The sequence below is a fragment of the Balaenoptera musculus genome, chromosome 2 (genome assembly GCF_009873245.2).
Source record: "Balaenoptera musculus isolate JJ_BM4_2016_0621 chromosome 2, mBalMus1.pri.v3, whole genome shotgun sequence".
NCBI lineage: Eukaryota > Metazoa > Chordata > Mammalia > Artiodactyla > Balaenopteridae > Balaenoptera > Balaenoptera musculus.
In genome coordinates, this window is record NC_045786.1 from 149479345 (window position 1) to 149623523 (window position 144179).

The window sequence follows — 144179 nt, forward strand, 5'->3', positions numbered from 1 at the left end:
CCCTCGCCCTCCACACAATTCTCTCAATTAACGATAGGCAGAAATTAATTTTTCCCCTCGATTGAAACAATTGCAGGGAAGCGGATTGCCAGCGTTGCTTCAGATAGGGACCGCTCCCAGCAGAGTGGAGAGAAAGGAGGGGAGATGGAGGAGATATGCACGGCCCTATCTGCAGGCACAGGACAGAGTAATACAAATGTTATCCTTAGAAATGTACTTAAAGAGGATATGTTTATAATTCGGAGGGGATTTTCAGGGGCTCTCCTGCCCTCCCTCCCTCTCTGGGGCACTCCACTCCACGCACTTCGGAATAGCAGAACCCAGAGTTTGTTGGGAATTTTGCTCCTGCTGCCTCCGTGAGTGGAGTGGGCCTGGGGTGAGAAGGGAGGTCAGGTTAGCTGGGGGCATGGTCATGGTCCAGGGGCCCAGGGCTTAGGCCATTACCAATAGTGCTGACTTAGTGGCCAAACGCCAAACACCAGGTGTCAAATCTGGCTGTTGTGTGGGCTTTCCAGGTGAAGGCCTTGCTAATTTGCCACCTTTACCATCCCTTCTGCGCCTGCCTGGACTTTTGGTTTGGGCCTCCCTCTCAGTCCATCCCTCCATCCAGGCAGAGAGGCAGGGGCCTCTGTGGGAGCCAAGATCATATCCTAGCAAGGTGGTTTTAAGAACACGGACTCTGGAGCCAGACAGCCTAGGTTTGAATCCCAGCTCTGCTGCTTAACAGCTCTGTGATCATAGGCAAGTTACTTAACCTCTCTGTGCCTTGGTTTCCTCATCTGTAAAATGCGGATCACATCTACCTCATAGGGTTGTGTAGGGATTAAATGACTGAATGTCATTTAATAACATTTTAATTTAATGTAATTTACTTAGAATAGTACCTGGGAGGAAGCAGGTGCTATTTATATGTTTGGGAAAGAAGTAAAAAAACACAAAACAAAAACAAACCTACATTCTAGTGGCAGTCAGGAATTTATTGATCTATTCATTCAACAAACATTTACTGCATACTGATCCTATGGAGGATATAGACATTTTAAAGATTGGTGGTCTCTATACTCTAGTTGTGAACAACCATAACAGCGTGGGCAGAATTCATCACATAAAGGTGGTGTGCAGACTGCTATGGGATTTCAGAAGGAGAAGGGAGGGACATTCAGGCAGGACAGGGCAATCAGGGTTGGCTTCACAGAGGAGGTGGCATCCGAGCTGACCTTTGAAGAGTAAAAGTTGAATTTTCTATAGGTTGGGAAAGGTTGCTGCTGGGCAGAGGGGGCCAGAAGAATGAGAGTATCAAGTTGTACGGCCAACTGGTCAGGCGGGAAAGTTGGGACATTGGGTGGGGGAGAGGGGATTAGAGCAGCGTAGTCCCTTCTGTCATCTCCGCCCTTCCATGTTCACTCACCCCAGCCCCACCTGTCCCAACTCTCCCGCTTCTCTCAACATCCAAGAAAGATTAACTTCTCTCAGTGCGAGAAAGTTATCATTAGCAGAGAATTAAAAGAGTGATTAATCATGCACCCCTCCCCCCATCCCACAGCCCTTATCTGGCGGCGGTGAGCAGGACAATGCGGTGGGTGGGGAGGGGAAGAGGAGAGGGAGAAATGGAAAACAATAAATACCAAGTGCAAGAAAAAAGGGAGCGCAGCGCTGTTCCCACTTGTTAGATTGAAGGCGCCTCTCCAGAGGGGGGAAGGATCCAAATTGCTAATTAGCGCCTCTGAAAAGGCCTCGCTCCGATATGTGCGCCGCTGAAAGGCCGCCGTTAATGAAGCCGCGGCGAGCCCGCTTCCCTTTGACTGGCCTTCATCCCTCCTCCGAGCCCCGGGCCGCCGGAACAATGAGGCGGGGAGCGGCGGCTCCCCCAGGCCTCGCCGGGACGGCCCGGGCAGCGCGCGCGGGGAGCAGCGCGGCGCCGGCGAAATGTGGAGGGGGAGATAAGGCCGAGCGGAGGGAAGAGGCTCACTCCCAGGGGCCCAGGGAAAATTTGCAGTTATTATGAAGGAGATGAGACAGATTAAAAGCCCTTGTGTTCGCCGCTCTGCCCCTTTATTTAGTGGCTTCATCTAGGAGATGAAAGAAGTTGGAAATGACTTTCTCTGCTTTGCGCTACAAGAAGCTTCATGGCACATTTCTTGACTTTATTCCTTCTTTTGTTTCTCTCTTCCTTGCCTTTAACCCCTGAAAGACTTCACTGTGTGGCCACAGGCACTGGAGGCCAGGAAACAGGGACCGGTAGGGTCCAACTCTATTGACCACTGGTAGCCAGACCTTGGAGAGCTGTGGCTTCTGGCTGATCTCTGGGGGCAGTGCCTGCGCTAGGGAAGGGATGAGCTTGCCCTCTGTCCCTGGAAGGCCCCAAGAGGAGGCTGGATGGCCCATTATCCAAATGGGGAGAGGGGTAGAGGCTCTCATAATGCCCTGGGCCTGTTCCCGGAGGGCAGTACAGCATCGTGCTCAGGGACTCCACAGCCAAGTTACCTGGGTAGAAACCCAAATTCCACCACACATGAGCTGAGACCTTGGGCAAGTTATTTAACTTCTCTGTACCTGTTTGCTATCTGTTAAATGAGGACAATGATAATACTACTAATATCTACTTCATAGGGTAGGATAGACTGATTGCATTACTGTCCTGGTTTTTCATGCCTCCCTTACGTATACCCTTTGTTAGTGCCTTTTCATGCTGACTCTGGGCTTCGCCACATTGCTAGCTTTAGCCAGTGTCTCAGTTAATTACAAGCTTGATTCGAGCAGAGTCATCGCTGCATTTTTCCATCTTCGAATGTGTACTTCTGTGTGTACCTCTCAGAACACTACCACAGTCATGAGACTATACCAGGGCTAGACTCTGGTCATGATAACATGACTGTGCCAGCCTGCTGGAGGCATGTGGAAGATAGCCAACTTGTCCCAGAAAAAGATATACTAGAGCAGCTAGCTCCTTGCTGACTGCAGGTACATGAGCAAGCCCAGAGATCTGCCAATCCTAGCCCAGATGGGCAGTGCTATCCAGTCAGCCTATGGACTTGTGAGAAATAAATAAGTGGATGTTGTTTTAACAACTAAATGTTGGGGTGGCTTGTTATGCAGCATTATTCTGCAGTAGATAACTGATACACAAGTTGGTGCTTAGAAGTTTAATGCTGCCAAAAACAAAAAATAAATCAAAACCCAAGCCTAAGATACAAACATTGGCTTTGGGATTGGAAAGCAAGTAGGAAGTAGAGGCTGGAAAAGATGATAAAGATACTGCTATAGCAGGTTGGAAAAAAGGTAGCCCATATTACGTATGCTTAAACAATCAGTAAAACTGTTGTCTGAGGTAATCTGGACAGTAGAAAAAGTACTTAATCAACTTATAGATTTGAGTAATTCTCAGGTAGAGTCCTGAAAGGATCAGCTGGCTCTTACTAACTGAATCCTACAAGGCACTATGAGAAAGAGGTGGACTAAAAAAGGAAACAACTAGTTTGTCAACAGAATTTAGAGGGAATGTAAAGGGGCCAGAACTTCCTGGACTGAAAAGTAATCTCTAGTCTCCCAAGCCAGTAAAATATTCTCAATGTAATACAGGGCCTGGTACTTCTGTTTCTGGCATTAATGGAGTAATAGGGACTGTATTTACTCTCCCACCTTAAATAATTAAAGGAATACAAAATTTTCCAGTATCCAACAAGGTAAAATTAGAAATGTCTGGAAAACAATAAAAAAATTTACCAGGCACAAAGAAGCAACCATAATGCAAAGAAAAACCAATCAATAAAAACAGACTCGGGGCTTCCCCGGTGGTGCAGTGGTTGAGAGTCTGCCTGCCGATGCAGGGGACACGGGTTCGAGCCCTGGTCTGGGAAGATCCCACATGCCGCGGAGCAGCTGGGCCCGTGAGCCACAATTGCTGAGCCTGTGCGTCTGGAGCCTGTGCTCCGCAACAAGAGAGGCCGCCATAGTGAGAGGCCCGCGCACCGCGATGAAGAGTGGCCCACACTTGCCGCAACTAGAGAAAGCCCTCGCACGGAAATGAAGACCCAACAGAGCCATAAAAAAAAAAAAATTAATTAATTAAAAAAATTAAAAAAAATAAAAATAAAAACAGACTCAGAATTACACAGATGACAGAACTATTAGATGAGGATATTAAACAGCTTTTATAACTACATTTCATGTTTAACAAGGTAGAGAAAAACATGAGCATATTAAAGAAAGTCATGGAAATTTTTTAAAGCCCCAAATCTAACTTCTATAAATATACAATGTCTGAGATAAAAAATATGTTGGGTGGGATTCACAATAGATTAGACAATACAGAAGAAAAGATTATGACTGTTAAGACATAGCAATATAAACTATCCAAAATAAAACAGGAAAAAAAAAAAACCAAACCAACCAGAAGACAACAACAACAAAAAAAGAAAGAACAAAAGAACAACTTAAGGCAATCTAAAATATGTGTAATTGGAGTCCCAGAAGTAGAGAGGAAGTGAGAGGAGAAAAATGATATTTGAAGAAATAATAGCCAAAAACTTTCCAAATTGAATGAAAATCATAAACCCACAGAACTAAAAAGCTCAATGAGTCCCAAGGACAAGAAACATGATAAAAATGACACTAAGACATATCATAGTCAAATTGCTTAAACCTAGTGATAAAGAGAAAGTCTTAACAGCAACAACAGTATAAAGGCATGGCCTGTATAAAGAAAAAATAAAAAGATAAGAGTGACAGGAGACTTCATCTCAGAAATAACGTGAGCCAGAATACAATGGAGCAAAATCTTTAAAGTACTAAAAGAAATGCGCTGTCAACCTAAGATTCTATACCCAGCAAAATATCTTTCAAAAATGAAGATAATATAAAGATTTTTTTTCAGACAAACCTGAAGGAATCATCAACAACATACCAGAACTACGAGAAATGTTAAGGAAAATAATTTAGGCAGAAGCAAAATTATACCACATAAAAATCTGGATCTACACAAAGGAATGAAAAGCACCAAAAGTGGTATTTGTGAAATCATAATTTTTTTTCTGATTAAAAAAAAATCTCTTTAAATGATAATTGTCTGCTTAAGGCAAACAAATAAGAATGTATTGTGGGATTTCTGCCATATTTAGAAGTAAAATGTGGGACAACAATAGCACAAAGGCTAGGAGAGAGGAAATGGAGGGATATTGTTGTAAGCTTTTTATACTAGGTATAAGTGTTACAGTATTAGTTGAAGGCAGACTAAGATAAGTTAGAGATGTATACTATAAACCCTAAAGCAAACACTAAAAATATAAAACAGAGATATAACTAATAAGCTAACTAAGGACGTAATATGAAATAAAAAACACTCAATCAAAAAAAGGAAGAAAAAGTGGGAAAAAGAACAAAGAACAGATGGGACAAATAGAAAATATATAGCATGATGATAGATTTAAACCTAACTGTTATGGGCTGATTATATCCCCCCAAATTCATATGTTGATGTATTAACTCCCAGTACCTCAGAATGTGACCATATTTGGTAATAGGATCTTTAAAGAAGTGATTAAGTTAAAATGAGATTGTTAGTGTGAGCCCTAATCCAATATGACTGGTGTCCTTATAAGAAGTGGAATTTGGGACACAGACACACACATAGGGAAGACAGTGTGAAGATACAGAGGGAAGACAGCCATCTACAAGCCAAGGAGAGAGGGCGCAGAAGAAACCAAACCTGCTGACACCTTGATCTTAGACTTCAAGTCTCCAGAATTTTGAGAAAATACATTTCTGTTGTTTAAGCCACCCAGGCTGTTATGACAGCCCTGGCAAACTAATACACTAACCATATCAATAATCATATTAAATATAAATATTCTAAATAACCCTTTTCTCCACCATACCACCCCAGCCCAGCCAGACCAAATTGTCCTTTTAATCAATAAATCTCTGGATCAAGAGGAGCCACATTTTTTTAAAATTAATTAATTAATTTATTTATTTTTGGCTGTGTTGGGTCTTCGTTTCTGTGTGGGCTTTCTCTAGTTGTGGCAAGCGGGGGCCACTCACTCTAGCGGCCTCTCTTGTTGTGGAGCACAGGCTCCAGACGCGCAGGCTCAGTAGTTGTGGCTCACGGGCCTAGTTGCTCCGCGGCATGTGGGATCTTCCCAGACCAGGGCTCGAACCCGTGTCCCCTGCATTGGCAGGCAGATTCTCAACCACTGCGCCACCAGGGAAGCCCAAGAGGAACCACATTTAAGGAGTTGCATTTGGTCCAAATGTAGATCACAACATCTTAGACTCCTAGCCCAATACCATGGTTGGATGAGACTTTTGGGTGTCCTGGGATGGGGTGTGAATATTTTGCATGTGGGAGGGACATGAATAATTGTGACCCTCGGGAGGACTGTGATAAGATGATGCCATTAATGACTCCAATTTTTCATGTCCTCCAGAAAGATATGTTCAAGTCCTAACCTCCAGCTAACTTATTTAAAAATAGAATCTTTGCAGATGTAATCAAGTCAAGATGAAGCCGTACTGGATTTGGGTGGGCCCTAGTCCAATAGCTCGTGTCCTCACAAGAAGGGAAGAGACATAGTGACAGCCACACGCTGAGGGAAGACTGCCTTGTGAGGATGAGATTGGAGTGGTGCATCTACAAGCCAAGGAATGCCAAGAACCACACAAGAAGGTAGGAGACAAGGAAGGATACTTCCCTAGAGTCTTTTGGAGGGACCCTACTAACAAACACTTTGATTTTGGATGTCTAGCCTTAAGAACTGTAAGAGAATAAATTTCTGCTTCAAGCCACCCAGTTTTGGGTACTTTGTTATAGTAGCCCTAGGAAACTAACATACCACCTCATGGCCCCTGCCCTAACTGTTCCCTCTGCCTGGAATGTTCGTCCCTGAGATGGTTGGATGGCATACTCCCTGCTTTCTTTGAGGTATCTGCACCGATGAGCCCTTGTCAGAGGGACCTATCACAAATAGCAGCAAGCCCCCAAGTCCAGCAATCCCTTTCCCCTTATCCTGCTTTGTTATTCTTCATAACACTTCCACCACCTGACAGTTCATATATGGATCTGTTTATTGTTTGTCTTCCTCCCCCGAGAAGGGAAGAATCCTGAAGGCAGGGACTTTTGTCTATTTTGTTCACAGATGTATCTTCAGTATCTAGGATTTGGTACGCACTCACTAAATATGTCCTGACTGACTGAATGAATGTCAGTGCAGGCAATACCCGCCAAGTGTCTCCCAAAAGGGGAGGAGAGAGTATAGTGAAAAGAGTACCCTTTGAAATCAGATGCCTGGTTCTGAGCAGTTATTTCACACACCAGCTGTGTGATTCCAGTTAACTTCTCTAAGGTTCAGTTTCCTCTTCTGTGTAAGTTAGGGCAAAGCGCTTTCATTAAATGGTTATTATGAGGATTAATTGAGTGATTTTGTTAATATATAATAGAGGTACAAATCGCTGTATAATCAACATATGTCTAACAGTTAATGTATATCACGTATGTGTGTACATATTGCTATGTGTCATGCAGTGTGCTAAGCACTGCTGTTCATTTTAGGGGCATATAATTTAGTGGTTAAGGACATGGCGCTGCCTGGTTACATGCTTACCAGTGTGTGGCCCTGGGCAAGCTACTTAACCTCTCTGTGACTTAGTTTTCTCATCTGTAAAATGGAAATAAGAATAGTACTGTAAGGATTATTAGGTTTACCCATGTTAATATTTAGAATGGTGTCTGGCACCTACTGAGGACTCAATAGATATTAACTACTATTATATTATCATCTAACTTGATCTTCTACGCATTTCTGAGGCAGTTTCTGGCACATTGGTGCCCCATAAACACTAATTTCCCTTTCTGGCCCCTTCATAATTCAGTTCGAGCTGCCTTTACAGCACATTTCCCCGCTCTGTCCAACGAGCTGCAGCTTAAACAGTCTTGGCCCAGCCCTCTGAACACTCCAGTTTCTTGCTTATTGTTACTTCCAGTGCCTTCCATGTCAAAGTAAGCTCATCTGTGCTTGGTTACTTCAGCCCCTCATTACCTGTCCAGACAGGCCCTACATCTTGTGTGAGCCCCTTTCAAACACAGAACTCCAAGAATTTGTATTGTCTAAGCTCTCAGTGGCTAAACAACTTTCATGCATGTCAGGGCAGAAGATCGGGTGCACATTGCACTGTCACTTCTGTGAAGGGAATGCAAGAGGGACATGAGTAGAGGAGCTGCAGGTTTTGCCAGCCTTAAGTGGTAGAGCAGCTTTTGGTCCTAATGGTGGGCAACAAGATGGTAGTGGATACAAAGTGTGGCCTGAATGGTGGGCAGGTAAAAAGCTAGGATGCTCTTGGCTGCAAGCAACCCAAAGTTGCTTAAAAAACATGGACATTTGGTATGTCACATAACAGAACACATAAGTTCTGGAATAGACCCTTCAGGGTTGGTTGTTACCTGAGGTCCAGGTTCTTTTCCTCTCCCTGCCCTTTTATCCTCAGTGTTGGCTTCATCCTTGGGATGTTAGCAAGAAGGTTGTAACAGTTCTAGATGTCATATCTAGACATAACAATTTCCAGAAAAGGAAGAGACATGATGTCTTCCTACGATTCTCTCTAGAGTAGAAACTTGTCTCAGAAGGCATCCCCAACAATCCTCCCCTCATGTCTCCTTGCTCATAGTTGGGTGATGCACCGGCTCCTGAAACAATCTGCATGGGGAATGGGATTCATCACCCCTTGAGATGGGGGTGTGGTCAGCATTTTCCAAGCACATGGATTAGTGGGGAGCTGTGGGCTAAATTATGTCTCCACGCAAGTTCATAAGTTGAAGCCCTAAGCCCAGGACCTCAGAATATGACTGTATTTGGAGGTAGGGCCTTTAGAAGTGATTAAGTTAAAATAAGGCTGTTAGCATAGGGTCCTAATCCAATCTGACTGGTGTCCTTATAAGAAGAAGAAATTGGGACATGCAGAGAGCCATTAGGGGTATGAAGAAGCAGCAAGAGGGTTGCCACCTGCAAGCCAAGGAGAGAAGCCTCAGAAGAAACCAATACTGCTGGCACCTTGATCTTGGACTTCCAGCCTCCAGAACTGTGAGAAAATAAATGTCTGTTGTTTAAGCCACTCAGTCTGTGGTATTTTGTTACGGCAGCCCTAGTAGACTAATATAAGGGGGAAGGCTCCATTCAAAAGAGGAAGGGGGTTGTCTGGTAGGCAGCCAGTAGCATTCACTACAGTGGTAGTGAGAGGAAAGGAAGGGGTAGGAATAGGTGAACACAGCTTAGAGATAGTGTGTACAAGCTTTGGAGTCAGGCAGAGCTGGATTTTCGGCCTGACTCTATCCTTTACTAGTTGTGTGAATTTAGGCAAGTTTATTAGCCTCTCAAAGCTTCAGTTTTGTCATCTATAAAATGAGGATCGTATAACACTGTGATAGGCAGAATAATGGCCCCCTGGAATCTGTGAATATGTTATCTTACATAGCAAAAGGGACTCTGCAGGTATGATTAAAGTTAAGGACCTTGAGATGGGATGATTATCCTGGATTATCCATGTGGGTGCACATGGGTTCCTAAAAACAGAGAACCTTTCCCAGCTGTGGTCAGAGAGTGATGTGATGGCAGAAGGAGGATAAGAGAGATTCGCCATTGCTGGCTTTGAAGATGGAGGAAGGGGCCACGAGCTGAGGAATGTGGGGGGCCTCTTGAAGCTAGAAAAAGCAAAGAAATGGATTCTCCCCTAGAGGCTGAAGAAAGGAACAAGCCATGCTGGCACTTTGATTTTAGCCTAGTGAGATCCATGTGGAACGCCTGACCTACAGAACTGTAAGATAATAAATTTGTGTTGTTTTAAGTCACTAAATATGTGATAATTTGGTATCGAATCAACAGGAAACTAATACGTACACCAACATCAAAAAGGTTCTGGAGAAGATGAGATGAAATAATGAATTTAAAGTCTTTAGCATGATGCCTGGCCCATAGTAAGCCTTCAATAAATGTTACCTCAACGACCCCCCCCAAATTCTATAGAGTTGAGGAGGGTACACGAGAGAGTATGAAAGCTGTGGCAGAGGTGGAGTTTGGAAAACTTCTGCCATCTGCCACCTGCAAAAGAAAAGGCATCAGGTGTGCTGGGGCCAGGGAGGAGGGCAAGTTTCAGGGAGTCACTCATTTTTTCAGGTAAATACAGACACTTCCTGCCCTCCTTGGTGGACACTGCTTCTATTAGGAACATCTCTTCAGTGACTATTGGAAAAATTTCTGGAAAGATTCCAGAATGTCTTGGATCAGTTTAAAGAGAAGCTCTGAGCAAGGAAAAGAATTGTGGAGGAACACGAAGGCAAAAAGAAAGACAACGTCCCTGTTCTTATGATATTTATATTCTAGTGGGAGGTGACAGAATATAAATAAATACACACCAAATAAACAAGGTAATGTTGGATTATGATATAGGCCATAAGGGAAATAAAGAAGATGATAAGACAGAAAATGGCTAGGGGAGTAGGATTTCTTCAGATGGTATTAGAAAAGCCCTCTTTTTGGAAGTGACATTTTAGCCAAGACTTCAAAGATGAGGAGATTCCTTGACCCTCACCTACAAAGCCCTATAGACAGGTATTCCTGGTTGCAGGACAGCATATGCCAAGGCCCTGGGGTGGGAGTGGGGAGGCAGGGAGGGACAGCTTAGTGGGTTGGTACTAGGAGCATGGGGCAGGGACCAGATCCCAGGCTGTGCAGACCATGATGAGGACTTTCAGCTTATTATAACCGCAGGGAATCTAATGAATCAGCAGAGGTACTTTTTTTTGGTGGGAAGGACAAAGGAGGGAGAAGCTTACTGTGTGCACATCCTTTTCAGCTGGTGATTTGCTCGTTCAACTTACAGTTCCACCCTGATGGTCAATTGAGGGAAACTTGTTGACTAGACTGTCTTCCTCGTCTTGGTAATTATTAATATTTTTGGAGTGCTTCATTTTTGTCGGGCTCTATATGAAATGCTTTGCATTCATTATTTCATTTAACCTCCACCCAGGAGATGAGTACGTTCTGTTATTGTCTCGTGTTACAGATGAGGAAGTGAAGCCGTCAGCGCTGGACACAGCTAGGCACATATGGAGCTTCACCCTTGGCTTCTCTCCCACCTCCATTTCACCTGCTCCAAGTCTGCTCACAAATCCTATCATCCACTATCATCAGTGCCTGCTTCAATCAGCAAGTGTGATGGCCTTTACTGAGAACTGTTCCTCCCCAATTTTCCTTTTGGCCCTCTTTTTCTTTTCTTTTTAATTAATTAATTTTATTTTTGGCTGCATTGGGTCTTTGTTGCTGCGCGCGGGCTTTCTCTAGTTGCAGCGAGCGGGGGCTACTCTTCATTGCGGTGCGCGGGCTTCTCATTGCAGTGGCTTCTCTTGTTGCAGAGCATGGGCTCTAAGCACGAGGGTCTCAGTAGTTGTGGCTCGCGGGCTCTAGAGCGCAGGCTCAGTAGTTGTGGCGCACAGGCTTAGTTGCTCCGCGGCATGTGGGATCTTCCCGAACCAGGGCTCGAACCCGTGCCCCCTGCATTGGCAGGCGGGTTCTTAACCACTGTGCCACCAGGGAAGCCCCTCTTTTTCTTAAATGTCACCCTTCTCTGGCTTCTGTACACTGGTTCTCTTCCAATGCTCTCTGTCCTTTGAGCTGGCCACCTTGTTCTCCACAGGCTTCTTCTCTTGCACCCTTTTTCCTCGAATGGCCCTGCCCACAGATCCCACCATCACTAGCTTTCATTTACATTTTCTCTTAAGATTGAGACAAGCACTTCTAATTTCCTGTTCCAGCATAGTAAACAAATATTTGTTTTTTCAACTGACAATAGTTTCTGAGCACCTAGCATGTGCAAAGCACCATGCTAGGAATTGGTGAGAATACAATGGCTAGGACGGGGTCTCTGGGGCAATGGAGTGTAGGCTTCATTTTTGTTCACATAGCTATGTCTCCAGAGCTTAGTGTAGGGCCACGCATGTTGTAGGTACTCAGTAGATATTTGTTAGATGAGTAGTTTAGCTGGGGAGGCAGACTTGCACATAATTGGCTCAGATTCAAGGTTGAATGAAGAAAATGATGTAATAAAGATACCAGCAAGTGCTGAGAGAGCCCAACAGAGTAGACAAGCAAGGGGAAGTCTTCATGGAGGTGACATTGGCATTGAGCCTTTATTTTTGTAATTAATTTTTTAAACATCTTTATTGGAGTATAATTGCTTTACAATGGTGTGTTAGTTTCTGCTGTGTAACAAAGTGAATCAGCTATACATGTACATATATCCCCATATCTCCTCCCGGCATTGAGCCTTTAAATCCCCTCAAGTCCCAGGGGTGTTCAAGAAAGAGCAAGTGGTCTGGTGTGCCAAGCATGATATAGGAAGTAGTGGAAGACCGATGAAGTAAAATGGTGTTTCAGGAATCTCACTCCCTGCCAGTGTAGAGAATGACTTTTGGGGGAGAGACTAGAAGTGGCAAGACAGTAAGGAGGCTGCTGTACCATCCAGAAGAGTGGTTGCCTACCCAGATGTGGCCAGTGGCAGACAGAAAGCAAAGGAGGGAGGGTGGATGCAAGAATACTATTGAAGTAGAATCCTCAAAGCTTGGCATTTAATTAGATGAAGAGGTATTAAGGAAAAAGCAGGGACTAATGGCTAATTCACCTGGGTACCTGCATGATGATGCTGACATTTCCCAAACTGGGAATAGTGGAGGAGGGGCAAATATGATAGGGACTATGGAAGAAACTAAGATTTCTTTTGACATCTTAAATTAGAGATGCTGGTCAAGAAAATAAGTGGAAATATATAGCATAAATCTGAAAACAAAAGCTGGATTTCAAGAAATTTGGGAGCTTTCAGTGCTGATGGAGGCAACCAACACCATGGGAGTGGATATGATTTGTGGGAGAGAACTTCACTTAAGCAGAAAAGAGGGCTGATGGCTGTGGACACCTCTTGAACATTTCCATCTTTTTGTCCTGTGGGAGTCGCAAATTCAGCATGTCCAAAGTGAACCTTTTTCTCTCCTTGTCTTCTCTCGCTGTGCAAATGGCACCAACCACTCTGTTAGTTACTCTGGCTCAAAACCTCAGTCTTCTTTGCCTCCTCCCTTAATTCTTTACACAATGTTTCACCTACAGAAAATTCTGAAAATCCACAAAAGCAACAGGTAGTAGAGACAGTCACTTATAATGGAACTATTTTGGATGATAGGTAGTGTATCATTCAGGTCATATTCCTGCGCAAGTATAGATTTAGTTTCCTTTATGTATGAATAGAGTCATAAGCTACATTTTTAGAGTAACCTTTTTATTAAGGTACAACCATCATGCAGAAATGTACACAAGAAATTGATGACTTTTCATGTCATTAAATATTCTTCCACAGTCAATTTCAAAAGGCTGCAAGGTATTCCATCCCATAGACGTAATTTAGATAACTAACCCCAGTTGTACGATGTCTGGCGTTTTTCTAGTCTTCTCACTCCTTCCTCCACAATACTACAAAGATGAATTTACCTGTATTTAACATTTCTGTGCCCATTTCCAATTTTTCTTTAGATAAAATGCGTAGAGGCAGAATTTCTGGGTCAAAAGGTATGTGCATATTTAAAAATAAACTTTTTATTTCAGAATAGCTTTAGGTTTCCAGAAAAATCCAAAGGTACTACAGATAGTCCCCACATACCCCATATTCAGTTTCTTCCATTATTAACATCTCACATTAGTAGAGCACATTTGTCACAATTAATGAACCAGTGTACAGACATTATTATCAACATTAACTGAAGTACGTAATTTATCTAGATTTCTTTCGTTTTTACCTAACGTCCTTTCTCTATTCCAGTATCTCATCAGGATACCATATTACATTTAGTTGTCATGTCTCCATAGGTTCCTCTTGGCTGTGACAGTTTCTCAGACTTTCCTTGTCTTTGAAAATCTTGACAATTTTGAGGAATACTGGTCAGACATTTTGTAGAATGTCCCTCACTTGGGGGTTGTCCACTTTTTTCCTTTTGATTAGACTGGGGTTATGAGTTTTAGAAGGAAAGTACCATAGAGATAAAATGCCATTCTCATCATATCATATCTAGTCCGCATACTATCAACATGATTTATCACTGTTGATGTTAACCTTGATCACCCGGCTGAGGTAGTGCTAGTTTCTCCACTGGAAAGGTTACTCCACTGTAGTTGTTTCTCCACTGTAAAAGTTACTCACTTCCCCCCACTTTCCATATTGTACTCTTTGGAAGGAAGTCACTGCACAGTCCACATTTAGAATCAGGAGTTATGCCTCAGGGTGGAGTATCTATAAAAATTGTTTGGAATTCTGCACCAGAGACTTAGCTCTTCTTTCCCATTTATAAATTTATTTGTATCAGTAATTGATTTATACCAGTTTGACTATGGATATTACTTTTACACTTCAAGTTATAATCCAATACTACTTTGTTTTATTACTCAAGCATGTGTATCTTTAATAGTCTGAGCAACTCATTCGTGCTACCCCCGCAAAGGCTGTACAATTCGCATGGTTAAGAATGAGGATCCATTTCCCTAACTTCACACACCCTGTATAAAGTAGGTCAGCGATCAAGGGCAAGGCCGACGCCCCTCCCTAGCGCCCAATTTCCTGACGCCTCCGAGGCAGACGAGGCCTGCATGGGTAGGCCCTTCACCAAGATGGACACCTCAGCCACATAGGCACCCCCGGTCCAGTCAGCCTCTAAATGCCGCCCCTCCTTGCCCCGTTGCTTTTCTTCCGGGTTCTCGCGGCCCCGCCCCCAGGGGCGGAAGTGGGCGGGGCCGCGGCAGGAAGCGCTGGGCCGGGGCGGGCCCTCTCGCGCAGCCTGTCCCTCCCATTCCACCACCGCCCCACCGCACCGGCTCAGACCGGAAATGAGGTCAGAGAGGGAAGCCCCGGTGGGGAGACTCGGCCGCAAAAGCCGCGGCCGTCGGAGGTGGCTGCGGCAGCGGGTGAGGGGGACCGGGAGTGAGGGGGTCGGGGCCCAGGGGGCCCGCGCCAGCGGGGATCAGCGTTCCGGGCCGCGGCAGAGCGGCCAGGGGCGCCATGGGGCCCCAGAGGCTGGCGGGAGGGGAGAGGGTGGCGGGGCCTTGTTTTTCAGGGCCCATCTCCCCGATCCGGGGGATGAGGGTCGGGCCATCTCCCGGGCGACAGTCACCTTCTCTCTTCTCTGCTGTTTGGCTCTTTTGAGCTGGCGACAGCGTGAGGGCTTGGTGTCCCGAGCCGTGGTCGCCCTAGTCCTCGGGGGCGGGCCCGGGCGTGGGGGAGTCCTTCGAAACACGCTTTTTCTCACGGATGTGGCCATGTTGCGACCCTTGAGCACGGAGGGAGTTTAGTCGCCAGGACTTGCATTTTGGCAGTTTCTGCCCTGGAAGGGCTGACCCCCTGCCCCTGGTCACCCAAATTGAGAGGTTGCCTCGTGCCTCCCCCAGCCCCCTCCCCCAACCCGGTCGCCCCCCCTCCCCGCCTGACCGTGCGCCTGCCCGCTTCTCTTTTTACTTCTGCTAGTTTCTCGATCCTTCCGTTGCGTGACTCGGACAGCCTTTGTCTCCCCGAGTGCTTGCCTGGCCCCGGGACCCTCTCGGACTGTGCATCCAGGGAGGGTGGGAGTTCCAGGGTTCTCCTGTCACCTCCTGTTCGAACTGCAGCCTTTAAGCCTGGCATTCGACTGCACAGTCAACTGCAAGTTGTTTGGTAACTTCGTTTCACGTTAAAGTTTGTACAGTTCTGCTTGAGTTTTTAAAGCAGTAGTTCTTTATTAGGGAAATAGGTAAGTGCGTCCCCACTTACGTATTTTGGTTTTAGAGACAGTTGTCTCCCAAACCCCAGCCATGGTGTTTTAAACTACTTATTGCTTAAATGAGTGTGGCTTTTGACACTTTGAGAAGTTTTGTTTGGTTGGTAGTTTGGGACTAGGTGTCCCCGTTGCTCCTCCTGCCTTTAAATTGGTTGGCATAAGGATAGCATGAAAATAGATTTTAGAAAGTCCTTTGCAAAATGTAAACTGTATGAATGGAACTATGGTCTGAGAGTGGCGCCACAGAGTTTTAAGCTCCAATTATGGTCTTGAAATACGTTGGACTTAACAAGGGCTAGGGAAAAGGTGCTAATTAATTTAAAATGTATTTAATTAGATGTTGTACGAAGTATATTAAATGTTTCCCTTTAAAAAGGCATTTTGAAAATCGCTCCTCCTGCTCTCAGCCTCTGGAAGGTTTGCCTGTGAAGTGATGTATGATGGTTTGACAAGAATGAGTTGAAAAACAGGAAACTTTGGGAAGCTGTTAGCTAGAAATCTTAGAGACCCCTCTTATCCTTGTCATTTCAACCTCAGTTATAACGTGTTTTTGTGTGACTGTCTGGCACTAAAGCACAAAACTTGGATAATCACTTAATTTATTTTCTGAAGGATGGCAAGAAGACTTAAATGTTGCTAATTATTCACAAATATATGACATACTCTTTAAGGCTCTTTTCCTGGTAGCTTCTGGGTGGTAGTTGGGACCAGAATGGGTGCAAACTTGGTCTTTTTTTTCCATGCAGAGTACAAACCTGGGTCACTACAGATTCTTGGAACGCTAAAACTGCAAGCAGCCTTCCTTAAAGTGTGTCACTAAGTTGTCTTTCTCTTCCTGCCACAAACATTCTTATTAGTGACCCCAGACCATAGAACGGTCTTTTCATCCATGGTTTTGAAGTTGAGTGTTTTTCTCCTCCTGTTTGGACAGATGAGACATTCTCTAATCTTTTTAGATCTGATCATCAGGTAATTTAGTTTAGCAAGTTTAATTGGGGGAAAAGGGGAATGACTGATTTATTCCCCTGAGTTTGCTTGATTTTACTAATAACCCAGTTGTCATCTGGTGAGTATTTTGAGTTTTTGTGCTTTAAGAACATGCTGACTTCAGGCATTTAACAAGGGCCAGATACCTATTTTTAATGGCTTAAGGGAGTATGGATGGTAGGAGTAGAGTCTAAGGGTAGCCAGGTGAAAGGTGACTTTATTTTCTGTAGATAGGGTGGACTCTGCAGTGCCATGATCTGTTTTAAAAATTATTCGAAAAGAACAGATCCTATTCAGTCTTTCTTCTTCCTTTTTCTTTTTTTTGAACCTCCTTTTGGCAGATGTGGCCTCATGGATGAGCTGGTACATGACTTAGCCTCAGCCTTGGAGCAGACATCTGAGCAGAATAAGCTTGGTGAGCTGTGGGAGGAGATGGCGCTGAGCCCTCGGCAGCAGAGGCGGCAGCTTCGCAAACGGAGAGGCCGGAAGCGCCGTTCAGACTTCACTCACCTGGCAGAGCATACCTGCTGCTACAGTGAGGCCTCTGAGTCAAGTCTGGATGAGACCATCAAGGACTGTCGAGAAATGGCCCCAGTCACCAATTTTAGTGACTCTGATGACACTATGGTAGCCAAACGGCACCCAGCTCTTAACGCCATTGTTAAGAGTAAGCAACATTCTTGGCATGAATCGGACTCCTTTACTGAAAATGCGCCTTGTCGACCGCTCAGGCGCCGGCGGAAGGTGAAGCGCGTAACATCAGAGGTGGCTGCCAGCCTTCAGCAGAAGCTCAAGGTGTCAGATTGGAGCTATGAGAGAGGCTGCCGGTTCAAGTCTGCGAAGAAGCAGCGTCTGTCCCGCTGGAAGGAGAATACTCCCTGGACCTCATCAGGTCACGGGTTGTGTGAAGCAGCAGAAAATAGGGCTTTCCTAAGCAAAACGGGAAGGAAAGAAAGGATGGAGTGTGAAGCAGATGAACAAAAACAGGGCTCTGATGAGAATATGTCAGAATGGTGAGATCTCCCTTACTAAGTCATAGATTTTCCTGGTTAACTTTACCTAAAGCACAAATCCACAGTCTTGATGAGTTCAACTTTCTTTCAAACCAGCCTCTGTAATACTGACTTTGTAGCTCTGCTTTAACCAGTCAGGTTGTGTTTAGCTTCTTAAAGTACCCTCATGATCCTGTTTCCCTACATCAAGAAGGCTATATTTTATAGAAACACATTTGTTTCTAAAAATCATTTAAAACGTGTCCCTCTTATTTTAAAAAACATTTTGCTGCTCTTTGTGCCACGTAGTTCATACACAGATACTGTTCTTTAGAACCAGGGCCTCAGTAGAGGCTGGTGTGTATATGTATGTGTGAGAGGGAGAAAACACGGGTGCCAGGCATATGGAGTTTGTAAATGTTCTTGGTAAGCTGCCTTTACCCATTAAGAGTCATGGCTTTAGATATTTCTGGACTATAATTCTGTTCTCTGCTACTTACAGTTTGACTGTATTGAGTTTAACATTCAAGTTGTCTGAACACATGGTAGGCTTTGAAAATAACAGGGCTAAGTCCCATCAGTCTTACACCAAATGTCATCGAGCCAGAAAAATCTGTCTCTAATGGGTGCATGTTTAAAACGTCAGTATAGTTTTTGGTGACTTTTAATTTTTTACATCTCAAATAGATAGTCCTAGGGACACTGATACTCCCCAGCTTGATACTTTAATATTATTATTAATATTAATGTGTGATATCTGTTTCTCAGTGTGGATGCTGTTGGTGTTTTGGATGGGGCAGTTCTTTGTGGTGAGGGATGTCCCATGCCTTGTAGGGTAGTTGCCACCCCTACGTTGTTCCCATCACCCTTCACAGTATCAAAGCAAATGCTTCCATGGGTGCTCCCTAAGTGGGTTGAGTAGTCCCAATCGAGGACCAGTGTATTCTATTATTGTTAATATTAGTTAGCATTTATTAAGCGCTAACTGTGTGCCAGGCACTGTACTATTGTGCAGAACATATATTCTTCTTTAATGTTCATAACTCCCCTGTCTGGTAGGTACCACTATTTGTATTTTATAGACGAGGAAATAGAGGTTATGAGTGTGGAGATAATTTGCCCAGGGTCACCTAGTAGCAAAACTGGGAATCAAACCTGATTCCAAAGCTCATAGTTAACCACCATGTTTTGCTATGCTTTGAGCTTGCCTTTGCCATGGCACATTTTCTGTCTCATCTGAACTTTTACAACTGTAGAACAGATGACCTTTCTTAGGACTTGGCTTCTTCTGACGTTTGTGTGAAAAACAAAGGCATAAATCTTAGGAACTTGGAGGTGAGGTTTTGTCAGTAACAGGAAAAGCTGTTCAAGTCTGTATGCCTGTACCTTTCATGGGTGGTTTTAATCCAGTTTTAAAAATTTTTCTTAACTAACTTTATATTTGTCAGGCTGTGCAACTAGGTAGGCTTATAATTTGGCTTTCCTGATTTTCCTCTAATGTATATTCTAAGGCCTATTTACCCAATTTATATGTATAATTTTGGATTATAAAGCTTTTTTCCTTATCATGCTATTTTTAATCAAACAAGAAATGCCTAGTTAACTTGTATCCTTCACAATGTTGAAACCCTCAATTGAGGTGTTCAAGTTTGTTTCAATGTCAAGCTTACATACTGAATAGTAATCATCGTACTGTTAAGAATGTTTTGGGATGATATTTTTGGATGTATGTATTTCTTCCCCAGAATTTCTTGCTAAACTATGACTTAATTGTGTGTGTGAGCGACTGTTAACTCTGTCTGCTCTAAGATTACAGCCCAAGTGTGGTTCCAAATGCAGAGCCTGTAACCTTGCAGTGAGGCACTTCAGTCTTTCTAGGTCCTTCTTACCCCAGATACATCTGTTGCACATTATAGTCAGGTTGTGATAATATACATCTAGAGCTTGGATAAATTGAGGTAGGCAGCAATTTACTCTTTCAAAAATCTGCTTGGATGTGCCAGTTTGTTTGCATACAGATCAAAGTGTAGAACTTTATATCAGAGGTATTGAGGGTTGTCAGAGTATATGATCCAACTTGTGAAATTATTAAGATGAAGTTGATCATTAAGCTTTACTTTAGCCCAGTCAATAGATAGAGTTCTTTTAAAAAGCATATGTTAGGTGTTTTAGGTTTGAAAATCTGTATCTCAGAGAGCTTTATTTCTACTTTCCTTAAATTTATTCTGCTAACTAAACATAGAGTAATTTTAAGCTTAACTGATAATTCTTTTTGCTTTTCTGTTTCTGTTCTTCCTTCCATTCTATACCAATCAATCCCTCAGACGTTCTGAGGAACTGAAAGTGGTTATGATGTAATAGTTTTTTAAAGCCTTCAAAAAGCTCACTTATTATTTTAATATTTTTCTTTGCATGTGTGTTCCATTCTAAAATGGATCAACTCTTTTAAAGGATTACTTTCTACTGATCTTTATTCAAATTGTCTATATAGCAGCTATTAATTAGGTGAGTTATAGCCTAATTTTGCTTTATTCTTCACTAATACATCATTCATTTGTTCCCCTTGAATATAATTTAGCTTCTTTTCTTTCATAAGTGAATTGGTTTGGTGATGGCCTGAAGTTACAGTTAGGAGCCTTCCTAAGGTGATGTATTAGAAGCCGATCTCACAGGAAAGAAAATATTCCCTTCTGTTGGAAGCCAAGTGACAGAGATAGAGTGCTAAACCTTCCCCCTCCTTCTCTAGCCCAAGCTGACCTTCTGCGCCCCTTGGTGCCTCTTGTTTTCTTATTTTTATAGAAAATCAATATCCTTTCTGCCACAAACAATAGCTCAGAAGCAAGAATAAATGGTAGAAAGCTGAGATCTCTGTCCATCACCTCTCACTTTAACTCCCCCAAACTCTTTAATTATGAGGGTGCTTTGCTCCAGGTGTTTGCGACAGTAAAATTGCTAAATGAGGACCATTTTAACCAAAGATTGGGTGATCAATAACACTTTATAGCAGTAGCTTGTTGGATCAATAGCATTCATTATTTCATGGTTAAGGTAAGTAGCCTCCTTTGCAAGTGGAGGTCATTAATCAGGGGTGACTGGAGCTGTGGAAAAGACTCTGTGTGGTAGGTTGAGGATGTTCTGTTTTCTATTCTGTAAATAGGGATGCTGACCAAGAGGATATTTACCATTGTTGAAGATTGTACCGTTGCATTTGAGAGTATTGAGTCGCTAGCATAGAGTGCTTCTATAGATTTATTCAAAGCTCTGCTACTATATCCTTAGGAACAACTGAAAAAAAAAACAACTTGAGAGATAGATTTGATACTATTGTATTTGAAGATCTGTCTCTTGAAAGAAATGTTAGGATTATTCTGTGACTCCAGAGGAAGGAACTAAGACTCATAGGTAGAAAGTACGGAGTGTGAAGTGTTGCCTCAGTATAAAATACAACATTCTGAAAATTAGGACTCTATAAAAATGAAGTGAGTTGTTTTACCAGGTGATGAGTTCTACGTCACTGGAGGGATTCAAGCCTGGGCTTGATGACCACTTACTGAGTTGTTGTAGAGTTGGAGAGGTTGAACTGAATGACCTCTCAGGTCCCTTGCAACACTGAGATTCTGTAATTCTTTTCAGTCACAACCTCCTTCCCATCATTGTAATTTCATATTTTAAAAAGCGTCTGATAAGCAGCCTCAACTGCCCCTAAAATATTTATGAAGACATAAAACATTGCAAACTCACATCACCAGAGATCAGGACTTACTGCTGGCTTACTGCCAAGATTTTCTCAAACTCCAAGGCTGATAGAACTGCGCTGGAGAGTGCAGTTGGAAGCCCACAGCAGTGCTGAACCTGCCCTGAAGGTCGGTAGTGAGGCCCTGCATTCTTTCTCTATAGTCTGCCCTTGGTTCAGAAAGGCAGGGTCCGGTTCAGTCAGAAAGTTGGGCAGCTACAGTTTGAGCCAGAGTGTTTTTCCACCCTTTACTTGCAATCAGTATCTTTCAGTTTCTCTTTGGAGGCTGTAACTCCCAGAATATACTTGGATAGGGAATCGTCGTGTTATCTGTGTGTGTATTTGTTCTGAGGGATAGGAGGCAGTCATAGCATATTGAGTTCTGGGAAATACAGTCTCCAAGAGTAGTTTACTGTTGGCATGGACAGAGAAGGAAAAAACACTCTTAGTAGTCGTGCATTCTGGAAACTGGAGTGTTTTATATACCTTCATTTATTGTAGACTCCTGGAATGGGCCCAGAATCAGGCAGTGAGGGTCAGAAGAAGATCCTGTCTTAGTCCCACATAGCTACATGAGATAAAAGCCTACCAGTGACACTGGGGATTAGGCTAGGGCCTCTGCACATCCTCTTGGCCAGTTGTAGATGTGACAAGAGCATGTTACTTGTATCCAAGAAGTAGAGGATGGAACCAGGAGTAATTTACATACCCTTTCTGTTGGCAAATACCAAATTCTAGGTAAACCGGTTCTCAACAAGAGGCTTTTGGACAAGTTATGCAGAATAAGGGAAAGGGAACATCATCCTGAATGTTCAGTGGAAGAACACATCTTTGAAAATGACTGCCAGTGGAAACCAGAAGAACATTTTAGAAAATCTTCATTAGGATGCAAGGAGATATAATCACTTTGAAACAGGAGCAGTAAGTCATAAGGACAGAAAGATAGCTATTTGAAAGCCCAGTAGTATGGGAGGAAAAAGTGTAGGGAAATTTGAAATGTAATTGTAATGTTAAAATGAAGGACAATTCTTTCTGCAGAAAATTGAGTTGATGATGTGGAAAACTTTTGAAGCCCTCCCAAAACGCACAGAGAGGAGATAAAAATGAGAGAGAAGGTGATAGATCTGGAGGACAGGGATAGAGGGCCCAGTCTGCAAGTACGTAAATACTCCCAAGGAAGAAACCAAAGCATAGGGATAGAAGAGTGATTTTAAAAATATAACTGAGGGGAAAACATGTTCCTGTGTTGAAAAAATTAAGCATACAGATTAAAAGGGAAAACTAATGAAAAGAGACCTCTACCTAGACATATCCTGGCAATATTTTTGCATTCTGCATTGGTGGTGGGAGGGGAGCAGTTATAAAGAAAAATCTTTAAAGGGATGAAAATAAGGTTGACGTTGATCCCTACGGTACTAAATGTGAGGGGCTATCGACTTGCCTGTAGAATTTTGAGGGCCAAAGTCTCCCACCTTCCCACCGTGAATTTTATATATAGCTAAGATAGATTTCATATGGAAAGGCACTAGAAAGACATTTTCAGATATTCAAGTCTCAAAATATATGCTCTTTAAAAATTTACTCTGAAAAGATATTTCATCTAACTGAGGATGAAACTGTTAGTTCTAAGAAAAGGTAAGTCTTAAAAGGATGGGTGGACTTCTCTAAGGCACAGCCCACGGCTCAGTAGCAGAGTCCTGACAAAAATCATTATCTCTGCAAAGTATACCTGATTGCAGTGGCCACGCTAATGAACCTGTGAAACTAGAGAGGTTGCTGCCTTCTTTTGCGGTGCCATCTGAATGAAACTGAAAAACAAACTACTTCGTTATACATTCTCATAACTTACTATGAGAGTAATTTTGCGGTTGGTGTGAGATATTTCTCTGAAAAACCTGTCCCTCAGTCCTGTTTACTTTCAGAATCAGAAATCTGATTACATATAGTTACAAGTGTAGCACCTCAATCCAGAAAAAAGAAGGAAAAAGAATTGAGTGGAAATGTTTTGGGTGATCGGTCTAGGAGTGACCTTTCCATTTTTTGTAAATTCTAGGACAATTAAAAATTTTTGTTAAGTGTATTATTATTTAATAAAAAAATTAAAATGAAAACCCCTTAGTTTTTAGCATGATGAAGTAAGACATTAACTCTATCCTGCTTGTTTCTTTTAAAATTAGATGTAAAAGACACCTCTTATTTAATAATCTTAAAGGGGTGAGAAACCCAGGTGGTAAAGTTACTGGTACCAACTTTTGAATATAGATGATAAACTAATTCTGTACCTCCTTACTGTAATTGTGACAAGTATAAACTACTTTGATTCAGTTCTAAGTTTACAGTTTTCTGTGGTTAGGAATATGAAGGAATTAGCAAGCTCTCGGGTCAGAGGACAAGCTGTGTTTTCCCCCTCTCAGCTGTGGGAATTCAGAGCTTTAACTTATAGAAGTTAGAAACTTCTCGTTAGGGCTAGAAAGGAGGGAATTATTTTCAAAAAAGAATTCATAAAGATGCTATATTATCTGTTGCTGCAGAAAAAGTTGCCCTAAAACTTAGTAACTTTATAAAACATTTATAGCCTTACAGTCTGAAGTCAGGAATCTGGGAACGGTTTATCTATGTGATTCTGGTTCAGAGTCTCTCATACTTTTGCAATCAAACTGTTGGTCGGGGCTGCAGTTGTCTCAAGGCTTGGGTGGGGCTGAGGAGTCCACTTCCAAGCTCACTCACAGGGCTGTTGGCAGATCTCATTTTCTTATTGGCTGCAGGCTCGAGAGAGTCTCAGTTCCTTTCCACGTGGGCCCCTCTACAGGGCTGTTAGCATTCTTAAGATATGGTAGTTAGCTTCCCCTAGAGCAAATTGTCAGAGAGAGGGAGAGAGGACCTAGTCTCAGAAGTGATGTACTGTTAGTTACATCTGCCTGTGCTACTGGTTACACAGCCCAACCAGGGTGTGAAATACCAGGAGGCTGGCATCACTGGGAGTCATCTGGGAGTCTGGTTACCACAGGTGGCCACTGGTCTTCTGAAAATTTTTCCTAACTTAGTGTGAAGCTAAATTCAGGAATACTATTCTCAAACTAATTATTTCCTCAGAACATACTGAGAGAATGTTTTTACTGTGATTTCAAAGGAAGGGCATTCAGGAACTATAAAGGCAAGCAAAGTATAGATCCCTGAGAATGTATTTTGTTGTATTTTAAGTAAGTATACTGAAGATGAATGTTTATTTTTTAAATTTAAGATATGGCATTAAGGGAGAGAGCTTCTTTCTGAAGTGAGTTTGTAATTCGTTTTCTTGATGTTCAGCACATAGGATGCATTTTTAGCTGATGAGCTCTTGAAGGCTGGCCCTATCCAGCAGAAGTACACAGGCTCCTCTCCTCCTCTGAAGTGGTTTCCCTTAACCATGATGTCCCACCCCCTTCATCCCTCCACTTTGTTCATCACTCTAGATGAGGGTTCTCACCTTTTGGGCCAGATAATTCTCTGTTGTGAGGGCTATTCTGCGCATTGTAGGATGTTTAGCAGCAACCCTGTCCTCGACTCGCAAGATGCCAATAGAATACCAGTTTCCTCTTCCCCTCTCCAAGTCCTGACAAACAAAAATTTTTCCAGATATTGCCAAATGACCCCGAGGGCTGGGGTGGGACAGGAAGGTAGGAGAAGGGGGACAAAATTGCCTCCAGTTGAGAACCACTGCTCTAGATGTTTCTGGTACTGAGATTGGGTTTTTACTTCATTGACTCTGCTTTTACCAACAAGCATGAGTTTCAAATTAGAGAACTCAGTAAGACCAAAACATTGATCTCTTCTATAGAATAAAAATACTGTGATTTAAAAATGGAGAGTTATTGCTCATTTGAAAACAGTACCCTTTAATTGCTCTGAAAAGGGCAGGCAATTCGTTTTCAGAACTTGTAAAGAAGAGCAGTTCAGACGAAAACATTTAAAAATTTATATCAAAGTTTACAATGTTTAGCTAACTCTTTGCCCTGGAATTAATTATTTAAATGGACAAGAGGTATCAATTATGTTTTATTAGGCTTGATTCCTAAGATAATCTACCTCTCTGAAAATGAATGCGATACCCAGTCATCTGGTCTACCCAGAGTGCCCTGAATTACAAAGATGCTCAGGTGAGGTTAGATGGATGCATGCGTGACAAAACAAGAAAAAAGCAAAATGTTAATTGCAGTATCTAGGTGATGGAGTGTGAGTGGTAACTTTCAACTTTTTTGTGTGCTTGAAAGTCTTCATAGTAACAAAATGTTGGGAGAGGAGAGCTGCTGGAACTGCTGGTTAGGTTGACTTTCTTTACATTTATGTTATTTCAGTTGGATGTGGTTCAGTTGCTTCTAACAATATTATAATAATTAGATAATACAATTAATTGGTAGTCCAAAATCTAGGTTTTAATTTTGTTTGTCTTATTTTAAATGGTGACTATGCTTCTGAATTGTGGAAACATTTTTTTAGTGAAAACCATTATAGAGAAGTGCGATGTATTATTACTATTTTTACTCACATATGAATATTTTTGAGACGTTTTCTGGCTTCTAAAATGGGGTGACTTTCTCAGTATTATAAGGTTAAATTCTAGGCTTGCCCCACCCCTTATTTGGAGAATTTTCTTCATTGGAAAGCATTCTTTCTATGTTTTCACACTCTTCTCCCATAGTCTAAGTTTTTTATAAAATGCATGCATTTAAATTGTGGTTGACATGCTTCTTTGTTAGTTTTAGTGCTGGTTATAGCAGGGTCTGGTATAAACTTAATAAATGCTTACTAAGTGAATGAGTGAAAATATAGGGGAAGTAGTGGGGGAAATCCTTCCTCCTCCTTTTCCTGTTAGAGACTTTTTATTGCCCCAATTAAGAATTGAGTATTTTTGAATGACATATAAATTATCTGTAGGGTTAATACATTGCTACTCAAAAATATTTTAGAAATATTCTATGAAGACTTTTATATGCAAACTATTTATAGATTAGAATCATGTGAGAACAGGGAGTATAGAACAGCTCCCAAGGCAAAGACAGGAGGCATTGATGTCTCTAGGAGTTGCTGTCATTTTAGGAAAAGACAGGATTTCATTACCTACTATCTTTGTGGGCTTTGTCTTGTTACTTTTTCTGAAGATTAATAAAGGCTGAGTTTCCGTCTTCCTGACTAAGTTTCAGAGGACCATAGTGGAATGGACACTAAGGATAGGATCACATTTCTTTTTCCTTATAAAAATGAGGAACAGAGCTTTTTTCCTTGCCTAATAAAATTGCTCATAGCAAAAAAGTTATAAACAAATTTGAAGGTTTTGGAATAGGAAAAATGTGTAGTAGCCTGACATCTTTTAACTTTTTGACCTTGTGATCTTACAAGGGTACTAAAAGAAAATTGTTTTTATTGAAAGATAGGAGCTTATTTTTAACAGAATATTAAACATTATGTTTAATTAGCTATATTAACATTTTATAGTTGACTAAATCACTATTAAAATCCTATGAATCTAATTTTTTTAAAAAAAATCATAATCTCTGAGTCAGAAGTGAATGAAAGCCACAGGGCTGGATAGCTTTGGCCTGTAAATTGTAAGGGGAAATATTTACTTCTACTTCATAGCTAGCACTACATTTTTGCATGCTGTTATCATGGTGTTTATGTGCAAATATGCCATGAAGTTCCCATTTTCTTCCTCGGAAAATTATGCTAACAGTTTCTTACATAAAATTAGATTTCCACAATGCAAGTTCTTCTGAGGGAATAAGATGTTATCAGATGAAATACTCATTTCCAGATGGAATGATGATACTTTTATGTAATAAGTGTTCTTTAAGGCATAAATTATTTTCTCAGTGAGGAAAATATGTATCTGCCTTGAACACAGTCTTAAAATCCTGGTGATATTTCTGTGACATCATTGCCATTACTCTAATTAACTGTTTATAGAAAACTTACAAGTTTAGTCCAATCTCTTTAAAGAACAGTGAGTCTCTTTAAATACTGTTGACAGAAATAGAAAATGTACAGGGACAGGAAGGTTTTAGGTTACCAACACCTTTCTTGATCCAGCAGATTTCTTTGCGCTTACCCCCTTTATTTAGAATATGAGGAGAGAATGGAATCCATGCAAAAAAGGATCAGAGAAGCACTGTATCTTGTAGTGCTTACAGGTGGCTGGAAATGAATGAGGAGAAGAATTCATAGACTTCGTAATAAAACAATGGTTTTAATTTCTTACTTGGAAATATTCAAATAGAGGAAATATTCAAATAAATATTCAATAGATATTGCAGAGTAGACCTTGTAATACACTTAGAGCAGAGATCAGCAAATTTCCTCTGTAAAAAGCCAGATAGTAAATATTTTGGGGCTTTGTGGGTGATTCGTTCTCTGTTGCAACTCCTCAACTCTGCAGTTGTAGTGTGAAAGAAGCCAGAATCGATAGGTCAATGAATAAGCCTGGCTGTATTCCAGTAAATCTTTATTTATGGTCACTGAAATTTGAATTTCGTGTCATGTCCATATGTCACAAAGTATTCTTCTTTTGATCACCCCCCCACCCCCCCTCGTGATTTAAAACTATAAAAGCTATTCTTAGCTCACAGGCTATATAAAAATGGTTGACAGGCGGCTGTTTGCTGACCCCTACATCTCAGTTACTGATATGCTAACCAAGAAAGCATGTAACACAGTGGTGGAGTAGAATGTCTGTCTTATGGCCTGATGTGCTTTTTAAGCCCTCCTTAATATCAAGAGGAACTAAAAAATATAAAATATGCTTTACCTTCGAGGCAAGATGAGAGAAATTGATATAAGAGAATGTGTATTAAGACTCAGTGGAGTTAGAGTTAGACCACTAATATTCTTAGGAATTTGCTAAAAACATAAAAACAACACCATAAAGTTCAGCAGGCACAGTTCCTTGGACTCAGAAGTAGGAAGAATACAGTACCCAGTGAGGATGTCTTCCGGATTTAACTGCAGAGCTCTTTGAAGACTCTAAATCCATCAGAATCCAGCGGTATAGTTTTGTGAGACATTTCTTATAATGACATCTGAGAATGTTCCCACTTATAAGTATAGAGGAAAATAAAATGAAAGAACCTTTAAAGAAATCAGGTATGTTTTATTGGCTCTTGCTGAAACAAATTTCTTGGATCTGTTACCCAGAGACAAGCTTAAGTGAGGAAACATTGCTACTTAATTTAACCAGCATTTTTAGGATTTAGTATTGGCAAGATATTTGGAAATGTTGCAAAATACAAAATATTTTCAGATATTTGATCCAGAAATGTAGACTGGGATTTTGCCAAGACTATTCTTTATGCAGCATGGTGAGAATGCTTCTTCCGTCTTCTAGAGCACGTGAACAAAATTGACTAGCTTAGAAGGAAACATCCCAATCAAGGAAATCGCTAATATTGTGAAGAATAGAGAAATTTTTCTTGAACCAGATAAATCAAATTTGATGATTAGGTGGGAGAAATGCAGCATCAGAAGAGGCAGAATCAATTGTTGGAAGTAGCTCAAAATGAAGCTGACTTGGACAGAATTCTATGGGGCAAAAGTTTTATTTCCGTTTATTTTTTTCCATGCATATAAACAAGATGGGTTGATGGATAGATGGAGAGACGTGTGATAAAGGAAATAGAGCACTATGCTAATTGCGGAATTTACGTGGGGGGTATATGATGGTTTACTCTACAATTTTTTTTAATATTTATTTATTTATTTGGCTGTGCTGCGTCTTAGTTGTGGCACGTGGGATCTTTGTTGCCGAGTGCGCGATCTTTAGTTGCGGCATGTGGGATCTAGTTCCCTGACCAGGGATTGAACCCGGGCCCCCTGCATTGGGAGCCAGAGTCTTAACTACTGGACCACCAGGGAAGTCCCTAAAAGTTTTATTTCAGTGACTTCAAATGGAGTTTGTTTTTATATTTTTATTTTTAACCTCCTTTTTTGAAAATGAATTTTGCTGTATCCACTTGCTATGAAGAGAGACATTAATTTTAGAAAATACAGCTTTTGTCATACTGATTTTCTTTTTTTTTTCTGTTCGTGGATTTTCGTTTGCTGCTTTATAAATGGGAAAACTTGAAACATGCTGGATGTCTTAAAGTTGCATGGCTTCATTTGAAACCGATAGTAGACAGTATTTAAAAATAAAATTGGTTGGTAAATTTGTGTTGTTTGATATACCAAAGCAGGTTGAGATTACTTCTGTGAGCCTTAATAAATAACTTTCTAATGCTAAACTAATAAAGTGACTCAAGATCTTTTAAAAGTACTTTAAAATGTAAGTAAAAGTTTTACAGTTCTCCTCTTCTTACATTTCTTTCGTTTTTGGGGAAAATAAACTTACCCCTGTGACTTAACTATGAAATTTACATTTCTGATTGGCTAATGAGCTAGAGTGAAATTAGGGAAACTTGGAATCTTTCGATTTGAAAACCAGAAGACGAATGGACAGTGCTTTGTTTTTGACTGGAGCTGATGCATTCTCTTGTGTTTTACTCTTTTTTCAGTGAAACCAGCAGTGTGTGTAGCAGCAGTGACACAGGGCTCTTTACCAACGATGAAGGACGGCAAGGTAATCTTGATTCCAGCTTTGGGACATTGGTTCAGTGTTTCTGGGAAGATTCTAGTGGTTCTAGGAGTGCCTCACAGAGAATATGATGGTTGTCTATGAAAGTGGTTTTCAAACTTCAGGGCATAAAAGCCACGTGGGGGAACTGTTAAAACGGCAAGTTCCTGAGCTCCTGGAAATCAAATTGGTCTAGAGTTGGCCCCTGGAATCTGCATTTTCTGCAAGCACCTGTGGTGATTTTTGTGCAGGTAGTTCAGACTTTGAGAATCATTCATCCAGGGGGGTTATAGTGTCAAAGATGGAACTTTGAGAAGTTGCTTTTTATTAAAACCAAAAAATAACCTTCTGTATTACTGGATGTTAAGACATTCTTATTTTCACATATGGAGGATTTATTTTTTTAACCTTATTTATAAGTGGCCATAGTGTTCTAGGTGAATATATTATAGAAATTCTTTCTGAAGTTTAGTAGAGAGCACTGTGAATAAGGCTGGTGTATGTTAATTATCAGTTTTTTATTTTTACTATTTAAACAGTAATTTGATCCTGTCCTGTACACTTGCTTAGTGACACAGTAAGTGTGTACTGATAAGAATTTCTTATAGCTCCTTTGGACTGTAGTTTTCTTAATCTAAATAAGGGGTTTGTAGATCTTCTGAAATCCAGTGATTTTTCTCCAAGGGTTAAGTGATTGAAGGACAGAGACACGGCTACATGTCTAGGTTGATCCAGATAGGCTCCTTAGTAACTGAAGGGATCCTGGGACAGTGAGACTTAGGTTCCAAGTCCTAGTTTTGGAGAGAGACCGTGGGGGAGGTGTCTCACCCATGCCTCAGAGTTGTGGGCATAGATGGAGTTCATGAGCTTCCTACTATAATGGAGGCTGTTGTGAGTACATTTCTGTTCCTTTCTGATTCTGAGGGAGCTAGGTGTCATTAGAAGCTGTGTGTATATACTCCCCGGTGAGCTCTAGCTAGGGTCTTGATTCTCTTATCTCATACCAGGAAAGTCTGGTTGTCTTTCCATGAATGAACTGGAGCATACTTTCAGAATTACTTTTTCTTTGCTTTTACTACAGTATCCTAATGCATCTCTTAAAGGGTATGATGTGTATACAGAGGGGTAAGAAAGTGTGGACCTATTACAACCAATTAAGTTTTGGGCCTTTGGAAAGCCTTCCACTGATAAGGAATCCTTGGTATATTATGGAAGGTTGTAGAATGTTTTATAGCCCCAGCTTTCCTCTTTGTCTCTGCCTCAACTTCACACATTTTGGTGATATTTAGATACTTAGAGTTCTCAGCACAAAGCTATGTTACTTCCTGATTCTATGTCTTTGTTTATGTTGGTCTCTCTGCCTGAAATCTCATCTTCACCTTTCCTTGAATGGCTGGTCATCCTCCAAGACAGTTCTCATTTTGCTCCTCTGGGGCATATTTGTGGACTACATCTGTGAGTTTTGCTCTCAGTTTCTTGTTGGGTTTGGCCAGTAGGAGGCAACAGCAGAAGTATGGAGGGAGGGAGGTGAAAGAGATTGGGTGTATTAGTCAAGTTTTTGTTATGCTAATACTGTTTAACAGCCCCCAGATTTCAGTGGTTTACTACATTTATTTCTTGCTATGGGGCTGGGGGTTGGCTGTGGGTCAGCTGATCTTGCCTGGGCTCAGCCTGTCTCCAGGCTTCAAGTTAGGTTTGTATCTACTCATTGTTTTCTTATTCTGGGACCTAGGCTAAAGGAGCAATGGCTCTGTGTGGCATGGACTTCTTATGGCAGAGTACATAAATGCCAAGTGACCAAACCAGACCATGCATGAACATTTAAAACTTTTGCTTGAATCACATCTGCTAGTGTTTTACTACCTAAAGCAAATCAGATGACTAAGCCCCATGTCTGTGTCCATGGAATGAGGAAGTGTGCTCTGCCTCAAGGGGAAGGCTCTGTGGAATCCCAGGGCAAAGGAAAAGGGTGTGGATATATCATTCTATTATAGTGAGGTAGTGAAGAGTTGGAAACAGTAATGCAGTGTTGGATTAGAGCTGTCCCTGACTCCCTTTCTGTTGGACTGCTGGTTGGTAGGGGTTGTGTTCTTCTGCTGAAGGCTACCTCTCCTCTTTGGGCCCTTCTGCTGTAACCACAGTTCTCTTTCTGTGCTCTGGTAACCATTCTTTCCCCTTGCTTCTTCAGGTCTAGGAATGATAAAGACTCCCTGCTCTGCTGGCTCCGAATGCTTCAACATCCCTTTGGCTTCTCTTAGTACTGTCTATACCTATGTAAATAATCACTTCACTAAAGTCTCAAATACCCCATTCAAATGTACATGTTTCCTAAAGGGATTCTGACTGATACACTTAGTGTAGGCGTCATCTCCTAGAACCCTCGACTCTTCTTTCCCTGTACTTACTGCTTTCTTATCACTTACCATATTACACTATTGTTTATAGATGCATGTCTTTTCCATTGAAGCTTTTCAAAGGCAGGAGTTTTTTTATTTGCTACCACAATAAGTAACACATTGCCTGGCATATAGTAAGCTCTTAATAAATAATTATTGGGGAGCCCAGATAAGGGGAAAATCCTCCTTTTTCTCCCTCAAACAGAAGTGTACATAGAACCTCAAATTATAAAACAACTAAACTTATTTTGGTTAAAGCAAGGTCCTAGAGGAGCAGGAGGTCTGGAGCCTGATCCACTCAGCCTCTTCCTTATTCTCTGGCAGCACTCTTTTGAGGAGCTCCTGCATCAGGCATCCTAGTGAACCCAGGTTGAAGACTACTGGTCTAGATGAGATCTCAGAAGGTTCCTTCCAGTTCAGTGAGTCCCTTTCTGTATTATCAAAAATCTTGAGTGAATGCTTGAGAACCAAAAAAAAGAAAATTCCCGTATAGTCTGACATTTGTCATCAGAAAATATGATCTAGCTAAATAATACTATTTTAATAAATGGCCTGAGGAATGCTTATGAATAGGAAGGAATTAATATATTGACTTGCAGTGAAACTAATCATTGTTAATTCTGATGTCTATCTTTAATTCATCCTTGTACCTGGTTTGGTGAGATGCTTTTAGAGTAGTGGTTCTCAAAGTATGGTCTCCAGACCAGTTTAGCATCACTAGGGAACTTGTTAGAAATGAACATTTTTGGTCCTGTGTAGGCCAGGATCAGAAACTTTGGGGGTAGGGCCCAACAGTCTGTGTTCCAGCAACCCATCCCAGTCCTTCTGATGCACACTAAAGGTTGAGAACCACTGTTTTAGAAAAACAGCCTGTTGATGGTGTGTTTTTATAAGGGAACACTTGGAGCAACTTCTTTAGTGGCTTCTTTCCCCTTTTAGAGATCTCTGCAGTGATTTAAGAGTTATCATTCTCCTGGGTGTTAGTGGTCCATGAAACTGATACTTCATGAGATTAGCATGGCCTGAGCAGCTTCCTTGAGATCCAGTACCCATCAGAAAATGAATGCAGTATGAACTCTTTAGATGTTCTAGTAATAATTTCCTTCATCCTTGCTGTTTTGAAAGGGGTGTGGGGTAGCGGACATAAAGTTACCCATCTTACTCTTTGTGGGCAGGAATAAGCTCTTTGGGAAATTGAGATGCTATCATTGTAGCCAGTAGAAAGAAGTTTGAACCAAGCGTCTGGGCTATATGGGTCTAGTCTTGACTTTGTCAATAATCAAAAGTATGGCCTTGGGCAAATAGTATAACTTCTTGACAAGCCTTGGGGGCTTATATTGTCTTTTTGGTTAGTTTTTTCCTGGTAGCTTGGATTGCTACTGTCAAGATGATTTTGTGTCCCATTAATGAGGCATCAAGGAAGAAACAAGGTATGGATATACATTCTTTATTCACCTATTATGAGAAATACAAATGTAGCAGGAAATTCTTCAGGAATAGCTGGTTTTGAATTGAGAAACATTTGTGGGCTTTGAACCTCCAAGTTCATTTTTACCACTTAGAATGGTACATGGGAGGCAGTTTATTTTTGTGCTAAAGGCTTTGGAGTTAGTCAGGCTTTGGGTTGAAACCATGGCTTCGTCATTTACTAACTTGACCTTGACTTCTCTGGGCTTTAGTTGCCTAATTGATAAGTTGGAGTTAGTGTAAGGTTTGGAAGAGATAACAAATTTACAGATTTTTAGCATAGATTCTGGTAGGTGGTAAGGGCTTAGTAAATGGTAGCTTTATTAGTTTTTACTATCAAAAGCAGTCCAGTGTACCACAGTATGACATTTATGTGGAACTAGTTTGATGTCCCAGTTTTCATCAAAATATGGATCAAGAAGAAGTATCAAAACAATTTTTTTGTGTTTTGGCTTTGTTTAAAAAGTATAATCAGGGCTTCCCTGGTGGTGCAGTGGTTGAGAATCTGCCTGCCAATGCAGGGGACACAGGTTCGAGCCCTGGTCTGGGAAGATCCCACATGCCGCGGGGCAACTGGGCCCGTGAGCCACAACTGCTGAGCCTGCACGTCTGGAGCCTGTGCTCCACAACAAGAGAGACCACGACAGTGAGAGGCCCGCGCACCGCGATGAAGAGTGGCCCCCACTCGCCGCAACTAGAGAAAGCCCTCGCACAGAAACGAAGACCCAACACAGCCAAAAATAAATAAATAAAAATAAATAAATTTAAAAAAAAATGTATAATCAAACCCATAGCACTGAGAAGTCATCTTCATATTTGGTTTTTCATAGAGCATGTTAAAATTCCAGCTTATGATAGGATCTCTTTGCTTTAGGGGATGACGAGCAGAGTGATTGGTTCTATGAAGGAGAATGTGTCCCAGGATTCACTGTCCCTAATCTTCTGCCCAAGTGGGCTCCTGACCATTGCTCTGAAGTAGAGAGAATGGATTCTGGACTGGATAAACTTTCAGATTCCACATTCCTTTTACCTTCTCGGCCAGCTCAAAGAGGTGAGTTCTGAGGAGACCAAAATATACTTCACACTTATGTGATTCTTTCTGGGGAGAGTCTTCCCATGGCAAGCATACTCATGCCTGTAAGCATGCATTACCTATCTGAATTTTAGAACTAGTCCAGGGATTTTTCTAGAAGATTCAAGGGTGAGTCTCAAAGCTTGGGGTTCTCTCCATTCTTACCTAAATCAATCCATGGAGACTCTTGGAATATATATTAGCAGGGCGTTCCTTCAGCTTGCTATTGCCATTTGTGCCAGATTTAAGAAGCCTAGCAGCGTGTCACTGCTGCTTATCCTGCTGTGAAACTGATGGGCTACTGAGTGCCCAGTGGAAGCCTGAAGTAGTGGATCTTGGAAGATAACAGATTTCAGTAACAACACTCACGTACAAGGTATAATGACATTTTAAAAATGGATGATTTAAAAATATTTTAAAAAATATTTTATATTAATAATTCTATTATTGTGGACTGTAACACAAATACATATCCTTTCCCTTTGCTTTCCATCAATTATGATGTAGCAAAGTGAAATGGAAAGAGCCTAGGACGGGGAAGGAAATGTGGTAATACTCTGTGGTAATACTGTCTGGTACTGTCTCCCTAGCTCTGTGACTGTGGCAGAGTCACTTCATTTCCTAGGGACATCAGGGTCATCACTTAGGATATCGTGACAATGAACAAAACTGTTTCAGAGGTTTCCTTTAGCTCTATAAATTCATGATGTGAGGATTCCCAGTAGTCAATAATCAACCAGTTAGTCAGTTACCAAGTATATGTTGAGCATCTATTGGTGATCAGAATTACAATAGAGCTGTAAATTCCTATTCTGTAGCATTTCATTGTAATAAATTTGGGTGATTGAAAGTCCTTCTCAAAGCAGTTGGTTCTTGGTAATGATGCTTGGCTGAGGCACGTTGTTTGCTACCTTAAAACTTTCATAAACATTTCAGTGACCATTTCTAAAAGTTCTTTATGGACCACTTAAAGTACATACAAATGAACAAGAATAGGAAGAAGAAACTTTAAATGGCCTATAATCCCACACCCAGAGTCATTGATAACATTTTGGTGTGGATTCTTCCAGTTGTCTCTTCTATGTGTAGAACATATACAGCAATTAGAAAAATGGGATTATACTATACATGCTATTTTTACCTATTTCATGAATTAGAATATTTTTAAGATAATAGCTAACATTTAATTTGCAATTAGAAATTGTAGATAATATGTTATATTTGTACAGTGTTTTTAGTTTATAAAGTACCTTCCATGTGCTATTTCACTGAGTCTTCAAAACAGTCCTGTAAAAGAGGACTGAGCCAGTGATTATTCTTTTTTTATAGATGAGGATGCCTATGTCAGAGGTAAATGACATGCCTAAGATCATACTACTGGTGACAAAGACATGGGAATAGTAAATCATTGGCAAATAGCCTAGTGATACTAGTTTAAGGGTTAATTTAGTAAGATCTTGGGGGGGAAGGCCTTTGGTGTACTAGAAGCATATCATTGCTAATGAATCTTCTGCATTCAGTTACTGAGGTCTTTCTTCTTTTTTATTTAGGGTACCATGCTCGCTTTAATCGTCTGCCTGGAGCTGCAGCTCGATGCCTCAGAAAGGGGCGAAGAAGGCTTGTTGGGAAGGTGATAGCTGTCATTGTTTTCTAGGCTCACTGGGAAGATAATATTTCCTATGAGATTTGCGTACACTGTTGATAATCAAAGGTGCTGCAGAACTCCCTGGGGTTAATTAAGCCAGGTGTATTTTGCAAGTTCACAAGAGTGAACATTATATAGGGTGTGAATGGATACACACAAAGAAGATGAAGCTTGATTTATACAGAAGTTCTGACAAAGCAAACACTGTCATGACAGTGTCTGCTGTCTGTAAATCTACAGGCCTGATCTCTGTCTCTTCTTCTCTTTTGATTAATCGTATATTATTATTATATAAGTTGAAATACTCTTGGCTTCTTTATGACTCCTCTTGAATTCATGAATGCTTCTTTTGTTCTAACTTTGGTCTTTTATTCTAGAATTCATTAAAAAAGAAAAAAACTGGGCAAAAAAAACCTGTTATCAAATTTCAAAAGCCCCTCCTTGGCCATGAGGGAGGGATATTTACCATTTACTCAGTTCTGCCTTTGCCAGGGACTGTGCTAGGCACTCAGTTCACTTAATCCTCCCAAAAATCTTGTAAAAAAGATGATATTCTCTTCAGAGGATGAGGAAAATGGGTTCAAAGATGTTAAGGAATGTCTGATGTTACCCAGATAGAAGTGGCAAAATATAGAAAATTGAACCCAGGTCTACTTCTTTTTTATCTTTTTCAATTTAAATTTAATTAGTTATTTCATTTATTTTTTACTCTGGCTTTGAGATTGAAAATAGGTTAAGACTGGGGTTCATACCCAGTCAGAGAGGATTGTGGTGGACAAAGAATAAGGACAGGAGAGGCATTTTAGAGCATTAACGTGTTTGTTCACTCAGTAAGCATCTAGAGTGCCTATGTGTGGCAGGCTCTATGCCCAGCCAGGTATGTAGTGGTCAGAGCCACAGTCTGCCTGCCCTCAGGGAGCTACTGTTTCATAGATTAATCAGGGAACTGTTTTCTGTAGAAGAAATGAGGCTGTTTATTTTCAGATGAATTCATATTCTTTTTATCTTTAAATTCAATTTCAAATCTCTAATTAGAAAGACATTTGCTTATTGGAAGAATGATACCTCTTCTTTTGGATTACTCATTTTATAGGCGATAAAATGCTGCATTTGCTATTCTGAGAGCTTATTCTTACCAGGACAGCTAGCAGGGTAGGAATGCATGAGGGAGGCAGGAGGTTGGGAGTGGGGAGCAGAGCACTGGTTTGACTTTTTCTCTTTATTGGTTAGGCTTGACAGATGATGTTCTCCCTACCACCTACCTTACTTTGTTTCAGCTCCTATAAAATAAGAGCCTTCCACTTCCATGGAAGTAAATCATTTCATCCTGGAGGCTCCCTTTAGCTTGCATGGAAGGAAAGTAGGGCCTATTGGATGTGTCTTTAATGATTTCAAATGAATAGGATAATATTTACTTGTTTAATTCGTCTTCATCACCTTAAAGGGATATTTGTCATTTCTACCAGAGGTCACTGTTCTGCCCCCCTTCTTCTCCCTCCCCCATCTCTCTTCTCTTTTTCTAAATTGTAATCATAAATAATGAGTTTCATTCACAGCTCCCTGCCAGCGAGCTGCTAATTACGCAAAGTACTGCTTGTAATTTACACAGTAATAAACTGTAAATTTAAACATTACGGCACTTTAAGTTAATAATTTTTCTGCTGTAACAAATAGCTCATTTTTCACCCATCTTTTCCCTTGGCCCATTACCATGGCTGTGTCTGTGACCAGGAGGCATAGGTGTAAGGAGTGAAGGATATGAAGAATACAGTATGTGAAGCCTTTTCATTTAGCTCCAATCCCACCTGAAATCTGACCTCAAATTAATTTTTCTATAGCCAGTTCTGCTGAAATGTGTACCCTAATATTTAGGCTAATCCACACACATAGATGAATGCAGATAATAATGTTTCCTCAGAAACAAATGTGTTTGAGTACCAGGCTTGACATTTTTGACGTTCATGTCTATGACTTACGCTCTCTCATCTTAACACTTCCTCATATGTGCGTAACTCTTGCTCATGTACTGTTGGTACGCATCCCAACGTTCTGTGATAGATGTTCACTGTAAGTGTACTCACGTTAAATGAAGGGTGAGTGCCTTCTGCCATTTTCCAGTTTTTTGGATATGATTAGTTTCTGAATTGCTTGTGGTGTTACGGATATGATTTCATATTACAATCTTGAGAACCGGAAATTTAAGAAGCAATTTATACAGACTTCTATTTTTACTTTAGGACATGTTTAACAGGCAAAATACAGGGTGACGATTTTTGTAAGTTACAAAAGTCCTATGACGTGTATACATTTAGTTAGTAGATACTTAGGTGTTACCAGTGAGGACTCAGTAAATGTCCGATTATGAAGGCTCTTGAGGCTAAAATCATAGACTTTAGGGATCTTGGTGTGCTGGCCTGTTAAAAATTGGCTGCTGTTGGATTTTTTTTAAAGTGTTTCTATTTTGATACACTTTAGTAACTCTAGGAGGTATTACTCACTATATTAAAATACTGTATATAGTAAAAAAAATGTTTATAATGACTTTTTTTTGATCACTAGAGAAAAATAAGTTTAGAATAACATACAATACTTTAACAGTAGAGTACCGCAAAAAGACACTGTTGGATTTTAAGATTGACATCTGACTTGTGCTTTGGGGTTGCTGGTATAATTATGGGAAAGCATGAGCTTGATGACGGATCATACTTACATATTTGTTTCTGTGGTTAGATGACACTGTTATCTTCTTTGGCTTTTCAGGAGTCCAGCATGAGTAATTTGGGAACTGAGAGGATAAGCCACCTCATTAGTGACCCTCGGCAGAAAGAGTAAGTACTTAATGTATTTACTGGCTGTCTTAGCCTTTTCCTTGAAGGAGGCAGCAGGGGAACATTTTATGAAGGAACCTAAAAATTCGATTGTAGAGCTGAAAAAGAAGGTTTTAAAGATGGGTACTTTATGACAGTTAACATGTGTTTTTGTTTTTTTAATTTTTATTTATTTATTTATTCACTTATGGCTGTGTTGGGTTAAAATGGCTAACAACATAAACTCATGAGAGTGATTTTTTTTTCCTTTCTATACTAGTTTTTATTTCTTTGCTATTTATGTCTATAGGTGCTCCATTATAAAAGTAGCCTCCAATAAGGATATTATATTTTAAATTCATTTTTCTGTCTCTTAAAAATTTTTTTGTTCAAAATGGGTGATTGCTTCTGTATTCTCCTATATGGTCTTCCCATTTTTAGACCTCTAGACAGAGAGATATCTTTTTGTTCTAACTACTGTGATAAGTGCCACTGGAAAGCCTATGTGTAGCTATAGGAAAATCATTCCACCCTTTTTTGTGACAGCCTTGTCCCATAACATGATTGGCTCTTTGGTGTCTCTACTACATGTCATCGTCAGTATCCAGTTATACTCCTATACCCATCCAGCCTGGTTGAAGTTTTAATCTATAAAATAGGCAAGATGTGGTTTATGCTCTTGTTGAGTTGGGGATCCTGTTCTCATTGCACAGCTGAGAGTGCATTGGTGTCACACCACCATCTTGAGTTTTTTTAAGAGTGTCTAGGGCTTCCTTGGTGGCGCAGTGGTTGAGAGTCTGCCTGCCAATGCAGGGGACACGGGTTCGAGCCCTGGTCTGGGAAGATCCCACATGCCGCGGAGCAACTAGGCCCGTGAGCCACAATTACTGAGCCTGCGCGTCTGGAGCCTGTGCTCCGCAACGAGAGAGGCCATGACAGTGAGAGGCCCGCGCACCGCGATGAAGAGTGGCCCCCACTTGCCGCAACTAGAGGAAGCCCTCGCACAGAAACGAAGACCCAACGCAGCCAAAAATAAATAAATAAATAAATTAAAAAAAAAAAAAAAGGAGTGTCTAGTCTTCTGCATTCCATTAAAAGGCTTTTTACTTTGAGGAGTTATTTTCTGCAAAAAAAGTTCATACACATTTAACATCTCTCTCCTTTTCTCCTCCAACTCCATTTTTTCTCATTTCTTTGTCTTCATTAACCCACATCTTTTTGTCTTCTCTCTAATAATGTTCCTACCACTTCTTTTATTGTTTTCTTTCCTCTTATTCTCTCCCTCTCTTTAGTTTCTGGTTACCATCAGCTGGGAAAAGAGAACGAAATCAGGTGAGATTGCTTTTCTTTGTCATCTTTATTTTATCATTTGATTTCCTTTTCTTTAGAAAGAATAAAGCGTTGGCTTCTGATTTTCCTCACATTTCTGCTTGTGCACATGAGGTAAGGTTCTTGTTCCTTATGTTATTCTGATTTTCTTGGAGGACTGTTTTCCAAGAATATCTAGTATTCACTGATAAGAACTGTAGCTAATTCCCCTTTTTAGTTTCAACTTGTGACCTTCAGTTTATTGCTTATAACACATATTTCATAGGAATGCAGTTGTCATTCTGGTTTTGAACTTGGCAGTAAGAAATCAGAATGCATCAGCATCCTGTGCTGAGAAGTACAATGTTGAATCCTAAACATATGAAGCAGAGGAAGGTAGAGCTACTTTGGGTAAAGTGGGGTTGAGGCCTAGAGCCTCTTACTCTTTTACCCTAGCTACCCCTGAGGGGGCCCTTGGCATATCTAATCCTTTATAGGGGTCATAATTTTAAAATTACTGACAGTGACTCTCAATATGTTCCTTTAACGTTTGAGGCTTTTGAGTTTTGCTGGGAGAGAGGTTGCTTTACCTTGATGATTAGTTGTAAAATAGATGAAGACTGATAGGTAAAAATTCTCAGGCTTTCTATCGCTCCATCATTTTTTTTGTTTTGTTTTGTTTTGTTTTGTTTTGTTTTGACTGCTTATTAGCTTGTTAAGTTGATAAACATTTTAGACTTGGAACTTTCATCTTGAAGTTACTGTTTCAAAATGAAACATTTAGTGGTACACCTAACTGGTGTGTATTTATTATATGATTTTAGTTGGCTTGTGGATACAGAATTTTTACTTTTAAGTTCTGATAATTTACTTTAGAAACATGTAATCATTCTATCAAACTTGTTATTTCATAGAAATATAGTAAGGACAAGGGTGAGTAAAAATAATTGATACAAAGAAAAATATTAAATAGTAGAGTGGGTGGTGGACAGATAAAGAGAAAGCCATTAAGGTGGGATGTGAGAGATTGCAGTTTGGGGAATGCTAAGCAAGGGTATTAATTGTGTTTGCATCAGAGGATCTAAAGGCAAAGAGACCTGTGATGATCACCTAGTCCAGATGTGTTATTTACAAATGAGATGTGTTATTTACAAATGAGGTTTAAGCTATTTGCCCAAAGTCATACAACATTGGGACTGGAACCTCTATGACAGAACAGTTGCTTAGTTTGTATACTTTTTAAGTCCTTTTGAAATTACCATTCAGTGTTCTTCTAGTATTGATATATATTTACTTCTCAAATTTTGGGGAAGGAGTACTTACTGTGGAAAAAATCCAAAGAAAGGTAGCCAACATAAAGTGAGGTACTTTTATTATAGTGTCCTAGTTGATCCTTATAGCCCCCTTTTGAGGTGAATAGGTGTTTTACAGATGAGAAACTGAAATTACTTGTTAAACCGAAAGTAATATTTTATGTAGCCCTCACAATAATCCCATAAAATAGGTAAGACAGATAGTGATACATCTATTTTACAGATGAGGATAGTAAAGGTCAAAGAGATTTTGTGGTTTTTAATACATGGCAACTCAGTTGTAGGCTGGAACTAAACGTTGGGTATTCTAATTCTTAATCTAGTTCTGTTTCCACTACACTGCTGCTGGTATGTGCTAACCAGTTATTCACTGGAAACATCTGCCAGGATAAGGAAATGAAAAGGTAATTTCATGCTAGTATTCTTGGGAACAAGGGCTGATAATCAATAGGCATAAGTTCCCTTTATGTCAGTTAGAAAGTACTATCTTTTGCCATTTAAGTAATTATTGTGTATCAGAAGTTTTTGAAAAATTGTTGCTTACCAAGGAATAGTCTGTTTTTTGAGGCGTGCTAGATCAGTTATGCTACATTCATGGGTACACTGTTGAATATGCACAACTTTATTGAATGGTGTCTGTGTTATGGCAAGAGAGTTGAACAGTCAAAGGGCAAAAGTAAGCAAGTAGCAGGTAGCCCTTTAGGATCAGGTCTGTTTCATATAAGCCATACTGAAGTAATCTCATTTATTCCTGCAGTTTAATCCTCTTTCTCCCCTTTACTCCCTGGATGTTCTTGCTGATGCTTCTCACCGAAGATGTTCACCAGCACACTGCTCTGCCAGGTAATTGTCTTCGAGTGACTTTTTTTCTAGATGATACTATTTCCTTTTTATAACACTTTGCAAATTAAAGTATGTTAGTGTATACTATCCAATTTGATCTTTTCAACAACCTTTTGAGGTCAGTAGTTGTTTTATAGGTGCAGAAACTGAGGCAGAGTGTTGAAGTTCTTTCGTGTGGTCACATGGCTAGGATGTGATTTAAATCTCAACTTTGACCTAAGTTCTGGCTCCTATTCCGTATTTCTTCTGCTAGAAGCCCCATCCTCAAAGAACGTTATTAATGGTGCTTGCCATGACCTGCAAAACCCTGCATGATCTGACTCCTGCCTTCATGTCCAGCCTCCTTTCATAGACTTTGTCCTCCTCACTGGGGAAGAGATCGAGCTGCACCAGGGAGCTCCATTTTGTTCTTTAAAAATTGCAACCCTTTCCTGCTGCTGAACCTTCACACGTGTTCCCTTTGTCTGGACTGCCACCTTAGAGCTCTTCCCATGATTGGCTCCTTCTCATCTCAGCTCAGGCCACCTCCTCAGGGAGGACCTGTCAGACCGCCCTGTCTAAAGGGGCCACCTATGCCACTCGCCATTCATTATCTCTTTCCTTTAGAGCTTTAGTCACAGTCTGAAATGACTTTGTTTATTGTTCTTTTTTCTTCCTGCTTTCCCCTCAGTTTCTCATTAGAATATAAGCTTCTAGGTGCTGGGACCTTGTCTTGTTCCCTGATATGTCCCCAGTACCTAACACAGTGTCTGGCACTTACTGGGCATTCAGTGTATATTTGTCAGAAAGAGTCCTGCACCTCCATAGCAGAATGAAACCAGTGCCTCTGAATATAAATTCTAAGTTGGGTGACATGCAAGGTAAATATGGTTTCAGTGATGGCATGCCCTAGCAGGTTTTTGTGCACAAGGAGCAACTAATAGGCTGAACCATAGAACTTTTATTACTTCTGGTGGCACAAAGAATTTTTTTCCAAGGTTCTGATGATTTTTTTTTTTCTGTTTTTCTTCCTAACACATTCTTAAGTGGATATGTTCATAGATTTGGGGTGCAGGCTGCACAAAGAAATTATTCTTTCATGGATACAGTTAGAACTTTTGCTGTGGGCTGTAATAATAAACTCTGCATTATAACCAACTGCCTAGCCTTCTACTGGAAAAGTAGTATTTCAATAGGGAAAGTCATTTGAAAAGAGAGACTATCACACATGGTGTTAACTAAGAACTTGGAAGATTAGGGGATATTAATAAACTACTGTAAGGCCTTTTCTTTAGTTGTATGCTGTTTGGTCATCATTCATTCATCATTTGCTGACTCCCTACTGTGTGCCAGGCACTTTGTTTAGGTACTACCCCTAAGGAGCTTATATCCTCATGGGAAGGTCAGGTGTGGAAATGGAGAACTACAATTTGTAGTGACAAGTGCCTAAAGGTGTGCAGCAGAGTGATAGCAGCACAGAGGAACGGCTCCTCACTCAGGCTCAGGGAGCTTTTCTTAGAGGTGGTGGTGCTCAGGCTGACTTGGAAGGCGAGGTTTCAATCCATACGAAAGCAGTCCGGCTGTTTGTCTTTTTTTCTTAACATCTTTACTGGAGTATAATTGCTTTACAATGTTGTGTTAGTTTCTGCTGTATAACACAGTGAATCAGCTATATGTATACATATATCCCCATATCCCCTCCCTCTTGCTCCTCCCTCCCACCCTCCCTATCCCACCCCTCTAGGTGGTCACAAAGCACCGAGCTGATCTCCCTGTGCTATGCGGCTGCTTCCCACTAGCTATCTGTTTTACATTTGGTAGTGTGTATATGTCCATGCCACTCTCTCACTTCATCCCGGCTTACCCTTCCCCCTCCCTGTGTCCTCAAGTCCATTCTCTACGTCTGCATCTTTATTCCTGTCCTGCCCCTAGGTTCATCAGAACCATTTTTTTTTTTTAGATTCCATATATATGTGTTAGCATACAGTATTTGTTTTTCTCCTTCTGACTTATTTCACTCTGTCTGACAGACTCTAGGTCCATCCACCTCACTACAGATAACTCAGTTTCATTTCTTTTTATGGCTGAGTAATATTCCATTGTATATATGTGCCACATCTTCTTTATCCATTCATCTGTCGATGGACACTTAGATTGCTTCCATGTCCTGGCTATTGTAAATAGTGCTGCAGTGAACATTGTGTTACAAGCCTCTTTTTGTTTTTGTTCTTGTTTTGTTTGCTTTTTTTAATAAATTTTTAAAATTTATTTATTTTTATTTTTGGCTGCATTGGGTCTTCGTTGCTGCATGCAGGCTTTCTCTAGTTGGGGCTAGCGGGGGCTACTCTTCATTGTGGTGCGTGGGCTTCTAATTGCTGTGGCTTCTCTTGCTGCGGAGCACGGGCTCTAGGCACGTGGGCTCAGTAGTTGTGGCTCGTGGGCTTAGTTGCTCCACGGCACATGGGATCTTCCGGGACCAAGGCTCAAACCTGTGTCCTCTGCATTGGCAGGTGGATTTTTAACCACTGCACCACCAGGGAAGCCCCATCTTTTTGAATTACAGTTTTCTCAGGGTATATGCCCAGTAGTGGGATTGCTGGGTCATATGGTAGTTCTATTTTTAGTTTTTTAAGGAACCTCCATACTGTTCTCCATAGTGGCTGTATCAATTTACATTCCCACCAACACAGCTGTTTGTCTTAATACCAAATAAAATAATGGCTGTGTGTGCTCTTTGGGAGGACTGTATGAGTAACACCGTGTTATGTCAGATGCTGAAAGTGTATTATTTGCCCTTCTCCCTTTACCTTTGCTGCCTAGAGCTGTGCTGTGCTGAGATTGGTATCCTTGCTTTTATCAGGTTTCCTGTTGCCTTTAAGGCCTTATCCTGGTTGGAGTGGGTGTGAGCTTCTTGTTTCTTTGTGTATCTCATTATCCACATCATTATCTTCATTCTTTTACCAGCAGTGCTGGTGGCTGGACTTGGAAACATAAGGAAGCCTAGGCTGTGTTTCTGGTGCACTGAGCTCTAGGGAAATATTGCTTATTGCTTCAGACCATTGCTGAAAGCAAGATGAGAGAATGTGGACAATTATAGCTCATCCTTGTCCTGCCTGACATCATTCCTGGGCCAGTGGATACAAAGTAGGTTGCAAACATGAAGGTTCTTTGGGGTAGAGGGAAGAAATTTAAAAAATTTTTAAATGTATCTTAAATAAATACAGTTACTTATTATCTTATCCTTAAAAATTTTTTTTTTGCTTTAAGTTGTACATGCATTAGTCTAGCAGCACGTATTTTTGTTTTATGTGTGTGTATTACATATATAAGAAGGGTTTGTTCACATTTTTTCCTGGTGAGGGTGCACAATCAATAGTTTGGCAACCCCTGATCTGTGGGAAATGGTCAGCACAAGTGACCTCTGCAGGTTTTAGGAAATGTGGATGATGGTCTCACTTAGCCCTCAGGGCTCCCTGTTTTCCTTAATAGCAGGGTCCCTGCCCACTAAGTAGTCAGTAGAGAAGGAGCAGTCTAGCTCCAGTGTGGCTGACTGATGAGATCGGATTCACAAGTAGATGGTGGGCTTTGTAAAGAGTGGACCGTTTAACAAAGCCTGGCACCTAGGAAGGAATGTTAAAGAGTGCTGGTGGTAGGGAAGAGGCAGGTGAATGACCATATGAAAAACTGTTTCGAATGGAAATTTTATCTTTTTCTTGTTCCATTTTATTTGTAGTAGGAAAAGATTTCTTTCAAAGCATCTGGGCAGCATTGGGAATTTCATACCCATTATTAGAACGATTTGTGTGTGTGTGTGTGTGTGTGTGTGTGTGTGTGTGGTGACTATGTTATCATTAGTGGTATAATTTTATTTTGCGAAGAGAGAAGTGTTTCCTGTTTTATCACAGCTTTCCCCGAGGAGGGCTGGTGTATTAATTTGCTGTATTGCCTCCTGGCTGTTCCCAGGCTGTTTTTCCTCTTCATCATGGAATTTTTAATGGCCCTACTGCCTCTTGGGAAGCATGTGAGGAAGAGTTCCTTGGGGAGTGCTTCCCTTTTTTCACATGCCTATAATTACTCTCCTGTAAGAGCACAAAGAGTTTGATAATCATGCCTGAACTGTGAAGATTTCCTGCTTTCGGGTTACTGAGCTGAGGCTGCTTCCTGCCTGGACGTGGCCAGTTCCACTCCCCCAAACCCTCAGCTGCAGGAGAGGGAGTGCTCCTCAAGCATCTGCTTCCTCACTGCTGGAGCCTTAACACAGCTCTGGTTCTCTGAGTGAGGCCTGGGGACCGCTGGGGGGCGATGAGTGACCTCAAGGTACTCTCTTGTTTAGAATTTCATTGCATAAACAAAAAAATAACAGGACCGTGATTTTAAGACAACGTTTGATTGATGTGTCATTTTAATACAGCCCACATGGCAAGTGCAATGAGAGCGAGTCTTTGTGGTCTTTGTACCACCTAATCGATTTGTGGGCTAAGAGGTTTTCAGAAGTGCCACTCTAGAAATAACGTAAGTTTGGTGGTTTTCATCCCTGGCTGTACTTTTGAGTCACCTGAGAAGCTTTAAAAAATATAGCCATGCTGGGCCACCACGTCCCAAGATTCTGATTTAATCGGCCTGGGATGAGGCCCAGGCATTAGCAGTATTTTGAAGCTCCCAGGTGTCTCTAATATGCAGCCAGGGTTGGGAACTATTGCCCTAAATGCATATGGTTTTATGACTGGTGCTTTGTAATTTGCTTAGCAGGAAATCCCATTTCATAATTGGTATGAGCTCTGTGCTTTGCTGTTGTGAGCACAGTTCTGTATGGGAGGTAGAACCCTGGGCTTCACTTAGCTTTGGAGAACTGCTGCAGGTGAGGAAGAGAGTGCTAGGGTCTAGCACAGTGCCCAGCACATAGTGATTAACAAATGGGCAGAGTTGGTGGGTGGGTTGTGGATAGTGGGCAGGGTACCTAGATGAAATTCGTAAACCAGCTGTTTTGGTTTGGTTGTTTTGGTTGCTGGTATTGGGCTGTTGCTATTAAAGTAGTAAGACTTGGTTCCGGTATTAAGAATTGCTGCTGCTCAAAGTATGAAAGTAGAATGCAGAGGGAACTCGGGATTTTTTTTCTGCAGAAATTTTTCACAGTAAATGGGTTAAAAAATTTTTTCCATTTAGTTTTTATACAGTTTTAGAAAAAATAATTAAAATTACCTTCAAAATTAAAAAGAGATATTACAGTGATATATAATTTATAAGTAGATATTTATGTATTGGTTTCATGCTCAAAATTTTATTGGAAAGACTATATAATCTGAAAAGTTGTAGACCAATAATAATGTAGAAGAGTAGCATTCAGTCTACAGGTCCAGTAATAGTGGGCCATCCATTTAAAGAAATTTGATGTGTCTATTTAATAGATTACTATAAAGCCACTAAATTCACCACTAAATTACATGGAAAAGAATTGTATTTCATAGCAGTGGAAAAAACTTAAGAAAGCATATATAAATATAAAAGTTTAATGTGTATTTTTATTTTCACATGAGTCAAAAACGTAAGGTTATATAATACAATTTTAATTCTGTGAGTGTATGTATGTATCTATCTCCTGTATTTTTGCATTCTTCTATGTCATTTTTCTATGTTTTCTGTAAGTACATGGAATACTTTTTAAATTAAAAAATATGTAGGTATTTGAAGGTTATGTCATATTCAGATTTATGGGACTCACATTCTCTAGAATATTGTTAGCATTCAATTTATATTTAGTGAATCCTTGGATGGATAAATGAATTAATGAATAAAAATTTTCTTATTCTAAAAAAAAAAAAAAAAAAGAATTGCTGCTGCTCCAACGGCAGATGGTGTGATTGGTGTTCTGGTAGAGGCGGTGGTATTGCTGTCAAGGACACAGTCATGGAATGGTAATAAGGAACTAGTGCTGTAGGCAGCTTTTCCCAAAATGAGAGATTTATTGATTGTGAAGGATAGCTTTTTTTTTTTTTAACCATTATTGTCTTAGAAAACCATAACTGGAACTTATCAATTGCTACATCTCTTTGTGTGATGCACAAGTCACCAGTTGTAGTTTTTGAGTGTCTTGCGGCAGTTTTGAGTTTTCTCCAACTTTCCTGACCTTTCCTCTATTTTGGGTGGTGACTTGGTAATGTATCACCATTTCCATTTATTCCTTCTTAATCTCATATTAGTGTGAGGCAGACTCAGGTAAGAATCTTGGCTTTACCTGGGCGAAAGACTTAACCTCTCCATACCTCAATTTCCTCACCTCGAAAATGAAAATATCAATATTTTGGGGGCTAGTGGGGCTCAAAATGAAATAGTATATTTGAATATTTAGCATACTGGTAGCTAAAATTATTATTTTTGTTATATAGTTACCACCCTACCCTGTTCTTAGGATAATTTCAGTTTTACAAACCTTGAGTTGGCTTCCAGAGTCGTTTGCTAATGAGAAGTAGTACAGCTTCTTGAGGTGCTTAAAATGACCTCAAGTGGACTATAAGAGGAGGCATTTGGACAGTGCTTGGGTGAAAAAGAGAGAGACCTTCCTGCCCGTTACAGAGTTGAAATGTGATAGGCTGCACTCATTGTAATTCATTTTATCTGTTCACAAACGTTATGATCTGCATATCAGAGTTGTGTGCCCAGCTGGCTGTGCCACTTGACAAGGAGTTTCAAAGAGCAAAAAGAAGACTCAATTCATACTATTTATTTTGACCTTTGGAGCCACAGTAAACAGCCTCAGGTTTTACCTCAGGGCTTGGGGGAAAGAACCTGTTATTAGTCCTCTATCTGTTGGGATGCTGTGATGCACAGCAGCTCTTGCTCACCTCTTCAGTGCCTCGGTTTTGGTCATGTGTTAGGAAATGTTTCTGCTCTAATGTTGTCCATAAGGCTGCCCAATCCTACTGGAATTCCCATTATATAGTACACAGTTCTGGAATCTTTTGTCCTCTGTTGGACAGTCTTGTTTATAGCAGCTCTCAGCCAGCTGGCATCTTACTGCCGGAGTGGAATGATGAAAGCATTTTCTCTCTCTGTTTTGCTATTGTAATATACCCATCCTTCTAACTGATGTGAAACTATTCTGCTCCTGTGGGTGGCATGAAACAGCTTCATGATATGCTAACCTTGGCTCAGCCAAGGGAAGTAGATTATGGAGAATTTTCAGGTGCTAGTGAGCAGTTTGTCATAGACTGCTGAGGGTTAGTTAGGTTTGAGTGAAAACACTAGTGGGATTGCTAAGATCTCTTCCTATTAGATAAAGCTCCTTTGTGTCCTCTAATTGTGAGGTCGTTTTCTCTCTCTGGCTGCTTCTAGTGTCATAGGCCTGGATCCTCTCATATGTGCAAGTTTGTGAAAATACATTTCCCCTACTGGGTGTTTAATAAATGTCAGTTGACCCTGAAGGTAAAAATCACATGTGAGGAAGGGGTTTCTACATCCTTAGATTTAATCCTCTTTTTCCACAATTTACCCTCACACTTTCCTTATTCCTTGATTACAGCTCAGTGTCTTGTATCTGTTAGTTCTTTATGCTTCGGCCTCCCTCAGTGTGTTGTGAGCTCCTGGTGGACGGGCCCTTGGCTCAGTCATCTTGTATATAACCTATCTGCATCCAGCATAATGTAGGCCTCCATAAATTTTTGTTAAAAATAATTGAGGTGAATAGATTAGTAATTAAGGAGAATAATTGGAATATATGATTTATATGACCTATGGTCCTTAGAAATATCAATAATTTTTCCCTGATGTTACTTATTTGTGTGTGCTTAAGGAAAAGTACAGCAAATAAATACCTTTTCCCAGTAAATTTTATTTTTATTTCATACCAAAAACTGAACTTTTCAATGAGTTTTTAAAATGAGTGATTTTTGAAGGTGAACCATTCCTTAAATTAGCTTGCCATCGGCAGATAAAGATTGTTTTCTTTCCTTAGGAGTGACTCTAAACATCTTTGTTCTAAATCTAAAGCAGTCATTTCAGTTATTTTTTTTGCCAACATTGGTGCTATTAAATATGCATGTATTTCTCAAAGTAAGTTTTTTTTTTTGTTTTTGTTTTTCCCTAAAAGTACATTCCTGCCCCAGGGACATAGTGATCTGCCTAGTTTCCTAAGTAACACTGCAGTTTTAACAACTCACCTGATCTTTTCAGTTACCTGCAGTAAAAAATGAAATAGATTTGTTTTGTTTATGTGTGGATATACAGAATACTCTTTCAATTAATTGTTAATCTTCAGCATTCACCTTCACATTTATGAAGTGAATTTAGTGTTTTTTCCTGAAGTAAGAATTTTTGAAGAGCGTATTTATTATTTTTAATGTTCATTCCACTTCCACCTCCCTGAGTTCTTTTCGGCAAATGCTGCTGAATGTGATGCTTTTAGGGGAAGTACTGACCTGGCATTCATTCTGTGAAAGAAGTAGTGCCCAAAGAATACTGAGGCCCAGATCAGATGAAACAGAAAAAGAGTGAGCTTTGCTGTTTGTCTTTTCTCTGGGTTAATTGCTTGCATACTGGGGAACAATACTTTTATCTATATTTATATTCATTTAGTCATTCTGTTATTCTTTAAGTTAAATATTTAGATTTGTTTTATGGACTAGCTTGGCTTTGGGAATTTGGTCTATTTTTTTTAGCTCAGTAATTTTCACAGTAGGTAGAAGCTTATGAGAATTACCTGAGGAAGAATTTCAAAATAAACATTACAGATTCTTCTCCCATCCCAGCATGGTGGGAGATGTGTATTTTGTGAAAGTTCCTTACATGATTCTGATAACCATATGCCACTTCAATTGAGAAGGAGGTTTTAACTTGGTAGAGATTTTAGCTTAACTAATACTTAGCCTTTTTTGCCCCTGCATAATTGAAAGGTCCGCTCCCTCCTCACACAGTACGTGGTTCAACACAAAAGCAACTGTGTACTGCTCTTAAAAAGAGTTTTTAAAAATCTAGTTAAATCTTCTACCGTTCAACCTATAAGGATGGGGGTTTGTGTGTTGGTGAGAAGGGGAAGCCCACACTCTTCTCCTGTCCTTTGTGATGCCTCACCTGTGTGTTGTCCCTTTTCAGTTTCTGTCTTTTGAGACAGTGACACAGAGTAAAAGAACACAATTTTCTTTTTGTTCTTCAGAATACAAAAAAGTAGTTTAATAACGAAAATAATGTAGTAGTTTATAATAACCAAAATATGAAGGGTCTACAAAAAAGTAACATGATGCAAAAATAAAACAACACAAATTAAAGAAATAACACATTAAACAGAAAGGGAGCCAAGTGGTTAAATACTCCTAAGTGAAAATGGGGGTGGGGATAGTTCAATCTGTTTTTCCTTCCCTTCCTTAATGCTTTATGTCTACAATTTATAGATATGGAATTTTGGGGGATAAACAGAAAATTGGAACTGCCTCTTGAATAGGAAGCTGAGCTGCAGCAGTTGCCTGCCGCCACGCACAGGTCCCCAAAGAACACAAGGGGCCCTTCCAGCCCACACAGAGTGCTCTCCACTCCGGTGCAGGCCTCTCCTAACGTTCTGAATGTGCTGCACAGCACGGCAGTTTCATCTCCTGTCTCCTTTAATCCTCCTGCTCTGAGCACCCAGCTTCCTCTTGGCTTTCCCCTGGCTCGTTCTGAGTTCTCGTCCTTCTTTGTCCTCTAACGCAGCGGTCCCCAACCTTTTTGGCACCGGTTTCATGGAAGACAGTGTTTCCATGGACGGGGGTGGGGGGATGGGGGATGGTTCAGGCAGTAATGTGAGCGATGGGGAGCGGCAGATGAAGCTTCACTCGCTTGCCCGCCGCTCACCTCCTGCCGTGCGGCCCGTTTCCTAACAGGCCTCGGACTGGTAGCTGTCCGAGGCCCAGGGGTTGGGGACCCCTGCTCTAAGGTTTTTCCCAAGTAGGGAAAATTAGATTTCCCCAAGCTGTAAACTCTGCCATTACTAGGGTTCACTTGGACCTGTCCTGCTGTAACAGTTTGGCTGTGTCTCATCCTCCCTCCCCACATCTTTACTAGGAAGGGACACAGAGAAGATACCCCTTCTGTACTCAGCCCTAAGTTGTGAAGTTATTCTACTTCTTTTGAAATAGCTCTCCAACCTGGAAATGATCTTAAGAGAAATGTTTTAAGAGGGAAGGAGCACTAAGCTGAATTTTAGGAATGAGCATGACTTCTCTTTCTCTCTGCCTCAGTTTCTCTCTTATGCAGATTCTGTAACTAGGAAAGCTGTGCAGCTGGAAATGGGACTAGGCTTCAAGCCCATTAGGGAAGAGACTGTCTGTTTTGTTCACCACCGTATTCCCCCAGTGCTCAGTAAAAACCCAGTGAACAATGAAAGAAGCAAAAAAAACCCCTCCTGAGTAGAAAGGAAGTAGTCCACACAGAAATATATACTTTTACAACAAAATAAGGTTATTGACTTAGTGAACTGTGTTACCTGGTTTCAGAAAGCCTTCAGTTCTTTCCTAAGTTATAACCAGAGGAATTTACAAAATTTGAAGGTGTAACAATTAGGAGTGGGAATGGGGTGGTAGAAGTAGATCATTTACTGCAGAGAAGTTACAGGCTGAAGGCTTAGCAGTTGTTGGGGGGGTCATTTAATGTAGGGACGATTAACCCTGAAGCCCTTAACATCACTGAGCAGGGACGAGTGGGGATCCAAGAAGCAAGGCCTAGAGGGGCTGGTAGTGCAAGGGCCACCTAAACCTTTCAGTCCACAGCAGCCTTCTAAGGACGTTGCAGAATATAGTGCAGTGAATAACTATGTGCAGAATAGTAGGTAAATACTTATTTTCACTTTACTAAAATAAATAAGCATTTAAAAAACTACCATATTTCCATTTAAAGTGGTTAAAAATGTAAACATTTTGGTGCATAAATGGCTTCATCTTTTTACTCCATAATGTGTCATTCCTGGAAAATGTGAGATAAATGTTACTGACTAGGTCCATAAAGGAGTGATAATATGTGCCTTCAGCCATCTTACTGACATACATCAAACATGCAGAGCTATGAAATGATGGATGGTGTGTAAATAAAAGGCAGTATTTATTTCATTTAGCTCAAGTTGATACTTTGAGAATTACTATCTTAAAACCCTTTTGAGTGCTTTTCTTATGCTTGTTATTTTGCATCTGTCAAAACTTAGCATTTTATAAACATTGATTGACCTTGAAGAGCAATATTTTTTAAAATATAAATTTATTTATTTTTGGCTGCATTAGGTCTTCGTTGCTGTGCGGGCTTTTCTCTGATTGCGGCGAGTGGGGGCTACTCTTAATTGCGGTGCGCGGGCTTCTCATTGGTGGTGGCCTGTCTTGTGGAGCACGGGCTCTAGGCGCGCAGCCTTCAGTAGCTGTGCGGCACGTGGGCTTAGTTGCTCCGTGGCATGTGGGATCTTCCTGGACCAGGGCTTGAAGTGGTGTCCCCTGCATTGGCAGGCGGATTCCTAACCACTGCGCCACCAGGGAAGCCCTCCATATGCTTTTTTTTTTTTATTTTTTTTTTATTTATTCATTTTTTTTTAACTTTTTTTTTTTTTTTTAATTTTATAGCTACTTTATTTATTTATTTATTTATTTTTGGCTGTGTTGGGTCTTCGGTTCGTGCGAGGGCTTTCTCTAGTTGCGGCAAGTGGGGGCCACTCTTCATCGCGGTGCGGGGACCGCTCTTCATCGCGGTGCGCGGGCCTTTCACTATCGCGGCCCCTCCCGTTGCGGGGCACAGGCTCCAGACGCGCAGGCTCAGTAGTTGTGGCTCACGGGCCCAGCCGCTCCGAGGCATGTGGGATCTTCCCAGACCAGGGCTCGAACCCGCGTCCCCTGCACTAGCAGGCAGATTCTCAACCACTGCGCCACCAGGGAAGCCCTCCATATGCTTTTAAACTGTGGAAGTTGCCAGATTGGGGACCTCTGAATAGGAAAATTTGCCCATTCAACCGTAGTCTTGTTGCCTTGCTAACTAGGTTCTCTTAGATTTGACTCAGGTTTCAGTTTTAAGACTATTAAGCCATGAGACTTGATTCCCCATCTAGGACTATGAATTAGGAGTTCATCTGATATAATTTTATTAGAGTCCTTTTTATATGTTTTGTACTCTGGCTGTGTTTTAAAAATTGTAAAATATCATAACATAAAATTTACCATTTTAGGGAATTCCCTGTCAGTCCAGTGGTTAGGACTTGGCACTTTCACTGCTGTGGGCCCAGGTTCAATCCTGGTGGGCAACTAAGATCCCGTAAGCTGTGCAGCATGGCCAAAAAAAAAGAAAAAATTTTACCATTTTAACCACCTATAAGTGTACAATTGAGTATTTTGTTTTTAGAACTTTTAGTCATTCATATCAGTTTTATTCAACAGATATTTAGTGGGGATCAGCTATGTGCCTTGCGTGGAAGTTGGTAGATCACTGGAAAATTATGCAAGAAATGTAAATATGGTCCCTATTCTCAAGGAGATTAGCCTCATTTGGGAAAAAAGATATGTATACACCAGATAAATAATGATTCATGGTAGATAAGGCCTAGGATGTTCAAGGAAAGCTTTGTATAAATGTGAGGCTCAGCTTGGTCCTTAGTCAGGGGTAGGATCTATCTAGGTTGAGAGGAAGGAGGAAATAGGGAACTAAAATAGCATGCCAGCGTCCTAGCTATGGCAATCAGAAGAAAAAGAAATGAAAGAAATCCAAATTGGAAAAGAAGAAGTAAAACCGTCACTGTTTGCAGATGACATGATACTATACATAGAAAATCCTAAAGATGCTACCAGAAAACTACTAGAGCTCATCAGTGAGTTCTGTAAAGTTGCAGGATACAAAATTAATACACAGAAATCTCTTTCATTTCTGTACACTAACAACAAAAGATCAGAAAGAGAAATTAAGGAAACAATCCCTTTTACCATTGCATCAAAAAGAATAAAATACCAGGAGTAAACCTACCTAAGGAGGCAGAAGACCTGTACTCAGAAAACTATAAGACTCTGATGAAAGAAATCGAAGAGGAGACAAACAGATGGAAAAATATATTCTTGGATTGGAAGAGTCAATATTGTCAAAATGACTGTACTAGCCAAGGCAGTCTGCAGATTCAGTGCAATCCCCATCAAATTACCAATGGCATTTTTCACAGAACTAGAACAAAAAAGTCTTAAAATTTGTATGGAGACACAAAAGACCCCGAATAGCCAAAGCAATCTTGAGAAAGAAAAACAGAGCTGGAGGAATCAGGCTCCCTGACTTCAGACTATACTACAAAGCTACAGTCATCAAAACAGTATTGGTGGGCTTCCCTGGTGGCGCAGTGGTTGAGAGTCTGCCTGCTAATGCAGGGGACACGGGTTCGAGCCCTGGTCTGGGAGGATCCCACATGCCGCGGAGCGGCTGGGCCCGTGAGCCACAGCTGCTGAGCCTGTGCCCCGCAACGGGAGGGGCCGCGGTGGTGAAAGGCCCGCGCACCGCGATGAAGAGCGGTCCCCGCACCGCGATGAAGAGTGGCCCCCGCTTGCCGCAACTGGAGAAAGCCCTCGCACGAACCGAAGACCCAGCACAGCCAAAAATAAATAAATAAATAAAAATAAAAGTAGCTATAAAATTTAAAAAAACAAAACAAAACAAAACAAAAAAAAAACAGTATTGGTACTGGCACAAAAACAGAAATACAGATCAATGGAACAGGATAGAAAGTCTAGAGATAAATCCATGCATCTATAGTCAATTAATCTACGACAAAAGGAGGCAAGAATATACAATGGAGAAAAGACAGTCTCTTCCATAAGTTGTGCTGGGAACACTGGGCAGCTACTTGTAAAAGAATGAAATTAGAACATTCTCTAACACCATACACAAAAATAAACTCAAAGTGGATTAAAGACCTAAATGTAAGACCAGATACTATAAAATTCTTAGAGGAAAACATAGGCAGAACACTCTTTGACATAAATTGCAGCAATATCTTTTTGGATCCACCTCCTAGAGTAATGAAAATAAAAACAAACAAATGGGACCTGATTAAACTTAAAAGCTTTTGCACAGCAAAGGAAACCATAAACAAAACAAAAAGACAACCCACAGAATGGGAGAAAATATTTGCAAACGAGTCTACTGACAAGGGATCAATCTCTAAAATATACAAACAGCTCATGCAGGTCAATATCAAAAAAAAAAAAAATAAACAACCCAGTCAAAAAGTGGGCAGAAGATCTAAAAAGACATTTCTCCAAAGAAGACGTACAGATGGCCACAAAGCACATGAAAAGATGCTCAACATCACTAATCATTAGAGAAATGCAAATCAAAACTACAATGAGGTACCACCTCACACCAGTCAGAATGGCCATCATTAAAAAGTCTACAAATAAGAAATGCTGGAGAGGCTGTGAAGAAAAGGGAACCCTCCTGCATTGTTGGTGGGAATGTAAGTTGGTGCATCCACTGTAGAAAAGAGTGTGGAGGTTCCTCAGAAAACTAAAAATAGAATTACCATATGATCCAGCAGTCCACTCCTGGGCATATATCCAGAGAAAATGAGTCTGTCATACAGAGTGAAGTAAGTCGGAAAGAGAAAAACAAATACCATATGCTAACACATATATATGGAATCTAAAAAAAAAAAGAAAGAAAAGGCTCTGAAGAACCTAGGGGCAGGACAGGAATAAAGACGCAGACATAGAGAATGGACTTGAGGACATGGGGAGGGGGAAGGATAAGCTGGGACAAAGTGAGAGAGTGGCATGGATATATATACACTACCAAGTGTAAAGTGGATAGCTGGTGGGAAGCAGCCACATAGCACAGGGAGATCAACTTGGTGCTTTGTGACCACCTAGCGGGTGGGATAGGCAGGGTGAGAGGGAGACGCAAGAGGGAGGAGATATTGGGATGCATGTCTATGTATAGCTCATTCACTTTGTTATAAAGCAGAAACTAACACACCATTGTAGAGCAATTATACTGCAATAAAGATGTTAAAAAAAAGGTACATGCACTCCAATGTTCATTGCAGCACTATTTACAATAGCCAAGACATAGAAGCAACCTAAATGTCCATTGACAGAAGAATGGATAAAGAAGATATGGTACGTATATACAGTGGAATATTACTCAGCCATAAAAAAGAATGAAATAATGCCATTTACAGCAACATGGATGGACCTAGAGATTATCATACTAAGTGAAGTAAGTCAGACAAAGACAAATACCATATGATACCACTTTTATGTGGAATCTAAAAAACTATACAGGGCTTCCTTGGTGGCGCAGTGGTTGGGGGTCTGCCTGCCAATGCGGGGGACGCGAGTTCGGGCCCTGGTCTGGGAGGATCCACATGCCGCGGAGCAGCCGCGACTGCTGAGCCTGCGCTCTGGAACCCACATGACACAACTGCTGAAGCACGGGCACCTGGAGCCCATGCTCCGCAACAGGAGAGGCCGCCACAATGGGGGGCCCGCGCACTGCAGCGAAGAGTAGCCCCCACTCAACGCAGCTGGGGAAGGCCCGCGCGCAGTGGCAAAGACCCAACACAGCTGAAAATAAATAAATTAATTTTTAAAAATAAATAAATAAAAAACTGTACAAATGAACTTATTTACAAAACAGAAACACGTAGAAAGCAAATTTATGGTTACCGAATGGGAAAGGTTGTGGGAGAGATAAATTAGGAGTTTGGGATTAACATATATACACTACTATATATAAAATAGATAATGAACAGGGACCTACTGTATAGCACAGGGAACTCTACTCAATATTCTGTAATAACCTGTATAGGGAAAGAATCTGAAAAAGAATGGATATATGTATATGTTTAACTGAATCACTTTGCTGTACACCTGAAACTAACACAATATCGTAAATCAACTATACTCCAATATAAAAATAAAAATTTTTAAACAAATAGCTTACCAGCTATTTCAGTGTTAAGTCCATTGCCTTTCAGAGAATCTTTTGCTTTTCTAGCTTTGAAGCTCTCACTTTTTTTTTTTTTTTGGCCGCGACGCATGGCATGTGAGATCTTTGTTCCCTGACCAGGGATCAAACGCACACCCCCTGCAGTGGAAGTGCAGAGTCTTAACCACTGGACCGCCAGGGAAGTCCCTTTTTTTTTTTTTTTTTTTAAACTGAATATTCAGTTGAGGGAACATATTATTGCCACATAATATTTTTAAAAATCACAGAAACTAAACTTACTTATTTTGTGATATAGACACTATTAAAAATCCAGATTTATAGTGATAGAAGGGTTAAACTTCCTATTAAAATTCTGTGCAAATATCTGTGTTCATGTAGCGTTAAACTTTTCAATATATTACCAGTTGGGAATAGGTATTTCATTAGTGAGTTTAGAACAATTTCGGTTATAGTTTTTATGAAAAATAATTGTACAAAAAATAACATGTAATGAAACACATATTTATTGAAATTAATCATGAATGTTTGCTGTTCTGAATTCAGATAAGTTTACAGTGGGTGTATGTAGTGTATAAAGAATAAGTTATGATTAATTCTGAATAATCTTGTACTGACACTTGATGGCAAAGGATGATGCCCATTTTGTTAGTATATGTCTGTAGTGGGTCAGAGGTTTCATCTGGGCTGAACATATTCTCTTACAATAAGAATTACAAAGTTAAAACAATATTTTTTCTTTCTCATATCTGCAGACAGGCAAACATACACCTGGGACCGCCATGTTCACGTGACATCAAGAGGAAACGGAAACCTGTGGCTACAGCATCTCTGTCCAGCCCAAGTGCCAGTAATTATATATGTAGTTATCCTTTATTGACCACCTACTGTGTGTCAGGCACTAAATTATATGTTTTATATACCTTTTCATCTCTGACCCTGAAGTCTGTGCTTTTTCACTGTGTCTTACAGCTTTCTTGAGTTTGAGTCCCTATATTCCACTATCAACAGTCTTTAGTCATCTGTACTTTTGCTCTAGCACAGACAGGAAATTAGGTGTGTGGTAATGAAAATCCTGGTAGAGTTGCAGTTTAGTCAATAGTGAAGGAGCCATATGGGTTGATTTACTTTCATGTTTGGTATACAGCACAATACATTATCACTGTTTTAATGTCTAGTAGAGTGCTAATATTTTACCATTCAAGAAATTTCTAATTAAGTTTTTAAGTTAAAACCTAAGGTTTTCTAGGCAAAACTGGTTCATAGAAACCAAAATAATGGTTATCTTCAGTGGGAGGTAGTGACCAGAGGAGGACATAAAAATGTCTTCTGGGATGCTGGAAATGCTTTATATCAAGAACTTGGTGGAGATTACATGAGTATATACACATGTAAAGATTCACTGAGCTGCACATTTACATACATACAGGTATGTTATCCTTCAATGAAAAAAGGCAGATAATTACATATTTATATCAGCAAGAATACTGGATGTCTATAGATATTTTTCTTTGAAGTTAAGAGAAGATAATTAAAGGTAATTAGTAATCACAGGAAATAATACTTTGTGTATTTCAATACATTTTGGGGTGAATTGCTCTGGTTAAAAAGGGTATATCTGCTTGTAGGACCTATCAGAAATACCTATGGTTATTTTCTTGATGATGGTGAATTCACTCTGAGGGAATTGAGCATATCATAAATTATTTTATTTTCTTCAGAAAATACTATATATTATATAGATCAGAGCAATTGATACCTGAGTAAAGAGTAGACCTCAGACAGATAGGAACTCTTATTTCTCTAACTTTACTTAGTAAGTTTCAGCATACTCTGAAATTGACCTGTTTGAGCTTCTGTTTGGAATGGCTGCTTGACAGTGGTTCATACTGAACATTCTTAATCATGGGTCTGATGACTGTAGTAAGTTTTTCTTAGTGATTTTCGCATGGCCATGCTTTGAGCTGAACATTTTACATGAATTATTTCACTTAACCTTTGCAACAACTTTATAAGGCAGACGCTGTTTTTATTCCCAGTTTACACATGGGAAAATTAAGGCTTAGAGAGGTTAAGTCACTCGCTGAGGTTATATGGCTGATAAATTGTAGAGCCAAGATCAGACCAATTTCCCTATGACTCTTGAGCTGCCCTCTTAAACACTGCAGGTGTTTGGTCTTGCATACGACAGAATTGGTTCCAAACCATGACTCCATGTCAAAACCCAGATCCTCATCCAGTCTATGGAATTGGAAGCAATAAAACACAGTCTCCCCTCTTTATCTTTTTGTTCTTTTTTCCCCCTTAATATCTAGCTCTATTTTTAGCTTTTAGTTGTTTATAAGAGAAGAGCTGTTGAGAAGAGTTTACAATCCTTATTCCATATTCAAATCAGGAAATGTACTGGGAGGTATTAAACAAGACTTGAGCATTCTGCATTTCCCCTACTGAGCCCAACTCCTCTCACTTGTTGACTCAGGCCTGCTTCACTGAACATTTTTTTTTTTCTGTCCACAACCTGAGTGCCCCATGGAGGTGAAGGACATAGCCTGAGCCTGCGCCATCAGTCAGTAGAACAAATGGGCTTGCTCTGCCTAACATCGGGCCATCTCGGATTCCACCTCTTTTATAGAAATGAGTGATGAAGAGAGGTGCGTTCCGCTTTGCCGCTGTATTAATACACATCAGGGGCCAGCTCCTGGCATTAAATCATGCTCCGGCATACATCTGTTATCAGACTCTTCACCAGTGTGATGAACAAGACTGCAGATAGAGGCTTCCTTGTGTCATTCTTTATAGGATTTTCCTAAAAGAATAAATAGCTCAGATCTCTGCCAACACTCTCTCCTGTCACTGTGATGAATTCAGCTTCTTTCTTAAACATGCAGCCACAAATCTTTTCCCTTTTCCCCTCCCCCACTAGTGGAAAGTTTTAAGTTGAAATTGACTGCATTTAAAGATATTAATAAGGCTAGAAAGGTGAAGAGCAAAAGGGAATAACATACCTTCCTGTCTTTTTGTACTAATATTAACAAAGGCCAGGGAAAAGGACCTTTTCATAGGATCGTTAGGTAGATCCATCTTGAAAGTGTAGCACCTCTATTTTCTTCATTTTATTTCCACTCCCCTTCCCTCTATGGCTTTATAACATGCAGGTGCCTGGTGTACAGATCCACCCCTGCATCCTAGTGAGTAACTGTGTTAACCTGCTTTTAAGGTCGATACACCAGAACAGGGAATGCCCAGCAATGTCTCCCTCATGCCGAAGTGAACCAGCTGTCATATATGTTCTTAAAGATTGTAACTGGAAAAGAAAAAAGGGTTATTTTCTCTAAAACTTGAGAGACTTAAGTAGTTATAGGAAGCATAAGGAACTCAGATGAAAACAAGACTTCTTTTCCTTGAGATGATTTTCTTCATTAGAATGGCAAATCAGAGCTTTGGGTGAGCAAATCCCATTCCTTCAAAAAGTAAACACATGGCTTTAGCTGAAGGAGAATTGGGATAATAAGATATTCTGTTAAGAGCCCTGACTTTTTTTTTTTTTTTTTTGGCGGGATCTTAGTTCCCTGACCAGGGATTGAATCCGTGCCCTCTGCAGTGGAGTGCTAACCACTGGACCGGCAGGGAATTCCCACGAGCCCTGACTGTTTTGGCCATCACAAGAGCCATTTCTGACCTTCTTCACCCTGGGATAGGATATGTGTCCTTAGAAGGGTACCCAACAGTTAACCTGTTAATTAGTTACGTAAGATTTCAAATACCAGGCCAGCAGTGCTAGCAAAGCATTCACAAGGGCAGGAATTTTTACCTGTCTTGCTCACTGCTGTACCCCACGGCATGTAAAGAATAATGCTCCACACATAGAACAGTCTCTAGATATTTGTTGTATGAATAAATGAATAGAATCTTCAAGATGAAACAGAGTTATTCTCAGTATTATTCTAATCCTGTGATTGGATTCAGTAGTTCCATTTCAGTTTGGTCCTTGTCTCAGGAGTCATAGGGCAGATTCTTATTGCCTACTGTGCCTTTTAATTAAGTTTAAATGTTTTCTAAAGTTAAAAATGTTTTTTAAAATAAATATTGAATGGCCACAAAAGAACATTTATAGAAGATATATAAGATATAAAGAAAACCAATACAGCAAGTATCCATATACCCACCATCCACTTTAAGAAAAGGAACATCACCTTTAAATTTTTCTTCCCACTCTCCTCAGAGGTAACCATTATCCTGATATATATTTTTGGTTAATCATTTGTCATTCTTTGTTTTTTTCGAATAGTTTTGACAGACATATGTATCTCTAAGCAGTATATTGTCTAGTTTTGCATGTTTTTGAACCTTGTGTAAATGGAATGTTATATTTTATAAGTTACAAGTTTCACCCATTTATGTTCTTGAGATTCATTCAGGTCTTATCCTACCAGAATCCATTCATTTTCTTACTGCCATATGTATGGTATTCCATTTTATCAGTTGACAAATATAATACAATTAACCGTTCTTGATGAACATTTCAATCGTATTCTTATGCTGTTTTACACTATTGTGAAAAGTACTGCACCATTCTTTGGGAGAACATATGCAAAAGTTTCTCTTGGCCATTTCACAGTTCTTAGGATAGCTATATCAAAAAAAAAATAAAGTTGTTGTTTGAAGGATGCGGAGAAATTGGAAACCTTGTGAATTGCTGGTGGGAATGTAAAATAGTGCAGCCACTGTGGAAGAAGATACTGTAGTTCCTCAAAAATTTAAACATAAAACTACCATGTGATCCAGAAATTCAATTCTGCTTCTGGATATATACCCAAAAGAATTGAAAGCAAAGATTCAAATAGATATTTGTACACCCATGTTCATAGCAGCATTATTGACAGTAGCCAAAAAGTAGAAACAACCCAAATGTTCATCACTGGATGAATGGATAAATAAAATGTGGTATATACATTCAGTAGGTTATTATTCAATCTGAAAGCCTTCATTGTAAGAATGAAATTATGAACGTTACAACATGGATGAAGGCAACATGTTAAGTGAAATAAGCCAAACACAAAAGCATGAATACTGTATGATTCCACTTATAAGAGGTACCTAAACAATCCAATTTATAGAAACAGAAAGTAGAATGGTGGTTGCCAGGGGCTGGGGGAGGAAGAGAATGCAGAGTTATCGTTTAATGGGTAGACAGTTTCCATTTGGGATGATGAAAAAGTTCTGGACATGGATGGTTGGTAATGGTTGTGCGACAGTGTGAATATACTAAATGCTACTGAACAGTATGCTTAGAAATTATTAGAATGGTACATTTTATGTATATTTTACCATAATAAAAAATATGTAGCAAAACAAAGTTCTTCTAGGACAGAGTTTTTTTGTTTTGTTTTTTGTTTTTTTAACCTCTTTAGTGGAGTATAATTGCTTTACAATGGTGTGTTAGTTTCTGCTGTATCACAAAGTGAATCAGCTATACATATACATATATCCACATATCCCCTCCCTCTTGCGTCTCCCTCCCACCCTCCCTATCCCACCCCTCTAGGTGGTCACAAAGCACCGAGCTGATCTCCCTGTGCTATGCAGCTGCTTCCCACTAGCTATCTATTTTACGTTTGGTGGTGTATATGTGTCCATGCCACTCTGTCACTTCGTCCCAGCTTCCCCTTCCCCCTCTCCATGTCCTCAAGTCCATTCTCTACGTCTGCATCTTTGTTCCTGTCCTGGTTCTTCAGAACCTTTTTTTTTTTAGATTCCATATATATGTGTTAGTATACGGTATTTGTTTTTCTCTTTCTGACTTAGAGTCTGCAGACTCTAGGTCCATCCACCTCGCTACAAATAACTCAATTTCGTTTCTTTTTATGGCTGAGTAATATTCCATTGTATATATGTGCCACATCTTCTTTATCCATTCATCTGTCGATGGACACTTAGGTTGGGTTGCTTCCATGTCCTGGCTATTGTAAATAGTGCTGCAACGAACATTGTGGTACATGACTCTTTTTTCTCTGGGTATATGCCCAGTAGTGGGATTGCTGGGTCGTATGGTAGTTCTATTTTTAGTTTTTTAAGGAACCTCTATACTGTTCTCCATAGTGGCTGTATCAATTTACATTCCCACCAACAGTGAAAGAGGGTTCCCTTTTCTCAGCACCCTCTCCAACATTTATTGTTTGTAGACTTTTTGATGATGGCCATTCTGACTGGTGTGAGGTGATACCTCATTGTAGTTTTGATTTACATTTCTCTAATGATTAGTGATGTTGAGCATCCTTTCATGTGTTTGTTGGCAATCTGTATATGTTCTTTGGAGAAATGTCTGTTTCGGTCTACTGCCCATTTTTGGATTGTTTGTTTGTTTTTTTTGATATTGAGCTGCATGAGCTGCTTGTATATTTAGGAGATTAATCCTTTGTCAGTTGCTTCATTTGCAAATATCTTCTCCCATTCCGAGGGTTGTCTTTTTGTCTTGTTTATGGTTTCCTTTGCTGTGCAAAGGCTTTTAAGTTTCATTAGGTCCCATTTGTTTATTTTTGTTTTTATTTCCTTTACTGTAGGAGGTGGGTCAAGAAGGATCTTGCTGTGATATATGTCATAGTGTTCTGCCTATGTTTTCCTCTAAGAGTTTTATAGTGTCTGGCCTTACATTTAGGTCTTTAATCCATTTTGAGTTTACCTTTGTGTATGGTGTTAGGAAGTGTTCTAATTTCATTCTTTTACATGTAGTTGTCCAGTTTTCCCAACACCACTTATTGAAGAGGCTGTCTTTTCTCCATTGTATATTTTTGCCTCCTTTGTCAAAGATAAGGTTACCCTATGTGTGTGGGTTTATCTCTGAGCTTTCTATCCTGTCCCATTGATATGTATTTCTGTTTTTGTGCCAGTACCATACTGTCTTGATTACTGTAGCTTTGTAATATAGTCTGAAGTCAGGGAGCCTGATTCCTCCAGCTCCATTTTTCTTTCTCAAGATTGTTTTGGCTGTTAGGGGTCTTTTGTGTTTCCATACAAACTGTAAAATATCTTGTTCTAGCTCTGTGAAAAATGCTGTTGGTAATTTGATAGAGATTGCATTGAATCTGTAGATTGCTTTGGGTAGTGTAGTCATTTTCACAATGTTGATTCATCCAATCCAAGAACATGGTATATCTCACCATCTGTTTGTATCATCTTTAATTTCTTTCATCAGTGTCTTACAGTTTTCTGCATACAGGTCTTTTGCCTCCTTAGGTAGGTTTATTCCTAGGTATTTTATTCTTTTTGTTGCAATGGTAAATGGAAGTGTTTTCTTAATTTCTCTTTCAGATTTTTCATAATTAGTGTACAGGAATGCCAGAGATTTCTGTGCATTAATTTTGTATCCTGCTACTTTACCAAATTCATTGATTAGCTCTAGTAGTTTTCTGGTAGCATCTTTAGTATTCTCATGTATTATCATGTCATCTGCAAACAGTGACAGTTTTACTTTTTCTTTCCCGATTTGGATTCCTTTTATTTCTTTTTCTTCTCTGATTGCTATGGCTAAAACTTCCAAAACTATGTTGAATAATAGTGGTGAGAGTGGGCACCCTTGTCTTGTTTCTGATCTTAGTGGAAATGGTTTCAGTTTTTCACCATTGAAAATGATGTTGGCTGTGGGTTTGTCATATATGCCCTTTATTATGTTGAGGTAAGTTCCCTCTATGCCTGCTTTCTGGAGAGTTTTTATCATAAATCGGTGTTGAATTTTGTCAAAAGCTTTTTCTGCATCTATTGAGATGATCATATAGTTTTTATCCTTCAGTTTGTTAATATGGTCTATCACATTGATTGATTTGCGTATATTGAAGAATCCTTGCATTCCTGGGATAAACCCCACTTGATCATGGTGTATGATCCTTTTAATGTGTTGTTGGATTCTGTTTGCTATTATTTTGTTGAGGATGTTTGCATCTATGTTCATCAGTGTTATCGGCCTGTAGTTTTCTTTTTTTGTGACATCCTTGTCTGGTTTTGGTATCAGGGTGATGGTGGCCTCATAGAATGAGTTTGGGAGTGTTCCTCCCTCTGCTATGTTTTGGAAGAGTTTGAGAAGGATAGGTGTTAGCTCTTCTCTAAATGTTTGATAGAATTCGCCTGTGAAGCCATCTGATCCTGGGCTTTTGTTTGTTGGAAGGTTTTTAATCACAGTTTCAATTTCAGTGCTTGTGATTGGTCTGTTCTAATTTCCTGTTTCTTCCTGGTTCAGTCTTGGAAGGTTGTGCATTTCTAAGAATTTGTCCATTTCTTCCAGGTTGTCCATTTTATTGGCATAGAGTTGCTTGTAGTAATCTCTCATGATCCTTTGTATTTCTGCAGTGTCAGTTGTTACTTCTCCTTTTTCATTTCTAATTCTATTGATTTGAGTCTCCTCCCTTTTTTTCTTGATGAGTCTGGCTAATGGTTTATCAATTTTGTTTATCTTCTCGAAGAACCAGCTTTTAGTTTTATTGATCTTGCTATCGTTTCCTTCATTTCCTTTTCATTTATTTCTGATACGATCTTTATGATTTCTTTCCTTCTGCCAACTTTGGGGGTCTTTTTGTTCTTCTTTCTCTAATTGCTTTAGGTGTAAGGTTAGGTTGTTTATTTGAGATGTTTCTTGTTTCTTGAGGTAGGATTGTATTGCTATCAACTTCCCTCTTAGAACTGCTTTTGCTGCATCCCATAGGTTTTGGGTCGTCGTGTTTCCACTGTCATTTGTTTCTAGGTTTTTTTGATTTCCTCTTTGATTTCTTCAGTGATCTCTTGGTTATTTAGTAGCATATTGTTTAGCCTCCATGTGTTTGCATTTTTTACAGTTTCTTTCCTGTAATTGATATCTAGTCTCATAGCATTGTGGTTGGAAAAGATACTTGATATGATTTCAGTTTTCTTAAATTTACCAAGGCTTGATTTGTGACCCAAGATATGATCTATCCTGGAGAATGTTCCATGCGCACTTGAGAAGAAAGTGTATTCTGTTTTTGGATGGAATGTCCTATAAATATCAATTAAGTCCATCTTGTTTAATGTGTCATTTAAAGCTTGTGTTTAATTATTTATTTTCATTTTGGATGATCTGCCCATTGGTGAAAGTGGGGTGTTAAAGTCCCCTACTGTGGTTGTGTTACTGTTGATTTCCCCTTTTATGGCTGTTAGCATTTGCCTTGTGTTTGAGGTGCTCCTATGTTGGGTGCATAAATATTTACAATTGTTATATCTTCTTCTTGGATTGATTCCTTGATCATCATGTAGTGTCCTTCTTTGTCTCTTGTAATAGTCTTTATTTTAAACTCTATTTTGTCTGATATGAAAATTGCTACTCCAGCTTTCTTTTGATTTCCATTTGCATGTAATATCTTTTTCCATCCTCTCATTTTCAGTCTGTATGTGTCCCTAGGTCTGAAGTGGGTCTCTTGTAGACAGCATATATATGGGTCTTGTTTTTGTATCCATTCAGCAAGTCTTTGTCTTTTAGTTGGAGTGTTTAATCCATTTACATTTAAGGTAATTATCGATATGTATGTTCCTGTTACCATTTTCTGAATTGTTTTGGGTTTGTTATTGTAGGTCTTTTCATTCTCTTGTGTTTCCTGCCTAGAGAAGTTCCTTTAGCATTTGTTGTAAAGCTGGTTTCGTGGTGCTGAATTCTCTTAGCTTTTGCTTGTCTGTAAAGGTTTTAATTTCTCCATCGAATCTGAATGAGATCCTTTCTGGGTAGAGTAATCTTGGTTGTAGGTTTTTCCCTTTCATCACTTTAAATATGTCCTGCCACACCCTTCTGCCTTGCAGAGTTTCTGCTGAACGATCAGCTGTTAACTTTATGGGGATTCCCTTGTATGTTATTTGTTGCTTTTCCCTTGCTGCTTTTAATATTTTTTCTTTGTATTTAATTTTTGATAGTTTGATTAATATGTGTCTTGGCATGTTTCTTCTTGGATTTATCCTGTATGGGACTGTCTGAACTTCCTGGACTTGATTGACTATTTTCTTTCCCATATTAGGGAAGTTTTCAACTATAATCTTTTCAAGTATTTTCTCAGTCCCTTTCTTTTTCTCTTCTTCTGGGACCCCCTATAATTCAAATGTTGGTGTGTTTAATGTTGTCCCAGAGGTCTCTGAGACTGTCCTCAATTCTTTTCATTCTTTTTTTCTTTATTCTCCTCTGTGGTAGTTATTTCCACTGTTTCATCTTCCAGGTCTCTTATCCGTTCTTTGGCCTCAGTTATTCTGCTATTGATTCCTTCTAGAGAATTTTTAATTTCATTTATTGTGTTGTTCATCATTGTTTGTTTGCTCTTTAGTTCTTCTAGATCCTTGTTAAACGTTTCTTTTATTTTCTCCATTCTATTTCCAAGATTTTCGATCATCTTTACTGTCATTACTCTGAATTCTTTTTGAGGTAGACTGCCTATTTCCTCTTCATTTGTTTGGTCTGGTGGGTTTTTACCTTGCTCCTTCATCTGCTGTGTATTTCTCTGTCTTCTCATTTTGCTTAACTTACTGTGTTTGGGGTCTCATTTTCACAGGCTGCAGGTTCTTAGTTCCCATTGCTCTTGGTGTCTGCCCCCAGGGGGTAACGTTGGTTCCGTGGGATGTGTAGGCTTCCTGTTGGAGGGGACTGGTGCCTGTGTTCTGATGGATGAGGCTGGATCTTGTCTTTCTGGTGGGCAAGACCATGTCCAGTGGTGTGTTTTGGGGTGTTTGTGACCTTATTATGATTTTAGGCAGCCTCTCTGCTAATGAGTGAGGTTGTGTTCCTGTCTTGCTAGTTGTTTGGCATGGGGTATCCAGCACTGGAGCTTGCTGGTCGTTGAGTGGAGCTGGTTCTTAGAGTTGAGACGGAGATCTCTGGGAGAGCTCTCGCCGATTGATATTACAAGGGGCCGGGAGGTCTGTGGTGGACCAATGTCCTGAACTCAGCTCTCCCACCTCAGAGGCTCAGGCCTGACACCCGGCTGGAGCACCAAGACCCAGTTCTTGGAGAAGGGGCCCTTGCAGTTTCTAAGGAGCAAGGTTTCTTTGTAACTGCTGTGTCCATGAGATCACATAGAAAGTTCTCATTTACTGAAGGAAATGTATCCAGAGAAGCAGATGGCATAATTTCCATACTGTAATTCCTCTTCTTTGGGTAGGACTCCTCAAAAAGGTAACAGGCCAAGAATCTAGGACAGAGTTTTTTCACCATGGTTGATGACCATCTAGTAATGCTAGGTATAGTTTTATGGAATTTATTTTCACTTAAATAGGAGTGGATGAGCACGTATATGTGAGAAATAGAGAGAGAGAGAGAGATTTGGGTGGTGATGTCAGATGTATTTCTTGCTGCTATGGTTGAGGTTCCAAAATGTTTGAAAGCCACTACCCTCTAAAAACTCTTGTATATGTGCCATGGAGTTAATAGCTTTCAAGGTTTTGTTTTTTTCTTTCTGAAATTCATGTTTGAATGTTGGGTATACCTGTAAATCTGAAATAAACCCTTGGGTGTACTCTGATAGAATCTAATCTTTTTCATTAAGAAAAAAAAAAGTATTGGTCATGACCCACTACATTGATTTTGTGACACATAATTTGAAAATTACTTTTCTAGGTTATATTCCTGGGAATGGAATTACTGTGACAGGATAAAAACGAAACTTTTTAAGATTTTGCTCTATTTCAGTGTCTATATTTGCTTTCAACAGAGGGGGTATGCTGGTGGTTTGTACTGCTCTGCTCAGGGGGCATTTGGAAATGTGAGGACAGTGTTTGGTTGTCACAGTGACTGGGGAATGCTTTTGGCATTCAGGGACAGGGTCCAGAATGGTAAGTGTCCTAAAAAAACAGGACAGCCCTGCACAAGCAATGATTATCCTGTCCACAATGTCTTAATGTGCTTGTTGAAAAACCATGGGCTTGGCTGTGTGATTTTTCTACCATTTGCCTTATTGTTCAGTATTTATTGGTGACACCGTCATATTGGAGGCATAGGATGTTGTAGAAAGAGCAGAGGGCTTGGAGTCCAGTATATGAGTTTGAGTCTTGCTACTTAACCAGCCCGGTTGTGTCCCTGAACAAATTATCCGCTTTCTCTATGCCTCAGTTTTCTGATCCAGGAAATGGAGATGACGATACCTACTTCTAAGAGTTTGCATTAAGAAATAAGACTATAAGTATACATTGTTTACACAGTACAGTGCCTGGCACGTAAATGCTTAATAAGTGATTATTACTACATTATGAATTTGTACTACTGAATTTATTCATTTGTTCAGTTAAACCCATTATCTGAGGTGGAGAAATACAATACTTATCTTACTTAAATCTTGCCTTTATTTTTTGGTTTAAAAAAAAAAAAGAAACTTTATGTGGCCCCTTGGTTTAATAGGACATAAAGTATAAGGATTAAGAAAGTTTTGTGTTGACATCTCTCTCATTCTAATTTGTCTCCTTTTGACTTCTTTCCTCCTTATTTTTATTGTAACACCCTTACCAGTTCACATGGACGCAGCGGAGCCAACCATAGCAGCATCACAGGCCCCCAAATCTCCAAACTCTGAGTGGTTGGTCAGGACCTCTGCTGCAGAGAAAACCACTGACTCAACTGCAGCTACATTTTTTAAAATGCCACAAGAAAAGAGCCCTGGATACAGCTAGACAGCAGAATTTCACCCACCAAGAGACGACTGGATGTTGTTGAAACAAATATTAGACTTTGTATTATATTGTCTTGCATATCTTAATTGACATTCCCAGTCCTTTCGCCACCAGGACTGACTCCTCTTCAAAGAAGTGGACTCTTTCTCTTAGAAAATCATATTGTGAAAATCTTTTTCTTTTTTTTAATTGTAAAATATTAGGACAGCAATTTTTTTAAAAAAGGTCATCCTATGCTATATTTGTTACATTGCTATTGCTGTCCCAACAGTTACCTACAGCTCTGTTTACAGAGCTGTTGCTCTTTTGCAGGTATGTCTTTTTTCTTGAAGAACTAGTAACTGCTTTTGCATATTTTTTGTGTAGAGCTTTTAATACCATTTGAGGAAGTTCCAAATTTGCAGCCAGTTCCAGACAAAGTTAAACACAGATTTAAGATCTGTGTGTGGAATTGTTTGCAGGAGATAAGGCTTGCCTTTGAGCATGGTTTTGATTCAAGCAGAGTGCCAATAAGATAAATCCACCAAGTACTCAATTTGGAGCCTCAGAAGAGACTACCAGCAGCATGGGCCTTGGAAACTTACTCCATTTTTCTAGATGGCCTGTTGGAATCGCCAGCAGCTGCATTGTACTTTGCCTCATCTCCAAAGTCTGTGTTCTACTGAAAGAGGACCTATATATATACACATACAGATTGGTGTCATGAAGAAGGTGCTTTAGGTGTACAGCAAATTTAAAATAGTGGATTGTGTCTTAATACTTCATGTTGCGGTGTAAGCCTTTATGTACTAAACAAGACTTTTATTGTTCGTATTATAGGTCAATAACCTGTAGCAGAAATTCATACTCTATTATAATAATGGCTTTTTGAGGCCATTCTTTGGGGAGGAAAAATATCTTTTTGACATGCCTTTATACTTGGTATGTTTATGACGGCTCAGCTGCATGAAGAGTTATATATACAGCCATGCCTCAAGTTGGATGCTCCTTTGTCAAAATGAGGAATAAGTGACTGCCTAGAGCTTCTGAAGAAAAGCTACCCTTTCTAAAAAAAAGTATTATCAAGAGTGTCTGTCGTTGAGGGACCTGGTTGGCAGAAGGGCTCTTTTTTGTACAAATTGAATGCTTTTACTCTGAGATACACAGAAGCCGTTCTCAAGTGTCCGCTGCTCTTGTGACATTCTAGAGGAACTCCCACCCCTGCACCTGGTAGGACAGAGCCTCCTTTCCCTGAAGCGCAGTTGTCCTTCTTTCTCACACAGAATTTAATGGTGGGCTGCTCTGTCGTATTCCTTTAAAAATTGTTGTCCTTATCAGTGGTAGCTCCAGAATGTCCTTGTCAGTGGGGTGGGTGTGAATCTGGTGGGAAAGGGGAACTGGAAGCTAAGTTTACATAGTACTTTATGTAAGACTGAGAACATGGCAGTTGTCCACAACAAGGAACATGGTGGAGGGAGGGGCGGGTGGAGATTATGGCGTGAGAAGTAGTGCTAAAGCCAGCCCAGCATCCCTGGGAGCCACCCAGGTTCTTGTGCAGTAGCGAGTGTACGTCCCTTCCTATGGCTGTACCCATAGCAGAATAGAAAACATAATGTCTGTTGAATATAAAGTGGTTCTACTCAGTTGTTTTAGTGATGAAGGTATCTTTTTGTTGTAATATGTGCATTCTTACCTAGTCCCTATAGTGTCCCGAGGCATACATTTCTAACATAATTTGTTGGATTTAAGGGAGAAATTCATGAACATAATAAGTTTATTTTCTTTGCACTAAGCTCCATGGCTCATTCAAAGATCAGTCCTGTGATCATGGCCTGTTAAGACCTCTGTAGGTCGGGTAACATCTTTTTCTTCATGACATGTAGCCTAATAATTCTCCTTTCTACCTGCGGTTAAAAATCACTTATATGTACAACTTTATTTACATTTTAAACATCTGTGATGTAAAGGTAGGTGATTGCTACCATTTTATAGAGTCAAGAACAGTCTTAGTGACTTGCCCCAAATCTCATAATCAAGTCAAGACTAAAATCCCAGACTTACAGACTTTCTTGGCCCTGGGTTATAGTCTTTTGATTGTCATTGATAGACCTGAGTCACTCTGAGACTCATATTTTTGAAACAGTAACTCTGAGACTCATATTTTTGAAACAGTATGCCAGATAAACAGCATGTTTATCATCTTTCTTGATCAAGCTTTCCTACATATTTTGAATACTTTCAACAGGGAGCAACCCAAAATGCCATATCTGTAATAAGTAGGAGAGAAAATTAATTGCCTAAGAGAATAGCCATTGAGCACACAAATATTTTTCCAATACAAGGTTGTAAATTGTGCTCCTTATTTTAAGCTGCTGCATGAGCATGCTTACAGAATTATTCACCGACTTATTCTGCTTGTTTTTTATATGAGTCCATTCCAGAGGAATACTCTTAGAATCAAGTGTATTTTGAATCTTAAATTTTAAATTTCCTTTTTATATGGCAAAGTGTATAATGTCATAAATTAAGAAAAATCTGTTACCTTTCAACAAAAGGTATAATTTCAAAATCAGGTTTTGAAATCTGTTGAAAAAAAATTATAGCTTGACTTCTTTTGAGGATAATCATTGAGCTCACATGTGTTTGATCTGCTCAAAAGTAATAACTGAAGCAGAGTTCCACAGTTCTTCCTAATTTCAGGATTCTGATTTATCCCAGCTTGCTGTCCAGTCTGCCTGTCTAAATCCTAATCTTGGGTATTTTTCACAGTGGGCAAAAACATTATGTACTTGCATGAGCATCATTCATAAAGGATAGTTTTGCTTACGGATTTAAGGGAATTTGAGATTATTTTTCAGGTGCAGTATTTTAAAGGGAACAACTTCATTTGCATCAAAACTTGTGTTGCTTTTTGGTAAGAACTGTTCAGAAGGGGAAATTAGTAGCTGTTTACATGGCGCCAAGTTTGGAGGGGCAGAGTATGATCTTTATTGAGTGGTGTGTTCTCGATAAATAGGCCTCATTTAGCCTTGAATTCTTTAGAAATCAAATGCAATTGGAAATTTCAGATGACAAAGTTTTGCTGGGCTATAGAAACAGGCTGCAAATAAGGCCATTTTGGCAACAAAATGACCAAAAGCTGAAATAAAGCTTCTTAATCTGTGATGCTTATGGCATCCTTTGCTAAGTAAAGCTCAATACCTAGGAGAGGTAATTTAAACTACTTCTGAATCCCAAATAGATGAATCTGACATATCTCTGTACTTTGGAACCAGAAATGCAGTGTAGATCACAGCATAGCAAGTTCTGATGCTAAAAGTACAGGAGCAGAGTTATCATAGCAGTAAGTCATTTAGAGGTGAACGAGTCTCAGAGTGTCACATGAGGAAGGAGCTAGGTGGCACTGTCATTGCTGGTGTGATAGGTTCTCCACTTCGGCTCCAGGAAAAGGCTCCTGGTGATGCCTGATTCATTTCAAGTCTTTGCTTTATTTTGGCTTCACTACCATGATTCTGAGCCACAAGCTTTTTTATTTCCTGGGGATTAGGCTGTGTAAGAATTCAGCATTAGCCATATTCAGCATTCTGTATATTTGGTGAACCTTATCCGAGCTGGGATGAGAACAGAGTGGCTTTCTCTAGCAGCAGTGGATACAGTCTAGTTGGGGGCATAGCTTATAGGCTGTATCATGGTTCATGGGATGGTGGGAGGGGTGGTAGAAGCAGTTTGCTCTTGCTGTCAGCTGCTTCCTTTGCTAATGTTTGAGCTGCCCATTTTACTTGTCAGTATTTCCTTATCTCCCTCTCCAGTTGTGACAGTTAGTGTAGTTACTGATAGTGACAGCAATCAGGTTGGGTTCATACCCCATGAGAGAACTGGCACAGAGGAAAAAAGGTGAGGAAATTGGTGGGTTCTGCTATTAGCACTAAACGCAAGTGGCCCAGACATGCTTTCATTAAGATCACGAAACAGATGAACATCAAGATCACGAAACAGATGAACATCAAATGCCTGGAAATAGCAACATTGAAAAGAAACAAAGGAAATTGAGTGATCTTGCCGAAGAGTGTGGATTAGAAGGTTTTTAACAAGCCCAGCAAAACAAACTTATGGCCAAAAGAAGAAATTTTCCTGCCACTGCCCTGCACTGCACTTGGTAAAATTGCCAAATGTGGGGAATAAAAAAAATTTTCAAGTACAGTATTGAAGAATGGGGCAGATCCTGAAGATGTTCACCAAGGAAAGGAATCTTGGCAAGGTTCAGACTGGGAAGGCAAGGGGAAGAGAAGGAGATGCTTAGAGCAGGGGTGCTAGGGCCCCGAGATCGACAGCATCCATACATTCTTCCCCCTCCAGATCTGCTGAATCAGAAACTCTGAGGGTGAGGCCCAGCAGTCTTTTACCAGCCCTCCAGGGGACTTGATGTTTAAGAACGATGCACAATGATGTTTAAGAACCGCAGGCTTTGCCACAGTTAAAAAGAAGTGTTTTAATATACTGGTGTCCCCCCCAAGCTCTGAGGTGCTCTTATACTTTCCTCCATAAGTATGGAGATGTTTTGTGTATGGTTCTTTGCAGAAACTGTTAAATGTCTTTATTTCCCATATTTTTCCCCTCAAGTTCCTGAAAGATCTCCTGGAAATATTGAGAAAGGATGATGTGGAGAAAAATGCCATTGAGGCCATTTTTAGGTGGATAGAAACAACCTTTTAAAAGTGGATTAAAATATAACAATGGATTTTTAGTCTGTGAGTGATCATTGCTTTTCACAACCGACAGTAAAACATTTGTGTAAGATACTGCCATCCATGATTTTATGATACCTGTTCATTACATCTTAGTTTCATGGGAAAATGTCATATATTTTCCAGCATCATAATGATGAAGTCTTTAAAGTATGGCTCACAAAAATGAAAAAAATAATTGGAAGAAAAAAACACCCTGAGTACATAGCTATTGTGTAATAAACACCTGTTGAATTATTGGTAATCTTTTGCTGGGAATTAATCTCAGTACTTCAGAGCATGTAAAAATCAATTTTCAGTGATCCCACTTAATCACACCTTACTGTCTTTGTTTTACATTTTCAGCTAGTGATTCCGCAGGGGTTGGGGACCAGTAGTAACAACATGTTATATTTTTTCGTCGTCTGACTTAACGATTCAGTGTTTCAGAAGACAGTACTCTAATCTTAAAGCTTTGAAGTGGTGGTATGGTCATTTTTTCTTTAGATTTTATTTGTGTGAATTGGCCTGGGCCCTACTTTATAACTAAAGCCTATGAACCAAATTTCTCTTTCTGGGAATATGTGTGGCTACGGAGGAGTTCTCTAGTATCGTTTCCTCACATGCTCATGTTTTGTGCCTGGATTTTTATTTGTAAAGGTAACTGATGACACGGAAATGTCAGTGCCATTGAAAGAAAAGTCTAATGTTACAGTTCCCCTAGAAACAAGAGGCACGGTTTGCCATGCAGGGTCACAGGACAAGCACCAAGTTTGGGTCAGGAGGCAGAAGATGGGAACAAGTGATAGGTTTAGGCCAGAGCCATGATCAGGATTTTCTTGGGAAAGGCAAAGCAGGGCAGGGAGAACAGTTTAGGAATGGCTAGTGAATAATTCCAGGGCCTTAGGGCTACAGTGTGGGCTCCAGTTGCCTGATGCCTGGCCCTGGGATGATTGTGTTCTGGGGTGTGCAGGCCAGATGGAGGAGGTGTGGCTCCATCAGACCTGGTTAGTTTGCACATCAAAAGCATGCTGCAGGCTGAGTCCTTTGCAGTCTCTAAGGACTGGCTACCCCTGAGAGGGCTCGTCTTTCCCCATCCAGAAAGTTTTTTTAAGATGTCAAAACATCATGATATATTGAAAATATGAAACATGATTAATACACATGTATAGACTGTTTAGCTCTCCTTTCAATTTTTGTAGTCTTTTAAAGCACCACGTAATTTTTCTTTTCCATCTTGAAAACCATTTAAAAGTACCTCTGGCCAAAAATGATAGCGTTACTAGATATTATCAAGGTGTGGGAATATAAAAAATTTTAAAATGTAAATTATGAAAATGTTTTCTTTCACTAGAAGTGAGTTCTGACCCTTGCAGATCCCTCTTTCAAATGTTTAACTGAAAAAGGAAAGAAAATATCAGAGAACTTATAAGTAGCCTTGGTGAGACTTAAATCAACCCGTTTCACTACGTATAGATTCTACACCTTGCTCCTCCCAGTGGGCCATGTATTTCTCCATGAAAATCTGCCACCCCAAAATCATGGTGACAATCTGAATTGCTCTAAATATTTATCTCACTCAACCTCCCACCTGTTGTCAGTAGCTATTGCAAACTGGCCATTTTAAACCCTTTCAGTCCCCACCGTCTCTCAACCCCAGCAGCTCATCTCACCTCTCCCCTAACAGATAATAGAGCATTAGGTGGGGAAACTCCGCTTACACACCTTCACATACACCCTTCCTCACCTCTTTGTCTTGGAAATTCCTGTCCTCCCCTAGCAAATCCCTTCTCTTACACTCAAGGTCCTCGCCCTTGATCAGGTGCCTTGCTCGATACAGCTTCTCACTCCTGACACATATGGCTTTGCATTAAACACATTCAAAGACTCCCTCTTCAAACAAAAATGCCTTTCCTCAAACCTTTGAACCCCTTGACTAGCACTAAATACTATTCTTTCCTGTACTTTGTCTATTCTCAATTCACTGAAGCAGTAGTTTTTAACCCTGGCTGCACACTAGGATCATCTGGGGAGATTTTTAGAAACCCTAATTCCTTTGACTGAACCACAAGCCAATTACACCAGAATGGGGTAGTGGGACAGTCTTTTTAAAGCAAAGACGTGCAGCCAACGCGCAGCCGAGGCTGAGAGCCGCCGACACGCTAAAACCTGGCCGCTACCCTCGCCGCCATTAAGATTGTTCTTGCTCGGTTCACCAGTGACTTCTGGTTGCCAAAATTTAGTCCTTAGGCTGATCTTCATGTCTTGATACCATATAACTGCTTCCTTTCTGGAATACTGACTCTTCTGACCCTGCTCTCCTGATCTTTCTCCTGCTTTCTCAGCCTCTCAGGCAGAGTGGTCGGTAGGTCAGTCCAATGCAGACTGAATGTCTGCCTCTGCCCTCACCTCCATTACTTCATTAATACCCATGTGCTAGTGAGTTCCTTTGCCATGCCGCCTTATTGTGCTGGCTTAAAGCACAGATTGGAGTGAAGCACTTCCATTCATTGATAATTATCGTAAACTGGGAAAGCCAACTCAAGGTGTCTGCTCCTTTCCTCACTTCTCTTTGCTCCTCCTTCAAGCCTGCTGTAGTAGGAAGAATTGCTAACCACACTAGTCAGTTTCTATAATGGATAACCCCTAATTACTAGTGGGTGGAGTTGTTCTTCATGAAGAGTCAGGCTGAACTGTGGTCCCTTTTCTGCTTTCTCCTTTCCAGGGTCTTGGACTGGTAAGGAGGCCTGGGCCCACTTCTACATATAAGAAGGCTACCCCCCATCTAGTACTTGCTTCAGTTTTTACTTGCTGCTGTTGGTAAGATTTTATTTTGACTTTAGGGGAGAGACCCATTTCCTCACCTCTTTTTGACCTTGGGTGCCATGTTGGAGCTTACTTTATCAGAAAACTTTGTTGGAGTCTCAGGCATTCTCCCTACTAATAATGAAGTGGAACTTGATTTTCCACATCACTGCGTGCTGCCTTTGGAACTCTATGTACGGGTTCCACCCTCACCAGAAGGGACTGTGTGTTTCTGGCTTCTTTACATCACTAGTTTCTGATTTAAAATCTGGGATAGGTGGATCTGATTGTCAGATGCCTATGTCCTAACTGCAGGAAGTGAGAATGAGGTTATCTGGAATGTTTAGCTTCCACTGGGGAGAGATGAATTCCTTAAACACAGTATGTTTTAATGTCTGGGAGAGCTAGTCCCCTCATAATTTTTCTTTTTCAGTGTTTTCCTGGCTATTCTTACATGTTTGTTTTTCTATATAAACTTTAGTGTCAACCAGCGTAACTCCATTTTTAAAAAGTGTGTTGATATTTTTATTGAGATCGTATTACATTTATTAACTAACTTAGAGAAAAATGACATCTTTACAATGTTGAGTCATCCTATCCAAGAACAGGGGATGTATTTCTACTGTTCAAGTCTATTTTTGTGCCTTTTAAAGACTGTTTTATAATTTTCCTTGTATAGGTTTGTGTTTCTTTTTTTTTTTTTTTTAATTAATTAATTAATTAATTAATTTACTTTTGGCTGTGTTGGGTCTTTGTTTCTGTGCGAGGGCTTTCTCTAGCTGCGGCAAGCGGGGGCCACTCTTCATCGCAGTGCGCAGGCCTCTCACTATCATGGCCTCTCTTGTTGCGGAGCACAGGCTCCAGACGCGCAGGCTCAGTAGTTGTGGCTCACGGGCCCAGTTGCTCCGCGGCATGTGGGATCTTCCCAGACCAGGGCTCGAACCCGTGTCCCCTGCATTGGCAGGCGATTCTCAACCACTGCACCACCAGGGAAGCCCAGGTTTGTGTTTCTTGTTAAGTTTATCCCTAAGTATTTAATCTTTGTTGCTAGTAAATGGGGTTTTCGCTGCCATTATGTCTTCTACTTGGTTATTGTTCTTATATGTGAAGGCTGTTGATTTTTATATGTTAATTTTTTATCCTGCTAACTTACTGAATACTTTTACTTTTGGGTTTAGTTTTATCATTGATCACTGAGGGTCCAAAAACATCTTTCTAAATGCACAAAGCAGTGGCAAGAAATGAAAGAATCTGTAGAGGTCAAAAAGGGATGTGAAAGCTCGAAACTTGGGAGGCAAGTAAGATGAAAGCCAGCTTTCAACCTGAAGGTATCTGCTGAGAGCTGGTCTCCTTGAGTCTCTGTCATGATGACTGTGATGCGTGCAGGAGGTAAAGCAGGGTCTGCTCAAGGCAGGGAGATCTGAGGTCTCCCACAGAGCGAGGACCCTCAAAGTGCTACACTTACAGTGTAAGGGTAGATACTAAATAAACCCACCAAGCAGAAATAACAGCAAGGGAACATGCCTTTCTTGACCTTGGCCCTGGATGGAGGAAAAGCTTTTATTTTAACCTAAAAATTTTTAACAAGTTGCCCCTTATAGAGGTTTATGGCCCAAATTTTTACTACTCGTGTGGTCCAAAATACTGCAAGTGGGAATTTAATTTACAATGGACCCAGGTAGGTGGTAACCCCAGATGACTGGCAGAAGCAAACACACATTCTCTCTGGAGGAATGAAACTTCAATCTAGGTATCAAAGAATTCCCACAGATAAAGTTACAAAGAATATGGGTAGCTCGCAGTTAAAAACCACAAACCAAAGAAGGAAATAAGTACCATGAGTGCAAGTCATCAGAAACAACATACAGGAGAATCAGACTCACAAACAACTTAGATATTGTACTTATTAGCACAGAATATAAACATGTTACACATGTTTTAAATATATTTCAAGAAGTCAAAGAGAGGCTTCAGAACACCAGGCAACAAAAGCATATACTTTTGAAGGGGGTTGATGAGAGTTAACATGTCCTTCCGCCCTTTACTTTTTCAAGAGGAGAGTAAAGAGTCTTATTAGTTAGGGACTTTAGGTAAGTAGAGCTGTTAAAATATTTGGAGTAACTTTTAAAAGAATAAATGTAAAGAATATAGCATTTAAACTAATAATGGATAAAAGGAATGATAAGAAAATAAATTAGAAAGTTAAGAAAAATAAAAAGTATACAATAAGGTGGTAAAAGGATTCAAATATAGTAGTAAATGTAGTAGTAAAGTGTAAATGTATTACTCCAGTTGAAAGATAAAGCCTATAATACTGGACTTTTAAAATCCAGCTATATGCTCTTTATAAGAGACATATCTAAAACTTTAAAGAAAGATTGAAAAGGAAAAGGATGGAAAAAATATACGAGGCAGATATCAGAGAAAGTAAGGATAATCTCTACAAAATAATAAACATTGGTTCAATTACTGATAAATGGTTCAATTTGTCAGGGGGATATACTAATTCTCAACTAAGCTTAATAATATAGCCTCAATATACATAAGCAGAACTAAGTTTAAAATATACTCTTTCAGTAATTGAAATGACAAGTGGACAGAAATGGTTATGAATATAGCATATTTAAATAACAAATATGCTTAGTGTAATGGGCATGAATGGAATCACACCCAAGAATATGAAGAATTACACATTATTTTCAAGCACAGATTGAAAATTTATAAAAATTGACTCTTAGGCCATAAAGCAAACCTTAGTAAATTCCAAAGATTAGAGTCACATAGATCACACTCTAATCACAAAGAAAGTAAATTTAAAAGACAATAGCCAAAAAGGGGGGGTGATTTTCTAATGCATTTAGAAATTTAATAACATATCTAAACCAATGAATCAATGAAAAAATCCTAATGGATATTAGAAAATACTTATAACTAATAATATAAAAATCCTATGCCTTAACACTCTTTGGTTACAGCTAAAGGGATAGTTAGAGGAAAATTTATGGTCTGAAATGTTTTGAGTTAGAGAAGAAGAGAGGACTGAAAATTTATGGGGTAAGCATTCTACATTTACACTTACTAAAAAAACAACATTATTCTTCTAGAAAAGAATAATAGAGAAGGCAAAAGTAATAAAAGTTGTAAGATCAGAACTTAATGCTATAGAAAATGAACATATAATTGAGAGATCAACAAAGCCAGAAATTAAGACAAATAATATAGGCAAATCTCTAACATCATTAATTAAGAAAAAATAGGGAAGGCACAAAAATATTAGGAATCAAAGGGGTATATAATTATAGATTTAGAGATTTAAAAGTTAATAAGGTAGTGCTATGAACAACGTTAGCCAATAAATTTGAAAGCTTAGACAAAATGGACAGATATCTAGAAAGATATGATTTACCAAAACTCAATTGGGAGAAATAGAAAGCTTGGTTAATCCTGTAACATTAGACAAATCTAGTCAATAGTTTAAAAGCTGAGACTGTATGTTCTTTGTAGAAAGATTTTGTGTGGTCCACTGAAAATGCTGGAAATGTCTAGCTCTTTCTGGAGCTAGGTATGTTAATTATAAAGTTCATTTGGAAGAACAAGTGTGCAAGACTAACCCAAGAAAACCCTTAAAAAGCACTTGGGAGGGGAGGGTATTAAAACATAAAGTCTCAAAAACTGAAAATGAGGTATAGGCACATGAACAGACCAGTGGAACACAATAGAAAATTCAGAAATAGACCCAATTGCATATGAAAATTCAAGGTACAATAAAGGTGGTGAGTTCAAAAACAGATACATGAATCAGTGGAACAGAATAGACAACCCAAAAATAAACCCACATACCTAAGGTCGTTTACCACAAAGGAGGCAGGGATATACAATGGAGAAAAGACAGTCTCTTCAATAAGTGGTGCTGGGAAAACTAGACAGCTACATGTAAAACAATAAGATTAGAACATTTCCTCACACCATACAGAAATAAACTCAAGGTAGATTAAAGACTGAAATGTAAGACCTGAAACCATAAAACTCCTAGAAGAGAAAATGAGCAGAACACTCTTTGACATAAATCGTACCAATATTTTTTTGGATGTGTCCCCTAAGGCAAAATAAATAAAAGCAAAAATAAACGAGTGGGACATAATTAAATTTAGAAGCTTTTGCACAGCAAAGGAAACCCATCAGCAAAATGAAAAGACAACCTACTGAGTGGGAGAAAATATTTGCAAATGAGATGACCGATAAAGAGTTAATATCCAAAATATGTAAAACAGCTCATACAACTCACCATCAAAAAACACAGAACCCAATTTAAAAAATGGGCTGGAGACTTCCCTGGTGGTCCAGTTCCTACAACTCCACAGTCCCAATGCTGGGTTCGATCCCTGGTCAGGGAACTAGATCCCACATGCCGCAACTAAGAGTTCGCATGCTGCAACTAAAGACCCCACATGTCACAACCAAAAAAAAAAAAAAAAAAGATCCCCCATACTGCAACTAAAAAAAAAGAAGGGCCAAAGACATTTTCCAAAGAAGACATATAGCTGGCCAACATGAAAAGATGCTCAACATCGTTAATCATCAGAGAAATGCAAATTAAAATCACAGTGAGATATCACCACACACCTGTCAGAATGGCTATCATCAAAAATAACAACAAATGTTGGTGAGGATGTGAAGAAAAGGGAACTCTCGTACACTGTTGGTGGGAATGTAAATTGGTGCAGCCACTGTGGAAAACAGTATGGAGGTTTCTCAAAAAATTAAAAATAGAACTAGCATATGACACAGCAATTCCACTTCTAGGTATATATCCAAAAAAACTGAAAACACTAATTGAAAAAGATACATGCACCCCAAAGTTCATAGCAGCATTATTTACAATAGCCAAGATGTGGAAGCAACACAAGTATCCATCAACAGACGAATGGATGAAGAAAATGTGGCATAAATCTATATCTATAGCTCTCTATATATACACAATGGAGTATTACTCAGCCATGAAAAGGAATGAAATTCTGCCATTTGCAAAAATGTGGATGGACCTAGAGAGTATTATGCTTAGTGAAATAAGTTAGAGACAAATACTGTATGTTATCACTTAGACGTGGCATCTAAAAAAATTAATGAATGTATATAACAAAATAAACAGACTCACAGATATAGAAAACAAACTAGTGGATACCAGTGGGGAGAGGGAAGTGGGAAGGGGCACAATAGGGGTAGGGGATTAAGAGATACAAATTACTATGTATAAAATAGATAAGCAACAAGGATATATTGTACAGCACAGGGAAGTATAGCCCTTATTTTGTAATAACTTTAAATGGAATATAATCTATAAAAATATTGAATCACTGTGCTGTAAACCTGAAATATAATATTGTAAATCAACTATACTTCAGTAAAAAATAAAATAAAATAAAAGGTGGTGCCTTAAGTCAGTGGGGGGAAAAGATGGACTATAAAAGTGAATGGTATTGGGATAACTGGATAGCCATATGGAAAACGAAAATTGATCTGTTCCTCACGCTATGGGCCAGGATAATTTTCAAATTGATCAGAGATTTAATTGTACAATATTAAACCATAAAATTACTAGAAAAAATAAGATGAATTCCTCAGTAGGCTGGCTGGTCTAAATCTGTGAGTCTATTTTTGGGCTACTGAGAGCTAAGTAAGAATGTTTTTTTCACTTTTGAAGGGTTTAATAAACAAGGAGAAGGAGGAAAAAGACATGATCATATCTGGTTATAAACGCTAAAATATTTTAAATAGTTTTTTAAAGGTTGTCAACCCCTGCTGTGTAACATGGGAGTGAGGAAACTTTCCTAACAGTATTGGTTAATTGTTGCATAATAAACGCCACATGTCTTTCAGTCTCCTTGGATCAGTAGGAAAATATCCACCCATTTGGTGGAAGGGATTGTAATTCACATGGTAAAGCATGGGGATACAGAGAAGGGTGAAGAATTGGGGCCAATAATGTAATCCTCCAGACTAAGTATGACTTAAAAATCCAGATACAGCAGAGATATATTTGGCTATGCTAAAAAAACAAAAAACAAACAAAAAACATTCCTTTTGCATCTCAAACATAACAAAGTAAAGTAAAATACAAGTGATAACTGGGAAAACATTTTCAATTTATATCACAGATTAAGGGCTAATATCTCTAGTTTATAAAGAGCTTCTAAAAATAGAGTCAGTCTTATAGAAAATAGAGAAATGATTCAAACAGTTCACAGAAAAAAATGCAAATGCCCCTTAAACATATGAAAAGATGCTCAACTTTCCACAGTTGTTTGATTTTTACAACAACATAGTGAGGTGGATATTCTTATCACCCCTATTTTACAGACAAGAAAACTGAGTCAAAAAGAGATAAAGTGTCCTGCCTGAACTCAACTAATAAGTAATGGTGCTAGGATTTGAACCCAGTCAGGCGGGCTCTGGCTAAGAGTAGTTCACCATGACTAAGTGATGCTTATTTCAGGAACACAGGATCATTTAATATTAAGACTAACTGGGTGTTTCCTTAATATGATAAAATATGTTTATCTCAATCCAAAGCCAGCATCATGCTTAACTGAGAATTAGAGAAGCAATTTCCTTAAAGTCAGAAACAAGACAAAGATGTCCACTAATCATCACCATTATTTAAAATTGTTCTGTAGGACTTGGACAAAACAATTAGACAAGAGAAAGAAATTAAAGGTATAGAAATTAGAAAGGAAGAGAGGTTAGACTTATAATTTGTAGATGATATGACTGGATTGTTTACTGAGAAACTAAGGAGGACTAACCAAAAACTTACAAACAATATAAGAATTTAATAAATTAAATTTGTACAAAATTAATTTTTAGGAAATAACCTTTGTATGCAGTGTCCAATTATATGCTCTAAGGAAAGAAAAGGCCATTTTATAATAGCAGAAAATAGAAGATATAAAATACTTAGGAATAAACTTAAGAAACATTATTTGTAGAAAACTTAAAAATGCTAATGAGGGACATAAAGCAAGACCTGAACAAATGGAAAGACATACTATGTTCTTCTGTAGGAACACTCAGTATCATAAAGATGTCACCTCTCCTTAATCTATAAATTTAATGTGATATCCAGTAACAATACCAATAGGATTAAAAAAAAAAAAAAAGATTTACACAAGCTGATTCTGAAGTTCATATGGAAAAATAAATAAGAGTATCCAGGAAAGAAAAGGATGGTGATAGAGGGAGATTAACTCTACAGATATTTTAAAATTTGCAAATTTACAGCAATTAAAACAGTGTGGTAATAATTTGTGAATAGTCAGACAGATCAGCATAACAAAACGGTTCAGAAATAGACGTAAATACATATGGGAATTGAGTACATGATAAAGGTGGCTTTTCAATCAGTGGGGAAAAGATTCAGGAAGTGGGGACCACTGAATAGTGTTCTGGAAAAAAAAAATAAACTGAACCCATACTTCACTCCTTATATCAGGACAAATTGCAGACAATTCAAAGATATAAACATAAAAAATGAAACTCTAAATGTACTAGGAAAGAGGACTTCCCTGGTGGCGCAGTGGTTAAGAATCTGCCTGCCAATGCAGGGGACATGGGTTCGATCCCTGGTCCGGGAAGATCCCACATGCTGTGGAGCAACTAAGCCCATGCTCCATAACTACTGAGCCTGCGCTCTAGAGCCTACAAGCCACAACTACTGAGCCCACGTGCCACAACTACTGAAGCCCGCACACCTAGAGCCCGTGCTCTGCAACAAGAGAAGCCACTGCAATGAGAAGCCCGCATACCGCCATGAAGAGTAGCCCCCACTCGCCGCAACTAGAGAAAGCCCACGCGAAGTAACGAAGACCCAATGCAGACCAAAAAAAATAAGTAACAGTCAAGAAAAATGTAAGTCAAGAAGTATTACTGAAGATAGAGGGTCAGTTCATAAAAATAAAAGGACAAATCTATCAGGAAGATATAATAATTTTGTATTTTGATGCACTTAATTCAGTTTTAAAAGCACAGTCACAGAACTATAAGGAACTGATGGTACAAAGAGTGAAAAAAATAAGAATATGGGAGATTGCAACAATATGAGTAATAAATTTCATCTAATTGACATACATACCACACTACAATCAACCTTGTCAGAATATGTATTCTTTCTAAGTATTCATAAAACATTTACCAAAATTTACCATATGCTGGTAAGTCCCAACAAGTTCCAAAAGGTAAAACCATCCAAAACATGTCCTTTGACCAAAGTGGGATTAAGGTAGTAATCAATAACCAAAAGATAACTAGAAAACCCTCAAATATTTGGAAATCAAGCAATATGCTTTTAAATAATCAATAATTCAAAAGAAATTACAATGGACATTAGACTATATTTTGAACTAAATGACAATAAAAATATGGCATATCAAAACTTGAAGAACAAAGCTAAAGCTGTACTTCAAGGGAAATTTATTTCTTTAAATCTTCATATAATAAAAGATAATAAAGGCTAAAAATTGATCTAAGTGTCCATCCCAAAAAGTAGAAAAAGAATAGTAAATTAAATCCAGAGATAGAAGAGTGGACAAAATAATGAAGGTAATAGCAGAAATTAATGAAATAGAAAAATGGATAAAAGAAAATCAACAAATCTAGAGGTAGGTTCTTTGAGAAGACCAATACAATGAATAAACTGCTAGCAAGGAAAAAAACTGCTAGATCAAGAAAATAAAGAAGGAAAAAGGGACTTCCCTGGTGGCGCAGTGGTTAAGAATTGGCCTGCCAATGCAGGGGACGCAAGTTCGAGCCCTGGTCCAGGAAGATCCCACGTGCCGTGGAGCAACTAAGCCCGTGAGCCACAACTACTGAGCCCATGTGCCTAGAGCCCATGCTCCACAACAAGAGAAGCCACCACAATGAGAAGCCCACACACCGCAATGAAGAGTAGCCCCCACTCGCCGCAACTAGAGAAAACCCGCACATAGCAACGAAGACCCAACGCAGCTATAAATAAATAAATAAATAAATAAAATTTTTTTGAAAAAAGAAGATACAAATTATCAATGTCATAAGTAGATACTACAAAGAATTTTATGCCAATAAATCTGAAAATCCACATGAAATTAAATTTCTAGGAAAACAATTACCAACTGAAGAGGAAAAAGAAAATCTAAATATTTTGTGTCTGTTTAAGAAATTGAATCTGTAACTAAAACCTTTGCACAAAGAGATTTCCAGGTCCAGATTACTTCACTAGCAATTTTTTCTAAACATTTAAAGAAATGACATTAATCTTACACAAACTTCCAATATAGAAAAAGAAGAGACAATTTCCAACTCATTTTGAGACCACCATAATTTTAATACCAAAGGGTGACTAGTATGCTACAAGAAGGAAAATTATAGACCAATATGTCTCATGAATATATTTACAAATATACTAAACAAAATATTATATGATTTATTTTAGGAATACAAGTTTGGCTTAACATTACAAAATCAAAGAATGTGTTCAACAAATGGTCCTGGGACAACTGGATATCCACATGTAAAAAAAACGTTGGATCTCTTCATACATCATGTGCAAAAATTAACTTAAAATGGATCAAAAATCTAAAAGTAAGAGGTAAAATATAAAACTCTTAGAAGAAACTACAAGTGTAAATCTTCATGACGTTGATTAGGCAATGGTTCCATAGATATGACACCAAAAGTGCAAGCAACCAAAGGAAAAATAGATAAATTGGACCAAAAGTTTAAACTTTTATGCTCCAAAAGACACTATCAAGTAAATGAAGAGATAACCCACAGAGTAGGAGAAAATATTTGCAACTCATATATCTGATAAGGGTCTAGAATTCAGAATATTTAAATCATTCTTACAATTAAACAAAAAGACATACAACGCAACTAAAAAAAAAAAAATATGGGCAAGGGCTTGAATAAACATTTCTCTAAAGAAGATATACAAATGGCCAATAAGCACATGAAAAAATGCTCAACAGCATTATTTACTAGGGAAATGTAAATCAAAACCACAATGATATACTGAGACAGACTGGGACTTGGACACTTTGCTGCATTGCTGCAGTGCTGCAGTGCTTGCACCTGGACACACCTCTCCTCAAGCAACAAAATACAGAGAAACTGTATGGGACTAAAAATAACTGTGTGCCTGTGCAATTGGGGCAAATTCAGGATCCAAAAGATACAAAAAGACAAAAAACCCAACTGCCATTTCTGAAGAGCTGGGAGCAAAAACTGGGTATTGGGGGCAAAAGCAGAGTACTGCGCATGCCCCCCCTGCACTCAACACCACAAAGGGGTGGGCAAACCACCTAAGCCACCCCTCTGGCCCGACCCCTGGACACACCCCTACCTTCACCCCGTATATGGAATGAGCTCCCCTTGCCCCCGGCAAGGAATGAGTGAGGGAACCTGTTACTTGTTCTCGCTCCCTCCTGCAGCTGATGCAGGGGCTCCAATAAAGCCTTGCCTGAATTTCTTGTCTGGCCTCAAGTCAATTTCTATTGATTGGGGAAGGCCAAGAACCCTGCTCAGTATCAATACTACTTCACACACATGAAGAAGACAGTAATAAAAAAAAAATACAGACAATAACAAGTGTTGACAAGGACCTGGAGAAATTGGAGCTCTCATAAATTGCTGGTGGGAATATAAAATGGTGTAGCCACTTTGGAAAAGAGTTTGACAGTTCCTCAAAAAGTTAATCGCAGGTTACCATGTGACCCAGGAATTTTACTCCTAGGTGTATACCCAACAATTGAAAACCTATGTCCATATGTTCATAGCAGCATTATTCATAATAGCCAAAAAGTGGAAATAACCCAGATGTCCATTGACTAATGAATGGATAAACAAAAATGTGGTCTGTCCATACAATGGAATATTATTCAGCCATGAAAAGGAATGAAATAGTGATTCATGCTGCAACATGGATGAACCTTGAGAACATTATGCTGATTGAATGAAGTCAGACACAAAAGGCCACATATTATGATTCCACTTATGTGAAATGTCCAGAAAAGAAAAATTTATAGAAACAGAAAGTAGATTAGTGGCTACCATAGTCTGGGGGAGAAGGTAATGAGGAGTGACTGCTAACGGGTAGGGAGTTTCTTTCTGAGGGTGATAAAAATGTTCTGGAATTAGATACTAGTGATGCTTGCACAGCTTTATAAATATCCTAAAAACCACTGAATTGTACACTTTAAAAGGATGAAGATTATGGTATATGAATTTTATCTCAATTTAAAAATTAGTGTATTTAACCAAATTAGCATAAAAATGTAGAAAAAGAATAAGATCATCTCAATAGAATGATGTAGAAAAAGCATTTAATAAAATCAAATACTTTTCATAATAAATACTCTTAACACACTAAGAATAGAAGGAAACTTCCTTAAGCTGGTAAAGATCATCTATAAAAATCTTACAGAAAGTATCACAGTTAATAGTGAAATATTGAAAGCTTTTCCCCTGAGATTAGGAATACCTCCTAATACTACTTCTATTCAATATTGTACTAGCGATCCTAACCACTGCAACAAGAAAAAAAAGTTATAAAGACTGGAAAGGAAGAAATAAAACTGTCCTTATTCACAGATAAAATTATTGTTTATGTAGAAAATTCTAAGGAATCTATAGTTAGAATTATTAAAAATAAATATAGCAAGGTCTCTGGATTCAAGAAATATGTATTTCTACATATCTGCAAAAAACAGAAAATGAAAATTTAAAATACTATTTACAATAGCATCAAAGATATAAAATACCTGGGAATATATCTAATGAAAGATATGCAAGACCTTTACAGAGAAAACATTGAGAGAAAATTAAGAAGACCTTATGGAGAGAGTTGCTGTGTACATGAATTAAAGGCTCAAATATCAATTCTTTCCAAATTAGTCTATAGAAAGAATGTAATCCAGTCAAAATCACAGCATTTTGGCTGGGGGAGGAATTAACAAGCTAATTCTAATATTTATATGAAAATGTTAATGACCAAGAATAGAGAATATAGTCTTGAAGGAACAGAGCTGGAAGACTTATGCTGCCAGGTATCAAGACTCCTTATAAGGCTATAGTGCTATGTGGTATTGGTGTACATATAGACAAGTAGACCAATGGCATAGAATAGAGACCAGAAGCGACCGACACACATACATCACTTGCTAAGGACAAAGGTGACCATGTAGTGCAGTGAGGAATGGATGAACTTTTCATAAGAGGTGCTCACTCAGTTGGATATTCACTTGCGATATAAATCTTGACCCCTATCTTAACCACTTAAACAAAACCAATTCCATAAAGATTGCATTATAAAGGTGAAACGGTAAAATAATAAAGCTTCCAGAAACAAACAAACAAACAAACAGGAAAACACCTTCATTACCTTGAAGTAGGTAAATATTTCTTATGCAAAATAAAAAGTACTACCCAGAAAAATAAAGACTGATGCATTAGTTTATATTAAAATTAAAATTTTCTATTCAAAAGACCTCATTAAGAGTAAAAAAAGTCAGCCATGGGGTAGGAGATTATACTTGAAATACAAATATCTGACAAGACTTGCATCCACAATCTATTTTAGAAATTGCTACAAATCAATTAAAACAGATAATCCAATACCAGGCAAATGACTCGTACAAAACATCACAAAAGAAGATATCCAAATGGCCAATAAGTGTATGACAGAGGGTTAAACATCATTAATCATTCATGAAATGTAAATTAAAACCACAAAGCCATACACACGCAACAGAATGGCTAAAGTTAAAGAGACTGACAACACTGAGTACTGGTAAGGATGTGGGGCAACAGACACTCCCCTAAACTGCTGGTAAGGGTGTATATGCAGCCGCCTTGGATAGTTATTTGACAATATCCACTAAAGCTAAACATATGCAAACCTGGCCACCCAGAAATACCATTCTTAGGTATATACAAAATAGAAATGTGTACACATGTGCACCAAAACACATGCACATAGCAGCCCTATACAGCATAGCCAAAACTGAAAATGACACAAAAGTCCATCAACAGAATGAATTCATATATTGTGATATAGTCATACGGTGGAATACTACATAGAAACAAGGATTAACAAACTACATGCAGCAACATGAATGAAGGTCGAAAACATAATGTTGAACAAAGCAGCCAGGTACATGAGAACATATTGTATGATGCCATTTACATAAGGTTAAGAACAAGCAAAACTGAACTTTGCTGTTAGAAATCTTTCCTGTAGGTGTGAGTATAACTGAAGGAGACAGAAGGCCTCTGGAAGTTTCAGCAATGTTCTTGCCTTTGTTTAGAGGGTGTGATCTCTTTGTGAAGATTCATTGAGCCGTGCATTTACAATTGTGCATTTTTCTGGAAGTATGCTGTAGTCAATAAAAGCAACACAAAATAAAACAAAAAAAAATGTCTGTGAGCAGGGGTGGTTTTGAGTGTAGGGTCATGTCTGAGAGCCAGGCCAGGGCATGCGTAGACCCCACTTTCCCCTGAAGCTCAGGACCTGGGCAGGAAGTACTACACAGAGGCCCTCCCTCCTAGACTGCCTTGAGGGGTCCTCCCACCCTGCCATTTGGGGATTCTTGAGAGACCCTGGCATTTCCTTTCAGGATAGGTCATGGGGCCATATATAATTCTCCATGTTGTTTTAAAAAGATCTTCCACAGCGAAGGCCATGCTGGGACTCAGTCCCCAGTCTTCTGGCCAGCATCTCTTCTGATTAGGATAGTAGCTGTCCCTGTAGGATATCCCTGGTGTGGGACTAAGCAGCTGCCCACAGATGTCTTTACCACCGCCCCCCTCCAGCTTCAAAGGGCCTGAGCACCTACCCGGTCAGTGTGGAGTAGAGGAAAGAGCCCAGGCAACAGGGAAGTGAGACTGATGGAGCCCCAGAGCCCAGGGGAGAAGGACTCAGGCAGAAGTGACGGTGACCAGCCAATGGGGGTAGAACCCAAGGCATGAAGTTGAACCCCTGTGGGGAGTTGAATCCAGGGATGTGAGGAGACACTGCCTCAAGACCATTCTAGGATGTTCATGATCCACAGCCCCTCTGGTGTGGATCGCTTGCAAGTCATTTGTGAATTGAGTAACATAAAATGAATCATGTTCCTGCTAGGAAACATGCTTTTATTCTAAGAGACTTAAAAGTAGCTCATCTTTGTAACACAGATATAATCCTCTACATGTAGAAATGTGTTGGGAAAAGTACTGCTTGTGACTAGTGGAATTGGTATCCACATTGTGTAGGTATGTAAAACATGAGTTGCTCAATTCTACCTACAAGCAGAAAACAGCCTCCTAGTCCTGGCCACTCCGGTCATCACCGCAGGGACCCTACACAGAGTCTGAGAGTTGGAAAGCTCATTGGAGGTCACCTGGTCCAGCCTCCCCCAGCCAGAGGGCTTGGTCCAAGATTCCTGGCCCTGGGAAATAAAGTAAGTGGAGTAAAAATGTCTATTCACATCTCCTGGGGCAATTCCTACATGAAAGGGAAAAATAGCAGTAGATAATCCTGGAGCTTTCCAGAACCAACACTGCCTTATAGGTCTATGTGGCTGCAACACTGAGGAGGTTAAATGCTAATAAAAAGCCCTGTCTGGAACCAGAAGGTGAGTACAAGTGCTAGGTATCAGGATATTACCGATTTGCATTCCCACTTAAAAAGATAATAAAGTAGTATTGCTTTCTCTTCCCCCTGGACCCCACAGGAACAAAAATTCCCCTCTGTTAGATCCAAGATTCTCAAGCATTTTGTTTCAAATGTTGAGTTCCTTTTGGGGAGGGAGGAACATAAACACTTTTGGTGTTGATTTGTGTGTGTGTGTGTACACAAAGAAAGGTTGCTTCTTCCCTCTCACCTCCCCACATTACAAGTCTCTGCCTCTTTCTCTGAACTTGTAAGTTTCAGCATTGTGCCAGGGGGCATGCAGTTTCTAGGTTGTCGGTTTTCCAAGGTCATCCTTTGAGATTAGCTGACTGCTGGATGCATCTGTAACAAGTCAGACAAGGGTTTCTTCGGCTGACTTAGTTGGCTCTTCCGCTCTGATCTGAACCTGCTGAGGAAGTTTCCGTGTATCCTGTAGCCTGTTTAGTGACTGTAAATTCCTAAAAGAAAGTGAAAGCAGAGTTTAATAATTCCTGGTGCCCGTTCCTTATCTCCTCTCCCCCACCTCCCTGTCCTTTGGTGAGTGTGAAAGGACATGACAGTGTCTGGAGGAGTTGGTGGAGAGAAACAGTGGCCTGTGGGTTGGGACTCAGAGAAAGAGGTTATCCTAGGATGAAATACAAACCATATCACATTGATTTTCCCTTTGGGGGGCCCGGATATCACATCCTTCCATTTCCCTCTAGTCCCTGCCCGCCATCGACAGGGAAGCATTAACAGGGAATAATCAATGGCTCTCTGTCCTGAAAATAAAAGGCTTGTCATGTCTCTCCATTTGGTGGAATGGATGTGGGACCACGGGTAATGTGGCCAGCTCCCATCTGTCTCCTGACACAGGCACTGACTCAGACATGCTTTCCATCCAGAGGGCTGCAGCTTGCAGCCAGGTGATTGCAAACTCTCTGTGGGCATCAAGAAAAAACATGACTTCAATTTCTTTGAACTCTTGTGTCAGGAGCTTGGCTAACTATCAAACATGGCAGCTAAGGAGTGACTTTACTGAACTTTAATTTCTGGGTTACGTAATGGATTGATGTTCCCTAATATGATAGATGTTGTGCTTGCAGTCAAAACAAGGCTGTGTATTCACTGTTTCATGATAGAATCACAGAAATTCAGAATTGACAGGGACTTCTTAAATCTACGTTCCAACCCTATTCCCCATCTGATTTATGAATTTGCTATAAATTTCCTGATAAACCCAATGGTTGCCTGAACACTACCACCTCCCAGTGTTGCCCATCCATTGTCAGAAAGCTCAGCTCTTGGAAAGTATTTTCTCACACTAACCAAAATCTGTTTTATGGTGCTTGTGGACATCACTCATAGTTTCCTCTCCAAATGCCCCCCCGCTTTCACTTAGATCCAGTTCCCACTTGGTTCCCAACCTCTTCTGATTCTTTCCCACCAATAATCCTGGTAAGTTCCTTTAGATCTAACCCTTATATTTGGTTATTCATCAAAGACTCTGGCTTGGAAGCATGCCAGTTGTCTTTCTCCTTTCATACTCCTTGCGTAGCCTTCCTGCTCCTGCCTAATCCCCCACCATCAGCCCAGAGGTAAGTGGGAAGCATCCCCTTCCATTTTCTGTACTTGTGGTCACTTAGCTGGCTTTTTTTTTTTTTTTAATTAATTAATTAATTTATTTATTTATTGGCTGTGTTGGGTCTTCGTTTCTGTGAGAGGGCTTTCTCTAGTTGCGGCAAATGGGGGCCACTCTTCATCGCGGTGCGTGGGCCTCTCACTGTCGCGGCCTCTCTTGTTGCGGAGCACAGGCTCCAGACGCACAGGCTCAGTAGTTGTGGCTCATGGGCCTAATTGCTCCGCGGCATGTGGGATCTTCCCAGACCAGGGCTCGAACCCGTGTCCTCTGCATTGGCAGGCAGACTCTCAACCACTGCGCCACCAGGGAAGCCCCACTTAGCTGGCTTTGGAAGACATCCTTTGGACTTGTGTTAAGATAGATCTAAACTAAAATCTCTGCATTTTTAATGCATGCTACAAAGCCATTTTTCTATCTTATACCTGTATGACTTGACTTTACTTGGACCTACATGAAGAACAATACCACTATTACTATTACATTTTATCTTGTTAGATTGGTTTGTTGCTCCACCTTTTTAAGATCTTTAAAATCAGATTCTGCCATTGCAAGCATGCACCTTCATTCGCAGCTTCGGTTAATCTGAAATATAATAAGCATACCTTTTCTGTCCTGGTCTCCAACACTGGCAAAAATGAGAGGATGGGGTCCAGGACAGGGTCCTTGAATAACCTTTAAAAACCTCTCTTTAATTAGTATCTCTGAGGCAATCTCATTGGGTGTGGTAGTTGCTAATCCTGCTAATTAAACTAACACCTATGCTGTATTTTTAAATTTAATTTTTTAATTGAAGTATAGTTGATTCACAATGTTGTGGTAATTACTGCTGTACAGCAAAGTGACTCAGTTATACACACATATATATATATATATATATACATTCATTTTTAAAAAATTTCCATTATGGTTTATCATAGGATATTGAGTATAGTTCTCTGTCCTCTACAGTAGGACCTTGGAACCCCTCCTTCCCCCAACCCCCTCCCCCTTGGCAACCACCAGTCTGTTCTCTATGTCTGTGATGCTGTTTGTTTCGTTTGTGTCATACTTTAGATTCCACATATAAGTGACATCATATGGTATTTGTCTTTCTCTTTCTGACTTACTTCACTTAGTATGATAATCTTAGTTGCATATGCTATATTCTTAATGATGATGATTACTTATTGAGCCTTACTATGTGCCAGACTTGTCTCATTTAATCTGCATAATAACCTAGTGAGGTTGGTACTGTCATTATTCCCATTAAACAGATGAGGCACAAAGAGGTTAGTTAACTTGCCTGAGACCACAGAGCAGAGCCAAGATTTGAACCCAAGTGTTCTGACTGAGTCCATACTGTTAACCACTCTTTTTTTTTCTTTTAATAAATTTATTTATTTATTTATTTATTTATTTTGGCTACGTTGAGTCTTCGTTGCTGTGTGCGGGCTTTCTGTAGTTGCGGTGAGCGGGGGCTACTCTTTGTTGCAGTGCACGGGTTTCCCACTGCAGTGGCTTCTCTTGTTGCGGAGCACAGGCTTTAGGCACGTGGGCTAGGTAGTTGTGGCTCGCGGGCTCTAGAGCGCAGGCTCAGTAGTTGTGGTGCACAGGCTTAGTTGCTCTGCAGCATGTGGGATCTTCCCAGACCAGGGCTCGAACCCGTGTCCCCTGCATTGGCAGGCAGATTCTTAACTGCTGTGCCACCAGGGAAGTCCCTGTTACCCACTCTTATATTGATATCTCATCCACTGCACTGTGAAATTCCTTGTCATGTGTCTGTGTATTGTGGAACCTTCAGCAGCTGCATGCTCATGCAAGCCAGTGTGAGAGCTGGATAAAGCCACCATGAGCATGAGTGTCCCACCCTGGGGACCTGTTCCAGCTTGCCTTCCACCAGCCCCCTTCAATATTTCTTGCTCACTGGCTCCTCTGATTTCTCTGAGATTGGGTCTGATGGGGTTGGAAGTGTAGAGATAAGATCCATGTGCCTTCCCAAGTTGGGAACCAACTGAGAGATAGACCCAGTTGTCAGAGAGATGGAGACCAAGATGTCAACTCTCTAACAGAATGGAGTGCAGGGACAGAGCCCACCCCACCAAATTACTACATAACAGGGCGGTGACTCCCAGTGGGCAGGCAGGCTTCAAGAGAGCCCAGAAGGGGCTGGTGGACACGCTCTGTTCCTTCTCAAAATGCACCAGAGACGTTTTTGCTCCTCCCATCCTGTTAATAATATTAAGCCTTTTATGGTGCCTTTCCATTTATGAATCACTTTGCTATGCATTCTCTCATTCAATTCTACCTCAACTCTTTTATAGGTGGAGGTATAAAGTATAACTCTTTTATACTTTCCTCACTGAAGTACCTTCACATAGACCCTGGAAACAGATTACCCCAGGAGTCCAAACATAGTTCATTCACCGTATTTCCAGCAACAGCTCTGATCTCCTTTGGGGGATCTGTCCTCCTCTCACTTCATGACATTTAGATGAAATCTCTCCTTCCCTTCCCTAAGCTCAAGGGATGGGCGTACCACTAAATAGAAGTTTGGTACAGTGAGTCCCACTGCTAACCACCTTAAGTGAGTGAGACAAGGACAGCCTCCCATCCCCCAGAGACAACACCGGATCCATGCGTGCCAGTGGGAGCGCCCTGACAAGACAGTTCTAACCAGAGTCCTGCACATCCTTGCCCTGCCTCTCCACCTTCCTACCAATTCTGTGAGTTCTCCACTACTTTTCCCAGGGAAGCCCACTGTTCCCCTTAAATGTATGAGGGAGTCTATTGCTTATAGCAATATAACTAAGAAAAATAAAGTGCAGGTTTTGATTGTTACCAGGGTCTGACGCAGCTTTCCCTGATTCAGCTTCTGGCCCCATTAACACAACTTTCCAGGTTTCCTGGGCGACGCCTCTGACATGCGTCCACATCCATTAAGGGACAGCCCAGCCTTGTGCCTGAAGGGAGGGGATCAGGAAATCTTTCGCTGAATTACAGATATACCATATCCAAGAGCCTAATAATCATGGCAAAGATAGAAATGATGTCAATCTGATGTTACGCATGTGCATTTATAAACGAAGCCACACAGCATCCCTCAGTTCACCATTTTGTATTTTAAGTGCTTGGAGGTTATTTAGAATTTGATGCTCTTGTTTGGGTGTCAGTAATAATCCCCTTTATTTTCAAAATAAACTAGCAGTGGGACCTTCGGCAGATCTGTTTGAACCTCGGCATCCTCATCTGTAAGATGGATGCCATCCCACTTATGATTCCAAGCGTCTGTATGTGGCTTTATCATTTAGCATTTTTTCTCTCATTTGATCCAACTGTACTTGTTTGTTGCAAAGAACAAACAACAATTTGTGTGAAAATACTTAGTGAAATGTAATGCATTATATCTAGGCAGCAGTTTGTTATAAAAGCTCCAACCTTCATCTTCTAGAATCTTCTATTCTCCCGGTTGCTTCCAAGATCCTTGACAATAATTTAGCAATCCCATTTGCAAGAGTTATCAGCATCCAGGAGAGTAATTCATCAAGGTAAGCGACTTTAATTCATTAGAGTAGCTAGAAAACAGGTGAATCTCTTCACTCAGGGCTTTAATTCTCTCTTATCAAACATTTGTGTTACCCATTTCATGGTAAAAGATTTTATTTGACAGAAAAGATGGAAGCAAATTAGGGGGCGTAGAAGTTCTGCATTCTTTCTGATAAAAATCACTACCATTCCTAAACAGTGCCCATGGCATCTTTTTCTTTGACTTGCCCTAAACTTAACTTTAAAAAGCAGAAGCCATTTTTGATGCCCTTGACTCGTTTCACAAGTCTCCACTCATTGCTGGCTTCAGCCTTCTGACTCTTTAGCCAAAAGCCATCTTGTTTATTAACGTTTTTATTCACATTCTGCTCTGCCAAGATTATGAAGAACAGAAGCCCATGAAGATAGAAGCGTTATTGGGGAAAGTGTTTTGAGCACTGTGTCAATTCAAGATCCTGTTGCCCCACTCAAGGACTGAAGCCTCTGCTGTCGGTGTTAATCTGGAAGTGATCCTAAGGGTTCACCAGGCCACAGCCCCCATTATAGACACACATCACCCTGTCATCACGAACTTCTCTTCTATAGCACTGCCCGTCACTGTTCTCAGAGTTATGTAGGTCCCTGGTTTCGTGTTTCTTCTTTCTACCCTTTATATTTGAGCTTGTCAGAGCTCCTCCTGCAGCTACTTAGATTTTCTTACAGTCCATTTCCCTTTCTTTCCTTTTGGTGACACTTTTAGTTACATAGTCAGGTTTGAGCTTTTGAGAGTTTCCCAGTCATGGACTACCTTTCTCATGCTATGGAATCATTGCTAATATGGCTAAAATTTAGAGACTAAACACACACACATTTCTAATTATCAAAGTAAGTTATACTTATTGGCATACTGTGGACCATTTGAAAAGTTTAGAGAAGTAGCAAAAAAATCACAATCTTACCACCCCAGAACAGCTACCCATTGGCATTTTGGTATAATTCATGTACACATTATTCTACCTGTATTTCAAAATCTACATGTGTATAGTAAAAATACTGTACATCAAAAGTTTTGGACATGTTACATTCGCCCCCCCCTTATCAGTATGAGTTCTTGATAAGTGCTATATTTAACGCCTGCATAATATTGCATACATGAAACACAGGTCTTCTATTATTGAACACTGAAGTCGTTCCCAGGAATTTTTCTTTTATAAATAACCCCATGTGAGGTTGGAGGAGGGGCACGATCCACAAGACTACCCTAATTTCTGACACCAACCGCGAAGTTAGGGAACAGTTTACATGACCACCCTCACTTGTGGCACCATTGTAAGTTTAAGGGTTCCCAAGACCACCTTGAGTTTCTGTAATTCACTAGAAGGACTCACAGAACTCACTGGGAGCTATTATACTCGTGGTCATGGTTTATTACAGCTCAAGAAGACAGATGAAAATCAGCCAAGGGAAGAGCTTCCAGCAGTCCTCTTCCCATGGAGTCACAGACAGTGTTACTTTTCTGGCAACAATGTGTGACAACAGGCACCAGCACTGCCAACCAGGGAAGCTCACATGAGCCTTGGTGTCTAGAGATTACAGATATACCATATCCAAGGGCTCCCTGGGTGACTGCCCCTTTAGTCTCCAGCCCATCCAGACACAGAGTGGATACCACTTGGACCAAAGCCCCCATCATAAATCATAGTGTTAGACTCTGTTCAGTGGCCAAGGCCCACAGGTAAACAAAGACACTCTTATCAGGCGGGGCATTCCGAGGGCCTAGAAATCACTCCCAATAGCTGAGGACCAAGGCTAGACTGCTCTTTGGTATACATCTTGTAATGACTATCTTTGTGCATAAGTTTTGTCCATTTTGAGGGCTATTTCTTTAGGGTAGATTCCTAGAAATGGAATTATTGGATCAAAGGATAAGACTTCATACATATTATCAAAATGATTTCCGAAGAGTGAACCAATTTATACTCCACTCCTCTCCATCCCCACCCAGGAACACACCAGAGTACCTGTTTTATCACACCCTCACTTGCAATGGGTATTGTCACTTAAAAATATTTCTGGCAATCTGATAGACACAAAGTGATATCACGTGGTTTTTGCTTGTCTATGATTACTAGTAAGGGTATATACTCATGTTCATTTTTAAAGCTTTTATTATACAGGATTTTGAGCACACACAAAAGTTGACAGAATAGCTTAATGAATTCCCATGCGCCCATCATCCCAGCACAACCATCAACCTCTGGGGCTTCTACCTCATTCAGAGCTCTACCTTCTCTCACTCTCATCGTTTTTTAAAGAAAACTGCTTAGACGTATCATTTTATCTTTTATATTTCAGTATGAATTTCTAGAAGGACTCGATTAAAAGTCCACAAATACAATTACTGTACTTCAAAAATTAATAATTTCTTTTTTTTTTAAAGATTTATTTATTGATTGATTGATTGCTATGTTGGGTCTTCGTTTCTGTGCTAGGGCTTTCTCCAGTTGCAGCAAGCGGGGGCCACTCTTCATCGCGGTGCGCGGGCCTCTCACTATCGCGGCCTCTCTTGTTGCGGAGCACAGTCTCCAGATGCGCAGGCTCAGTAGTTGTGGCTCACGGGCCTAGTTGCTCCACGGCATGTGGGATCGTCCCAGACCAGGGCTCGAACCCGTGTCCCCTGCATTAGCAGGCAGATTCTCAACCACTGCGCCACCAGGGAAGCCCCTAAAAATTAATAATTTCTTAATGTCTTCAAATATCCAGTTGATATTTAAATTTCCAATTGTTTCATAATTATCAGGGTTTTTTTTTTAATGCCACTCTCTCACTTTGTCACAGCTTACCCTTCCCCCTCCCCATATCCTCAAGTCCATGCTCTAGTAGGTCTGTGTCTTTATTCCCATCTTACTCCTAGGTTCTTCATGACCTTTTTTTTTTTTTTCTTAGATTCCATATATATGTGTTAGCATACGGTATTTGTTTTTCTCTTTCTGACTTAACTTCATTCTGTATGACAGACTCTAGGTCCATCCACCTCACTACAGATCACTCAATTTCGTTTCTTTTTATGGCTGAGTAATATTCCATTGTATATATGTGCCACATCTTCTTTATCCATTCATCTGTTCATGGACACTTAGGTTGCTTCCATGTCCTGGCTATTGTAAATAGAGCTGCAATGAACATTTTGGTACATGACTCTTTTTGAATTATGGTTTTCTCAGGGTATATGCCCAGGAGTGGGATTGCTGGGTCATATGGTAATTCTATTTGTAGTTTTTTAAGGACCCTCCATACTGTTCTCCATAGTGGCTGTATCAATTTACATTCCCACCAACAGTGCAAGAGTGTTCCCTTTTCTCCACACCCTCTCCACCATTTATTGTTTGTAGATTTTTTGATGATGGCCATTCTGACCGGTGTGAGGTGATACCTCATTGTAGTTTTGATTTGCATTTCTCTAATGATTAATGATTTTGAGCATTCTTTCATGTGTTGGTTGGCAATCTGTATGTCTTCTTTGGAGAAATTTCTATTTAGGTCTTCTGCCCATTTTTGGATTGGGTTGTTTGTTTTTTTGTTATTGAGCTGCATGAGCTGCTTGTAAATTTTGAGATTAATCCTTTGTCAGTTGCTTCATTTGCAAATATTTTCTCCCATTCTGATGGTTGTCTTTTGGTCTTGTTTATGGTTTCCTTTGCTGTGCAAAAGCTTTTAAGTTTTATTAGGTCCCATTTGTTTATTTTTGTTTTTATTTCCATTTCTCTAGGAGGTGGGTCAAAAAGGATCTTGCTGTGATTTATGTCATAGAGTGTTCTGCCTATGTTTTCCTCTAAGGGTTTTTTTTTTTTTTTTAAACATTAGAAACACCAGGATCCAAATGAGGTCCAGATACTGAGATTTGTAGATACATTTTTTAATCTAACATATGTTCTTTAATTTATGAATCCTCTCTCTTACCCTCCTCCCTCTCTGCCTCCCCCGTAGAGATGACTTTGTTCTTCTTCCTCTCCTTCACCGCCTCCCTCTAAGACATGACTTGTTCACGGCTGTATTCCTGGTGTCTACACCTTTGAGTAACCCCCTCCTCTTGACTGACTTCCTTCTAACGATTAGAATATGGCAAAGGCAAGGGGATGTCACACCATGATTATGTTATGTAAGACTCCTTTCTCTCTCCCTCCGTCTCCCTCTCCCCCTGCCACTCCTTCCCTGTTGCTGGCTTTGGAGAAGCAACCTGCATGAAGCAGACAGCTCAGGTGGCAAGGGGCTGTGGGCAGTCTCTAGGAGCTGAGGGTAGATTCCAGCAAGAAACTAAAACCCTCACTCTGGCAACTACCAGGAAATGAAATCTGCTAACAATCTGAAGGAGCTTGGAAGCAGGTCTCTTAGTTGAGCCTCTGATGAGAGCACAGCCACAGCTGACACCTGGATTGCAGCTTCGTGAGACCCTTCAGCAGGAAACTCAGCTAAGCTGTGTGCAGACTTCTGACCTATAGAAGCTATAGATAGTAAATGTGTCTTTAAAGATGCTAACTTTGTGGTAGTTAAGTGGCATAGAAAATGAATACAGAGGGTGTTTGCCAAGCCTATGTATAATACAGAAGGCTAGTTAAGAACTGGTCAGACACTCTGCTTTTAGCTGAATGAGTCTTCCAGCCATTGACCACGTGGTTGAACATCACCACCACTGCTATTGCCTTTGAGGTGGTTTGTGACCCATATTGGCACTGATTGAGTTGGCCAGGTCCTCCTTCTAGCCAGGCCGACGGTAGTATACTCCAACAACTTCGCCTCCCTGCCCTACCCCACCACCTCCATCCTTCCCCCATGATCTCTCCTCAGCCTGCTTACAGTGACCTTAGGATGAGCTTCTGGAGGGTAAGCACCCTCATGAGAGCTCTCCAAGGGTTTATACCTTCTCAGTATGCCTGGTGCTTTCTGCTAATGTGGACAGCACTGAGCGTATGGTCCTTGGGTGTCTGCCCTGCACTTTCTTCACCCTGTGAATATCTCTGCCTTTGATATAATTTACCTTCTCTCTACACAGCTTCCCCAGTCTGATTTCTGGATGACTGAATTGCTCCCAACAAAAAGCTTTTGAGTGGGACATAAACATGCAGCCCTGAGCTGACCCTGTGTGCTCACCGTGCACAGAGGCCACCCTGGGAAGCTTCCTCGCCTTCCACCTGCAGGGGCAGCTCTCCTCTTTGTCTCCACGGCCCAGCCCAGGGCTTCACAAACCCTCTGTTCTTAGTGCTCTCTCTGCCACCTCCCAGATTCCATTCAGCCTGGTGTTTAAAAACAAGCGTTGTCAGAATATGCCATTCAATCTGGTTTCATTTTTTCCTGTAAAATGAGGAAGTGAGGACTAGCAGTAAGACCGCAGATGAATAATGAAAGAATTCCTCCCAGCTGTTCAGGGATATATATTTTTCCTGCAGTGGAGCGAGACGGATTCCCATCACAGCTCAGGGACTTGTTCCATGAAGGCTCTCATCTGTCAGCGCTCCTGGGGGAAGGGGAAGGTGGAGAGGTGTCATTATGGATGTAAGTGGGCTCAGAAGGGACTGGCCAAGGCTGACGCTGCAGTTCTGATGGAGCGGTTGATGGAAATTTTCCTGGGGGCTGCTGCTGGCTGGTGGAGTACGCAGCTCCAGACAGCCCCCGCTGCCCTGTTCTGGGGCTGACTCCTGGATCCTTTCCAGTCAGCCTGCCTTGAAGCTAAAATAAGTCCCTCCAAGGTAGCTACCCAGGGAAAATACCCTTGACCTGTTCCAAACTAGATAGGAAATCAAAACAATATTCTTTCAGTTTTGCAATAAGCCTGAACCAGATCCCCTTAATTGTCTCTGCTTTCCTATCCTGAAGCCAGCCTGTCTCCCTGGGAGCTCTGAGCAGAGTGGAATCAGGTGGTCTGTATCTGTAGCTGGTTCCTTATACCCAAAGGGAGAAATGCTTGTGATCTGGGGGACCAGCATCGGGTATGCCAGTCTTGTGTGGATGCTGACTTAGCCTTAAGACCAAGGAAGACAGAAATAGGTCCATTTCATAAGATGGAGAAGCCAGACCTCGATTTCCTCTCCTTATGCCCCTTTCTTAACCCTAGAAAACAACTTGCACAGAGCTTTTCTGCCGCTAACAGCTGTTCTTCCCTCCCTTCGCTCCTGCTTTTTCAAAGGCTGACCCTGATTGCAGTGCCTGCGGCCGCCGCTGCCAGAAAGGATCAGGGAAGGTCCTGTTGTGCCGATGGCTGTCACCCAGCCACTCCCCCTAGGTTTTCAGTTTGCTTGGGAAAAGACTCTCTCTGCCTTTTGAATTCTTATTGCCAGTCTTGTTCCTAAAAGGATTTGAGATGTCTGACAAAAATACAAATAGTACAGCAAAGTAGAAGGTAAGGGAGGAGCATCAGGTGGGAGAAATAAAGGCAGGAAAAATAAGACAGCCACGCAAGTTTCTTATACCAGAGGCTGATTGATGTGCACTTGCTAATTTGATTCTGGGTTTTCTGGAAGAAGGAAACATAATCAACCATTCCCTCCTCAGTGTCTATGAGATAAAAGCAAACTAGTTGTATGGGAGAAAGTTCTGAAGTACCAGACACATCTCTGGTGGGATGTTTGTTCTTTCAAAGAGGTGAACAATGCCCTCAATAATGCTGAATGTCATGGGGCATAGAATTATTGAAAATGTTTAACTTTAAGGCTGTCTGAAGATCACTGGTGTTTGAATTCTGTGGCTGTCTTAAGAATTGATGTCTTATGGAATCAAGTTTAAAATAATGATTTTTCTTTCCTCCTCTCTCTCCTTTTCTTCTTTCTCTTCCTCCCCACACCTCTTTATTCTTCTTGAAAGACTAGACATTTTCTACTTTCTGGAATCAAGGAACCTGGGCTCTGATGCTGATTCTAAGTGGTTATCTGTATCACTGTGCCATGTGTCATGATCTGGTGTGTTTCTGCCATTGTGTGCTCGTGACAAGAGTGAATGCAAGTGTCTAGTCCAGCTTCTTTACCAAGTTATTGTTAAATTACATGCAGTGAGTTGGGGGTAGAATTTTTCCAGAGCTTGAGCATGTATCAGAATCTCCTAAAAGGCTTGTTAGATCACAGATTGCTGGGCCCCATCTCCAGAGTTTGACTCAGTAGGTCTGGGTGGGTCTGAGAATTGGCATTTCTACCAGGTTTCTAACAGGTGGTGCTGTTGCTGTTTGTCTAGGGATCATGCTTTGAGAACCACTATTGTAGAAAAACTTCCTTTCCCCTAAACCATCCTAGGTTGGACAGTCAGTTCATGTACATCTGGGAGTTCCCATCTCATTTTTTCATCTTCAAAATGAAAAAGTGAAAACTAGCCAAATATAGCCTCTGTCTTTCGGCTTTGTTCTTGACCCAAACTAGGACCTTGGCTGGGCAAGGTTTAGAGTAGCTCCCGCTGAAGTCACAGAGAAGCAGATTTAGACTTAATGTGCATGCATGCTCTCTACAGACTATCACTGGGCTTTTCCACAGTTCTCATTTGGGCAAAACACTGTGTGGTGCTGCTCAGATCCTGAGAATGTTCTGAAAATGAGATAAACATTATCCACATGTGTGGAAAATATGTCAATACAGGTGGCAAGCTAAAAGATTTAATTTGCTGAGTTAAGATCCAGGCTCTTTTCCCAATACTGTCATCTGAAACTAAAAGCACTTGCTAGAAGGCATTCATTTGGGTCAGAGTCTGGCCACTTTCACCAACCGAAGAGGGTTTAGGGAGAACAAAGAGCAAGTAGGGACAAGATTTCTTAGCCACCTAACACCCTGCATTCCTAGGGCCAGTTGGCCACTTTTGCTGGTATATCTTCCATGGCTCTGCTACTAGTGCCAGCTAAATCGAGATCAGGGAATCAGCACCCCCCGTGGTGGTTTAAATATGTCCACAAATTCTTTGTTACTCCTCCCTTCAGGGGGTGGAGCTTAACTTTCCATCCCTCGAAGGTAGGCTCTACTTAGTGACTCTTATAATGAATAGAATATGGCAGAAGTCATATTTTACCTGAAACTTGATAACTTTTGAAGGTAGGTTATAAAAGCCATTGCAGCTTCTTTCCACCTTCCCCACTTTCTGGAATCACTCAGTCTGAGGAAGCCAGCTGCCATGTTGTGAGGACCCTCAGGCAGCCCTTTGGAGAGGCCCATGTGTCAAGGAGCTGCCAACAGCCTGTGAGTGAGCCACTTCAGAAGTGGACCCTCCAGTTGTGTCAGACCTTCAAATGACTGCAACCCCAGAAAACATTTTGACAGCAACCTCATGAAACACCAAGATACCACTGCCCAGGTAAGCTGCCCCCAAATTCTTGACCCACAGAAACTGAGATAAGTTTGTTGTTTTACTCCTGGAAGAGAACATAGGCAAAACATTCTGACATAAATCGTACCAATGTTTTCTTAGGTCCGTCTCCCAAAGCAATAGAAACAAAAGCAAAAATAAACAAATGAAACCTAATCAAACTTATAAGCTTTTGCACCACAAAGGAAACCATAAACAAAAAGACGACCTATGGACCGGGAGAAAATAGTTGCAAATGCTGTTACTGACAAGGCCTTAATTTCAAAAATACACAGAAAGCTTATACAACTCAATAAAAAAAACACAACCCAATCAAAAAATGGGCAGAAGACTTAAATAGACATTTCTTCAAAGAAGCCATACAGATGACCAATAGGCACATGAGAAGATGCTCAACATCGCTAATTATTAGAGAAATGCAAATCAAAAGTGCAATGAGGCACCACCTCATACTGGTCAGAATGGCGATCATTAAAAAGTCTACAAATAATAAATGTTGGAGAGGACGTGGAGAAAAGGGAACCCTCCTACACTGTTGCTGGGAATTGGTGCAGCCTCTGTGTAAATCAGCATGGAGGTCCCTTAAAAAACTAAAAATAGAGCTACCATATGATCCAGCAATCCCACACCTGGGCATACATCTGGAGAAAACCATAATTTGAAAAGATACATGCACCCCAATGTTCATTGCAGCACTATTTACAATAGCCAAGACATGGAAACAACCTAAATGTCCATCGACAGATGAATGGATAAAGATGTGGTATATATACAATGGAATACTACTCAGCCATAAAAAAGAATGAAATAATGCCATTTGCAGCAACATGGATGCAACTAGAGTTTATCATACTAAGTGAAGTAAGTCAGAAAGAGAAAGACAAATACCATATATCACTTATATGTGGAATCTAAAATATGACACAAATGAACTTATTTATGAAACAGAAAACAGACTCACAGACATAGAAAACAAACTGATGGTTACCAAAGGGGAAAGGGGGTGGGAGGGATAAATTAGGAGTCTGGGATTAGCAGATACAAACTGCTGTATATAAAATAACAGGGTTCTACTGTATAGCACAGTGAACTATATTCAATATCCTGCAATAAACCATCATGACAAATGTGGAAAAGAATATATAACCGAATCACTTTGCTGTATACCTGAAACTAATACAATGTTGTAAATCAGCTATACTTCAATTAAAAGAAAAGTTTGTTGTTTTAAGGCACTAAGTTTGGGGATAATTTGTTACACAGTAATAGAGAATACACAACAAGACAAACATTTACACCACTGCTGCAGAGACTCTGATCCTGTCACGTTCCTTCTGAGACACTTTCAGTAACTTTTCATTACCTCAAATTAGGTGCTCACTCTTCAGTTAGGTGACCAAGACCCTCCTACGCCATCTCCCATAACTTCCCTAAACAGTCTCAATTGGACTATTTGCTGTGCTCTGAACACTCCTCACACTTTCACACCTTTGCCCACCAGCCTGAAAATATTCCCTAGATCTCATTTCCATCTTTAAAATACCCTTGCATCCTCAAATAGAGAATGTAATAGAACAAAACTAAGTTGGTTTTTTGAAAAAAAATTGAAAAATCTTTAAGCTAACTAAGAAAAAAAGAAGACTCAATCCATAATGAAAGAGGAGACATTACAATGGATGCCTCAGAAATAAAGAGTACAAGGGACTATTATGAACAATTATATGCCAACAAATTGGCTAACTTAGAAGAAATGGATAAATTCCTAGAAACATAACCAAGACTGGATCAAGAAGAAATAGAAAGCCTGAACACACCAACAAAGAAGGAGATTGTAGAAATCAAAAAACTCCCCCAAAACCCAGGACCAGATAGCTTCATGGCTGAATTCTACCAAACATTCAAAGAATTAATACCAATCCCTCTTAAACTCTTCCAAGGAATAGTAGAAGGAATACTTCCACACTCAGTTTATGAGGCAAACATCACTCCGATACCAAAGCCAGACAGACACCACAAGAACTACAGACCAATATCTGATGAACATAGATGCAAAAAGCCTCAGTAAAATACTAACAAACTAAATTCAACACCATATCAAAAAGATTATACACCATGACAAAGTGGGATTTATCCCTGGGATGTAAGTTTGGTTTAATGTATGCAAATTAAACAATATGATACACTATGTAAACAGACTGAAAGAAAAACCACATGGTTTTTCTTGATCCAGCAATCTATCTCAATAGATAAAGAAACATTTAACAAAGTTCATGATAAAAACTGTCAACAAAATAGATACAGAAGGAAATTTCCTCAACACAAAAAAAGGCCATTTATGAACAGCTAAATGCATAATCAATGGGGAAAACTGAAAGCTTTTCCTCTAAGGTCCATTATAAAGCAAGGATGCCCACTCTTGCCACTTCTATTCAATATCAGACTGGAAGTACTAGCAAGAGGAATCAGACTAGAAAAATAAAGTGCATCTAAATCAGGAAGTAAAATTACCTGTCTGCAGATGCTGCAGATGACATGATCCTCTATATAGAAAACCCTATGGATCCCATTAAACTGTTAGGATAAATGAATTCAGGAAAATTACAGGATATAAAAAAGTACAGAAATCAGTTGTGTTTCTTTACACCAACAATGATCTATCCCAGAAGGGGAAATAAATCCCATTTACAATTGCATCAAAAAGAATACTTAGGAATAAATTTAACTGAGGGGAAAAATCTGTACACTGAAAATTAGAAAACATTGAAAGAAATCGAAGATACAAATAAATGAAAATATATCGCAGGTTTAAGGATTGGAAGAATATTGTTAAAATGTCCATACTACCCATGTCCATACACATTCAATGCAATCCCTATCAAAATTCCAATAGCATTTGTCAAAGAAGTAGGAAAAAACAATTATAAAATTTGTATAGAACCACAAAGACCCCAAATAGCCAAAAGCAATCTTGAGAAAGTTAGATTAGCATCATACTTCCTGATTTCAAATTATATTACAAAGATATAGTAATAAAAACAATATGGTGCTGCCTCTTGAAATGAATTTAACAGCACTGACCTATTATCAGCATTCAGACTGTTTGATGAGATGGAACAGTCTAACAATTTCATCTTCTGGACAGTGAAACTTAAAGAGGTTTCAAAGGTGGGACTGTAGGGGAACAAAGTTTGCCACCCCAAAATATCTTTGACATGTGGATTATTTTGAGCTTAAAAAAAAATAATCAAGCCCCCAAAAGACTCAGAAACTTTGACCTTCCCCGTAAGTGCCTAAAGAATTTAGATAGCTCTATTCCTGTAATAGAACCTCTATCACCAGAGATATCTGCAATAAATATGGGCTAGGTGTGGTGGGGAAACTCATAGCTAAGGGTCCACTCTGTCCTATTGTCTCGGCATGGCCCAGCAAATGTTTACCAAACAAACACTTGCTTTTCCATCTCCAGGTGAATTGCCTTCCTCCACTTTGAAGTCCCAAATCACTACCCCCAACATCCTCTTTTGTCTTTAGCTGAAGAGGATATTTAAAAGGTGAGGGTTTAGGCCATTTTGGTGAGTTACTCAGTTTTTCTGGGTTTCTCCCATGTATACATGTTACTAAAAGTTTGGTTTTCTCCTGTTAATCTGTCTCATGTCAATTCTTAGACCAGCCAGAAGAACCTAGAAGGGTAGAGGAAAATTTCTTCCTCCCCAACAATGGTAGGTCATTCCAGTTCAAGTCATTGTGTCTTTCTAGTGTTTTACATCTTTTATAGGATCATACACAACTTTTGTAATCTTATTCCTAAGTATTTTATCATTTCTGTTGATATTGTTAGTTTTCCCCCTCTTTATATCTTTCTACATAGTCTCATTTGCATTGATGAAAGGTACTGATTTCTAAATAAATGCATACCCATCACTGTACCAAAACCAAAACACAGTATGGGACTGCATAAAATCAGATACGTAGATCAATGGAATAGAATTGAGAGTCCAGAAATAAACCCAAGCATATACAGTCAAAGGATTTTTGACAAGGGCACAAAGAATACACAATGGTGAAAGGATAATGTCTTCAGTAAATGGTACTGGGAAAACTGGATATTCACATGCAAGAGAATGAAATCAGACTCATCTTACATCATAAACAGATCAACTTTAAATGGATTAAAGAACTGAAACCATAAAACTCCTAGAAGAAAACATAGGGGAAAAGCTTCTTGATGTTGCCTTGGTGATGATTTGTTGAATGTGACATCAAAAGCTCAGGCAACAAAAGCAAATATAAACAAGTGAGACTACATCAAACTAAAAAGCATCTGCACTGCAAACAATCAACACAATGAAAAAGCAACCTATGGATTGGGAGAAAATATTTGCAAACCATGTATCTAATAAGGAGTTAATGTACAAAAAAATACAAGGAACTCATACAACAATAGTAAAAAAACCTAAACAACCCAATTTAAAAAACTGTCAAAGGACCTGTTGGGCTGCACCCATGGGCCTGCAAACCTTGCAGTTGCCCAGCCTTGAGACCGAAGAAAGAACCCAGAGACAGTGACAGAGACATCAACGGTTTATTGGACAGGGAATCTTATACGTCCGAGGCAAAAGGTCCTGGAGTGACACCCCACCCCAACGGGTTAACACGGCCTAGGCACTGGGACCATCACTCTTGGGATATTCAGTTATAGTTCGTAGGGCTCAAGTTAGCCTCCTGGTCCTCGTGTTGAGAGACCGGTTTCCCGTCTCAGCTGTTGTTTAAGTAGCCTGTTCATCCTTCCAATTAGCCGGGCAGCAGTAGGTTGTAGGGCAGGTGGAAATGCCCGCGTATGTCATTTTATTGGCCTACTCCTGAACTTCATGGCTGGTAAAGTGGATCCCTGGGTCACTATCCAATGTCCATGGGGGTCCTGTACATCACGCACAGCTGTTCTAGACCCCGAATAGTGATTTTTGGCGTTGCTCGAGGCCTCAGGTAGGCCTTTTGTAAGGTCTCCCACCTGTTGTAACGCTGTGCAGATTCATACGGCTGCTGTTCCATCACACTATATGGTTGCTCTGCCCACTTCCGTAGCTGGGATCAGGAGCCCAAGGACACTTATTAGTTTGCCGTTGCCACGGGCCCCAAGCAAACCCTTCCAGGTAACTGGCCACGTCCAAGTCACAAGTCAGTCCCTGAGTTAATATCCCTAAAGCCTGTGTCTGTAACTGTTTAGGGGTGGAGGGTCAGACAACACCTAAGTATCTGATAGATAATCCAGGTCCTTGCGTTTTTTTCTGTATTCACCAGAGATCCCTGTGCGGTCATAGGAACCACAAGCACGGGGCTGTTACTTTTAAACTGGTAAGAGATTCCAAGGTTAACAGGATATCATCAATCTAATGGAAGAGAAAGACATCTCCCATGGCAGTCGGCTGCCACAGGGCCCCACAGGCTAGTGGACGGCCACCTTGGGATCACCCCTGCAATTTTCCATTCCTCAACCTTATATCCTGACATCTTGGTGCTCACAGGAGTTTTCTCAGCCTCCTGGCTGGCTCTTCAACTGTTGGGCTGCACCCGAGGGCCTGCAAGCCTTGTAATTGCCCAGTCTGGAGACTGAAGAAAGAGCCCGGAGACAGTAACAGAGACATTAATGGTTTATTGGACAGGGGATCTTACTGGTCCACAGCAAAAGGTTCTGGAGTGACACCCCACTGTGAACGGCAGCTGACAAGCAGACCATGGCAGCCATCCTTGCTACTTGGTGGGGAAAGAGGCTACCATTTAAAAAGGGGGGAATTGACATCAGGTTGGCTCATCAGTTACCAGGGAAACCAGCAGCTGGGGCCCATCCCTCACAGCCCCTCAAGTTAACGACCATCACGAGGTCAGATGTTTCCCTTTAATAAACTAGCAGGTGGAGGCGTTCTGGCCTAAGGATTAGAACTATCACTGGCTGGGGCAGGGGGCAAGTGCGTTTATGTAGGTAGGGTATAGGTGAAGCAAGGACTGGTCCAGCAGGGCATGTACAAAGAGCAAGAGAACAGCCATCTTGAGTGGCCTGACCATACAGGACCTTAATAGACATTTTTCCAAAGAAGACTTACAAATGGCCAACAGGTATATGAAAAATGCTCAACATCACTAATCATCAGGGAAATGCAAATCAGAACCACAATGAACTATCACCTCACACCTGTAAGGATGGCTGTTATCAAAAAGACAAAAGATAAGTGTTGGTGAGGATGTGAAGAAAATGGAGTCCTTGTACACTGTTGATAGGAATATAAATTGGTACAGTCATTATGGAAAACAGTATGGAGGTTCCTCAAAAAAATTAAAAATAGAACTACCGAATGATCCAGCAATCCCTCTTCTGAGTATATACCAAAAGGAAATGAAATCAGTACCTTAAAGAGATATATGCACTTCCATGTTCATTGCAGCATTATTCGTAGTAGCCAAGACATGGAAACAGCTTAGTGTCTATCAACAGATGAGTGGATAAAGAAATGTATATATATCCATTTGCTACATCATGGGTGAAACTGGAGGACATTATGCTAAGTTAAGTAAGCCAGAGACAGAAAGAAAAATACTGCATGATCTCACATATATGGAATCTTAAAAAGTTGAATACGTAGAAGCAGAGAGTAGAACCACGGTTACCAGGGGTGGGAAGGTAGGGGAAACAGGGGAGATGTTGGTTAAAGGGTACGAAGTTGCAATTATGTAAGATGAATAAGTCTAGAGATTTAATGTACAACATGATGACTACAGTTAATAATACTGTATTGTATACTAGAAATTTGCTAAGAGAGTAGATTTCAGGTGCTTTCACCATATACAGTACCAAAAAAATGGTAACTTTGTGAAGAGATGAATATGTTAATTAGCTTGACTATAGTAATAGTTTCACTATGTACATGGATATCAAAACATCATGTTGTACATCTTAAATATATCCGATTTTTATTTTTAAAAAGTAAATAAAAGTAACATTTTTACTTTTCCCTTTCCGTTTCTCATTCTTTTCCCTACCCACTTTTGGTCATCAGCCCCTCTCAAGGGTGACTGCTATCCTTACTTCTCATGACATGGATCAGTTTTGCCTGTTTTTAAATTTCATGCACATGGAAGCATACAGTGCTACTGTTTTGGTCTGGCTTCTATTGCTTATTGTTATGTCTGTGAGATTCATCCGATTTGTTGTAATATCTATCAGTAGTCTTGTTCATTCTCATTGTGATAGTATTCCATTGTATAAATATACCACAATTTATGCATTCACTCTATTGTTGATGGATATCTAGGTTGTTTCCAGTTTGGAGCTGTTACAAATAGTGTTGCTATGAATATTCTTCTACATTCTTTCAGTGAATGTATGTACACATACCTAGGGGCTGAATTGATGGGTCATAGAGTAGGTGTGTGTTCAGTTTTGATGTATATGTAATGCCAAATGGTTTTCCAGATGTTGTCTTCTTAGTCATCTACTCACATTCCTCACCCTCTTGTCTTTGCACATAATGGATACTTAACAAAGAATCATTATATAATATTAATATTATATATTACACATATGTGTATATCTATATCTATATCTCTCCCTGCTGTATATAACAGAGTTAAATGTAATAATAACCCTAGTAAGCCAACAGTCATACATACTATGCTATGCTGGGATCACAAAGGGTGTGAGGTCAGCTGGGGGTGGCTGGGGAGCACCCATTCCCATTTGAAATTTGGGTCAACAAAGGATTCATCCATCAGTGTATTGCAGTTGCCCTTTGTCTGAATTCTAGAAGTTGGTACAACTTCTTTCTTGTGGTAGTTGACAAAATGGAATCAAGCCTTTGTAAGGAAGGGGAGTTAATGAAGAAAAAGTTTATCTTTCTTCCGCAGTGCTGGAATGGGGAAGAATGGGCCATGTTTAGGATACTTGGAGAAGAGGAACGAGATCTTTGGTGTGGGAACAGTCCAGTAAGAGTTGCCAGGCCAAGACTCTTAGAGGTCTTATTGACTTTCTTAGAATCATTTTTGTTTCAACAATCTACCTTTTCCTGAATGTTTTTTCTGATTCAACCTTTAGAAAGGACTTGGTTTGCATAGTGATATTAGTACGGCTCTTCTGTGAACTGTCTCCCAAAACTGGGAACAACTTTCAGAATTTCTATAAATGGAAACATTACGGTGTTGGGTGATTTTTTTTTTTTAATCACGGGAAAGCTCTAAAATGTGTACTGTGATTTGCTTCAATATTGATTGGTCTCATGTGCAAATTTAATGTCACTAAGAAACATATAATTTCCCACAGATGTTAAATTTCTTTATTAAGCTATTAGTATCCAGGAACCCTGTGTGCTCATGAAAAGGGCCAGAGTCTGTGACTTTGGCTAACCACCTACCTGTTCTCAGTTTCTAATGTAAAAAAAAAAAAGTCAGTGATTGCAATCCAGGATCCCTTACAATGAAATTGTGTGTGTGGTGGGGATTTATCAATCTATCTTTTATCATAAGCAGTATGGGTGATTCACATTGAATGGCAAAATTATAGGTCTTTAAGTCAAGTAAAAAACTACAGATTCCAAGTAGATCTGCACATATGTATCAGAAAATACTACAGAATTCATAAAGTTGAAGCGAAACGACCAGTCATTAATAATTTAAAGGAAAGAATGATGACTATTAAAAACCCTGACTTGGGACTTCCCTGACAGTGCAGTGGTTAAGATTCCACGCTCCCAATGCAGGGGGCACGGGTTCGATCCCTGGTCGGGGAACTAAGATCCCTCATGGTACGGACAAAAAAACAAAAAAACCCTGACCAACTTACTTAGGATAACACTGATGATTGACAGTACACTGATAATAAATTGTCCTTTTCAAAAGCTGTGGGAACCTTGAGTCTATGCGTGCATGTTCAGGAGTTGCTCCGTGTGGCCCAGGACTGCGTAGATGCCAGATGGCATAGCAGACCCAGGACTGCAAGTCCCTGGTGAACCCAGGGAATGTGATAATGTAAGCTTATGAATGTGAAATTTCAGCAATCCTTAATAACCTCCTTAAGAGGTTACTAGTAAGAACCCCTTAGTCATATGAAAAAGAAAAGTCTTTGTAATTGTTCATCATTTGCCCTGAAAAGAACCAAGAAAGAACTCATGCTAGTTCTTAGCCCAACAGGGGACCCCACAAAACCCAACAGTGGGACGTAGACCTTCTGAGAACCAGAGTCCTATACTAATATGGCAAATAGGAATGGAGGCCCCAGTCCTCTTCGTGCAGATGTTTAGATCTTCCTGCAGGACTTGGGTGATATGGGATGAGTTAAGAGGCACGCCCTAAAGGAGCACGGAGTGCAGTGCTAGCTATGGCTACGCAGACCCCAGTATCAGCAGCCGAGTGAGTTTGGTTGAGACTTGGGTGTGAGGTGATCAATTACCATGCATGTTACTGTGGGGTGAGCGGGGATGATGGAGGTAGCCTAGGTTGGGAGAGGCCGGGTCAGCACGTTGTCTGATTATTTCTCGTCTTCTCTAGGTGATTTTCAATCACCTCTCATAGCTCATATATACACTTAATCGTCAAATAATTTGCTTAAAAAGCAATCAGCAAGCCAGGAATTGATTTATAGCTGAAGTCAGTTTCTATGTTGTTTGGTTCCAAATATATATATTTCAAAGCTCTGTATGATATACAGAACCATACAGAGATCAGAAAACATACAAATATCAGATCTTGTCATTTGTGAATTTGGTGAATTATACCATTTGAATCACCACTTGAAAGTGTGTTATCCTACAAGTCTTATGTATTTCTCAAAATAAAGGAGGTCTTCAGATACCCAGGTGTCCAACTGCTCTCCTTTTTAGCTACCTAATATATTTTGTATTAATCTCCACTTTGCCTTTCTCAGTCCTCAACTGCTAAGCGTTACTCTAACCAGATTCCCAGTTGAGTATTTTTTAAACGAGTGTGCTTGTGAAGGTGGCTTAGAAAGATAGTTGCACATCCTGAGCTCCTGCAGGACATCAAAAGACAGAATTAGACATGAGTCTCCCCCCTCTGTGCTCACCATGAAAATATTAAATAGGCTAGAAGCATGAGGAAGGCACAAGAGCACACACCTTTGTAGTTGGGTTTTTCCACTGGAACCTGCAGATCAGTCTACATTTTGTGGAATATTTTTTATAAATGTGTTTATTGACTGAGTTTTAGAAAGGTAGGTGTACCTGTGGTTATCCTATGTTAGCTACCAGTAGGCTTAGGATTTCCTGCCTAATGTGTTAACTAGGTGTCAGGAACCTGTCACGCTAGTAAGCAATGGAAGGCCACCAGGACCTGAGGAAGCGCTTAGTGCATGGACAGATCTGTGACTGACTTGTCGACATACCTAGATTGGTCTTAGAACAAAAATAGACAAATTTAGAAAGTCCGCTTTATTTCTGTGGTTGGTATGTCTTTATTCTTTGCTCTGAAATGCTAAAGAATATTCTATCAAACTGCAAATTTTAGCATCCCAACCTGTTATGACAGCATTAGAAGTTGTCAAATACCTCACCATTATTCTTTCTTCCCCTAGAAATGGAACTTTTACACAGAACCACTTCTTACACTGGCAGGGGGAAATGTGAACTTTGCTATAATTGCTACTCTGATGTCGTCTACCCTCCCAAGAGCTTGGGGGTCTCCCAAATCTTGATTGGAAGATACCTGGTGAGGTGTGAGAGTCTATGGGGAATGAGAACATTTGGAGTTGGAGGAAGAAGGCAAAGAATTGAATAGAGGTTGCAGCTGTCTTGATGATAGAGTCAAATCCTCAGAAAAGTGGAGAAAGCCTATAGCTCAGAGAACCAGCACCGATGGACTGACACATCTTGAGGCAGAGAGGATGCTGGGATGAAGAGCCCTTGGTAAAAGCCTTCACCTTAACTGTGCATGTCCACTTTTCACATACTCAATTGCAAAGGTGCCTTTGCAGTCTAGGGAAAAGATAGAGCATCAATTAAGCAATTAGAGTCACTGTCTCCTCCTCTAAAAGGACTTCTCTATCTGAAGGAAGATAGCTGGCTTTATGTTTTCATGGAGCTCACTGCTCAGAGTTAGTTATAGTTGGAGAAAGGGAAATAAGAAGGGGGAGTGTCACCATTTCTATATTCACTCCGAAAGTCCTAATACTATCTCTATTCCCATCATCTGAGTGACTCCTTTTGTTTTTGTAAAGTGTGTTCCACGGAAGATCTTTATCTTCTTGCTTCTTGCAGTTGGAGCTTCCTACTTGTTTCTAACCACACTTTAGTGGCAAAGAATCCAAGAAAGATGATGAATTAATTAGTGTTATTGACTTCCTAAAGGGGTGAGCAGTTCATCTCACAGAGTCCAGTAATTTTCTAAAGCAAGAGGAAAGGGTTTGTGCACATAGAGATGTGCATATGTAATGAACTTTCAAATGTATAGAATGTAACACTCACTGGGACCATTCTTAAAAAATTAAACAGATTCCCATTTAGTTTCATCACATATCCAAGTTAGCCTGGAAAGTGACCAATGAGACAGGTCAGTCAAGCAAGCACTAGTCCCAGTTCCAGAGCCAGTGTGATGGTGGGCTTCTAATATGTATGAGACAAACACACAAACAACCCAACAGATTGAAGCTTTTCTTCTCCCTCCAGCCTCCCTACCCCAGGCAACGTCTCTTAACTCTTTAAATCAAGGCACTAACAATAACATCAACACATTTTGGTCCCACTTCCTCTCTCTCTTTTTCTGTCTATTCTCAAATTGATATTCTGGGGAGTCAGGAAACAGCCAAAAGCAAAATATTATGGGTGGTTTTCAGAAAAGAAGAGCTCCTTGGACACCTATAAACAGAGTAGGAGTGCTTTGCGTGTCTACATTAGTTATATGTATTTAGGAAATATGGGGCCAATCCCCCCACTCCCTCCCACTCCTTTCCCCCCCAAACCCAATTCCACTCCCCCAACCCCATCCCTAGACGTATCCACTGTTGGTCACCCTAAAGTGGAAATTACGAGCAGGGAGGGGAGAGCCCACCTGCACACATAACTAGTTTTGACCTTGTTTGCTTGTGGTGTCTGTGTTAGCGTGTGGGTGCCTGCACGTGCGGAATTCTTTATTCTCTTTGCATGTACCTCTAATTGATCTTGAAAAGAAGGGACAGTTAAAGAAGACGTTAGGGTGAAATGAAGCCATAACCGCAGCTGGAGACTTTTATTAAGTGTGGCAAAGTTCCCTGGGCTGCGCTGAAATTGTTTATTGATTTTGGTATGGCTGGGTGCTCAGGAGTAATCGCCCAGAATGCCGCTAGAGAGAGCGTCTCGTTAGCTCCCGCTCGCTGTCTCCTCAGCACAGCGCTCACTCTGGAGCTGGCCCCTTTAACCTGTAAATAAATACCCCTGGTTAACTCCTGAGGTGCCTCTGCCTGGGACCAGAGCTGCTTTGGACCTGAAGTTGCACACCCCCAGCAGCATTCAAAGACCACAGTGGGGTTTAAGTTCTCCCCTTGGAAAAGGTGGTCTTGAGGGGGAGGGAAAACAGGGTTAGATTTGCTATTAAGGGCGTATACCATTTTCCATCTTTAGTGCATATTTGGTTTGTTTTTTCTCATTTCCCTTTTAGTATTTAGGTGGGAAGTTTGAAAAAACAAAGTAAGTTGAGATTTTTCAGCGGTGTTTTCACTGTCCCATCCCTGTGTCTTTCCTTGTGTGTTTGTCAGTTTCATGGGCTTTGCCCTTGCCGGGGCCTTCCTGGTTTTCCCATCGCTATATCTAAACTTTCTCCGGAGTCTCAGTAGGGCAGCGATGCCAAGGCTGTTCTCTGGCAAGCAATCCTGTGTAGGGCAGCTGTATGGCAAGGACAGAGTGTGCACACGGTCATATGGTCCATGTCCTCAAGCTAGCGAGGAGGCGGGAAGAGAAGCCTGGTTCAGGATAATGCAAGGGAGGAATCAAGTTGTGGGATGAGAGTCAGGATGTTGGGACAGCTGAAAAAGGGCAGGCTTAACCTAGAGTATCCCTTCTCCAAAATAGGTAAGGTTAGCATCTCTTGGGAGTTCCCAGGTTGACTTCGAGTAGAGTCATATTCTTGAAGGTATTTTGCTTCAGAAATAGGGTTGGCAGTGATGGGGAACTGCCATCAGTTGCATTGATGGGTTTTATTCCACATCATCCAATGAAATACCCCCATGGTTATTCTTTCCTTACCTTTGAGATCCTTCTGCAAGTATCAGGCATCATTTTTTGCAAGCTCCATGACCATGCTGTTCACAGCATTGGACAAATGGCTCCAAAATAACAGAGCTACAGAGCACATGGGATCAGGGGTTTACATTGGAGTCCTTTGGAACTATTCAAAAATAGCATTCTATGAATTATTTCTTCTTAGTTATCCCTAAACAATCTCTCTCAAGATACTGATGTAATGTCATGTCCTCTGTGAATCCCTCTGTATTTGCCTTTTCCCCCTCACTTAGTAATTATTTTTTTTCAAACAGTAGCATATTTCCTCATTCCATTCTGGCCACAATGAGTTTTATTTTTTCCTCTGACTTATCAGTTATCTATTCCTATCAGTTATCCTATCTGTTCCTATCAGTTATCTGAGAGAATCAGAGATTCTTCGGAAAGCATTGTAGAAAGAAAATCTACAGTTTTCTACCTCCACCATCCTGAATATCATGACAGCTGTGCCCAGTGTCTGAGGGAATGACTCTACTCCCAGGGAAGGAAGTGAAGATGAAAGACAAACACATAGAAAACTTGTGTTATCCCTAAATTACTACTGCCTTTTCATGCCTCTACGTAGCCTCCAGTAAGAGGGGGTTCGTATTTGTTCCCCCATCCAACTGGTCAGTATTGGTCAAGACTAAGGAGGAAGTTGGAGCTATTAAGATGAAATGGACCATAAGTTAACTCAATGACAAATGCCATTACACTGAAATCTCAGCGTAATCAAAAGATTTCTAAACCTAAGATGATATCTTCCTTAACCTCAAAAACCACTCAACTGAATGACATGTTAGTGAACCGGTGGGGTTTGAGTGGTCCTTGGGCTAAGTTTGACTTGTATAGGTACGATTTGTATAGATATTTGACATATAGATAGCGTTGTTAAGAGTGAACATAATACCTTCTCCTTTGGAAAGTAGCACGCATCTAGGGGAAATTTTTTGCATCAAGCAGACTTGTATTCAAATCCCAGTACTATCCTTAAATATGATATTGAACAAGTTATTTAACCCTTATGAGTTAAAGTTTTCTCATGTAAAACAGAGATGTGGCAATTAACTAAGATCCTATAGACTTTTTCTGCAACAGGCTAGATGGTAAATATTTAAGGCTTTGCAGGCCATATGGTCTCTGAGGCCACTACTCAACTCTACTATTGCAGCAAAACAGCCGTAGACAATATATAAATCAATGGACATGACAGTGGTCCAATAAAACTTTATTTACAAAAACAGCCAGTGGTTGGATTTGGTCATATAGCACCTGACTGCTGCTATAGATGAAGTATTTGGCAGATGATCTGGTATTCATAAATATGAAATGCCTTCCCTTTCATTGATCATAGGATAGTTGGCTAATACTTAGACTATAGTCAGCAAACTGGTTTGGCCAGTATGAAAAACTAATTTTTAAAAGTCTTCTAAAAGCTTGTACTGGGTATCAGTCCTAAATTGTAATCCATTCTATCTTCCTAGTTAATGTTTTCTTTTCTCCCTAAGCTCGGATGTCAGAGACCTCATTCTGACCCTCCCTTTGCCACAGTCTCCAATTTGGCCCTGGGCTACCTCGGTCTTCCGTTACTTCCGCAGCCCACGCCTGTTAGAGAATTTAGAATTCCTGCTAGAATTCCCCAGTCGGTTACCTCCACTGGAAAGAGTTATTTTTGACCTACCCTGACCCCTTCTTGAACCACAATAAAATGGGGATTGGGAGAATTGTGACACAAATCAATAGGTTATCCCAACAGACGTGATCTTTGAAGCTGTGTTTTCTCGGACACTTGCAGCAGTAACAAAGATAAATAGTGACTCCCTCACATGGCCATCTGAGTAGTAGTTGTCTCAGCGGATCACGATGTGACCTCTAGTCTGGGTGAGCAGCAGATCTGAGCGGTATGAGGAGCAGGGGAGAAGAAAGGTTCTGGCCACAAGGAGGGAAAAGGAGGTGGCCAGAGGACAACTGGTACCTCCGTTTGTAGTCACAGTTGTCGGGGCACGTGGGTTTCCTGCCTGCTTTTCAGTTTGCTCTGCTCACTCACTCACTCACTTTCTCATTTATTCTCATTCCCTTATTTTACAGACATTCAATAAACATTTCTTGAGCACCTGCTGTGTACAGAGCACTGGCATGGTGTCTCAGGCATTAGTAGTGGCTCTGGTGGTCCCTTGCCTGATTCTGAGCAAAATGAGGTTGAGAATTGATTGCTGTGCCTGATTCCAGGATCCTGGGAGGTAGGGGAGGGGAATGTAACGCAGTGCCTTCCTCTTCTACCTTCCTGGGTACCATAGCTGGCTGGAGAGTGATCAAGAGCAGACAGAATAGATGGAGGAAACTCTACTGCCTCTTGTATGGGTTATGTGCCCCTCTTTGAGCTCCTGTGGAACTAGTAGTGATGATAATAATAGCTAACAAAAATATCGGTCAAGGACTTCCCTGGTGGCGCAGTGGTTAAGAATCCGTCTGCCAATGCAAGAGACACGGGTTCGAGCCCTGGGCCGGGAAGATCCCACGTGCGGTGGAGCAACCAAGCCCTTGCTCCGCAACAAGAGAAGCCACCACAATGAGAAGCCCGCGCACCGCAACGAAGAGTAGCCCCCCCGCTCGCTGAACTAGAGAAAGTCCGAGTGCAGCAACGAAGACCCAACGCAGCCAAAAATAAGTAAATAAATGTATAAAAATAAGTATCGATCAATTATTATACATAAAGTGTATTCTAGCCGTATTACCTATATTTACTCCTCTAATTTTTACAACAACCCCATGAGGCAGGGGTGATTATCATTCCCATTTAAACAAGAGGAAAAGTCCAACAGAGTCGAATTCACTTGTCATCACATGACTAGGCTGTGGCAGAGCTGGGAGGGGAGGCCAGGTCTTCACATTTACCTGACTGTGTTATGTGTCTGTTTACATTTCTGCTTTCCCAGCTTGACAGTGAATTTGTTGGTGGTATAAACATTCACTTAAAAAACAATTTATATGGTATGATATAGCACATATATAGAAAATTGCACAAAACATAAAGGGTAAAGTGCAATAAATTATTGTAAAACAAACTTCTGTGTATTCACTGCCCAGACATTGCCAGCACCCCAGCAAATTCCCCCCATCCCCCTCTCAATCCTTACCCCTCCTCTCCTCCCCAAGTAACAATTCCCTTGACCTGTAGCACCACAGTTATTTTTGTCTATATCTGAGCTAGAGCTACATGGGAGCATAATGTAAATTCTCTTTCATGTTTGGCCTCTTTTGCCCAGCTTGATGTTGTTATGCATCGCTGTAATTTGTTTATTTTCATTTTGGTATAGTACTCCATTGTAGGAACTTGCCATAGTTAATTTATCTAGACTATTGTTGATGGACATTTGGGCAGTTTCTAGCTTTTGAATATTATGAAGAGTCTTGCTGTAAACTATAAACATTTGTGTGCACGTCTTTTGGTGTTCCTCTGCATGCATTGTCCTTGGATGTAGATCTAAGAGTGGACTTTCTGGGTCAAAGTGTTCACTTTGTTTTTACAAGTTTCCCTCCCCCTGTTGTTTCATGCCTCACTAGCACAGGGATGTCAGGTTTTTTAAATAGATGGTGGTAACTCATTCTGGCCTTAATTTGCATCTCCCTGATTCATAATGAGGTCAACATTTTCGTGTTTACTGGCTCTTTGGAATCCTCTTTTTGAATTGGCTGTTCAAGCCTCTTGCCTATTTTTCCTTTTTGTGTTTGCCTTAAAAAAGAGTTATATATTTAAATATAAGTGCTATACTGGTTATATGTTTGGCAAATAATCTTCTCTCACCCTGTTGCTTGCTTTTCACTGTCCTGATGGACTGACGTTCTTAATTTTAATGATGCTAAATATATCAATCTCTTTCTTTACACGTTATGCTTTTTTCTTACATACTATCCTGTTTACTGTTCTGTTTTCATTGTAGAGCTGTATAACGAGGCTTTACTGTTCTGTTTTCGTTATAGAGCTGTAGTCTACTTGGAGTTGATTTTTGTGTATGATACGAGGCAGGGGTTGACTTTCTTTCTTTTTATTTTCCTTATTGATATTGAATTGACCCAGTACCATTTATTCCAAAGACCTTCCTTTCCCCACTGCTCTGCAGCGTCACTTTTGTTGTAAATCAAGTGACCCATAAGTATGGGTCTGTTTCTGGACTCTATTTGGTTCCATTGGTCCATTTGCCTATCCTTGAGCCAATTGTATACAATCTTAATTACTGTGGCTTTATAATAAGTCTTATACCCAGTGGATGAACTCCCACCTAGATCTTACCTGAATTCTGTATTTCTATCCCTGGTGCCTATCCCAGTGCTTGGCACATTATAGATACTCAAGAAATATTTGTTGAGTGAAAGGGCCTCTGGTGCTGGTTTCCGCAGAGCTGCCACTGTGGAAGGCTGTGGGAAGAGGATGGTTTCACTCCTCTTCCAGGATGGAGGCTGGATCTGGAGGGTGCTTTGGACCCATGGGTGTTTTGTCGGGGTAGCAAGACCTCATTGTCTACATTAGACATATTCACAAAGGCCATGGGGGTTAGTGGAGCTGGGAAGCTCTGACAGTGACCGGCATCAGGGATGGGGCAGAAATGGCTGGGTGAGTTAGCTGGGTGCCCTTGGCAGTGACAATGGCATCCAGCTGTGCCCCTGGAGAGAGGCAGAGGCTTATCTGTGGGAACTGTAGAGAGCATTTGCAGACTGAAGCTTTCATCAAATCTAAACCCAAAGCTTTCCTTGCCACCCACAGAGACTCCTTTGCCTGGAACTGGGCCTTGTCAAGCAAACTGCTGGGTTGCCTCCTTCTCTCTCCATCTCCCAGTGCGATTGTGGAAGGGATCCATATTCCAGAGATGGCCTCCCGGACTCTGGTCTCTCCCTGTCCCTGTGGGCCGCTAAGCTTCCTCAAACACCACCTTCAAACTGTCACCCCTCTACCTCAAGACCAACAGCAGACTCTTGTCATTTACAACATACATTCCAAACTCCTCAGATTGGACCTTAAAAGCCTCCATAATCTAACCCCTAAGTACCCAATCTTCCTCTTCTCTCCCAACTATTCTTTGGTTTACTTAATTATCTTATCTCCTATACAGAAAATGCTCATTCCTAGCCGAGTTGTTCCTTTTACACAAATGTCTTTATCTTCTCCTCTATCCTAGTCTATGGATTCTTTAAAGCCCAACCCCGGTTTCATCTTTCCCTCAACTCAAGCCCTTTCTGACTATTTCAACATCCTGTGCTCTCCCATCTCGAAACTCTTCATGTATCTTTATCCAGTATTGAAAAGTTGCTACTTATGGTTCTCCCCATAGATTGCACAAAAGGAAAGCCCTATTAGTCAAGCTTCTCTTGGTGGCTGCATTAGTTTGCTACGGCTACTGTATTAGGGTTCTCCAGGGAAACAAAACCAACAGGATGGATGGATGGATGGGTAGATAGATAGATAGATAGATAGATAGATAGATAGATAGATAGATAGATAAGAGGATATTTATTATAGGAACTGGCTCAGGCTGTTATGGAGTTGAGAAGTACCACAATCTGCCATCTGCAAGCTGGAGAACCAGGAGAACTGGGGGTATAACTCCCAGTCCTAGGTCAAAGTCCTGGAGTCCAAAGGTCCGAGAACTAGAAACTATGATTGTCTGAGGCCAGAAAATGATGGACATTCTTCTTTCAAGAAGAGAGAATTCACCTTCCTTTACTTTTGTGTTCCATGCAGGCCCCCAACAGATTGGATGATGCCACCCACACTGGAGAGGGTGGATCTCTTTACTCTGTTTACTGGATTGAATGTTAATCTCCTCCAGAAACACACTCCCAGACACACCCAGACATTATGCCTTACCAGTTGTCTGGACATCCCTTACGACAGTCAAATTGACACATAAAATTAACCATCACAGCTGCAATAACAAAATACCACAGACTGATGATTAAAACAACAGACATTTATTCCTCACAGTTCTGGAGGCTATAAGTCTAAGATCGAGGTGTCAGCAGGTTTGGTTTCTTCTGAGGCCTCTCTCCTTGGCTTGCAGATGGCCACCTACATGCCGTGTCCTCACATGGCCTTTCCTTTGTTTGCACATGACTGTGGTGTCTCTCTCTGTATGTCCAATTTCCTCTTCTTATAAGGACACCAGTCAGATTGGATTAAGTTTCACTCAAAGTCCCATTTTAACTTAATCGCCTCTTTCAAGGCCCTATCTCCAAATCCAGTCACAGTCTGAGGTACTGGGGGTTAGGGCTTCAACATATGAATTTGGGAGGGACACATTTCAGCCCGTAACAGTAGCCAACTCGTGGTGGATAAAGTGAAAGAGAGAATTTATCACCTCCAGTATCTGAAAAGCTGTGGTTGATCAAATTGTTAGAGCTGGATCCAGGTACCCCACGTTTTTTGGAACATTGTGCCCTCCCTCCCTCCCTCATCTCTATGTTTTCTGGCTTGAAATCATTCTCAAGAAGCTTCCTTTCCACTGTGGCAAGATGGCTGTCACAGCTCTCAGCTTGTCTTCTGCCAACTCAGCAACTCTAGGGAAAAGAAAGCTTCTAACCCAGTGGTACCAGGAAAAGTCCTGGGGCCAGTTCTCATCGACACTGACTAGTCATGTGCCCATCTCTTCACCAATCACTGAGATTCTAATTCGACTGACGTTGGCATCCCCTCACCCCCACTCACACACACACAAAAGGTGGAGTCAGCCTGATGAAACCACATAGACTGAGGGGGACAGGGGTTCCCTGTAGAAAAGCCAAGACTTCGTTATAGAAGAAGGGCAACAGGGTGCAGAGTAAGAAAACAAGAAATGTCCATCCCCACGGCTTTACTATTCATTTTATTTTGATCCACACATTAACCCCAAGAGGTAGGTTTTGTTTATTCTCATGTTCATAACAGAGAAATGGATGCTCAGGGAGGGTAAGTCAAGTCAAGTAGCTGGTAAGTTGAGAGCTAGATTTAAGTACCAATCTATCTGACTCCAAACTGCTCTACTATGCCATCTCTCTCAACTTCTTCTGGGCAGGGACTTAGCTTCCAGCTTCCTCCACAACTGGCCCAGCTGTAAGAAATCATAGGCGTTCAAGAGATGATAGAGGCCAGAGGGTGATGGTAGTGGGTCGCACGTTGGACGTGCTGCAAAGTGTGTTCAGCCTCAGGCCTGGGGTGGGGGCAGGTACGGCTCCAGGCTGGGAACAGAGGGGTGTGAGCAAGGAATTCTGGGTGAGAAGGTGAGGGGGACGGGGAGGAGAGAACTTGGAGGGACACACAGGAGCAGGTCGGCGGGTGGGACTGGTACAGCTCATTTCCCATGGCTTTGCCGGGCACGCGGGACACCCGCCTGTTGTCTCCCATTTCTCCCCTCCAAGACTTGAGTTTTGCTCTTTGAGTGAAGGTGGGTCTACCAGTATCCTTCAGATCTTCCCCTTTGTTCTTCTTTGTAGATGGCTTTGCAGACTTTCAAACACTAGAACACTAGAACATTGAATTAGAGATTGCTCGGCTCACTGCAATAGAGTGGAGAGAATCAGAGAGCAGTCCAGAGGTGGTCTGCCTGGCTCTGCCACTTAGTTGCTGTGTGACCTTGGGCAAGTTATTTAACCTCTCTGGGCTTCAGCTTCTTTATGTGTAAGATAGGGAGAGAAAGAGGTTGACCTTACAGAGTTGAGATGATCTACCAAAATTTCTCAGCTCAGTGTCCCACTCACTGTGTATGCTCAGAAATAAAAATGTCAGGTGTTCCTGAGAAGCCGGGCTGGACAGGGGCTGCTCAGCCCATAGCAAAGACCCTGATGAGCAAAGGTGAGCTGGCTCCTTGTTCAGACTATTCCTGCAAACTCGACTCAGAATTGCAGTTTTGTCTCCTTTAGGGGAGGGCTCACGGGCAGGCAGTCAGCGTTACATCTGAGTTTGCTTCCCTTGAAGAGGGCTTAGAACAGGCTTCTCAGAAGAAGTGAGTCATAGGGAACAATTTTAAGAAAGGGAAGTTGTTGATTAATAGGGTGACATGAAACTTCAAAAGCTGACCTCCATAAAAATTTAACTAGCAGAGCAATTTTCATCCCCTCATATTAACTGAGGGCTCCTTTGCCTTGGAAATCTATACCCACTGATAACCCCAAATGCACCTGTGATTTCAGAATGTATATATATATATATATATACATATATATATATGTATATATATATATAATTTTGGCAATAGAGTTACTTCTTAATCACATTTGTAGTTTAAATTAATATGGAAATTAACCCTGAAATTAACCCCAGACCATTTCAAAGCACTGAGTTTTACAGATCTTGAACTACTCTAAAATAAATGCTGAAAATGTGAACTGCATAAAAAATAAAAGCTGATAGTTTTAATTTAATTTCATCTCCATTAAAAATATCACAAATGATTTACTGAGGTTTTAAAAGTGAAAAGGCGTATGCTCTGTTATGGGCACGTGCCTCTTACAGATGCAGGTTGTTAGAATGAAAAATGATGCTTTTGCCAGATGCTAGTTTACGGCTGGATCCCAACCCAGGAATAAAGTTTTGTGGGTTTCACTTTAATGATAACCTCTATGAACGCATGTCTTTGTGCAGAAACATCTCATATCTTTTGCAGTATGTAGCTACATACCAGGATTTGTCACATTCCAGATTCTGGGGAGAATAAATTTCAAACCATCTTTACTGTGGATCTGAATTTGTTCATTCACAAGATGTACTGAACACTCACTGTGTGCCCTGCACTGTGTTGTGTATTTACTGAAAGTCGTGGGTAAGGAGAGCAGATGTAGTCTCTGCCTTCATGAAAATAGTAGCCTGGGGGCAAGGGAGACATGAGAGAAGTGAACCTAAATAAATATATAATAGTAATTTGGGATAAGTGCTTGAGAGAGAATTTGGAAGGGGTGTTTAATTTGGTTTGCAAGAGGTCTGAGAAGGCCTCACTGAGGAGCTGACATTTAGCCTGAGCTGCAAAGAAAGGTGAGGACTTTGCCTGTTCATGCGCGCACAGGTCACCTCTGCACACGTATGTTACTATGTGCCTGTGGAAACACAGCGGGAAGGTTGGAAGGATCCTCACATACCTCAGGGTGAGGAGGGGTAGGGGTTTTATAGGGGGGATTCTAAGTGTGCATCATTCCCAGTTCAGAGAGGCTGTCTCCTGCTCCAGTCACACTGCTGGTAAGTGGCACAGCTGGGATTTGAACCCACATCTCTGCCTCAGAGCGCATGCTCTTTCTCTCACACTACAAAGCCTCTCAGAAAAGAGGAGCTTTCTCCCCCACTTAGATTCCCAGCACGTCATCAAGGGCATCTCGGCAGGCGGTTGGAATTTCATCTTTCTTCTTCAGTTTGGGCTGAGACAAGGGGTCTTTCTCTTCCCCAGAGGAACTCCCTGGACCAGAAGACCTGAGCTATCACTTCCCCCTCTGAGGCTGTGTCTGTCCGCGCGGTGGCTCAGACGGATGCGTGGCTTAAACAGGACAGTTGTAACCAAAGCCGAGGAGTTCCTTCGGATGTTGAGAGGTTTCTTTAGTGCCTTTCTTCCCAGCTAGAAGCCTGTGGAGATAATTCCATCACCAGCTGGGGGAAGGAGTGATAAGGCTGGAGGCTGAGGATAAGTGGACCCGCCTGGGGGTGGAGAGCAGGTGGGGGTGGGGTGCCTGCCAGGTGTCACCTGTAAGATGGCCACACCTGTAGGGGAGGGGAGATACGTGGCATTCTGAGCCCCAGAGAAGAACAGCTTCTGACCTCTATTCTTTTTTCTTTTTAACTGACATTTGAAAAGACAATTCAAGTATAATTTACATATGATAAAATGAACAGATCGTAAGCTCAGCTCCACGGATTATGACAATGTGTACACCTAGGAAACTGATATGATATAAACATTTCCACCATTCCAGAAAGTTCTCTTATTCCCCTGCCCCACCCCACCATAGAAAACTGATGTTCTGACTTCTATCACCATTGGTTAGTTTTGTCTGGTCTTGGATTTCAGTTACATGGAATCACACACTGTGGAGTCTTTCATGTCTGGCTGCTATCACTCACCTAACACTTACGCGATTCATTCAATTTGTTGCGTGTATCAGCAGTTTCTGCCTTTTTATTGCCGAACAGAATTCCATTGTATGGGTATACCATAATTTGTGTATCCAGTTTTAGTTGGCAAACATTTGGGTTGTTTCTGGTTTGGGGTTTTTATGAACAAAGTGCTATGCATATTTGTGTCAAAATCTTTTTAGAGATATGTGTTTTCATTTCTTTTGGGAAGATATCTAGGTGTGGAAGTGCTGGGTCAGAGGGAAGTTGTACTTTATATACCTTTACTCTGGCTTCTAGTGGAAGGAGAAGCAGTGGGGAGATGGAATCTCACTCACTCACGGCTTTGCTGTCTTTTCTGATAAACTTCAGTGCGTGCAGCGTATTTATGTCCCGTCCCCACTCTGGTGCTGCTGATGAGACAGCCCTAAACACATGCCTGTGGACATTGCTCAGCAGGTTGCTGCTGAGTAGAAGGGCTGGTTCTCACCCTCAAATCGTCTTTCCTTGGCTTCATTTCCTGTCCATTCTTAGTTCTCTAACTCCATCGGTTAGGTCCGTCTCCACGTGCCCACTCCTCTTGCTGCAGGCAGGGGATGTTGTATAATTGGCAAGCTTTGGAGTCAGGCAGATTTGGTCTGTCTGCTGGCTCTGCCACTTATTAGCTGAGTGAAAAGAGCAATTACCTAATGTTTCTGAGCCTTGGTTTCCTAGAAACTGTTGAAAACAACTATCTTGAGGAGTAGTTATAGGAATCACATCAAGGCTGCCAAGTATGACCATGCAGGTTGCTCAAGCCCAAAGGGACCAGTGCATGCTCTGCTGCCGAGCCCTGTGTCTCCGTGTCACCATGGAGGAAGGGGCATCTTTGGTAATTTGTCTGACAGAGGGAGAAACTTTTCAAGTTTTCCCGCCCAGAGGTGGTGTCTTGTAATTCATACAAAGACGGCTGTAGTCAAGCCACAAGGTGAACAATATTCCACATTCAGAAGGTGCTAAATAAATGGTAGCTATTATAATGCAAATTGTATCAGGCAGGATTCTTGGTTGCAAGCAACAGAATTGGCTCTGGCTCTCTTATGGGTAAAAGGAAATTTTCTAAAGGGATATCAGGGGCTCACAAACTTGTTAGGAGACAGGAGAACCAGGCTTGGGAATGTCAGGAACCAAGGGCAGGGAGCTGTTTTTAAGGACTGTGCAGCAGGAACAACAGCCAAGGCCACCTGAGCAGGAACTGGCTGGTCCGTGCCCTGCAGTGACTGCTGAGATAAATATGGCCTCCAGTGTCCCACATCCTTGAATGACTCCAGGGAGAGAGTGTCCAATTGGCCAATTTGAACTCATGTTCTTGCCCACCTTTGGGGATGGGCCAAAAGAGTCAGGATTGAGCTTCCTTAATGATGGGCAGGCCCTCCCTACCCCCAAGATGTCACCACATGGGCAATTCCCCATTATGATGATGCCTCTTTCCCAAGAAGGCATCTAGTGGGGATTTCCCATATTGGGGTGGTAACAGGAAGGGGGATTATATGCTGGACAGCCAACAAAATGATGAACCCCATATTTAGGTCAGTTCTGAGGAATGGAAGATGTTCAGATTTATCGCCAGGAGTCCTCATCACTCGGTAAACCAAGCCTTAAAAATGCAGGAGCCTGTTAAGCCAAGTCTTCTTTTTTTTTTTTTTTTTTTTTAAAGATTTATTTATTGATTGATTGATTACTATGTTGGGTCTTTGTTTCTGTGCTAGGGCTTCCTGTAGTTGCGGCAAGCAGGGGCTACTCTTCATCGCGGTGCGCGGGCCTCTCACTATTGTGGCCTCTTTTGTTGTGGAGCACAGGCTCCAGATGCGCAGGCTCAGTCGTTGTGGCTCACGGGCCTAGTTGCTTCGTGGCATGTGGGATCTTCCCAGACCAGGGCGCGAACCCGTGTCCCCTACATTAGCAGGCAGATTCTCAACCACTGCGCCACCAGGGAAGCCCCAAGTCTTCTCTTAAATTAATGGAGGGACAAAGACCCTCAGACAGAACAGGGCACAATGCCTCAGTCTTTTCCACTTTGTATTTGGAGAATACCAAATACTCATTCATTGTTGTTTTAAAAATGCAGAATCACCTGAAGAGATACGATTTTAGTTCTGGGAGAGCTGCCTGCTGACTTCCAGAGGATTTATTCCTCACATTAATGACTGTTAGCATAGCAGAGTGAAATGTGCCTGAGAAACTGTGAAAAAAGTAACGAACATGGTGGTGATCAAGGCTGATTGGCGGATGCTCTTGGGGAGAGTTGAGGTTTTGATTTATAGCTTTAGCATCAAGGAGTCACAAGCATTGCCGTTGCAAGCCACCTTGTCACCTGATACTAACCATGGGGGAAGATTCCAGAAGGACTCAAGACTAAGTTTTTGGAGGGGTACAGATGCCAAGAAGAATGCATTATACATTCTGTGGTGGGGTGACAATCTGGTAGGGTTGGGGTAAGTGTAGGGTGAGCAGTGGGTTCTCAGTTCCTAAAGAAAGAAAGTCAGCCTTGTAGGGCAGGAGAGGGAAGGTGCTAATATTAGTTGGACATCGTTCCTGGCACTTCACCTCTGTCAACTCGTTTAACCCTCACCACAACTGAGTGTGGTAGGTATTATTATTCCCATTTACATATGAAGAAACTGAGGCTCAGAGAGGCCATCTAAATGGCAGCATGGTCTTATTCAGATGGACTGGTGTATGGCTAGAAGTTTTAAAGGAAGTCCTAGAACGTTGCCACACATTTTAGATCTGGAATCAGTGGGAGGGAAGGATATTCAAAACTGCCACATCAGCCAAACGATAAGAGACCCTTGTCACCTCTGCGTTTCGATGACTCTTCATGGTCTTTAACACGTCCTAGCTGCCCTCAGCTCTCAGGTTCTCAAGGCAGATCTTTCCTGATGGCGCGAGAGGGCACGGAGCCTCCTCCTGCCACGCTGTGGCTGCTCCTACGCAGAGGGTCCAGCTGCTGCTTGTCAAGCAAAGGAGACGAGGGAAGAGGGAGGACAGGTGAGCGCTGCTAGGTACTCAAGCCACGAGGCCCCTTTCTCTATGCAAACAGCCCCGGCAGAGCTGCAGAGAGGCCGGGGTTCGTTGGTGGCCCAGGCTGCACTCCTGTCACCTTGGGGGGGTCTGTGAGCAGAAGTGGCTGATCCCTCCACCCCTACTTGCCATGTTTTGTGTGTTCTGAAGAGCCACCCTATCCCGAGGCTAGGACATCTCCAACTAACCGGAGCGTGGCCGTGATTATTTGGCTAGTAACCACCTCTTCTGTTGAACTTCCTCAAACCTGCCTCACTGAAGGTATCCAAACACCTCAGCCATTCCTTCATCCCACGTATATTTACAAAGCACCTGCTATGTGCCAGGTACCATGCGGTCCCCATGGGTTTGGCAAGCAGTCCCTGCCCTCAGGAGGCTTACAGTATGGTGGGGAAGACAAACCATTCTCTTCCATAGCTCCCCCACCCCCAAAGCATCCCTGCTATTTTCTCTCACCCACCTCCCACCCCAATGCCTACAGTCCCTGGGTCCTCCCCGCAGCCATACAACACGATGACAAATGCTGGGCTGCTCGTCAAAGACTCCATTGAGAGCTGGTCACCGTGTGCAGAAAGCAGCAGTGTTAGTCCTGAACCTGACCCGGGGAGCACTGCCTATTGTCAGCATTGTTTTGACAGCCCTTGACAGCAGGTGTCTGTCAGCCCTCCATTCCTCCCTCCCCCACCCCACCCTCAACACATACACACACAGCCTCCAAGTGTCACTTCAGTTCGGAAAGCATGGAGGGAGCAAGGTGGAGAGAGGAGCCAGGCATCACACGGCTTGTTGACCAGCGATGGGGGTCAGGTGTGGCCAGAGGACACATGCAGCTGTGCTGAAACACCCCAGGAGTGTGATGCAGCCCCTGCCCTTGAGGATGAAGGGAGTGGGGGTCACGGGTCCCTCAGCTGCAACACTTCTCTCTGCCTGTGCCTTTGAAGAGGGTTGTTTTCTTCCATGGACCCACCATCAGAGTATGCCTTCTCAGTGTCTCACCCAGTGGAAAGAATTGCTCCGGCTGTAGGGTCTGGGTGATGAGAGGAAGGGAATGTCCTGGTTAAGGGTGTGGGCTGCCAGAGACTGATTTTAAGGGAAGAGAAACAGAGTGAGTATAGGGTAGTGAGTTAAAGCTTTGGGGTCAGACGCACTTGGAACTCAAATCCCAAATATGATCCAGCAATTCCATTCCTAGGTGTCTACCCAAGAGAAATGAAAACACCTGTCCACACGAAGACATGTATGCAAATGTCCATAGCAGCATTATTCGTAATAGCCAAAAAGTGGAAACAATCCAAGTAGCCATCACCTGATGAATGGATAAATAAAATCTGACCTACCTATACAGTGGACTACAGTTCAGCGCTACACAGGAGTAGAGTGCTGACACATGCCCCAACACGGATGAACCTGAAAGCAGTAGCTACGTGAAAGGAGCCAGATGCAGAAGTCCTAAGCTGTATGATTTCACTTATAACAAAAGTCCAGAAAAGGCAAATGTCTGGATACAGAAAGAAGACGAGTGGTTGCCTGGGGCTGGAGACAGGGGGTGGGGTGTGAACAGGGAGTAACTGCAAATGGGGACAAAGGTGATCTTTTTAAGGAGGTGGAAATGTTCTAAAACTAAGTAGTGAGGGTTGCACAGCTTCGTAAACTTACTAGAAATCATTAGATTGTACACTTAAAGTGGGTAAATTTATGGCATGTAAATTACACCTCAATGAAGGAGTTTCAGAAATCCTAATTATGTCACTCACTAGCTGACAGACCTTGAGAAGTTACTTTACTAATGAGTATCCCCATCTGTAAAATGGAGATAATGATACCGACCCAATAGGCTCATTGTGAAAGCCAAGGGGCCTGATTTAAAATGAGCATTCAATAAATGATAGCAGCTTTTGCTACCACTCCAATTTTTTAAAATGATTTGATTTATAAAGATATATGGAGAGATACCAAGAATCACGGGTAGCAGTGAAATTATAGTGTTTGAGGGCTCTCCCTGTACTAGATAGATTTTTTTAAATGGTCTGCCTCCATATACATTCCTGAATGTTTCTCTGAATGCCAGGGAGACTGGTTTAAAAAAAAAAACAACTCACACCAGCCAAAAGCATAATGGGGATGCAGGTCTTATATCAATATTGACAGCAAGGGGAGTGAATTAGGCCGAAGTGAAAGCGAAGGAAATCCAGTTGGTGACTAGTGTGCCTTCCTATTCCAGCTGTTCATTCCTATTTATGAATCCAGGAATGCCTTTGGAGTTTACTGTGAGCAACAGGTGGGCTGAAAGATCTTTCTATGAGTCAAAACCCTTCTCATTTCAAGTGTGGAAACACAACACAGACTGGCCAAGAAAAAAAGGAAATATAGACCCCAGACCCAAAGATAGAATGGGATTTAAGTTTGTCTGGATCTAGGATCTCAAATGAAGTCAATTCTGGTCCCTCTAATCTCTTGGCTTGGCTTTCCTCTGGGTTAGATTTATTCCCAGGAAACTTGTTCCTCTCATGGTGACAACAGGGTTTTCAGCAACCCCAGGCTCATGTTCATTCAGCTTAACAACCCCAGGGAAACAGTTCTTCCCCAATAGTTTCAGCAAAATCCCCAGGGTTTACTCTCCTTCAGTGTACCTGGATCTCCTGTGCATCCTGAACCAGTCACTGTGGCCTGGAGAATGCAGCATGCTGATTGGCCAGACTGGGGTCACATGTCCGTAGGTAGGCGAGATCAGCCCCACCTAACACACATTGATGGTAAGAGAAGGAGGGGAGGTCCCTCAAAGGGAAATTAAGAGATTCTTACCAGAGGAAGAGAAAATAACCAACAGGCAGATAAAACATAGATGTCCACTCTGACCAGCCACCTTGGGGCCTCTACCTTCCTTGTGCAGGTCTTGGAGTAATTTTATTATTATTTTTTAAATTTGTTTATTTTTGGCTGCCTTGGGTCTTTGTTGCTGCATGCAGGCTTTCTCTAGTTGCGGCGAACAGGGGCTACTCTTCGTTGTGGTGCGTGGGCTTCTCATTGTGGTGGCTTCTCTTGTTGCGGAGCACAGGCTCTAGGCATGCGGGCTTCAGTAGTTGTGGCTCGCGGGCTCTAGAGCGCAGGCTCAGTAGTTGTGGCGCATGGACTTAGTTGCTCCGTGGCATGTGGGATCTTCCCGGACCAGGGCTCAAACCCATGTCGCCTGCATTGGCAGGTGGATTCTTAACCACTGTGCCACCAGGGAAGTCCCTTGGAGTACTTTTAGAACTGTTATTTGGGGAACTCTTTGGCCCTGTTTGATGGATCCCCTTAGTCTGCTATTTTCCAGAGGCTCCAAAGCTGTCCTCCTCTTCAGGCCTGAGTACTGGTTAGCAACTTCAGTTTCATAAGAGAATGTTAATCCCACATCCCACCTGGCTTATTTTCAACGCATATGTTTTAGCATTTCACTGGAAACACAATATCTGCATTATAAATTCTTGATAAGGAATATAACCCTAAGGATTTAACTCTTATAAAAAATTTGATTTCAGGGACTTCCCTGGTGGCGCAGTGTTTAAGAATCTGCCTGCCAATGCAGGGGACACGGGTTCGAGCCCTGGTCCGGGAAGATCCCACATGCCGCGGAGCAACTAAGCCCGTGCGCCACAACTACTGAGCCTGCGCTCTAGAGCCCGTGAGCCACAACTACTGAGCCTGTGTGCCACAACTACTGAGCCTGCACTCTAGAGCCGTGAGCCACACTACTGAGCCCGCGTGCCACAACTACTGAAGCCCGCGTGCCTAGGGCCCATGCTCCACAACAAGAGAAGCCATCGCAATGAGAAGCCCGCGCACCACAAGGAAGAGTAGCCCCCGCTCGCCGCAACTAGAGAAAAGACCACGCGCAGCAACAAAGACCCAACACAGTCAAAAATAAAATAAATTAAATAAATAAATTTAAAAAAAAATTTGATTTCCAAATGTAATTCACATGGAGGCTGTTTAGAGCACTTACAGTGTAATCGTTTGTCCAGATACTCCAGACTGCAACCCTGGGTCAAGCCAGAGCTACCCAAGGACCGTATGGCTACTTCAACTGCATGGCTTTGTTTCCCCTGTACAACCACCTCTTGGGAATAAGCCACTGGTTTTTACTGAAGTGTGCTATAAAAAGCCGTTGTATTAGTCAGGATATTCCAGGCCATGATGCAACAACAAATAAACCCTGAATCCTCAGGGGTTCAACACAATAAATGTTGACTTTGTGTTCACCTTGCAGTCTGATGTGGGTCAGGTGGTCCTCTCCCAAAGAGACTCAGGAATCTAAGCTGCTTCCACCTGGCTCCTCAGCTGTCTCTGATGTCTTTTCTCTCATTCTTGAGGATGAAGCAGCTGAGGGGAAGGGAACCAGTGAGCAGAATTCGTTGATACTTACATTCCCTTCCCTGAAAATTCAGCTACATGGTCCCAAACTAAAAGGGGTTCTGGAAAATGTCATCTCCCTGAGTGCCCCTGAAGAGAAAACAGGCTGGTGAACCCACGGCATTGTCTCTGCCACATTGGTTGTCGGAAAAACACAAGTTTATTTGTTATAAGAAGGCTGTTGAGATTAAGTACAGCGGATGGAAACACATGCATTTATTACCATTCCTTACCCAAACCCAGCTAAAAGTATAGTAAATGGATTTTCGAAAGGCATGAACCCATGAGGATAAAGAGAACGAGAAGGAGATGACAGCAATTAAATTTTGGAAGTTGGAAAACGAATAAACAAGTGGGTACCGGCCACTTCCGGGAAAGCTGAAGCCTAAGTCAGGACGGGGGTGGAGGTAGGGTGAGGAGAGAGAGGAGCCCAGAGGTAGGTTAAGCCCAATCCCAGAAAGGCTTAGGTGTCTTTGGAAAGTATTTGGTACCAGGTAGTATTTGGAAAGTGAGGGGACAGATGGTACCAAAAACAGAGGGACTGGTTTAAATTTGTAAAAGTAGCCTTTAGACCACCACCTACCCTCCTCCACACATGGACAACTGATTTTTCTATCCCACTCCAGCAAAAGAAGAGAAGTTTATTTTCTAGAGAAACTGAGCCAGAAAGACTCTGGACTTGCGCTTCTGGACACCCCTGAGGGCAGGGATCCCCTGTAGACAACAGGAGCATTAAGTGTAAGTCTGCACACTGAGGGTTGACCCCCTCTAGCCCTTCCCCATCCGGCTCCCAGAACTCAAGCAGTCAGATTTATTATATAACCCAAACTGGAGAGTGGCAGAGTCCTCTCTGAGGAAACCCATGAAACCAAGAGAGAAGACCTACAGGAGCTTGCTATTTCCTTCTGGCAAGGTGCCCTCCCCCAGACCTTAGTTGTGCTTCTGTCGAACAGCCCAGGAACACCATCTTAGGAACATTGTGAATGTTGTAATGAAGGAACCTTCCTCCTTTGCTTTGCCTCTAGGAAACTTAACTCCACATCTTCTGTCCAGCTCAAGAAGTTGTGTGGAACGTTCTGGTATATATTTCTGGGCACTAAATTTATTCCTGACTTTACGATGCCACCTTATTTTAATTTCACTCTGATTTCCATCCATTGATCCACTCACTCACTCGTTCAACAAACGTAGGTGGACTGAATGCACTTTGTGTGCCAGACAGTAGGCTCAGTGTTGGGGCCCATGGACTTGCTCCCTTGGACTTCACACGCTGGCATCGTGTGCATTTTTGTAGGTATTCTCAAATTTATTTTGGAAGTATATGCAAGTGTACGATTGATATAAACGGATACATATGCCAAGAATAGAGCTGATTATCCCACTGTGATGCTGGAGAATTTGCTTCATTGCAGGGGCTAAATTCCAGTGATGTCTCAGTACATCTGCCACTGTGGATGGTTAGGCATGGTGTAGGGGTGAGGGTTCTGGGAAATGTGTAACTTCTCCTGGAGGGACCCCATACCTTGAGGAATTTAAATAGGAGAGAGACAAAGGAATGAGCTTGTATTCTTACCTCTCAGGTATCTCTCTAAAGAGTCTTTACTCTGAATTTATGCTCCTAGGTGCCTGAATAACCCTGCAAGACAACATTGTTACAGAAAACCTCCAGCCAGTTTCGGGAACGCCAGCTTGGGTCTGATTACTGCTTCTCTCAAAGGCTGATCTTTGCTATGAATAGGGGTCTCACTGCCCAGATCCACCCCCTGCCCCACCACCCCTTGTTGGCTGAGTGAGGCTGGGGTGTGCGGAACACAGGTGACCTGCCTCTGGGATGTACGTGCTCCGTACAGGTGGGTCTGAGGATCTGGCTCACGTCCAGGCAATGTTAGCAGGGCGGCCCCCCATGCGTGTACACACACACACAGGCTCACATGTGTGCACACCCTACAGGGAGGTTAATAGAGATCTACAGCCCTCGTCACCATTTGCTTTCGTAATAAATGTATTAAGTAGGAGAGCCAGATTTATTTCCGGCAACAGCTTGCTGGCTACACCTCCCCCTCTTATTCCCAGTTCCCGCAGTAACCCCAGCCTCTTCCACCCCATCCCCAGGCAAGATTTTCTCTCCTAAAATTTTATTTTTAATTTGTCGTGATGAATGAGTGACACCTCTGACAGCCGATTCGCGGAGATTAATAGAAACGACACAATATTTACGTCGCCGCTACGAACAATTATCCTGCCATCTATCTCTGAGATTATCTTCCTGATTGAAAACTACTCATCCATGTAATCGGAATTATTTGGAATTAGAAGGGAATTTATAGCCCCCCTGGAGCACACTCTCTCCCCTCGAATCAGCACCTCGGGCTTCATCATTCTCTTGTCCTTCCTCTGGGGCTTTGGCCTTCTCTTCTGTCTTGGTGATGAGCAGGGAAAACTCTCCTCTCTTCCAGGAGGGCCTCTTGTCAGGGCAGCGGGCATCTCTCTGGCCTGGCATGGTGACTGTGTGATGAGGAGTGTGGGTGTAGTGGTTGGTGGGAGAGAGCGTCCAAGTGATGTTGGAAGAATCAGGGGTCAGCAAGGGTGGCTTGTGAGCTCGATAGATGAACACAATCTGAAGAAAGAGGCTAATATGAGAGTGGAGAAGAAAGGTGACTTTGGGAAGCACGTGGAATCAGGTTGGACCAGCTGAGAAATCTAAAGGAGCAGGATAGGGTCTAAGAATGACGCTGAGATTGGTGGTGTGCAGGGCCAAGGAGGCTGAGTCGGGTGGTCTGGAGCAGGACCCTATTAAGAGCCACATTTGGGTTGCAGGGGTGGGGGAAGGGAGGCTGCATAACAGCTTGTGCAGATCTGGGGAGGCCATGGAGTGGGATTCAAAGTATGAAAGAATGGTGATGCTATGAGAATGTTCTTTGTTCTCTGCCTGGTCCCTGTCTGCTAGCCCAGTGGATACTGAATCAGACAGACCTTGATTTTGACTCCTCACTCTGCCACTTTGGAGCTGTGTGACCCCGGGCAAGTTTCTTAACCTCTCTGAGCTTCAATTTTCAATCTCTAAATCCCCAATTTACAATCCTCACTGAGCAGTGTACACAATCTGTAAATTGAGGGTAGTAACAGTACCTACTTCACAGGGGTGTTATGAAGATTAAATGAGATAATGCATGCAGGGTGCTTTGCACAGTTCCTTGTATGCAGGAAAGGCCCAATATATGTAGGTGCCACAGAGGAGATAAACCTTTGTCTCCCTTTAGGAGACAAAGACTTGGGCTCCAGGATTGGCCCTGTTTGCCAAGTTCCTTTCCCCTCCCTTGGCATCCTCATCCTGCTAACACATTGACCTGCAGCCTCCTCCTCCCCTCCCCCTCTGTAGCACTGGACGGGCAACTGCAGCTGCAGAAAGCAGGCAGGTGCTTGGTTTGATGGGTGCATGCTAGGATTGCAGAACCACTTTCTGGTATTTCTCCTGTCCTCTAATCCTTCTAACCGCTAATGTGTATTGGACACATATTAGCATATTCTAAGTACTTTACCTGCATTTAATCAATATAATATCACCATAAACTATGTGCTATTAATTAGTAACATTCTCATTTTACAGATAAGGAAACTGAGGCCCTGGGAGGTTAGATAATTGGCCAAAGCCACATGGCTAATGTGGTGGGCAGCCTCTAAGATGCCCTCACTGGTCTCTACCTCTGGCATTCACACCCATGTGTCATCCTCTGCCCTTGGGGCAGGCTGGACCTAGTGGCTTGCTTCTAGTGAACAGAGTATGACAAAAGTGATGGGATGACACTTTAGAGATTAGGTTCCAGAAGACTGTGACAACTGTCTTGCCCAGTCTCTCTCTTCCTAGCTTTTCTCAGGTCACTTGCTCTGGGGAAGCAAGCTGCCGGGTGGTGAGCTCCTTTATGGAGAAGCTTTAGGGAGCTGAGGGCAGCCTCTGATCAACAGCCCATGAGAAACCAAAACCTGCCAACAACGCTGGGAGTGAGTTTGAAGGCAAATCATTCCCCAGTGGGACCTTAAGGTGACTGCAGCACCCGGTTGGACACACCTTGATTGTGCCTTGTGAGGGACGCTGAGTCAGAGGACCCAGACCCGGACCCACAAAACCAATCAGCTGCTGAGTCTGAGGAGGATTTGTTACACAGCAGTAGATAACCCATACAACTTGTAATAGCCAAGCCAGGATTCGGACCCAGGCTGCTGGACCCTAGAGCCTGTGCTCTTGAGCACTTCGCTCCCTGGCACCTGAGGAGCTCTTTAGGGCTGAGCCACTCAGTTCTTCAGTCGCGTCCGAGACGGGCAAGCGAGCTCAGATGGCTTCTCATGTTGTCACAGATTCCGACTGAGCTTAAAGTAATGTCCTGGTCAGAAGTGACATGCAAACACCACCTGGACAATGTTTCTTCTCCCTTAGGACTAATTTAGCCCTGTCCAAGGGAAAGAGGAGAAATACATATCCTTTAGGTCTACAGGAGCTTTACTCTTTAGGTGGCTGGTAGGCGAGGAAAGAGCTGGCCTTTGTAAAAAAAAAAGGGGGTGTCAGGGGGCCCTGGACAGGTGAGAAGAATCTCTGATAGGGTCCTCAAGAATGCTTCCAAGCCAAGGAGGCCTCCTGTGGTAAATAACAAGGGTTCAAAGGCTGGCAGGACTTGTCTTCAACAGGAAAACAATCCGGCTTTTACCTCACTCGCATTGGAGCCCAAGCTCATCCGACAGAAATGAGCTCATCACCACCGTGTTGTGAAAGACCCTTCTTCCCTTCACGGACTCCCATCCACACCCAAGTCCCCCTCCCACTGCCTGTGTCCAGCGTGTGTCCTAGAGACATAACAGGACCGGGCAGAAGAGACTAGGGAGGAAACATATGTGAAATGATGTGTATGGTTACCCTTTCTTAGGAACCACTTCGGATGCAAATAGACGATTCTGCAGAGGACCAGGGCAGGGCCCAGAGACAGAAGCTGAGCCTTATTTAAAAATGACAGTAGATGTCTGTATTTGTTTGGCAGTGTGGATTGCGGGGGCAGGGGGCACTGCAGTGAGGTGCGTGCTATTCTGGTGGGGCCTGGGAGCAGAACAGACGGGGCCATTGGGGTCTCATCCACCCCGAGCTGAGGGGCATGATCTCTCCTATCCTTGGGCAGCACCCGGTGCTGGAGGAAAATCAACACAAAGCAAGTCCTCAGAGAGCAAGCAGCCTCTTCATGAGAGGGGCCACGGGGGGCAGGCGGGAAAGTCATCAGGGTAATCAGCCTTAATAAAGGTAGAAGATGAAATGGGAGAGGGGTGGGCTGGAGCAGGGGGAGTCGGAGGGAAGGAAATGGTTGCTGGAGAAACAGATGCAATTGAACAAGACTCGTGGAGATGGATTTCCCTGCCTTGGTCCAAACTCAAATCCCTGCGCTCAGATTAATTAGCAAGGAAATATTTTCCTGTCTGCAGAAACAGGCTGCTGGATCGCCAGTGGGACATGAGGGTGGGCAGTCTATCAACTAACTACTAATTAGGTTACTTCCCACTGCTGTTGACATGTTCCTGGGCCAAAATAAAGGAGGGGGGAGGAGGGGATAGGAACAGAGACAGAGAGAGAGGTGCAGGCCAGGATCCTCTCTGCTCATTGTGCAAAACTGTTGGCTGGAATTAGGAAGGAGACCTGGGTCCAAAGCCCAAAGGGGAGATGACAGAAGACAGCCATGTTCTGATTAGCGGACAGCCCTTGGCGGAGAGCTACACTTGTGCTTGTATTGCCTGGCTTTCTACAAAAGCTCTGAAAACATGCACAGTAGGGAAGCCCTGGGTGGGAATTTGAATGATGATAATAATGACAATGGGTGCTTTCTGAAGTATCAGTAGCACTTCATTCGTTCATTTATTCAACAAGTATGAGATAGGGGCGTTGGGGGGGCGCAGAGAATGGGAGATTAACATTCATTTGCCTTATTGTTTCTCATAACTAGGGAGAAGGTATTTTAGCCCCTTTTTATATATAAGGAAATTGGGGCTCAGAGAGGTTAAATAACTTGTCCCTAGTTACACAGCAAGTAAGAAGTAGTGAAACTGAATTTTGTACCCAAGGTGGTCCTGATTCCAGCCCTGCCTACCCTTAATCACTCCTCAGTGGATAATGCACAGTCAACAAATATATTGTCTTCTTTTGTCTGCCTGAGTTCCCCAATTCTGCCCTAAAGTTCTCAAGGCATATTCTTCAGTATGTCACATGCAGGAACTTTAAATATCCTGCAGGAGGGGCACCACCATGTCTCCCAAGGT

At 41.1% G+C, this 144179-nt stretch overlaps 1 protein-coding gene across 17 annotated transcripts; it reads left to right on the forward strand.

The window, feature by feature from the left end:
- The first annotated feature begins 14897 nt into the window (after positions 1–14897).
- GPATCH2L (G-patch domain containing 2 like) lies at positions 14898–79493 on the forward strand. 17 transcript variants are annotated; one of them, XM_036842092.1, is made up of 10 exons: positions 14898–14984; positions 17158–17829; positions 30064–30128; positions 34860–35036; positions 36608–36687; positions 39463–39530; positions 40898–40952; positions 42888–42973; positions 59620–59714; positions 71343–76464. In XM_036842092.1, exons 2-10 carry the CDS (start codon positions 17168–17170, stop codon positions 71501–71503), a joined length of 1449 nt encoding a protein of 482 aa, XP_036697987.1. In that variant the 5' UTR covers positions 14898–14984; positions 17158–17167; the 3' UTR covers positions 71504–76464. The 17 variants fall into 17 exon arrangements, 9 of the variants coding, with proteins under 9 accessions (XP_036697987.1, XP_036697990.1, XP_036697988.1 ...); XR_005018634.1 differs by lacking the exon at positions 71343–76464 and adding an exon at positions 78932–79493 and having other exon boundaries at positions 14901–14984; positions 42947–42973; XR_005018635.1 differs by lacking the exon at positions 40898–40952 and adding an exon at positions 40802–40841 and having other exon boundaries at positions 14901–14984; positions 42947–42973; positions 71343–71476.
- The last annotated feature ends 64686 nt before the right edge of the window (positions 79494–144179 follow it).

Coding starts and splice junctions, on each gene's coding strand:
- GPATCH2L (XM_036842090.1), top strand. CDS start 17,168: ATGGATGAGCTGGTACATGACTTAGCCTCAGCCTTGGAGCAGACATCT. Junction 30,129..34,859: donor CAACGATGAAGGACGGCAAG/GTAATCTTGATT, acceptor TCTTTGCTTTAG/GGGATGACGAGCAGAGTGAT. Junction 36,688..39,462: donor GAAGAAGGCTTGTTGGGAAG/GTGATAGCTGTC, acceptor TTGGCTTTTCAG/GAGTCCAGCATGAGTAATTT.